The 144,179-nt window shown below is 38.2% G+C and overlaps 7 protein-coding genes and 2 pseudogenes across 23 annotated transcripts; 4 read left to right on the forward strand and 5 right to left on the reverse strand.

The window, feature by feature from the left end:
- Nucleotides 1-3,800: 3,800 nt before the first annotated feature.
- On the forward strand, nt 3,801-5,261 carry LOC113333930. Of its 2 annotated transcripts, none has more exons than XM_026580291.1 (4): nt 3,801-3,955; nt 4,328-4,449; nt 4,553-4,645; nt 4,822-5,261. In XM_026580291.1, exons 2-4 carry the CDS (start codon nt 4,345-4,347, stop codon nt 5,029-5,031), a joined length of 408 nt encoding a protein of 135 aa, XP_026436076.1. In that variant the 5' UTR covers nt 3,801-3,955; nt 4,328-4,344; the 3' UTR covers nt 5,032-5,261. The 2 variants fall into 2 exon arrangements, with proteins under 2 accessions (XP_026436076.1, XP_026436077.1); XM_026580292.1 differs by having other exon boundaries at nt 3,827-4,001.
- A 33,383-nt stretch (nt 5,262-38,644) lies between these two features.
- Nucleotides 38,645-40,148, forward strand: LOC113334242. Of its 2 annotated transcripts, none has more exons than XM_026580577.1 (4): nt 38,645-38,799; nt 39,172-39,293; nt 39,398-39,490; nt 39,667-40,148. In XM_026580577.1, the coding sequence occupies exons 2-4, from the start codon at nt 39,189-39,191 to the stop codon at nt 39,874-39,876; spliced, it is 408 nt and encodes a 135-aa protein (XP_026436362.1). In that variant the 5' UTR covers nt 38,645-38,799; nt 39,172-39,188; the 3' UTR covers nt 39,877-40,148. The 2 variants fall into 2 exon arrangements, with proteins under 2 accessions (XP_026436362.1, XP_026436363.1); XM_026580578.1 differs by having other exon boundaries at nt 38,669-38,845.
- Nucleotides 40,149-40,583: 435 nt separating this feature from the next.
- LOC113334244 lies at nt 40,584-47,523 on the reverse strand (annotated as a pseudogene).
- A 5,937-nt stretch (nt 47,524-53,460) lies between these two features.
- On the reverse strand, nt 53,461-56,979 carry LOC113334239 (pre-mRNA-splicing factor ATP-dependent RNA helicase DEAH1-like). Of its 3 annotated transcripts, none has more exons than XM_026580568.1 (8): nt 56,703-56,979; nt 56,461-56,594; nt 56,186-56,371; nt 55,986-56,054; nt 54,340-54,426; nt 53,968-54,046; nt 53,842-53,875; nt 53,461-53,747 (listed from the first exon to the last, which is right to left on the reverse strand). In XM_026580568.1, exons 1-6 carry the CDS (start codon nt 56,800-56,802, stop codon nt 53,972-53,974), a joined length of 651 nt encoding a protein of 216 aa, XP_026436353.1. In that variant the 5' UTR covers nt 56,803-56,979; the 3' UTR covers nt 53,461-53,747; nt 53,842-53,875; nt 53,968-53,971. The 3 variants fall into 3 exon arrangements, with proteins under 3 accessions (XP_026436353.1, XP_026436352.1, XP_026436354.1); XM_026580569.1 differs by having other exon boundaries at nt 53,647-53,747; nt 53,963-54,046; XM_026580567.1 differs by lacking the exon at nt 53,968-54,046.
- Nucleotides 56,980-84,954: 27,975 nt separating this feature from the next.
- LOC113334241 lies at nt 84,955-91,859 on the forward strand. 13 transcript variants are annotated; one of them, XR_003352685.1, is made up of 10 exons: nt 84,955-85,857; nt 85,996-86,077; nt 86,156-86,582; nt 87,008-87,156; nt 87,258-87,415; nt 87,522-87,688; nt 88,054-89,591; nt 89,923-90,040; nt 90,473-91,077; nt 91,419-91,859. XR_003352685.1 is itself a non-coding variant. In XM_026580576.1 (9 exons), exons 7-9 carry the CDS (start codon nt 89,978-89,980, stop codon nt 91,423-91,425), a joined length of 675 nt encoding a protein of 224 aa, XP_026436361.1. In that variant the 5' UTR covers nt 84,998-86,582; nt 87,008-87,156; nt 87,258-87,415; nt 87,522-87,688; nt 88,054-88,289; nt 89,489-89,591; nt 89,920-89,977; the 3' UTR covers nt 91,426-91,803. The 13 variants fall into 13 exon arrangements, 6 of the variants coding, with proteins under 6 accessions (XP_026436361.1, XP_026436359.1, XP_026436360.1 ...); XR_003352687.1 differs by having other exon boundaries at nt 84,955-85,165; XR_003352686.1 differs by having other exon boundaries at nt 84,956-86,582; nt 88,054-89,410; nt 89,489-89,591; nt 89,920-90,040.
- An 831-nt stretch (nt 91,860-92,690) lies between these two features.
- On the reverse strand, nt 92,691-100,952 carry LOC113334103 (annotated as a pseudogene).
- Nucleotides 100,953-100,957: 5 nt separating this feature from the next.
- On the reverse strand, nt 100,958-103,616 carry LOC113334243. Its single transcript, XM_026580580.1, has 5 exons — nt 103,470-103,616; nt 103,164-103,389; nt 102,910-103,000; nt 101,441-101,550; nt 100,958-101,080 (listed from the first exon to the last, which is right to left on the reverse strand). The coding sequence occupies exons 2-5, from the start codon at nt 103,183-103,185 to the stop codon at nt 101,001-101,003; spliced, it is 303 nt and encodes a 100-aa protein (XP_026436365.1). The 5' UTR covers nt 103,186-103,389; nt 103,470-103,616; the 3' UTR covers nt 100,958-101,000.
- Nucleotides 103,617-127,371: 23,755 nt separating this feature from the next.
- On the forward strand, nt 127,372-130,691 carry LOC113333941. Its single transcript, XM_026580301.1, has 4 exons — nt 127,372-127,883; nt 128,658-129,002; nt 129,154-129,236; nt 130,427-130,691. The coding sequence occupies exons 1-3, from the start codon at nt 127,815-127,817 to the stop codon at nt 129,181-129,183; spliced, it is 444 nt and encodes a 147-aa protein (XP_026436086.1). The 5' UTR covers nt 127,372-127,814; the 3' UTR covers nt 129,184-129,236; nt 130,427-130,691.
- A 3,363-nt stretch (nt 130,692-134,054) lies between these two features.
- Nucleotides 134,055-135,522, reverse strand: LOC113333912. The gene is made up of 4 exons (XM_026580277.1): nt 135,318-135,522; nt 134,868-134,989; nt 134,677-134,769; nt 134,055-134,504 (listed from the first exon to the last, which is right to left on the reverse strand). The coding sequence occupies exons 2-4, from the start codon at nt 134,970-134,972 to the stop codon at nt 134,295-134,297; spliced, it is 408 nt and encodes a 135-aa protein (XP_026436062.1). The 5' UTR covers nt 134,973-134,989; nt 135,318-135,522; the 3' UTR covers nt 134,055-134,294.
- Between the last annotated feature and the right edge of the window lie 8,657 nt (nt 135,523-144,179).

Raw genomic sequence — 144,179 nt, forward strand, 5'->3', positions numbered from 1 at the left:
CTCAATCCATTAGGATAGGTTCATTTTGGCGGAGGCCTTCAGACAGATATGGGAAACGTCGTTCACTTAGTAAACATCAAAACCATCTATGTTTTTCTATATCCATCTTCTTGATCTATCCATGTGATTAGTTTTGACTCCGAATATGATGTCCATAGTGCAACTATCTGAGTAGAGCTCTGTCACTTTATATGAATTTTAGTATGCTTGAGTGCAAACTCGTATACAACAATTGGAATTTCGCATCAGGGTACTTCTTCCTGTAGTCAATAAGTATGCCAACCAAGGAGATTCTTTAGTGCCTTCCAAGGTTCTGCGTAGACAGCTAAGGTCTGGAGTACAGGTTTTGTGGGTATATCTCTGGTAAGCCCTCCCGAGACTATAACTCGGCCACTAGGGCCACCTAGGGGTTTAAAGGCTTATTGCATACGTTAAATGCAATCGACGATGCCTGCGACAGTGAGTTAGGATTTTATTTTGTAGTTTTGATTTGCTCGGGACTAGCAAATAATAAGTTTGGGGGTATTTGATAGACGCATTTATGTGTCTAATATAGCTCATTTGTATATATTGTTAGTACTCGATATTGTACTTATTTGGTTATTTTATGTATTTGTAGGTGTTTTTGGAAAATAATCTCTTGCGGCGAATTTGGCTAAAAATGTGGCATTTGGACCTCCGTTGATAACGTATCGGAAGAGCCTCAGAAGTGTACCGGAAGTATCCCAGAAATACCCCGGAGGAACCCCGAAAAAAGTGCGGAAAATGCCCGAGAGGACACTTGTTATACGGACCCTTGATTTTGGATAAAGGGTAACCTAATTACTAAGGGGTGACCCATTTCCAGGCAGCTGCTAAAGGGACACCAGAACTGGATAGGGGAAGATCACATTTCTTCACGTTTTCAAATTAATGTTTTGGCGGGAAACTTCATGCATGTTTACTAGCAGAGTTGGATTCGATTAATGGACGGTTTCTAAAGAGATTCAACCCCTAAAATCAGTTGGGCTGGATGTGAATGGACTAAACAGAGATGGTACATGTGTTTTGATCGATCAGATTGGGCTGGAATAGCCGGGAGAAGAAATCAGAGTCCAAATAGGACACGTATGGTTCTGTTTACGTTTCAAAGATTTTTTGAGGAGATTCTGGGAGAGTTTTACGCTAAAGAAAACTCTACTTGGTCATGTTAAAATCTTGGGAGAGTTTTGGGGCAATAGAATAGCTCATAAACGCGTACAGGGAGATCAGAGAGAGATATTCTCTCAACAGCGCAGAGAAGAAAAAAGAAAAGAAAAAGTCGGATTCAGTAGAGATTTTTGGGGATTAAAAGACTATATAAGAGTTGGTTCAAGTCATATAAGGGTTAGAAACCCTTAGGAGAGAATTGGGAGTAGAGGATAGACGAGAAGAAGAAGTTACAGGAGATATTGCTGCTGCTGCTGCTGCCATTGAAGATCCTGAAGAACACGAAGAACAGACTCACATAGTCAGTCGTTCTTTAGCAGTCTTAAATAACAATACCAGTGTCGTTGTTTTACAGCATTAATGGCTTATCGTTTACAGCAGTCTTAAAAGCACTTACCCCTTTGTAACAGTGGCGCTGTAACACCATTACAGCGTTGCAAATTTCTGTTTCATCTTATATTCATCAATGAAAACACCTATTTTAGCCATGAATTCATCTTGTGAGTGTGTCTTTGGGATGAGGAGCTAAACCCAATCCCAGGGGTGATCCACTCTCACAATAATTATGTGGTAATCTCTATTTTATTAATTTATGCAATATTTTTATATGATTAATTGCATTGATAAAAATATTTAAATGGTTTTTATTAATCAACAGTGTTTTCCCTTGATAATGCATGCTTAGTTTTAGACTCTTGATGCATTATACTTGTGATTAACATTTGATATTTTGGAAAATCTGCTTTTGGCAATATTTAGAATCAACCCAATTATTTAAATTGCATAGTAAAAAAATATTAGATCACATAAGTATTGTTGATTGGTGGAATCTTAACCCCTATTTCTCCATAAAATTTTACGTCAGTTTTCTATTTTCCTAAATTTTATTTAAATCTAGAAATTTTGTTACCTTCACAAGTCTGAAAAGAACCTGTTACCACTACAGCTACAATCACTATTTGATAAACCATCATTCGGGCACCCCATAATTTAATTATCAGAAGATTATGAAAGAAGCTATAGAGGTTTTAGAAGAACGTAATAACTTTTTGGGTTTCAAGTTCATTTACAGAACTGATAATTTAGTGGTTGACAATTTACCGGTGGAGACCGGGAAATCTTCAATTTTCAGTTCTTGGAAAAAGACATACTTACCTTCTTAGATAATTTTATCAGGATGGATATATATATATATATATATATATATATATATATATATATATATATATATATATATATATATGCAAGTTGGAGACATCAGACATCGTACCCAGACGGGCTGGGGGAAACAGCGCCTGGCATCCGACGTCCTTTGTGACCGTAAAGTCCCACTAAAGCTGAAAGGTAAGTTCTACAAAGTAGCAATTAGACCTGCGATGTTATATGGAGCGGAATGCTGGGCAACAAATAGCCGAGACGTTTTGAAGCTACATAGCGCAGAAATGAGAACGCTGAGATAGGCATGCAGACATACGAGGCATGACAAGATACGGAATGAATATTTGCGTAAGAAAATTGTCATAGCCCCGATTGAGGAGATGCTCACCCAACATAGACTGTGTTGGTTTGGACATCTCCAACGAAGACCGCCTGATGCACCGGTCCATTCGGGTTGCATCAGGCGTCCTGAAGGTAGGATGAAGCGTAGGGGTCGGCCGAAAGTGACATGGAACGAGTCGGTCAAGCGGGATTTGAACAAGCGAAACTTATCAGCGGAGCAGGCGTTGGACAGAAAGGTCTGGAAAGCGGCGATCCACGTGGAGGAGGTAGGATTTAGGTACGAAGACTAACCACCCCCTTCCTTTATTTTCTTTATGTTCTAACCTTATCTAGTCCCCCAAACGAGAGAACACGTAATGATAACCCTATAGTCGGGGAAAGGGAATTTACCCTGTATCCCTACAGTAGGCAGGATTGTGAAGGGGAATCCCCCGTAGCCCTGCAACCCGGGTCGGATGGAAGTTTTCTGCCCGTGTTTAGGGTTGAGAATCCGTAAATCCTTAAACACGGTAATCAACTATTCATCGGGCCAAAAAAACAAAATAAGAGCGGCGCAGCAAGCGTCAAGGACTGTTTCCCACCATAGCGTGGGTTGTGCAAGGCTTGGGCAAGCCGGCGTAAAAACTATGTCCTATTTTGGGAGTTAACATTGTCTCCTACCAGACCCGGTACTTGCTACTGGGAATGAGTTTCGGTTCTCGGATATATATATGCAGTAAAAACTATGTCGTACATTTTATGAGATTACTTCCTAGCCGACCCGGCACTTACTACTAGAAAAAATTTCGGATTTATATTTGGATTTAGATATATATGCGGTAGTTAAAAAGAAGATTACAATACTGCCAAAATAGTTGGCAGAAATGGAGGTTTATTGTCTAGTGATCACAACAGGGGCAATGTCCAGAGGTGCTAAATTGACAACATCCTGACTGGTTCCTTTGTTAAATGTATTTTCCATCTTTATCAATTTCTTTTTCTTCTGGAGTTGTCGATTTGGTCCCCAGTCGGACGAAATCCGATGCTGATTTGGAAAAGAAAAAGAAAAAAAGAGGCAATCCTGAGTTGGGACGAGTCAGACCCGAATCAGATATATTAATTTTAAGGGCACCCCATGAATAAAACGAACCAGGCTTGGTTTTTTAGTCGAAACAACAAAAGAAAAGAAATTCTCATCGTTGAGTTGAGCCTCTCCTCCCTCCCTCTCTCCCTCCATCGCCGCACATCTCATCCTCATTTGAAGGCAGGCAGGCAGCCAGCCAGACCAGTAAGAAGATCAATTCTGACTTATGAATAATATTGATTTGATTAGGGTTTGTTTCTTTTGTTCGGATTTTACCATTTGTTTTCATCATTTATTTATTCTTGAAGCAATTTGATTTCATCATAGTCGAGGTTCATTTTAATTTCTTAGGGGTGGGTTGGTTTCAACTTTTCTTATTTGTTTGGTGAATTAGGTAGTTGTTTGAAAAATTAGGGATATTTCAATTTTCCTATTTGTTTTTAAAAATTAGGGCTTTTTACGATTTTTCCTTTTTTTTTTTAAATTAGGGTTTTTCTATAACATCATAATAGTTGCTTGTAATTTATGGCTGGTGATCTTCTATTAATGTTGAATGCTGTCATTACATGTTGTTAGGGAAGTAGAAAGATCAGATGGCACTAAAAAGTGTCACAAAAATGTTATCCCAGAGGTTGTTTTCCAGGGGCACTAGAGGCATTGTTACCAATACTGGAGGACGAACTGAGACCAGCAAACATGTAACAATATTATTTCATTATTGGATTTGGATTTTGATTTGTTCATCTTTTAACAACTAGTCAAAACAAACCTTCTTACTTGTAGTGTTGAATAATCTATCAGATTACGGATGAAAAATTGCGAAGTCTTTGTGAACGCTTTGAGCAGGCTACTGCAGAAGCAAAGGAATTCATCGATGAATGCAATGCTGTCTTTGTAAGCCCCTTCCTTCCATCCCTATCTTTATTTCCTTTTGCTTTTTCTACTCTATGTCTGCCTATTAGAGGATTGACCAGCTAATTTACCCATGTGCAATGCTACAAGTATTATGGATGTCACTTTAAATTGCACTGCACTGCACTGATTATTATTATTATAATGTTTCTTTGCAGGCCCTAAAAAGGGCATTCCCCTTTGATCGACAGTTATGGGCATCGTTCCTTTTAGGTCTTGGTGTCAGCGCAGTTCAGAAGTTTCAAGAAATCGTGAAAATGAGAAATGCCATCGAAGATAAAAAGAACCAGTTGTCAGCTCTTCGTAATGCCATCAAAGATAAAGAATCCCCTCGTCAAGAGTTACGAGCGCCAGCTTTATCAGCATAAGATATGAGCGCTAAGTTATTTAATTTCTCAGGCATGAGCTTACTTTAAGTTATGTCAGTTTACTATTATTAGCTAGGTGAAGTATTCACCGGAACCTCTGACAATATAAGTAGCCTGTAATGTGGGGGTTATACATCTCCTAACTTTAACTTCTGTATCTATGTGCGCATGGTGTGATCCTTTTAAACGAGCAATGCTCCCATTGTCTATATCTATATCTATTAGAATCATCAACTATTTCAACTTAACTAGTGTTTTTCTAAGTGTTGTGATGAAATCCTGTTGATGTGATGAGCAATGAAGAAGACTGATCTGCTTTGATTAGGAAAGAGGTAAGTTTTCGACCCTTTTCTGACTTTTATTTGCTTCTGTCTTGTATGCTTAGATCACCTGTACTGCTGTTCGAGGCATGTGTAGAGCAGTATGAAGTTACCAACTCCCTTTTATGCCATGATAAGCAGCAAAGACTTTTCTAGTCTTGTTCAAGGAAGGTATGCAATAAAGAAAAACATCAGCTACCTAGAGTTCCTGCTGAGTAGTGTCCTGCTCTTGCTTGTAGCAATTGCCCTTGCTTAGGGGTTTTCCTCCTCGTAGTGGAAAATGGAATAGGTAGTTGTAATCAGTTAAGACTGGGGATAGGTTTGATAGTCGAGTTGAACGGCTTCTATACCCCGACTTGCCTGATTGTTGCATTACTCGTGGAATCAGTAAAGTGCAGGTGTACATCGGGCCGAGCATGCCAGCCCAAGCCCGCATATACCATAGGCCGGGCCGGGCATACTTGCCAAGTTTGACAGGCCGGGCCTGGCAACAGAAAATTTAGTGCCCATGGCCTTTCCAAGCCTGTGCAACAAGACAGGCCGGACCATGCCAGGCGGGTATCGGGCCTTGTCATCAGTAAATGCATATGAACGGTTTTTTTGGGGACTACTCAAAAAATGGAGGGGCTACTCTTAAGTTTTTGGGGTGAATATTTAAGTTTTTAGGGTGGATATTGGTAGTAATTTTTAGTCACCACTTAACTTATTTTTTTAGTACCTACTTTACCCTTGATGATTAACTTAATTAGTGTGATGATTAATTAGTGTTAGTCTAATGATTAATAACTGATTAGTTAGTGATTAGTGAGTTATTTATATGATTGTTTTGTTATAAACATTATTTTGAGAGAGAAGGAGGAGGAAATATGAAGAAGAAGATGGGTGAACCCAAAAATCTTTTTTTGAGTTTAGTAATTATGATATGAGTGATTCATGTGATGATACCTCCGAATCAGAATCAGAACCCCCTTCACCTACTAGTATATTTGTCCATACTTCTAATGATCCAAATATGAGTTATTTGTTAGATGATGAAAACTTTTTGCCCCAAACTTAAGCAAACAAACCAAATGATGGATTTTATCAGCCACAACCAGAAGATGAAGCTATGGGTACTCATGTATGTCTCATATGTAGTTAATGTAGCTTGAATTGTGCAAATATTTGGCCAAACTGAAAATTTCAGAAACAAAATTCAGTTAGGTCAACCTAGTTCGTCTATCTAGTCTGCAGAAAAGGTAACCGAACCTTTCTGAGTGTGTGTCCGGTTACTAACTTTAGCAGATGTAGGTAACCGAACACATTTTAATGCAGGTTTTTGAGAGTTCAGTTATGTTTTTCCAGAAAATGTAACAGAACTATTTTTATAGAGTTTACAGTTCATAGTTCGGTTTAGTCGTGTTAAGTACTTATGTTACCGAACTCTCTGTTCGGCAAGATCGCAAAATAATTTTAAAGGGGGTAGCTAACCGAACTTTAAGTTCGCTTTAGTCGAGTTTTTCATTTTCATGACCGAACTTTACCATAGAAAATATAAAGATTGAGTTCGGTAAGGCCTCAAAATCCTTTCTGGTTGCGAGGTAACCGAACTTTGTGTTCGGCAGGGTCGATAATTTTTTTTATAGTGCCTTCCCCAGTTGGTATTTTGTACGATGACATATCTCATCACTACATGAATAACTTGGTATTCAAAGATCCGGAAGAGGAAAAGTATTGGGCTAGACAACATGCACAAAAAGACATGTGCGTATTAGTATTCAATGGGAGAGAAAGCAAAACTCGCTTTGAAATGGTTTTTGAGAGAAGTGGTGATCCCGATAAAAGTCACAAGAAGAAGGGTTATATTTATAAAGGAAAGACAAATAGGAAGAACAAAACTTTCTCAAAGAAGATTAAATGCCCATTCAAGCTTGCATTTAATTACAACGAAAATTTGGATGGGTGGGTTCTCTATAGAGTTATGCAAGGTTGTCATAATCATCCTCGTCCGGAGCATCTTGAAGGACATTTCATGGCGGCAAAGCTAACTCCTGAAGAGATGGAAAAGGTAGCTAAAATGAAGACAATGGGTATTTCACCAGTTCAAATGCTCCAAATACTAAAGGAGGATAACAAGGATAACCACTCATCTTTGTCCATAATTTACAATGCAATTGAGAAAATTAGAAGGAAAATAATGGAGAGATAGACAAGTAATGCAACAATTGTTTTTTTTTTTGTCCCAAGAGAAAAACTATGCAGTTCAAAAGGATGTGGATTCGGAAAAAGAGATAACACAAATATTTATTGCACATCTGACAAGTGTTCAATTGGCTCAATGCTTTCATGAAGTTCTAATAATGGATTGCACTTATAAGACGAACAAGTACGAGATGCCATTGTTGAATATTGTTGGGCGTACTTCGACGAAGTCACCGTTTATCGTGGCCTTTTGTTTCTTAAGAGATGAGAAAGAACCTAGTTATATTTGGGCACTACAACAAGTTAAGGCAATCTTCCGAGGTGATGATACTCCCGGGGTTATAGTGACCGATAATGAAGTCGCATTGATGAATGCAATAGAGGAAGTGTTCCCATTAGCACATAATATGCTTTGTACGTTCTATATATGGTGTAATTTGATTCATAGGTGCAAGCCAATAATTTTTCCACCCAAGAAAAAAGGATATCAAGAGATTTAGAAGCTACCGCAAGATGCAAAAGAGAAAGTTGATAAATAAAAAGAACTCAATTTTGCTAAATGGGTCGCTTTCAACGGTGAAATGGGAGGCATTGTGTTGGTCTCTTACCGAGGAAGACTATTATCTAAATCTTGCGGAGTTTATCGCCCATTGGGATCCTCCCGATTACCCCGATGTTGTATCATATGTTCTTCGCCAATGGTTAGAACCGCACAAAGAGAGGTTTGTTTATACCTATACCAACCAATATAAACACTTGGGAAATCAAGATACAAGTTTGGAAGATTCGGATCACCACCAGTTGAAGAAGAATCTCTTTGGATGTGTTGATAATTTCGTAACCGTGTGGAATGATGTGGAAAATTACTTCAAGCGCGACATTGATAGAATTAAGGAGAAGTTCCAAAAAAGCCATATATTCAAAATGACCGGAAAATATACTAATCACCCATTGTTCAAGGGAATCCATTACAACGTGTCTCGGCAATGTATGAAGTTGTTGATTATAGAAGTCAAGTTAATTGATAAGTGGGAAACCAAGCGGGATGAGGTATGTGTTTGTAACATGAAGAAGTCTATGGGACTCCCTTGTCGCCATATGATCATCAACTATGAGCATGGCGTAATCCATTTAAGCGAGATTGATCCATTTTGGAAGCATCTAAGTTTGATCCCTCCTCCAAAAGGAGAAGAAGCCGGAGAAGAATTTGGTAATAACGAAATGGGGAGAACCGTACTAGAGATGTATCAAGGCATGAAAAAAAATCCAGAAACAAATCTTTTGGGATAACATGAGGACAATCATATATCCATAAAATTCGGAGAATGTTTATGAACCGTCGAAAGGCAAAATCAAAAGTATGCCAAGCAAAAAAGAAACTAAAAAATAACTAATAGAATATGCAAAAGTGTTAGGTAAAAAGAAATGTAAGAAAATCGCAAATACTAGAGATCCTTGTGCCCATGAGTACACCGCGGCAAGTTACTTGGAGAACGTAAAGAAACGGGGTAGGGCAAAACAAGTGAGCGAGATTTGAAGAAAAAAGGTCCGATGTGTCCATCACAACCAAGCCAACCATCTTCCGACGATGTGAAGCTTAAGTCTCCAATTTTCCCTATCCAACCATCTTCTGGCGACATGAAGCTTAAGGCTCCAAATAAAGACTATTTGAATGAGCTACCTATATACATTAGAGAATACGTTATATCCATCGACGACGTTCCTCCGGACGGTGATTTGTGGTTTTCAGGTTGACAATCAACAACTTGAGTCGTTCATCGAAGGTGCGAAGCGATATAATTGGTGTGCGATCACTCATATAAGGCAAAGGTTGTTGTCCAAACTAAAGAAGAATTCGTCATATGACAAGAAAATGTTGTGCGATGGAAGGGTAGTCTCATGGAGAAATTTTTTAGGTATCAACGTCGTCTTCATGGGGGCCATCCGATCACAACGGATTAATGGATGAGCATGCCGATATGTGGACACTCAATCGCCGAGGCATTCAATTGTGTGGTTCATTATTTTTCTAAATATGCTAGTTTCACCTTCACCCCGAAAACAACCTTATGTGTCGATCAACTTAAACGAAGGAGATTTGTGATGGCATTGATTAACAACAACCACTTTATAAGTCTCCGGTTAAAACCCGATTGTCCATTGCCTCCTATATCCGAAATATCTTATTGGCCTGGATTTAATCCTGATATGATGTTCGATTGGTGTCTTATGTATGAGCATAACATGGATATGTGGAATGCTTTAAAGAAGTCGGATGAAGTTGTACATGAAGGTCAAGTTTCACTTGAAGATGATTAAATGACACATGTAATGGAACTAAGTATGCTTATCAATCAAATAGTATGTTTCTTGAAGTGTGATATTAATTATTGGGTTAATGTTAGTAATTTATTGAGTTGAAAGATAAAAGTTCGATTACAAAGTAGGATTACACAGACTACCGAACAAAATGTTCGGTTACCTGCACAAATATACCAGGTAGCCGAACTTTTAGCATTTTGGCCAAGTCTGTTTTTCCAGATTGCCGAAGTTTTTGTTTCAAAACCTAACTTCATTAACTGCATCGTTCACCGTAAAATATACCACATCGTCACCGTAAGTTTATCCAATTTCTCCCTCAACGAAGTCAACTGCTCTTCTTTAGACTTCTTTGTGCATCCAAAAACAACCATTTTCCAGTTGCAGGTTGTCCATAGGGATAAGGTTTATTTTTCTTAGCCAATTCAAATGAAGGGAAGTGGTCGTAAATCCAAACCTATGCGAAAATACGAAAATATTAACCAAATACATAAAAATTGAATTGGAAGCAGAAAAATTTAGCGAATAATTTTCTAATTAACAATGTAGAAACTCACCTGAACAAGAGTTAAGTAACCTCCAATTTGATTTGTCTTAATCCTCGACCCTTTGCTCATCTCTCCTAGAACAAAAGCAAGCACCCCAGCGGCCCAAGAGTATTTGTTCATCTCAGCGAGATTCTCCAAAAGCTGTAGATAATGTGCATCCACCCTATTTCCAGAAGTCGGGGAAAATGATAGTTCCTAGATGATATAACCAATAAGCGGTGACATGATGCCCAAGGGTCTCCCTGTCCATCACCAACTTTCCTTTCTCCACCTTATTTTTTGTCCCTTCAAACGCTGCCTTCAACTTTACCAACTCGAATTTCTTCAACTTCTTCTTCAATACTCCATTTGACTCTCTTGGATTATGCTCATCGCCACGTTTAGGGGACCTCACAGAACGTCCAAACTCACATTGAGACTTTTTTGCATCCCATCCTAGACATTTTAGAGCCAATTGTTCAAGATCTTCACAAGACATCGAGGGGTTGTATCCTTATGGAAAACATTTACCTTCCACTGATAAGCTGGTGATATTATGGCAATCATCGGGAGTAATTCCCATCTCTCCAAATGGAAGATGCATAATATATTTTTCGGGATAATGCCTCTCGATAAATGCGGATACGGAAACAACGTCAAAATCCACATGTGCATACTCAATAGCTCTCCATAGCACACATTCTTTAACCTTCGCTTGAAACTCTTCACACTCCAAAGAAAGATCCCATGTGGACGCCTTTTGACGTTTAATAAGATGAAATGCATTATTATGATCCTACGAAAAGAAAATAACACTATTAATACTTGAAAAAACATGTCCCAAAACAAAAAACGTTTTGTTAGTTAAGAATGAACTTAAAGAATACCTTTGTCGCATAAATCTTCGCATCCCATAAGTGTTTGTAGCCAAACAATGCTATCCCTCCATCATTTGGAGTACCATAAGTTGGGTTCACTGGTGATAAACACAAATTATCAGGGGGAATGTGTGAGTATCTAGCACTAGGAGGCTTCGGCTTTTTTTCTTCTCTTTAACAGGAACAATTTCTTGATCTTCCTCCTCTTCTTCCTCCTCCTCATTATCTTCCTCTTGTCATTCTCCTTCTTTGCCCTGTCCTTGTTCTTCTTTGTAAGGATCCTCAAGTTCGTCAACGCCATTAGACTAGTTAAGAGATGAATTAACCACTAATTATTCGATTAGTTTAACACAAACGTTAATTAATAGAAATTAATCTAATAACTATCTAGATATGAAATTAATACCGTCGGATGGATCTCAAATAGTTATACGCAAAGGACTACTCGAACGTGTCAATCGGATACCAGATGGAGAAATAACCATCAGTTTTGCTGAAGGGAAAAATAGTCATCTTCAGTTTAGCCGCCTTTGATGCTCGTATCAATTTTTCGGGTGCCTTAGGCAATTTTGATCGGCCTTATCTCAACCTAGTAGATTAAGTCGTTTTCTTCTTCTTCTTCTGTTTATTTCTTCTTCTGTTTCTTTCTTCTCCTCTCGTCTTCTTCTCTTCTTCCTCCGGTTATGCTTCTGCGAGAGATATATGAGTCGAGAGTGAGTTTTGAGTGAAAGTAACTTGGGGATGGAGTTTTTTAGATGATGGAGGAGTCGAAGTTGTTGTTGTTGAAAAAGAAAAGATGAATCAGAGAATCAAGTTAAGGTTTCTGAGGAGAATCAAATTAAAGTTCGAATTGATGACGTATAAGAAGATTTATGGATTGGGTTTAGCTGATTAAAGAAAGGGTTGGAGTTAATTATAAGTTATGGAGTTTTTCATGAAGAATTGAACAGTTAGAGTTTCGCTCAAAATACAGAGAACAATTGAAAGACGAAATTGATGTTCTAATAGGATTGATTAGAGTTGGGTTGGTCATGAATTAGGTTTAGACCGAATAATTTCTTGAGGTTATTAGTTGGGATTCTGGAATTTGGTAAATTGAAGTTGATATTGAAGTTTGAGGTTGATGAGTTGTGGCTGATACAAAATTATGGCTCGATTTTGTTGGTAAGAAGATGATGAGCATGTTATTAGGGTTGAGATGGTTATAGAGTGGATAAGTAAAGGAATTGGCGTATGCTATTTTGTTCAAGGAACTTGAACTGAGGTAAATTTTCTTTACTGAATTGAAGATATTTGTAATCCATTTTGATTATGTTCTTGTTTGAGTAAATGAAGTTGATTGACATGGATTAGATGTATGAGTTAGGTATGAATTGTAAAGGTGGAGTTGAAACAGAACTGAAGATGGTTTATTGGTGGTGTTTTCTGTGTAATTGAATTTGCAGGTGGAGATGTAATGTTGTGAATGAAATTGCTGAGATGAGTTTAACGGTGGTGGTGATGATATTGTTATAGGGGATGAGAGATGTACTGGTGGAGATGGAGGTTGAATTTGGATGGGTAATGATTGTTGTTGAGGTTGTAATATTAGGACTGGTGTTACAAGGAGCTGTTTTGGGTATAATTGGTGGTATCTCTGATGAGTTTGAGAAAATGGATTGGTTGAATCTACTGGGAATCGTATGTGCAGATGAAGGGTGTGGCAATGATGTCTGAAGTGTAAATGGAACTGTTATTGGTAGATGTTAGTGGAGCTGTGGTTGTAATTGACTTGGTGGTTTGGGATGGTGTATATGTATGAGTTGATCAGGTTATGGCTAAGATGGATATGAGGTTGTAACTGAGGTTAATGTGGATTATTTATGAAGTTGAGATTAGTGAGTGTAGATGGTGTTGTGATTCTAAATGAATTGCAAGTTAGATGAATGTATCAAGGGTATGTGAACTAGAGAAAGTAATTGAAGGTGACTGTAATTGGATTTGGTGTTGGTTATAAAATTGCAATTAGTGTTGCTGTAAAGCTTGGAACTGCAATTGCAGGTAACCAGTGCTTGTAATTGTATTTGATTATGAAGTTTGTTTTAAGATTCAATGAATTAATGCAATGAGTAGATTGAAGTCGAACTTGAGTTAGAGTTGTAAGTGTTAGAATTGAAGTGAATCTATATTTGATTTTAGACCTATTTGTCATCCCAGTCAGTGTAGCTAACTTACCTGACTCAGCTTATCTAACTGAGTCGAATCAGTTTGACTCACTGAGTCACTGGACCTGAGTTATTGACTAGTTGACCCCGGACTTGACCTTGGACGGACGTGGACTGTTAGTTGACCATTTGACCGTTAGTGACCGTTAGTTAACCCGATTGGGCCAGGTCTTGTGTAATGGTTCGGTTTAGTTGGCCGTGTTGGATCAGACCCATGGGGTTAGGGCTAGGAACCTTATTTTGTATTCTTGGACCCTTATGGTCCGAATTAGCCTTTGATTCCTTCTACAAGGTTGTAGATATTCATAAGACTTAGCTAAATGAATTATAGAATCAATCTAATTGAATTAGTAACTCTTAGATATGCTAAAGATAGATAGTAAAAAGTGTAGAACCTTAAATGGACCTAGAATCATTAGAAATAATTGTATGATTCTTGTGTTATCCATTTTGCCTAGATTCTTAGTGTTCTTCTGTGATTAACAGTTAGTCTTTATTAACAATGATCGATTCAAGGATGAACCAGTGGATCGTGGAACTCGAGGTAGGCGAGGTTTGTCATCAAAATATGTGGGAATACATTTAACCTTTTTGTAACCATTGTTGTTTTTCGTTTACAAAGATTTACGTTTACCAAACCCATGCATTGTCTAGTTGTGCATTCCATGCTTTGTTTAAATTGCATTATGATAATTCTGTTGATTATGGTGACCTTTCCATGGTTTGGAAAGGACTTTTAATGTTTTTTTGTCATATGAATTGTTATGGGAAATGACAATTTATACTTGTGGTATATATGATACGCTCCTTCACATTTATTTCTACATGAATTCAGATTGTATGCTTACTATGGGTCAACAGGGGTGATATCAGTAGTTATTAGGTGTGTAACTGGTTGACACCATATTATACATTGATTGAAAGAAGGAGTTTGTTCCATATACATATTTGTTTGTTTCAGTGACGTAGTCGCTATTTGATGTTTGGGGAAAACATGTACTGTTTTCGAAATCTTGCATATGATTACTTAAAAGTTAAATATTATTCCTGCTGGGCACCCCTTTTAGGGATGATGTGCTCACCCATTCCCACTTTCAGTTTCAGAGACATATCAGAGTTGCACAGCGAAAGCTTCGAGGAGTTGAGTCTGTTTGTTAGATTACTTCGGCTATGTTTATTATGTTGCATATTATATTTGTAAACCAAATGACTATTGTATATGTATCATTTGAGAGGAGTTTATGTATATATATGTTTCTGAAAGGGGCTAGTTTTGGGTTAAGTTTTGTAGAAGATATCTTAATTGAATGTTAAGTAATTGTTTTAGATTTTTAGTGCCTCTTCTTTTAGCTAATCTCTTAGAATAGTCAGCTGCTAGCTTAGGGGGCGCTACATTCTTCCTCTACATTTTCAACGTGTTCTCTTTGTTGTTCAACCTCTTCATTTCCTTGCTCTTCTTCATCGTTATTCTCTTATTCAATAACATTATCAATTGTATTCTCCATCACCTCTTCATTGACATTTTTGATTACATCGCGAACATTCTCTTGGTTTACTTCTGGTAACGAGCCCCATCCATGTTTAATATTTTTGGCACCACGGTTTCGTAAATCTAAATGTTTTGCTCCACGAGGGGTGAGAGTTTTCAAATCCTTATCTAGGTGTAGTTTCAATATTTTTCCTTTGTTCCTAAAAAACAAAAACCTAAGTATTAGATACACATAATAGAATATTGTGTTATCAAATCAAATAAAACTAAAGCATGAAGTGAACACAACATTCGGAGTTAACAGACCATAGTTCGGGTATCTGATAAAAATTGCGAGGTAACCGAACTACATATTTCACAAGATCGGTAACCTGATAAACATATATAAGTAACCGAACTACATATTTCAAAAGTTCGGTTAGCCAAAAAATTTATATTGACAAAACCGAACCCATTCTTTCAAAGGAAAAACTGAGTTCGATTACGAAAATTATTTTTGCGAGCACACTAAACTGTGTAGTTCGGTGACCAGATATTAGTCTACTTAAACGAATTGTTCTTATTTTTGGGAGTTCGGTTAGAAAATCTAGGTTTTGAAAAAAAATCTCCTAGCCGAAATGTCTACTGTAACTACTATTGTCAATGAGTTTTCATGATTTCTAATCGATTTCATCAATAAATAACGAATTAAAAATAATGGGTGTCAAAGAAATTACCCACGGATTTGCATGTGACTCGAACCAGACTTCTTTTTCTCCGTTGTATGCTTGATTTCAACTCTGCTTCAAGTAGTCTATCAGTTTGAACTTGATTTGGAAGATTGGCTATTTTTGCAAGTCCGGACTTGATCCTGGAACTCTTTGAGTTTGCTTGCTACGCATTGTTTATAAACGATTTGTTAATCGATGATGAATTTTTTAGAATCGACGATTAATGTTGATGTATACGAAAAAGAAGAAGAAGGAGGAGTAGGAACAAGGATGGGTTTTAATTTTGAAACTGATTAAAATCAGTTTTATTTAGGTTTTAATTAGTGGGTTGGATTAGTGGGTAGTAGTTAAATTAGTGGTTATGAGGATTAGTAATAAACTTAATTAGGGTGAGGGCAGATTACTTTTCCTTAATCTTTTAAGACACCCCTTATAATGTAGGGTGGACATTTCTATCACAAAGTAGCCTCCACCTTTTTTGAGTAGTCCCCAAAAAATTGATCATGCGTATAAAGAGCATAAAACTGTAGATTGTTCAAATCAAACTTTAAGTTCAACAAAAATTCATAATCCACTGTAGAACTTTATGTCGTGCTTGAAATTGTAAATCGATGATCACCAGCTTGGATCTTTTCCAAACAGTATTTAAAGTGCCGATAGAGATGAGAAGTACCCAGTTTTGGATCCCTGATTTAATTTCTCCATATATCATACACCATGCAAGCTTTGACATCTTCTTATTTGCTGGATTATTTGGATCTAGTACGCTAATTTGATCAAAATGCTTCCACACTCTCGACGTTCGTTTTCTCCGACGAGCATCCATTTCAATTAGAAAAAATCAGAAACCTGTTAAAAAAAAGAGTCAGGTGGTTGCTTTCTTGACTCCACGTATACATACATTATTGTGAAAACTTGAACTTCAAACCATTTGCACCAGCTAATTGTCAATCACTAGTACAGTCATTTGGATCATGTAATTTTGTTCATATGCACTTCGCTTATAATATATTCACCTAACGAATCCATCTATTATCAACTAAAAAATTTGGTAACTAAACTATAGGTAGATTCTACACCATCACCATATAAAACTAACAGAACATCAACAACATCCTAAAGAGAAGCGTAAAACATAAATAAATTGATTAACGATGAATTACAATAGACTGGAACAAAAAAACTTACTCTTTTAGCATCCCCCTTCTTCTCCAAAAGAAATTAACAGTAGAAATGAATCGATGTTAACCTAGAAATACATAAGGTAATTGTAATACCTCGATATTCGGCAGGGGTTGGCCGAACGGAATATAAGTAATGATTTGTCCTTCCTAACACCGATGCCTTTTCAGCACAATTGGCTCCAGAGTTGGCAGAAAACTCTGCAGTTAAGCGTGCTCGGGAGGGAGCAATCCGGGGATGGGTGACCATCCGGGAAGTTACTGCTGGATTACCGCAGCGATGCCCGTTGAAAACCCCACACTGCCGGATAACCGCAGTGGCTAAGTGGGGACAGTATCGGTGGAGGGACGGGTCATTACAAATGGTATCAGAGCCGACGATGGTTCACCTGCCGAGGGTGAGAAGGTACGCTGGACGGGGTTGTTCCAGGTGCTTCTCATGAGGGGTAGGGAACATCGGAGATCTGAGCTTGTGAATATATTCTGGAGCCGAGGACGGCTCCAATTTAAGGTGGTGGTATTGTAATACCCCGATATTCGGCAGTGGTTGGCCGAATGGAATATAAGTAATGATTTGTCCTTCCCTAACACCGAGGCCTTTTCAGCTCAATTGGATTCAGAGTTGGCAGAAAACTCTGCAGTTAAGCGTGCTCGGGCGGGAGCAATCCGGGGATGGGTGACCATCCGGGAAGTTACTGCTGGATTACCGCAGCGATGCCCGTTGAAAACCCCACACTGCCGGATAACCGCAGTGGCTAAGTGGGGACAGTATCGGTGGAGGGACGGGTCATTACAGTAATTGTAGCCGCAGAATGATTAAAAGGAATTTCAATTTTGCAAATCGATAAAAATTCATTCTAAATTGTGAATTTTATACTAACAGGATACAAGGTTTGTTTGGAACTAGTCTAACCTAGAGTTTCTAGGAGGATAGGTGAAAATCCTAGCTTGGAATGCCCAAGGCTTGGATCAAAGAAGACAAATCAACACTCTAAATTTTTGATAAACTCTGAGAATCCAGATATTGTATTTTGTCATAAACAAAAAAAATAAAGATCTTTTGTTAGGAATTTTTTATCTGATTTTGCAAATATTTTTATAGCATTGCATAGGTAGACAGATTTAACTTTAAAACAATGCACTCTAGTATTAACATGATAAATGTCCTTGTTAAAACAAACTTTTCGGAAAAAGAATAGTTATTGACAGGATTTTATTGCTCTCCTTATCAACCATCCAAGCTCGAAACTTGGATATTTTTGGAAGATATATCAGTTAGAGTTAACTATAACAATATAGCTTGGATGGTGATAGGCGATTGTAATCAAGTCTTATGTAAGGAAGATAAACAAGGAGGCGGTCTTGTTGTTGAAAATGAACCTGAACCTTTCAAAAGACTCCTTGCGAGATCATCCTTAGAGGACTTTGGTTATGAGGGTGCAGCCTTTACTTGGAATAACCACAGGGAGGAGGCTGAAATCCAAGAAAAAATGGATAAAGCCTTTTGTAAATGCTACATGGCAAGACCAGTTCAGCCAAGACTCTCTAAGGATTCTAGTTCCAGTGGGATCTGATCATAGTCCCTTATTGATGAATATAAAAGGGCAGTGTAGCAGGAAATCCCACAACTAACACCCCTTAAGAATTATCACAATTAACTATAAAACATGATGAAGAACACTTATAAGAATTTTACTTAAACCTTGGAAATTCATTAAAGGAGGAAGAAACTCTAACTTGGAAAACAAACAATGTTTTCTCTCTCCTAAAGTTCTACCTTAACACTAATTCTAATCCTCCCCTTTTTACAATGGTTGTTGGTTATATATAGAGGAATTTTACATATTGGAGGACATATAATCAACCCCCTATTTTCGGATCTGACGTGCGATGTTCTCGCACTCTTGTATTAGGTCTTCTCGCATGTGCTCCTTAGCTTTGCACAACTTTCACACTTTACTCGTGATTCTTTGACGTTATTGGTTTCGTCATCCTGAATGTGCTATGAGCGAGAGAGTTCGCTCCCTTATATCTTTACCACTTCGCATGATAACTACGTGTGCGATATTTTACTCGTACAGGCAGAATCAGTGCAACACAACTTTTTCTTTCAATTTTTGATACTTGGTTAAAAGAATAATCTTGTATTGATCTTATTAATTCTTGATGGAATTCTGATAATAAGGAACCAACAAATTTGATGATTAATAACCTACACAACATAGTTAACCAACTAACCGTCTGGGAAAAAAATGTTTTTGGGTTACCGAAAAAGAAAATTAAGAAATTGCTTGTTAAGTATGAAAAAAGCTAATAAACAAATGAACTCTAAATTGCTAAGTCTGGAAAAACTATATGATACTGAAGAAACAATATATAGACAGCTGTCTAGATATAACATTGTAAATTTGTGTGAAAGGAACACTAGATACTTTCACCTAAAAACGGTTAAAAGAAGGAAAAGAAACCGAATTGACTATTTACTAACATATGATCACAAAGAAGCGAAGGATAAAAAACTTATTGCAGAAGAGCTAAAAAACTATTTTGGGGAACTCTTTACAGCCTTGCCTACTGTCGAGAATAAGAAATTATTTTCTCGTCTATCAATGGGAGTAGCTGAAGCCGATACTGAGTTCTTAATGAAAATGCCTTCTTCTGAAGAGATTTGGGATGTAGTTAAAAACATGATGCCAGAAAAATACCATGGACTAGATGGGTTTCCAGTCTGTTTCTTTAAACACAACTGGCCTCTTGTAGGAAAACAACTGATAGGTCGTATTCAACAGTTTTGGTTAACCAATTTATTTATTTTTTAATTCCTAAAACAAAAGAACCAAAAGCTCATTTGACTTTAGACCAATTGGTCTATGATACCCCTTATAAAGTTATATCTAAACTTTAGCTAATATAATGAAAATCCTACTTGATAAGTTAATTTCTCTTTTCCAGTCAGCTTTCTTGTCTGAAAGGCAAGTTACTGGCAACATCATGTTATCACATGAGCTGATATACGCAATTAACCATCAAAAAATCAAGAATAGGGGGTTGGGTGTTAAGATTGGCATGTCAAAAGCTTTCACCGGGGTTAGTTGGGACTTCTTGTTAAAACCTATGGACAATCTGGGATTTTGTAAAGATTGATGCATGCTGATTCAACAATGTATTTCAATTGCCTCTATTGCACTTTTGTTTAATGGGAATGCAGGTGAATTTTTTAAACCTTAAAAGGGGTTAAGACAGGGGGATCCACTGTCCCGCTGCTTAGTCCTGATTTTCATGGAAGCATTTTCAAGATTACCGAAAACAAAACAAATTTTGAAAGAAATACAAGGCATAAAAATCAGTAGAAATAACTCCCCTATCAATCATCTATTTTTTTACAGATGATTGCATTATTTTTACAAAAGCAAACCCTGCAAAGTTGCAAACATTTGTTAAACATTTTGCACGAATTTAGCTTAGCTTCAAGGCAAATGGTGAATTTTGAAAAATCAGGTATTTTTTTTGGATAAAAAAACTCATCCTAAACTCAAAAGAATGGTGTCCAAATTGTTGAAAATAAAGAAAATTGATATGAAATATTCGTATCTGGGAGCACTACTCTTTATTGACAAATCAAAACTGAAAACTTTTGATTTCATTTTCAGTAAGATGTAGGAGAATAAAAGGCTGGAAGAGTAAAATTCTAAGCCAATAAAGTAAACCGATTCTCAACAAATCAGTTCTTTCTAGCTTATCAATTTACCATATGGGATGTTGTAAATTTCCTAAGAAAACTACAGCTAAAATTAACTCCATCTAGAGAGATTTCTGGTGGGGAAAAAAACTTAATTCAAAAGGCCATTATATAAAGTCTTGGAAATTCATGTGTAAATCCATAACCATCGGAGGGTTATATCTTAAAGATACGGAAAAAATAAATTAGGCAATGATGGCTAGATTGGCCTTGAATTTTCTCAGCCAACCAGCTTCTTGGAGGGTTAAGCAGTTCAAAAACAAATATTTCATTATAAGTCAATATTTTCTATAAAAGATCTTATAGGTCTTTTTGGATATGGAAATGTATGTTGCAGGGTATCAATCTGATTCATAAATATATGTGCTGGGATATGGGATATGGTCAGTACATTAATATATGGACTGACCAATGGATCCGTGATCTTGAAATCACTCTTGATCAACTTTGTTCTGAAAAGAACAAATCGTTAACACTTATATCATATCTGATTAATCTTGATACTAATAAGTAGAACCAACATATAATCCAAGAATCTTCCCCTCATGTAATTGCACAATCTGTTTTTAATATCAACATGTTCTTAGATAGTGATGGAAACTTAGAACAGGATGAACCTAGATGGAAATTAACTAGGAATGGTGTAACACCCCGTGTTTTTAGTATGGCGCATGCTGAAAGATGCGTCATGGCCTGAGATGAAGCTTCATTCAAAGCTTTCGTTGCGTAGGAAAAGGAACATTGGCTCTTGGATAATGCGTTGACAATTTTCAGCATACATTGTCGGGCATCGGGTTGGAAGCGTACAACCAACATGGCTGGACATCACACATGCGACGCACAACCAATATTGATGGACATTGGGCATGGATGAACATCGGGTTGGCAGCATACAGCCAACATGAATGCACATCGGGTTGGTAGCGGAAATCCAACATGGCTGGATATCGAGTTGACAGCGGACAACCAACATGGCTGGACAATGCACAGGGAACAACCATCTTGGTCGGACATTCAGGGGAACATGGCAACAACCATGAATAGTGAAGCAAACACCTCAAAAGTGGGATTTGGTGAATGATTTTTCCTCCCCTAATTTAAGTTCTAAAAATGTTTTTTAACATATATATAGGGAGCGGTAGTTGGTTGAAGGTGCACTTGCGGACCATGCACCAAGTAAGCATCATAGCTTAGCTGGAATAGTGTAAATGATGCTTATGCCTCATTTATAGTTGCGTAAACTTGCCAATTAAGCATGTTAAATATGGGCATGATCATGCCATGATTTGGACTCGATAATGCATTCTTCGGATGCATTTTGAGGGAACGGTTTACACGGACTATGCCATAGGCACTATCGATTGGCCAAGACCTAGCAATATGTGTTAGCTTGTATTGCGGTCCCTTCGTGGATGAACTACGGTATGTGATTGTTCCCTTTTAGATTAGGGAAGGGTACATAGGCAGCCGCAATGAGTTGTAGCATTGCCGGTCCAGCACTTTGGTCCCTTATATCAACTAAGCTCGGTAGCTCGATGCAAGAGATGATTGTGTCCAAGCTTGTTGAGGTAGTTGCATGCCACAAGTGTATGCTAAGACTTCCTATCAATCTACGTAGAGTTGGTAAGCGAGGTAAGATAAGGAACGACAATAGGTTTGGAGCGGCCTATGCCAAAGTCCAAGGCTCATGCCTGGGAAAAACTCTGCGGTATGACGGTTTCTCAGATAGATAGGAAATTCAGCGATGAATTCCATACGTTGAGGCAGATCCAGAGATGCACGCAAGATTGCACTGGCCATGGCCTTATGGCTTTACACCCTTTAGCGGACAAGAGTAAGTTTCGAAAGGTGTGGAAGCTAAGTTAGCCTAATCATGCTCCACAAGCATGCTTGCAAGGGAAAATGGACGTGAATTCGCCTAAATTTAAGTCACAGACCTTAACATCATCATGGCGCATCAGGTAGATTACGGCCCGCGGAGCAACGCGCCAAAGGCGTAATTTTCCGGTCCGTCACAGTTGGTATTATAGCATGTTCCGAGATAACTCTAGGGACTATGCGGAATGGACTTGTCAGCGAGCATTTCCTACAAAGGAAAATATAAAGTTGGAGAGTATGCCAACTTTTGCGTGGCAAGAGTCTGCGACTGGAACATCCAGTTACTTTGCAATTCGAGTTGAGATTGGCTAAGTACTGTGAGTTTTCCTGGCCTAAGTGGCACCCCACTTACGAGTGGATATCCAGAAGACCGTCAGGGACGGTGGGTAGACAATGGGACTGATCATCCTCACACATTGGAAACTGGCCAAGGGTGTGCGTTGTCAGGCCCGGCTAGCAACCCACTTACGAGTGGAAACCTGGATGACCGTCAGGGACGATTGGCAACTAGCAGCTGTTCCACGCAGTACTACATGTTGTTGGAATCAACCTTGTGAAGTTTAGGGACTCTTGAGTGGTGGTATGGGACGCCCCTCAAGACCTTGTCGAGATATCATTTTGGCACTGGCCAATTGAGATTCTTGGTAAAGTTGTGGGCTATTTTTTTGATTCATGAGTATGCGGTATGGGACGTTTACTCATAAGGTCCTAATTGATATTCCATGATAAACTGAAAAAAACCCGTGATTTCTGAGCATCTGGTGTGGAACTTTTGCTCAGTAATCCAAACCGAAGAGTTTGTCCACAATAGCTTTGTTTTGAATTTCGGGGAAAAAATTATTTTAAAGGGGTGATAATGTAACACCCCGTGTTTTTAGCATGGCGCATGCTGAAAGATGCGCCATGGCCTGAGATAAAGCTTCATCCAAAGCTTCCATGCGTAGGAAAAGGAACATTGGCTCTTGGCTAATGCGTTGACAGTGTTCAACCAACATGGTCGAGCATCGAGTTGGCAGCGGACACCCAACATGGCTGGATATCGAGTTGGTAGCGAACAACCAACATGACTGGACAATGCACAGGGCACATCCATATTCGGCAGACATTCAGGGGTACATGGCAACGACCATGAATAGTGAAGGAAACAACTCAAAAGTGGGACTTGGTGAATGATTTTTCTTCCCCGAATTTAAGTTTTAAAAATGTCAGTTTAACATATATAAGGAGGGGTAGCTGGTTGAAGGTGCACTTGCGGACCATGCACCAAGTAAGCTTCATAGCTTAGCCGGAATAGTGTAATTGATGTTTAGGCCTCATTTATAGCTACGTAGACTTGCCAATGAAGCATTTTAAGCATATGAATTACTATGTCATGTTGCAGACTCAATAATGCATTCTTTGTATGCATTTTGATGGAACGGTCTACACGGACTAGGCCATAGTCAATATTGCTTGGCCACGGCCTAGAAATATGCGTTAGCTTATGTTGCGGTCCCTTCGTGGATGAACTAAGGACTGTGCTTGATCCCTTTTAGAGCAAGGAAGGGTACATAGGAAGACGCAATGATTTGCAGCATTTCCAGTCCAGCACTTTGGCCCTTCATATCATCTAAGCTCGGTAGCTCGATGCAAGAGATAATTGTGTCCAAGATTTTTGAGGTAGTTGAATGCCACAAGTGGATGCTCAAACTTATTATTAAGCTATGTAGAGTTGGTAAGAGAGGTAAGTTAAGGAACGACAATAGGCTTGGAGCGGCCTATGCCAAAGTCCAAGGCTCATGCCTGGAAAAGAATCTGCGGTATGACGGTTGCTCAGCTAGATAGGAAAATTCGGCGATGAATTCCCTACGTTGAGGCAGATCCGCAGATTCATACAAGAATGCATTGGTGGCCTTATTTCCTTACACCCTTTAGCGGACAAGGGTAAGTTTGGAACCGTGTGGAAGATAAGTTAGCCGCATCATGCTCCACGAGCATTCTTGCAACGGAAGATGGACGCGTATTCGCCTAAATTTAAGTCCCAGACCGTAGCATCATCATGACGCATCAGGGAGATTACGGCCTGCGGAGCAACGCGCCAAAGGCGTAATTTTCTGGTCCGTCACAAATGGTATCTTCACAGTAAAATCACTTTATGATATAATATGTGGAATGCATGTTATAGATAGAGCTAAGTAGTTATTTTGGAAAATTGAACTGCCACAAAGAATAAAATTGTTTCTTTAGAAATGTATGAATGACGCTCTACCAGTTAATCAAATTCTCTCTTGTTATATGTCTGATGTAGATGAAAATTGCACATCCTGTCATGATAATATCGGAACTCTAGAACACATTTTATTTGAATGGGCTTATTCCAAACCGGTATGGAACCTCCCACCTTTCTCTGGCGGAGTTAATAGTATCTTAGAAAATTTGTCTCTCAAGGAACAATATGATCAATGGAAGGTAAGAGAGGACAATTTGACTAATATATGTAAAATTAAACACTGGTTCATATGGAAGGAACGATGCAACAAAATCTTTGAAAAAAAGATGCTTGTTCTCTACACTTATCAGTCACGGTTCAAAGACATTTGGACTATTGGAATGTCTCTAAAAGGCATAGGAACCAGCAAGCCAGTTGTCCTAACTCAGTGACAAAATAAAATGTTCCCTGGAAAACACCTGAATCTTTTTGCGACAAGATCAACTATTATGCCTCTTGGGTATCTCCTTTTGATAGTTATGGTTATGGACTAATTTTGAGGAATGATGCAGGATATGAAAGAACAGCTAAATATGGAATTTCAAAGCTTCATGCCCTGAAAAAGTAGAATCTTTATCTCTTCTATAGGGATCTAAATGGGCCAAATATGAAGGTATATCAAGTTTATGGCTAGAAGGGGACTGTGAAAGAATGGTGAAGTTTATTCAAGGAAGAGATTCTATGATAGACTAGAGGAATCAAAGGATTGTGAAAGAAGCGACAAAGATTTTAGAGGACTTCAATAAGTTTGTGGGTTTAAATTCATCCATAGGACTGGCAATTCGGTGGATAATAAGTTGGCGGTGGAGGCTAGGAAATCTGATCAATTTTTAGTGTCTGAAAAGAAGATATGTCAACCTTCTTAGATAAATTTATTTTTCTAGATAAACGAAGCAATCTTAAAGAAGGTAGTAGCAGTGTGGGTAATAGTAGTTTGACTGATGTAATAGGAGAAAATGCAGGTTTGTTGTATAATGATCACAAAAGGGCATGTCCTTGAGTGATAACTTGACAACATCTTACCTTTTTTCTTCTTCTCTGTTTTTTTTTTCTGGGAAATATATTCCGTCTTTACTATAAAAAAAAAGTTTATGGGATGAGATAGAGAGAATACGAGAGAAAGCGAAAGTAAAATCTCGGAATAGTGCCAACAAGTGACAAGATTTGCCTAAAATATCTCTAACTTAAGTTTCTAGGAGGAATTAACGAGGTGATATGAGAGAAAATGAAAGTAAATTAGGGACTCTAAAGCATATAAATTAGGTATTATCTAATTTTTTAGGAATATAAATTAGGAATTATATAGATGGGGTATTAGGCAGGCTGGGGAATCAAACAGGCTATTGGGAAGTAAGTCAATAGGCTATCAGGAAGGAAAACTGGTCGGACTCTAATTTTTGAAAAAAAAAATCGGGTTCGCCCACTTATAATTATCGGCCAGGCCAGGAAAGCCCATGAAAGGTTGTCGGGCGTCCATGGGCTCCTTTGGACCTAGACGGTACATGGCAGGCTGCAAGTTTTCTGGCATTTTGTACACCCCTTAAGTGCTCATTAACTTGTTTAAGAATTAAGATGGTAGAATTATCAAGAAGGTTTTTGAAATCATTGTTTTCATCTCATTATCTAAATTGGAGGTTTTCTTTGGTGGTGTAGGCAGTGCTAAGTTTGGCTCATATTTATTTGTTTGTGGCATGCCTACTTTGTTCTCAACAGTTTTACCACTTAGGAGAGTGGTGATGGAATGGACTTGATCAGGTGAAGTTTCATGGAAAGATGATGTGCCTTCCTGAAATATACCCTTTGGATTTTGTTGGGGTTGGCTAGGGAGATTACCCTTTTCTCTCTCATTCATTACATCACACATTTGACATATCTTGAGTTCTAGATTTGTAAATTTTTGTTCAGACAATTTTTGATTTTGCACAAGATTTTGGACAATTTCCTCAATGTTGGATAATTTTTTGTCAGCAGTGTGTTGAGGGTTCCCGGGGTATTGATACCCTTGATTGTTCTGATATCCTTGATTGTTTTGATAGCTTTGAGTGGGTTGAGATGGTCCTCCTTGAACAGGGCCTTTGGACCATGAAAAGTTTGGGTGGTTTCTCCATCCTGGATAGTAGGTCTGTGAATAGGGGTTATGCTCTTGTTTTTGAAACATAGCGTGTGCTTGTTCAAGCCTAGATTCCTGGAGTGCAAGCAAATCTGGGCAGTTATTGAGTTGATGGTTGGGATCATGACAAGCAGCACATACAAACATTTCGACATGTTCACGAAGAGTAGTGTTAGAAGGTTTTTTATTTTTCTGTATCTCTAACTCTTCTATTCTCCTAACTAATGATGCAATTTTTGCATTTTCCTCAAAATCTGACTCAATCCTATGAACCTTAGATACAAGTGTAGTCTTCCTGGGTTCACGAATGGATTCCCACTGTTGAGTATTTTCAGTTACTTCAATTAAGAAGTCCCAAGACGCATCAGCAGTTTTGTTTACTAACAAACCATTGCACATTGACTCTACAGATGTTCGGGTGGACATATCTAGACCCTCATACAAAATTTGTACGTCTCCATTTTTCAAAGCCATGGCGGGGACATTGGATTAATAATTCATTGAACCTCTCCAAGTATCTAGCTAAAGTTTCACCCTCTAATTGCACAAAGCTATTCAGACTTTGACGAATAGTCGCAGTCTTGTGATTTGGGAAGAATTTTTAAAAAAACTCCTTTGTGAGGTCGTCCCATGTCATGATGGATTGCGGCTGTAAAGCATACAGCCAGGCCTTGGATTTTTCTTTCAGAGAGAAAGGAAATAGCCTTAACTTTAAGGTTTCGTCGGACATTTGAGTGAAACGCAGAGTTCCACAAATCTCCTCGAATTCTATCACATGGTGGTAAGGGTTTTCATTGTCAACCCCTCTAAAGACAGGAAACATTTGTATTGTGCTAGATTTTAACTCATAATGGCCAGTAGCTTCAGGTAAAACAATACAGGAGGGCTGGCTTGCCCTAGTTGGGTACATGTAATCCTTGAGAGTACGGGGTTCTCCCATTGTCCCAGGTTGGTCCGCTGTGTTTTCCTCAGAAGTTGTGGGTATGTCAATTTGTTAATGGGTTTAAAAAGGGAAGGAGCCCAAAGTTTGGTTTGTTAATGGGTTTAAAAAAATTTGGTTTTAATGGGTCAATTTGTGAAAAATTAATTTGATTTTAGACTTTGAAGGCAAAGCCCAGTTGGGTTTCTGGTTTCAAATGGGTTATTTTGGTTTTGAATTGGGTTTAAAGATTTTGGTTTAATTGTGTCTTAGAACTTTGGTTTAATTGGGTCTTAGAACAAGGTCACTGTTGGGTTAGGAAGTTTTGGTTTCAAGCCCATTGTTTATGCACGGCCCAGTTGAGTAGTTGAAAATGCTAGGCCTTGTTGGGACGAAGCCCACTATTTTGGACGAAGCCCAGTTGGGGATCTTGAACAGGAGCCCAGTTGGGTTTTTGTAAAGCCCACTGTTTCAAAAGTTTGATGAATTTTTTTTTAAATTTTGGAGGCAATGGAAACAGGCCTAAATCTCTGTTCAATGGGCTTGAGCCCAGCTAACGAGTGTTTCTTGAATTACAAAGCCCAGGTGGGTGTTTAAAACAGGCCCACTATTTAGATTAATTACAAGTCCAAAAAGAATGGTTTAAGACAGAAGCCCACAAAATGGGTTTTCTTAATGGGTTTAGGCTTAGCTTTCTTTTGCAGCCCAGCTTCTGTTTTGGGCTCCTTTGGCTTGTTTGAGTGCATCCCAATTGGGCTTGGCAGCAACAGCAGCAGCTCCAACCACAGCAGCAGCAGCAGCACCAGCAACAACAGCAGCAGCTCAGCCAAGACAGCACCAGCAGCATCACCTAGCAGCAACAAGGCAGGGAATCCGTAAAGCACCACAAGCAAAAAATGGCAAGTACACCGCTACCGAGTCCCCGCCGCCAAAAACATAATAGGATAAGAAACAACCTATAAAAAATGAACTGCAAGTGCACAAGATACATGTATAACTAAGAATGCAGTAGCTTAGGAATTTAAGGTTTCATCTAAACCTTAGTACTGAAACTTAGAACATGCTAGACATGTGAAACTGAATTAGGAACATGCTAGAGAGAAGTAACTGAACTTGTATTAACATTTAAAACAAGAAACTAACTATGAACTGAATTCTCAAAGACAATCAAATTACATGAACTAGATTCATAACAGGAGCATGAACATGAAACTTAAACAAGAATGTTAAAACTGAAATTCAAACAAGAATCATAACAGGAGCATGAGCATGAATTCAAACAGGACATGAAATTGAAAATTAAAATCAGAAATTAAATTGTACTGGAATTCTAGTTGATTGAAACTTGGCTAACCCAATTAAATCCTCCACACACACAGTGGTCCATTTATAGTTCTCCCCCCTTACTCCAACAAATCCCCAAATTTAAGAATTAGGGTTTTTGAAATTAACATAAAAAATAATCACCACTTGCCTGATAACTCTTCGATCCAAGCTTGACCCATACTTCTTCTGCTCCTCTTGTTCCATGTACTGCTTCATTTGCGGCTCTATCTCAAACCCTAGTTCTTCCTCTCTCAATCGTAGCATCTAAGATTTGGGGAAGATGCTAAGAAGGATACAGAGAGACTAGGGGAAAGGGGTTCTGTCGGGGTTTGGAGAAGGTGGAGAAGCTCGAGTTGCAAAGTTCTGCAACTGTCGGAGAAGAAGAAGAAGGTATGGGTGAAGGGTTTTTCTTTTTGCAGAGGAGAGAAGGGAAGAAAGAGGACTCGATGGTAAATGGGAGAAGGGACTTTTTGGTTGCGGCCGGTGAAGGAGAAGATAGTTGGTGCTGTAGTATGAGGCGGGGACATCGAAAGTTGATGCACAGTGAGTGGAAGCGTCGGATCGACACATCTGGATTGAATCGAACGGCACTAGGGAAGCAGGTGTGGAGCGACCGTTGGATGTGTGATACATCAAAACTGACGGCTTAGATTGGGGTTAGGTACTATGATATTTAACAAGAGCTTCAAAGTTTGATGCACGATGATGAGGCGACCGTTGGATGATGTGATGGATCCAATCTGACGGCTCTCATGGAAATGGGTATGGATATTGGAAATGGATTTGGATTTGAACTAGAAATAATTTAATCATTACAAATCTCAATGGGAGTAACCATTTCCTGATTACTATTCCTATATGCGTAAGATTCTTTATCAACATTATAGTAATCATAATCGTCATGAACCTCATCTAAAGTAGTGTCTCCAATTCGAACCTCATCATCTTGATTGGGTGAGTAAAAACTATCCTCATTTTCAAGGGTGAAACTGGGAAAACTATTTTGGAATTTAAGACTATCTTGAGCAAATTTTTCACCCATCCTATTTGAATTCTCAATAAATTGCTTGAGAGCCACTTCTAGAGACATCTCAGTTGGCTGCTCTATGGACTCTTCTAGAGATGGAACATGTTCATAATTAACATAATAAGGACTAGTTTTGAATGAATTTTCCGAAGACGAGTAACCAGCATTATAATGTTCCTAATTTTCTTGCTCGTAAGACCAATTCATGTGTGGATAATAACTGGGCTCACCATGGTATGAACCATAACTTCCAGAAGATTGGCATTCCCAACCACTATTCACACTATGGTCATAAAAATGATGATGTCCATAATCAAATTCAGGTCAATATTCATTGTATTGGCTTCTATCATACCAGTTCGACATTCTTAATTGAAAGATAATTCATTTCAATCTAGCGCGACTCTAATCGACTCACAGTAATCTTCCTGAACTTCGAAGTATGCTTAAAAGAGCAACCAATATTTTTCGAACGACTTTCCTATTAAGCTCGTTACCCTATAGGTCTCGTTCTAGTCAGTATTTTAAGATTGGGTTCGTTTTTGGTATTGTTTTCCTAAGGAGGGAAAGAAGAGAACGATGATGAAATCCGAACCCTTATCTTGTATGGCCAGGCCTTTCGCTTTACAAGGAAAATAAATGTCCGTATTCAGTCCTCATCATATACTCACCTTTAACACAGACAGTAAATCCGCTAACAGGGGATTCACGGGTGTTTCGAAAAACTTACCTCCCGTACCAGACGGGCGCAGAATCGCTGAAGTCGACTCGGTCCACGACTCCTATGTCATGTACGAACCAGAGGGGCCGAGACGAGTAATCGTCGTCCTTCCCTCCAAAAAATTTATATTTAAGGATACCCTTCCGTAGGGTATAAAAAATAAAATAAAATATCCAAAGTTCACAGTTCAAAGTCCAAAAATAAAGTGCAAAAGAAAAAAAAGAAAATTACAAGTATATAAGAGCCTGTTTGGTATAGTTTTCAAAAATAGTTTTCCACTGTTTTAAAAACATACCCTTTTTTCCTTGTTTTCATTTTCTAAAAATTGTTTGGTAAACTGTTTTTGAAAACAAGAAAAATCAACTAAATCAGATCAAATGTAAAGATTCGTCTAAGAAATAGTGATATTACCCATGACTCAGTTGCGATCATTCCTCGATCTCTTATTTTGTTTTGAAAAGAAAAAAAAGAACAAAGAAAAGAAAAAAGAGAAAACACAGAAAACAATAATTTGTTGTCTTCATTTTTTTTGTTTTCAAAAATAGAAAACAGATGGAAAACATTTTCCGAAAATATCCCTACCAAACGCGTTTTCTCCTATTTTCTGTTTTCTCTGTGAAAATTGTTTTTGAAAAATGTACCAAACATGACCTAAGATATCCTAATACAATTTTTTTTTAAACTAAAATAAAATAATAAAAATCCTAAAAAAAATGTCTTATTTTCCGTTCTTTGGCTTTAATCTTTAGCTTTCTTTACGAACCAACAATTCTTTGGCTCACCTTTCTTTACTATTCCAAAACCTATAGACAAAAGATAAAAACCAAAAACGTAAAAAAGAACAAAAAAATAATAATAGAAAAAATAAAAAAATAATAAACACCTTAAAAAAAATCTAAAAACTCTAGCCTAAAGACAAGTCCGCGTCGGCGACGCAAAAAATTGATCGGATTTTAGATAGTGGTTGTAGTAGTGGTAAAGGGTTGTCGTTCACTCGGACTTGTAGAGATTAAAGTTTTTAAAAATAATAAAATTATATCCAAAAATGTTACAAAAGGTGCGAGGTACTGGAACTAAGGATTCGGTCAGTCTTCATAGCATAAGGCTCAATTATTTATTCTCAACAATTATCGCTCAATAAATAAAATATATGGACTCATATTTTGTCAAAGTAGATTCTCGAAACATTGATTGTAAATCCTAAGCATGATGTATCAAAACACCTAAGCTAAGCATACATCATCAAATTAAATGAAAACCAATTAATTCAAATTATATTTTAATTTTAAATTAATACAAAAGTCTTAAAAAGAATTAATAAAATTACCCCGAGTATGAAGTTTGGCCTCCTCCGTCGTCCCATTTTGGGGTTTAACTCATCATGTTGGAAACAGCTCAAAAGATTTATTTATAGCTCAAATGGTGTTTACAATGGAGGAAAAAAAATAGAAAATGGTGTAAAACACGAATTTGCGACGCACAAAACTCGTCACAAAATCAACGTAAAAGAGAAGTGCTCCTGTCACTGTAGCTATGCGACCCTCACTCAATTGTCACTGTAACTATTTAGGAATGACGGTTCGTGTCCGTCTTATGTTCTTCGTGTTCCTGATCATCATCATCATCAGCAGCAGAAACCGAGTTTGAGAAAACTCGAATTCCTTCTTCTCTGTCTCTCCTCAGACCCCCAGACTCTCGGCAGCCCTTATATGACACATTGTGAACATATTTATACGTGATTGCGATATTGAATCTTCTCTATTAACTCCAAATAATTTTCTTTTACTCGGGTATATTTTTCTTTTATTTTTATCATTGATTACGATTTTCACGTATATGCAGCTAGATTACTCTCCTTATATGACTTATTAACGTCCCATACACACTTTAGAAGTTGTAAATAGCTTCCAACCACACGCCAATTTCCCAAAACAACAAGAAATCCAAAGAATATCTTCCACACTACACATGCTTCTCTGATTTCTTCTCACCTAGAATCGATCCAATTTTATCCGACAAAATCAACCATACCATGCCTGTTATGACCAATCACATCAACCCAACAAATTACAGCCATTGAGTCTCACTGAATCACTCCCAAAACTCCAACCCTAATTCTGCCTGTTCAAAACCATTTTTTCCCGCCAAAAATATTTTTTGAATTTGAGAAGAAGATCTCCCCCCCTAATCCTGTACCGGTGTCCCTTTAGCACTTGCCTTACGGGATGCAAATAGTAATTTTTGGGAGTAAATAGTAATTTTCTGGGGTTCCTCGGGCACATTTTTGGGGTGCCTTTAATACTTTATCCTGGGGTGTAAAACACCACTTTTCGAGCTAATTTCGCCGCAAGAGCTTATTTCTCTATAAATACCTACAAAGACATAAAATAACCAAATAAGTACAAAATAGAGCACTAACAATATATACAAATGAGACATATTAGACACATAAATGCGTCTATCAGTTGCGCTCTCGGTGGACCGGTCCTTTTGTGGTCCGTACTGTTTTTCCTCATGGCGCTATTGAGATTGAGACACCAGATGGTAGTAGTTCTTCAAAGGTTATCGATCAGAGATTGAAGCCCTTTTTAGAGCCTTTTCCTATAGGTGATGTTGAGTAGGTCCCTCTGGAGGACCCTGTTTACCTTGATTGACCGTCGAGGCGGTTTGTATGTTGTATATTATTTTTATAGGTTTTTGATTCCACTTCACTCGGGTACTCTCTTTTCGACTTCTCTCTTTACTGATTCCTCATGTTATTTATACTTTTGGTACTGTTATTCAATTGGAAACATTGAGGACAATGTTAGATTTAAGTTTGGGGTGGGGAAGAAACTTTTTGTTAGCTTTTAGTTGCAATAAATAAACTCTTGAGCCTAGAAATTTATGCCTATTAAGGTTGGCACTAACCAATCTAAGTGGATGGAAGTATCTTGGTTGTAGGAGTTGAGGAACCTATCTGACTAGATGGAAACATCTATAGAGTCTATTCACAAAAGCACGGAGCTCAAGTGTTAGAAATAACACGGGTAGTTTCGCCATATCTCGTTGAGTCCTTTTCACCTTCTTTTTTTATTTTTCTTTTCTTTTAAGTGATTAGGTGGAAACTTCTTTTGAGAATTTTATTCTTTTTTTTTTTGTTTAGAAGAATAACTAGGGTTTGGAATAGCCATTATTGTGAGTACACATAGTTATTTCCAATATTTTCATCTTCATGTTTTTAGATTTATTTATTTAAATTCTAAGTCATTTGGAAGATGATTTTTTTTTTTTGCAATTTTAATCTTTATGATTTTATACATTGCAAATTATTATGGGATATGTTGTTTACGTCTGTGAACTGTGATTGTCCCATACGTATTTAAAAGTTATCTCTATTATATGTTAATATGAAAGTATTGATAAAAGATAGAATGAACTTTTGACAAACAAGTCAAAGCCTTTATGTCATTAGTTTGATAAAAGAAAGGATATAAAAAATTTATTTACAAGGATTAAGTCTATCATATGTAATTGTGCAAATAGTGGTGAAAGATAGAATAAATCCTTGTCTATTCTGTAGTATTAGTCGATCTCCGTTCCACATTTTGTGTATGTATTGTGTTGCTCCATAAGTTTTCTTATGATTGAGCATAATCAATTGAATTGATCATTCTCATGGTTTATTTAATTGTGTTGCTCCGTAAGTTCTCTTATGTCAAGCATGGCCAATTGAATTGATCACTATCTTGTAGTTAATTTAGTTGTTTATTTCGATTGAATTAATCATGGGTTCTCTTGTGGTTAGTTCAATTAATCTTTTGGATATAAAATCATGTTTTCATGTGATTTGTTTATACCCAAAGAAATCCTTATTTTTCTTGTAAAAGCAAGGTCGCCTTTGTTGTTCCTCCGGGAATGACATTTTATGGGGGAGAGTTCTTTTGAACTTGTGTTTAATTTCCATATCTTTGTGGGGATTGCGGATGTGGAATATTATAGGGGTTATCTTTTATCTTTATAAACTCCTTGACGAATGCATTTAACTTTGGCTATATGATTGCATCTAAATTTATTGGTATGTTACTCACTTTTGGTCACGAAGTATGTCCATGAAAACTTCATAAAAATCCCACTAATTTTCGTACCTTTGCCTATTTTATTGACAAAAAGGGGAAGAATTAATGTGTAGTTCACACTACAAATATATATGGTTTTCTGGATCATTATGTAAGGGGGGAGTGGTTTTCATGTTGAGATATAATATTGACTAAGGCGAGTGATACATATCACCATATTATTGTTTTCAAAGTTGTGATACAATTGAACTTTGATGTTGTGTAATAATACTATGACACTGTATAACAATGATTGAGAGCATTTGATTTTCTCATTGTTATCACTACGAATCCTCAACAACGATGATTCTAAACTTAAAACCTTTGTGATCATTGGAGTACTTGGAAGTGACGAAGATTTTGAGTCGTGTTGAAGATGCCAACTTGATCAAGCATGTGGACGAGAAGCTACAATTTTTGTTTATTTTATAATGCATATGTGTTGATAGTTTTGTCACTAAAATTGTAGGTATTTTGTGAACAAGCATTTGGATTGGAGGTATTATGGAGACGTGTACACCTACAATAGTAAGTCGAAGTCCCAAGAAGAGGATTATCTGAAGTTGAGACGCCAGTTGGACAACTTGATGACAAAAGATGTTGTCTTTGACCCTTACAAGAAGTATTTGGCTAAAGGAAAAGGAAAGATGGTTGGGTGCGCCGAGCAACAAAATTATTTTGGGCCTTTGTTTCACCCAAGAGGGATATGTAATGTACAACCCCACGAGAGTTGCAAGACAATGCAGTTACGTACAAAAAATACCAAAGGAGCACAAGAAGTTTAAAATCAATGAGAAAAAAGCGAGTCATTGGAAAATGATATAAATTGTTCACCACCCTTTACCATCATGTGAATATTGGGAAGACAGAAGACTCAACGGACATGCTATGGATGGTCCATTGAAAACAAATGATGAGGACATTCCGGGTTACATGTCGTGGTACCTCAATGTTTCACATACTCGAGTGATACTAGTAAATGGGAGGTCCCAGGTAAAGGACAAAGATACAACTCTCGAATACTTGGTGCATATTGTTACTCAATTACGGTTTTGTTAATGGTTTTAGCATTATTTGTTGTTTAAAATATAAACAGAGAAGACGAGTCGGGTACTTGATAACCCAAGTAAAGCTAGATATCATGGAAGCGAAAATTCTAAAGGCCAATGAAAAGATGATTGATGAATTGAACAGTCTCGTAGATGTAGAAGTGGGTGTAAAGTTTGGCGAAGCGGTGGAGGAGTATCCAAAGAAAAATAGGAAGAGAGTCACCACAAAAAGGAACTCTACAGGTGCATCGAGCAGCGCCCAACCTGCTAAACGAGGATGAGGTGGACGTGGTCGTGATTGGGATTTTCATGAATGAATCATTTCAAACTTATGTCTTTACCTATGGATAATTATGGAGTCAAAACTTATTGTCGAATTATGCTTGGTTATATTCCTAGTTTATGAATGACTGAATCTGGTTTCTTTTGAAAATTGTTTGTGTTTGTTTAAGACGCGACAAAAGATTCAACTACAATGTGTGTGCAAAAAATGCAGGATCTGGCAGTTTTTCATTCAGAATCGGTTTACATTTACCTATATAAAATCTTATTCTGACAGTTATCCAGGGGTTCACTTTTAGAATCGGTCTATGTGGTCATATCATGTAATTTGATTCCTGCGAGAAAAAGTGACGATTTTTCAGTAACTTTTTTTTGTCAAGAATCGAATTACATGTGCAATATTAAAATCTGATTTTTGAGAGGCATATTTTGACAACCTTCATAATCAGTCTATGTGGCACTCCATGTAATCCGATTCTTCTAAGAAAAAGTGACACCTTTTCTGTAAGTTTTTATTCCAAGAATCGGATTACATGTGCAGTATTAAAATCCGATTCTTGTAAGGACACAATCGGCCTATGTGTACATCTCTAAAATCCGATTGTGTGAATTGAATCCAAAAAAAAGAAAATAGTCGTTGAGCCTTTATCTATATAATGACAACCTCTTGGAGACACTCCCACATCACACACTTAGCCTTGAAAATGGAATGAAAACCGTATAAATATTGGTGTCTCGTTAAAGAGTTCTTTTATGGACGTACCACGAATCCCAATAACTGCCAATGGAAAGACTTGTACCAACGTCATCCACAAGCTCCTCTTAGGGAAAAAGTGAGTAATCCAATAGCATTTATAGTTATGTCATCGTTAAAAGTTCGCATACTAACATTTAAGAATTCATTGAATTTCAGCTGGAATGTTTTAATGGGCAACGGAAAATTCTTTGGGGAAACTAAGTTCATTCACCACAAAGAATATACGACGTTGTACCGACATGCTCGGAGATTCATTGTCTAACATTTGATGTGTCAAGTTCTAGAATTGCCATACTAAATCCTATATATGTGACATGTTAATTTCCTAAATTACGTAACAAATATTTTGTTTTTGAAAGTAAGGCACAAACGAATTATATGGACATCCATAATCACCAATTTCAGCAATCGGTTTATGAGGGTATTGAAAAAAACACTATCTTCGGTTCACATCGTAAATTTTTTGGTTAGACGCATGGAATTAGCTAAACATTTTATGCGACCAAATTCTGGATCGAGTTTTTTAGAAAACTACTAAAAAGTTTTTCAATTTTTGATGATAAATTATTATAGTTAATTTCAGGATTAACTTGATTAAACATCATTTAATCACCCAAATTAATATTAATTAATCAGGGGTATTTTTGACATTTAGTGAAATAGTAGGATAAGGGTTATCCCATTTTACTTCAATATACTCATTTTTGTCGTGCAATCCTTGGCCAAAATAATCACACCAGGACGCAAACTAGCCAGTAAAAAATCATCCACATTTTTGCTTCTTTTCCCCCTCCAATTCTCGAAAGAGAAATGAGAAATCTGAAACTGACTTGGAAAAAAAAAAGGAAAAAGGAGATAATCTGACTGGGGACGAGTCAGAACCGAATCAGAATGGCAGGTGAGTGGGATGGTAATAATAATTTAATTTTTAAGGCACCCCACGTTTCTTCTGCAGGGTGCTAAATGAGGTAGAGATGGAGGCATATCATGTTTTTGGGTAGAGGGTGACTGCCGAAGAATGGTTAAATTCATTGAAAGGAAGGACACAATGATGGACTGGAAAACCAGATTATCAGAAGATTATGAAAGAATATATGAATGTTTTAGAAGAATGTAATAACTTTTTGGGTTTCAAGTTCATTTACAGAACTGATAATTTCGTGGTTGACAATTTACAGGTGGAAACCGAGAAATCTTCAATTTTCAGTTCTTGGAAAAAAGACATACTTACCTTCTTAGATAATTTTATCAGGATGGATATATATACAGTAAAAACTATGTCGTACATTTTATGAGATTACTTCCTAGCCGACCCGGCACTTACTACTGGAAAAAATTTCGGATTTATATTTGGATTTAGATATATATGCGGTAGTTAAAAAGAAGATTACAATACTGCCAAAATAGTTGGCAGAAATGGAGGTTTATTGTCTAGTGATCACAACAGGGGCAATGTCCAGAGGTGCTAAATTGACAACATCCTGACTGGTTCCTTTGTTAAATGTATTTTCCATCTTTATCAATTTCTTTTTCTTCTGGAGTTGTCGATTTGGTCCCCAATCGGACGAAATCCGACGCTGAAGAAAAAAAGAGGCAATCCTGAGTTGGGACGAGTCAGACCCGAATCAGATATATTAATTTTTAGGGCACCCCATGAATAAAACGAACCAGGCTTGGTTTTTTAGTCGAAACAACAAAAGAAAAGAAATTCTCATCGTTGAGTTGAGCCTCTCCTCCCTCCCTCTCTCCCTCCATCGCCGCACATCTCATCCTCATTTGAAGGCAGGCAGGCAGCCAGCCAGACCAGTAAGAAGATCAATTCTGACTTATGAATAATATTGATTTGATTAGGGTTTGTTTCTTTTGTTCGGATTTTACCATTTGTTTTCATCATTTATTTATTCTTGAAGCAATTTGATTTCATCATAGTCGAGGTTCATTTTAATTTCTTAGGGGTGGGTTGGTTTCAACTTTTCTTATTTGTTTGGTGAATTAGGTAGTTGTTTGAAAAATTAGGGATATTTCAATTTTCCTATTTGTTTTTAAAAATTAGGGCTTTTTACGATTTTTCCTTTTTTTTTTTAAATTAGGGTTTTTCTATAACATCATAATAGTTGCTTGTAATTTATGGCTGGTGATCTTCTATTAATGTTGAATGCTGTCATTACATGTTGTTAGGGAAGTAGAAAGATCAGATGGCACTAAAAAGTGTCACAAAAATGTTATCCCAGAGGTTGTTTTCCAGGGGCACTAGAGGCATTGTTACCAATACTGGAGGACGAACTGAGACCAGCAAACATGTAACAATATTATTTCATTATTGGATTTGGATTTTGATTTATTCATCTTTTAACAACTAGTCAAAACATACCTTCTTACTTGTATGTGTTCAATGATCTATCAGATTACGGATGAAAAATTGCGAAGTCTTTGTGAACGCTTTGAGCAGGCTACTGCAGAAGCAAAGGAATTCATCGATGAATGCAATGCTGTCTTTGTAAGCCCCTTCCTTCCATCCCTATCTTTATTTCCTTTTGCTTTTTCTACTCTGTGTCTGCCTATTAGAGGATTGACCAGCTAATTTACCCATGTGCAATGCTACAAGTATTATGGATGTCACTTTAAATTGCACTGCACTGCACTGATTATTATTATTATAATGTTTCTTTGCAGGCCCTAAAAAGGGCATTCCCCTTTGATCAACAGTTATGGGCATCGTTCCTTTTAGGTCTTGGTGTCAGCGCAGTTCAGGAGTTTCAAGAAATCGTGAAAATGAGAAATGCCATCGAAGATAAAAAGAACCAGTTGTCAGCTCTTCGTAATGCCATCAAAGATAAAGAATCCCCTCGTCAAGAGTTACGAGCGCCAGCTTTATCAGCATAAGATATGAGCGGTTATTTAATTTCTCAGGCATGAGCTTACTTTAAGTTATGTCAGTTTACTATTATAAACCTATAGTTATATTTATGAATAGCTAATATTGAGCTTTTCTACAGAGCTTATAACTTTATGTCTTGTTTCAAGTGGTTTAGAACTTACTATGGTTATTGGTTTTATATCCCGTTTATTGTGGTTTAGGGTTATAAAACTGTTTTTTATATCTACTAATTGCTAGTGCATTACATACAGAAATTGCTGGTGTGTTTGTTTCGGAAGTGATTGAGTCTCTGTCTGCTAATTAGAACATAGTAAATACATATACTTCTTTCGTATTTTGCATCTACACCCTTGGGTATATTCAGATGCAAGGTACATGCACTTTGGGAGACTCTGTTATGCTATTATGTTCAGGATGATGGCTCCGTGGTTTCAGCTTCGACTAAAAGAAATATATGTTTATATTGTACAACACCCTAGAAGTACAGCTGAATCTGCTTCCATCTATAATGAAGGGCAACCTTCTTGATGCATTCACTTTTTTAAGGCAGCATTGGATAGATGGAGATACGTTGTCCATTGCAGTACAGATGTCATTCTAGTAAAATATATGGAAAAGTTATTATTACTGTGACTTGAACCCACTAAGGAACCATCTGTTACTGTATTTGAGCATTTCACTAAACGTTGCTGTCACTACTCACTTGTCCTGGGTGATAAAATTAGTTTGCAATGCAACAAGATCAAAAACCAGTTCTCAATGTAGTATTTTTTTATTTATGTTTTTAATCAAAACTTTGACTTTTGCGGCTGTATATAAGTTAACAAAAGTCTTGTCCAGGTAGCAAAAGCCATGTTCTGGCCAAGTTATCTCCTTGACTCTGGGTTTGTAGATAGTAATGCTTAAGATTCATTTTTGCTGCAAGTGCTTGTTTATCTGGTACTGCAGCTTAAGTTTTTATTTTTGTAAAACTTTTTGGTCCCTTGAATGATCCGTACGACTGTAACTGTACGGATAGTATCATCACACTCCTGCAGGTCTATGCCCAGTGGAATGCAAGTGAGTCGCCTGACTGTTGGATCCACCATACAGAAAGAATGCAAAACAGAGTGAGCGGAATCGGCGGGCATGACGATGTTTTCTGAGAGTTATAGTAATACAAGAGAGATGTCAGCTATGGTATCAGCTTTAACACAAGCAGTTTCATTGGTCATCATCATCATTGGCTTAATAATAACTATGGTTCATCAACATCTGATTTAAGTGCTCATCTTATAAGATCTACATCAAATCATAACAATACTAATACTGCTAGTGTTTCTGTTTCATCACCTTCTACTTCTTCATATTCATCCAACCTTGGGGCGGTAATACTACTACTACTCCAACTCATCATGGTGGACAAAAAAGAGAAAGAGAAGATGATCACCATCAGATTAATATTAATAGCAGTGCTGGTCATAGAGGCGGCAATGGTGACGGTGATGGTGGGTTGATAAGATCAAATTTTAGAGGTGGTTTCATTGGTGACTTCAAATCTTCACCAGGAGAATCATCCTCAGGCACCAAATCAGGTACTTCAAAAAAAACAAGAGGATTTGATTACGGGCTGTTTATGTTATGCTGACAATAGTATCTGAAAGTTTCGTTTCAACTACCTTTAAACCAACATCCGGATGAGAAGCAATATGCCTCCCAACAAGTTCCAAAGCAGCTTCCCGCACAGAGTCACAAAATCTTCCTTCAACAGCAGATTGAACACTTTTTTCACATAAGACCTCTGGATCGGCTTCAACAATCAAACTGACCTGTTCCAGATATGAAAACTAGTAAGGCAAGAAAACAATAATACTGGCACAACAGAAAATCATCACCATCATAGTTAAAAAATCAAAAGTATTTGAAGGAAGAAGAAATGATCTAACAGCACGTAATGCTTTGGCCCAGGAGAGTTCTCCCTTAGACTCGCCTGACGCAATTACCCATCAAGGTATCAGCCACTGCCCAATCTTAAGAATATAAGCAAAAAATCCAGCACATAATTATACTCACAAGAAGCATGCAGAGAATCTTATCATTTCCTCTAGAAAAAGAATTTTTCTGCCCAAATGCTAGGGATATTTTTTTTGGCTGATTCTCTTGTTAAAAATGAAGAAACAACAGTTGATGTCCACTGGAGTTCGCGAGGTAGTAAGCCAGCTTCTTGAGATTTTGGATCATCATTGTACCAAAGACAAAGATAGAACCTGCAAGTAATTGGCCTGATTATCACATCAAAGTAAGAGTAAACTATTTCAGAAATCAATTGCCTGAAATACGAACCAGCGGGCATAAAGGTGTGCATCGTCAGTCGAACCAGCTCCTTGCATGTAATTTAAAAGCAGTTGCTGAACAATTTTCGTTAGTGAAATCAACCCTGAAGCTTCAGGAGCTCCTTCTGTATTGAACAAGTTCCTTTTGACATCATCATTGTGAATATATGTTAGATAAGATTGTAGACTTGTCAGCTGCTTCTTTCCCAGGCAAAAATGACAACACCAACCCCGAGAAGGAGCATCACGTTCAGTAACTCCCATACAATCTGTATGAAACATTCTTTGACAGTCCTGACATAAGAATGCTTTTCTACTTCTTCCATAAGACAAATAGAACATACATCTCTTGGGTAAATTTGATCAGCATTACCTTCGCCAGCCAACTTGTGTAAAATCCAGAAACTTTCCCTGCTGCAAAACACGGCATCACGTTTCAGCCTTGCAGCAATCGTTCCAAGGAGGTCAAGTGGCCAGACAATGTGCAGCTACATCTTTAGATTTCAATCCTGCATTCTGAAGAAGCAAGACACAGAGAACCTGCAAACAATTTTGAATAGCACAGAAACAGAAGCTACTTGTGTGGTAACCTTGGGAATAAGATTTATCACCTCAAGAATAGGAGTTGATGCTGGATATTCAGGTAAGTTCAAAGTCGACAGCATATCCATAACAATATTTTCAATAATAACTTTAACATCAGATGCATCTTGAGTCTGTCTTTACAGTTGTAAGTCGCTGAAGAACACGAGTCCAGAAAAGACAGCATGCCTCAGTGGAAGCTTCATTGCATTTGGTGGGATAACAAACATCAACTGAAGCATCTGAGATAGAGTCAACAGTTAATGCCTGTCTTAATATCACAGGCAGGTTTGCACTACTTTGAACCAACTGGATAAACAGAGCAGTTATCATCAGAATCTGCCTTTGTTCCTCATCGGGTAGAAGGTACATTCTCAAGGCGCGCTTCGAAAATGGTAGTTTCCAAAGCAGCTGAACTGCTTCATCTATCAGATAGCTCCTATGTTATTGTTATGCAAAAATACCTACACTGAATTACGAATACATCTTAACAGTAGAACGAGCCAGCAGCTGAGAAGAAAAAAATTTAGGAGTAGAATTACAAATTACCCCACAGATTAAACCAATAGCCTTTAATTGCAAGAGCTGGCAATTATCAACCAAGAACGTAGAAAAACTGGTCTTTATTAATTGTAGAATGCAGCTATCAGGAAGGCGCTCGATTGACAGTAGATTTCTAAGAAAACCAAGGACTGTAAAAAGTTTCTAAAGCACAGCGTTTACTGCAGCAGTCACCCTAATATAAGGAAGCAGGGTTAAGTTAGAAGACAGCTGACTGAGATCTACACATAATAAATCGTGGTATAAAATTCGTATAAACTTAGAAATAAAGGTAACAGTGGTAAGCCCACTTGTTTCCACTTTCCAGTTGGCCTCCTTCCTTTAACACTTCTACTACCACGTCTCTTCTTGTTAGGTGAACCAAATTCAACATCTTCTTCTTCATCTTCTCCACCTTAAATACGAGAGACGTGATAAAGAAAAAGAGAGTTTTCAGTTTTCAGAGGAAAGGGGATTAGAAACTGATAAAATACAGTCGATTCAAATAGACCATATGGCCACTTCAAGGCCAACATGTTAGAATATAAAGATGAAGCATTACCATCATAAGGGCCGTTTTCATTTGGTTTATGTAGAGCACGATATGATGGATCCCAAGCACGCATACTCTCCATAATCTGATGCCTAGAGAAGTCTACAACTCTTTCAATTACCTGGTATTGACAAAATACGAGGAAGACTCAGAAAACTTTGATAACCTCGTTCTAATAAGCTAAGTAGAGTGCATAACATGCACAGCAGCAAGGAACTATAAATCTAGTGAACAAACTAGTAGGAAATCAAGAATACCTCTTCCTTGTATAGCTGCTTTGGCATGTCAGGATGAGTCATCACAGCTCAAGCTGCATGGATTGACTCTAAGGCACAAATTACCAACGACATAGCATCTGAATCACACTGGAAAGAGTATAAATTATATCAAACGAAAGAAGTGCACGCTAATCCACAGTATAGGTCCATAGATTTCTTGTAAGATAAAATGAACAGGTTTATGTATGAGACACAACCTACACCAACATATTCATTGTGCTGGAAGTCTTGGATGTGTCAACAAACTTTTACTTTTCAAGAATATCAAATCACATTTGAGCAGCCACGCCAACTTGACAGTTATAGACATTTTAATCAGAATAAAAAACTGAATCATAAAGAAAAAGAAAGAGACCAATCAAGAAATCCTACATTCCAATTATTTAGTATGCCGCTGGTATACACAAAGTTACAACAGTAACTTAGAGAAGAGATCAAACAAGACATGCTTAGTAGATCAAGATGCCAAAAGATACAGTCAAAACAAAAATAAACAAAAAACAAGAGACGTACAATGCCTACACGAGGAGCATATACGCCTCTATTCCCTATGGAAGCAGACTCATATGTACATGTACTTCCTATATACCAATGCCTCTATTAAAAGCAAATAATTCAAATCAAAGCTTCAATTTATTACTTACATCTTCGTTTTCATCAAGGGATACACCTTCAGCTGCACGAATTAGAAGATCAAGGACACTTAAAAGCCTGACAAGGATATCCAGAGGAACAAAATGCAGGATTTTCTTTCCGCGGATGGTCATTGTACCATTAACAAGTGACTTTAAATCAGTTGAAGATAACAACTGTACATCAGCTTCATCTTGATCTTCACTCAAAGTTTCTGCTCTGCTGCATAGCTCCTCCAATCTCTCAGTATAGCCTCTGATGATGCCATCTAAACATTCAACATCATTTACCCCGATACAAAAGCAAAATTTAAAACAAAACACATTCTACGTCGAGACTGCCAATGGACAAAACCAACCTTGAACCTCAGTATGATCTGGCTGGGTTAAGGAGACATCATCATTTCCTTTCTTCTTGACTTTCTGTCTTCTGGTAGATACAGATGCCTGAGCGCCCTGCAGTGATTAGTTCAATATGTGAGGGAGAGGAGTAACATGGAACTAAACTCTTGCCAGAGTAAAATAAAGACCCACGTCAGCACGATTTTCGCCAGATTGATGATTAAGAGCTCCTTCATTGTAAACAAATATTGAGGTATAGCTTTTAATTTCATAATCCAACTTTGCAAACTTTCTTCAAAACAAATCATGTTCAACTATGCAACATGGAGTCATAGACATTCTTCCAGAAACTGACAAAAAAGAAAGAGCAAAAATTGGAATTAAAGAAACATGTTAAATTATATAATAAGGATAAGAATAAGAACTATATGCAGAAAATCTCTACACTAATATAATGTGCAGCGCCTATATGAATAAATTCAAACTCCTAATTCAGTTATTCTGCATAACATTTATCTACAAATTCATGGAATTGTTTCACATAGTGCTCCTATTCCAGCCAATCAGAAACTGATTCCAATAACAACACGCATAAAATTGAAGATGAGAAACTATGAAACGCTAATGTTAAAAAAAGAACTCGAGCACAACGAACAACTTAATTCGTGAATTGATAAAGCTTAGAAAGTGAGCAGCAGAAATACTATGGTTACCTGGAATGGAGTACTCAAATGCTTCGGAATCATATTTGAGAACTTGGTGATAAAGGCTTGAAGGCTCCGTGGAACTACAGGACATAGAAGAAACACCTTCTCTAAGATTCCTGCAGCGACAATCAGATAATACCAAACACAATTAGCATATACAATCAAAGCTTATAAGTAATAATTGTAGGTTTTTTCTACTTCTTTGTTTGTTTTTACTATCTACTTCTTTGTTTGTTTTCACTAAAAAGTACAAGGAAAAGTAAAAGGTAGTATCTTCACAAACGTGAGATACATTGATTTTGACCCGACGGAGACTGATGATGTGTGCAAACTGCAAAAGCAACTCCATGGGTAAACCTATAATGTCCTTTTGGCACATGATACCTTACTATGTCAAATTAGAGTAACCAGCACATGAAGTGCTACTTGGATATACCAAGTTTCATGACCAAATTTTGTTCCCTATAATTTACTATTTTATTCACAGTAACACAGAGAGAAGCGGTAACCGGAATTTCAGACAGAAAATAGACTGAAAACAAAATAAGAAAGTGCCTACTCGATACCACTAATTATTTGCAAATATCATGTCACAACAGCATGTCTAACTGTGTGTTCTGTGGAAACATGTTATTCCAGAACCTCACAAGGGGCCACAGGAGAAGTAAACCGGTGTGAGTTTGCACTTCCATCTTAATTCACACTGATTAAGAAAAAAAAAATAGTAGGACACTTACTAGGTAATGCTATAGTTGTAAACTGAAATGCAGTCATGGTGTACCAGTTCCTACATACTGCCAAATATAGTAACTATAAGCAGGAGAGAAACAGGATGTAACAACTAGGTCTGAAATTTCTGATTGCCCTTGCTTAAATATGATGCAATATACCAGATAATCTTAACTCAAAACTCGTGTATTATCTTCAATTGTTCATAATTACTATTCCACAACTTCAAAACACAGGAATTACGAATTGAAATGCTAAAATCTCAGTAAACATATCACAAAAAAGATTAACCTAAATGACAATTACTAAAGCTTACATTTGAATCTATTCAAGCATCATTATAGTGGTTCAGACTCCAAACAAAAACAACAACGCCAACAACTTCCTATTAGACGCATTTCTCAACCTAATTACTATTTCACAGCTTCAAATCTTGTGTCAAATCAAAATTGACTTCGAAACACAGGAATTTCGAATAAATGTTAAATCTCAGTCCTCATATCACCAAAAAAAAAAAAAAAAAAACTAACCTAATTGACAATTAACAGTCGTAGAACTCAACAGAACAGCTGAAGAAAACTTACAAGTAAGAAACATCAGTGTGTTTAAGTAGATCTGCAATCTTAGTAGCTTGAGCAAGAACATCATTCCGATTCGCCGACCTATTCACACTCGCTGCCGTCGTCGTCTCATCATATAATCGTAGTTCTCGATCAAGAGCACCACAGAAAACTGGAAGTGAAGGTAATGGTAAACAAGGAGCTACTTCAGAATGTAGCGTATTCGTTAATCGACATGCTTTATCGTAACCGAAAAAACGGAGGATTATTCGAAGTAGAAGTAGAAGATTAGATGATGAATCAATCAAATCGAAAAATCAAAAAATTAGGGGATTTCATAGTTTGAAAGCCCTAAAAAAAATGAAAATAAGTAGAAGAAGGAGAAGCAAATGGGCTTTTTTCTCGGAAGCGGAAGGATTTCTTTTGAACCATGTTTTAGGGCATACCTAAAAAATTTAGGGCATACCATGTAAAGACAAAAACAGGTTATTAGATAGTAATCTCAAAAACCCCTTATCCATGTATTTTGTTCGATGCCAAAAATACCCTTATTTACATTTTAAATTTTTTTTTTAAGAAATCTTTAATTTTTTTAGAATAATCTTTTTCTTATTTATTTTAAGAAATATTTTTTTTTCTATTTTTTTGATTTTTATTTTTAAATTAAATTTTAAAAAACATATTTTAAATTTAAAATCTTAAAAACCATTTTCTGAATTTTTAAAAAAAAAATTCTAATTTTTAAAAACTTATTATTTTTAATTTTTTAACGATTATTTTTTAAAAAAATTTATAAAAATAATTTTCGTTATTTTATAAATAGTTATGAACTTTTTAAAAAGAAAACCTTTTCAAAAACTTAAAAGAAAACTGAAAAAAAATATAAAATAAAATAAATTAAAAAAAAACTTGAAAAAGAACAAAATTTAGAAAAAAAAAATCAGAAAAATTTAAATGACAAAATAAATAATAAATAAGCAAATTAATAAATTCATTGAGGGTAACTAAGTAATATACCTATCCTTGAATACCCCTTATCATCCCACCCTAGTTAGGATAATCATTTTGTATGCCTTAAATTTTTTAGGTACGCCCTAAAACATGGTTCTTTCTTTTTGAACAAATTTTGGGACCATGTTTTTTTTGGGGGACTATGGTTTTATTTTGGGTAAAGACATTGGAAGTAATTCTAGGTCACCCCATATTTGATATTTATATTAATACCTAAACTACCTTCATAGTTAATTTTAGGTTATGATTAGTGAAATGATTTAGTTAAAAATAATTAGTGAGATTAAATTAAAAGATGGGTTTTTATTAGATGAGTAAATTATTATGAGTAGAATTTTTGTGAGATTAGAGTTAGAGAAGATGAAGGAGAAAAACATGGAAAATAAAAAACATTTCCAATTCACCCCATTTGAGTATTCAAGTGATGAATCTGATTCTTCATCCCCATCCTCTCATAATATATTTGTTAATCTTCAAAATGATCCGGATTTGGCTTATTTCTTAGATATTTAATTGGTAAAAATTCCCCAAAACTGTCAATTTTTGAACTGGATTTTGAGGAGTTCGGTTACATTATATGATGAACAAGTAACCAAACTCATCTGAAGGTGTAGTTCGGTTTCCTTGTGAGGATGAACAAGTAACCGAACTCTTCTGAAGGTGTAGTTCGGTTGCCTTGTGAGATGAACAAGTAACCGAACTAGTTTGAAGGTGTAGTTCGGTTACTTGATCCAAACACGCAGGTTACCGAACTCCATATCAATGGAAGTTCTGATATGCAGAGTTATGTTCGGTTGGTTCGCAACTAACCGAACTTTATTATCAAATTAATTTGATATAAGTGGATAAGGTTCGGCTGGATAGCAAACTGCATTCTTCTGCGATCTAACCGAACTTTTCCTTTAAAATAAATCAGTATTCAAGGCTTAAGTTCGGTTACTTGTAAAATTGTGTAGGTAACCGTACTCAAACCTTGAAAAATAAATCAGAAGTTCAAGGCTTGAGTTCGGTTACCTGGTAAATTTCTGCAGGTAATCGAACAATGTCATTTTTTTTTGGAACAATAGAGTTCGGTTACTTGACATTTTTTACCAGGTTACCGAACCTTCTCCTGGATGTTTTAGTTCGGTTACATTTAGGTTTAAAAATGTTTGCGATCTAATCGAACTTTTCCTTTAAAATAAATCAGTATTCAAGGCTTAAGTTCGGTTACTTGTAAAATTGTGTAGGTAACCGAACTCAAACCTTGAAAAATAAATCAGTAGTTCAAGGCTTGAGTTCGGTGACATAGAAATTTTACAATTTCTTTGCGATCGAACCGAACTAGTAGGTCATTGTTCGGTGCTCACAGTACTCAAAATAATGGGAATAACAGCAAGGTTCGGTTACATAAAAAAATTAGATCCATAGTTTTTTTAACCCTAGAGTTCGGTGACAAAGAAATTTTACAATTTCTTTGCGATCGAACCGAACTCTTCCTTTAAAATAAATCAGTATTCAAGGCTTAAGTTCGGTTACTTGTAAAATTGTGTAGGTAACCGAACTCAAACCTTGAAAAATAAGTCAGGAGTTCAAGGCTTGAGTTCGGTGACAGAAATTTTACAATTTCTTTGCGATCGAACCGAACTAGTAGGTCATTGTTCGGTGCTCACAGTACTCAAAATAATGGGAATAACAGCAAGGTTCGGTTACATAAAAAAATAGATCCATAGTTTTTTTAACCCTAGAGTTCGGTGACATAAAAATTTTACAATTTCTTTGCGATCGAACCGAACTCTTCCTTTAAAATAAATCAGTATTCAAGGCTTAAGTTCGGTTACTTGTAAAATTGTGTAGGTAACCGAACTCAAACCTTGAAAAATAAATCAGGAGTTCAAGGCTTGAGTTCGGTTACCTGGTAAATTTCTGCAGGTAATCGAACTCAACCTTCAAAAAAAACTCGTTTGTTCGGTTACCTGCAAGATAATACCAGGTAACCGAACCTTCTCCTGGATGTTTTAGAGTTTTTTTTGTTGTTGAGTTCGGCAATTGACCAAATCTGCGAAAGAACCGAACCTTTTGATTATCAACTTCGATTGTTTACGCAATTTAGTCAAATAACCGAACTTCCTAATAATTTCTTAAAAATTTGAGTTAAACGAAACACATATGAGTCACATAGCCAAACTAATCCACATCATATCTTATACTAATATATAAGTCTTCCAAACGTAAGGAAACAAACTACCAAATCCGCAATAAAAAAGTCTTCCAACCGTAAAAAAACAAAGTACCAAATCCACTGACTATATAGTATTAAACAACCAAGAGATAGGCGGTTAAAACAAAGTACCAAATCCACTGACTATTGTATTTACAGGTCATATCTTATACTTAAACCGTCAAAACCTTTTGACTATCCCAATACAACCAAGAGATAGGCGGTCGCCGCGGCATCCACTTCGTTTGCATCACTTAAGGTTCTTGCTTTTCTTTCTCGGCAGTGCCTTTGAACATATTGATCAACTGACTCATGTTAAATTGTCTAGTTTTGTAAGAGAAGCACCTGCTGAACTCAATGTCTGATGTCTCTTTATCCCAACCAAGACACTTGTTACACAAATCATAAAGTTGTTCCCAACTTAACTGCTTTGTGTACTCATACTTGACAGCTACACCATAGTCATTGAGATTAAGAATCTGTCTAGCATCAATTGGAGTAATGGTCATCTCCCCAAACGGTATATGAAAGGTGTCAGTATCGGGATACATTCTCTCCACAAAAGCCGATATCGTGACCCGACAATGTTCCAACATTGAGTTCTCGGGGGCAGTAGATAATCCCGAGTTGGTTATAGTTGTCGTGAACCTTTCAAATTCACCATCTAAAGGCCAATATTTCAATCTTTTGATGGTGAAGCATTGTGTTTGAGTAGACGAATCGCATCGGAATGATACTATTAAACACACAACATATTACAAAATTAATATAGTATTATTACGAATAAAACGACAATATGTTAGCAAAAAAGAATACGATTATTACCTCAGTTAGATTTCTCTGGCCCATGAATCTTTGTAGCCAAATAAAAATGCTCCTACATCTCTAGGAAGCCCAGGGATTTCTTCTTCAAAATCCGTCTTCTTCAAAGAGATGGGTACAAGGTGTGATGCTTTCTTCGCGACTGGCTTCCTTGTAACTCCTCCTTCTCCTTGTGCACCACTTGGTTGTCCTTCATCTTGAGTGATTTCTGGTGCGCTTGCTTGTACTTCTTCTTAAGTTCCTTGTTGAGCGCTTGGTTACACATCTTTTTGGTTCCTCTCTCTCCGCGCACCAACGCTTAGTTTCTTACCCCATTTTTGACGAGGCACTATAACAATTGTATCTTTGTCTTTCTTACATCGCTTGTCCCTAAACAATAAATTAGTTTGTAAGAATCACATTACAAATTACACAATCGGGAGAGAAAAAACTAGGATTTGACTTCCGATTCCGGGCAGTCGGAAGTCATGTATTCTAGTTTTTTCTTCCGATTATGCATCAATTTAGGTTTAGAAACTGATATAGTTATGAGACATATATAATCAGAACAAAACAATATAACATATAAACCGATTGTCTATACCCGGAAGTAAAGAAACAGCCTTTGGCTTCCGATTAAAACGTATCCCCGAAATAAGATTTTGCTAAAATCAAAAAAATATCAAATTTTAAAACTTACATAATCGGTAGTATGTTGAATTCGTCTAACCTACAATTATACATAATCGTAAGACAAATACTATATAGTATCGTCCGATTATGGGTAGCAATTGTGTATCCCTACATATTCTAATCGGAAAGAAACATATAACCTATCTACCAATTATGTCAGTTTTATGGTTCAGTGGCAAATAGCTTTGTATAATCGGAAGTAATCTATAAAATTTTACTCCCGATTCTGATCGATGTAACCGAAAACCCCTAGAAAATGGACATAATCAGGAGATAAATTTTAGATTTATCTACCGATTCTGGGAAATAACCGAAAACCTTAGAACTTATTTTCATAGATTCGTCTAATTGAAGCAACATAAACACATAAAACGATAGAAACTTATCTAATTGGGGCCACTTCATGGAGAGTTTGATTATCAGAATCACCACCACCACCTACACGAGCACCGTCATCCTCTTCATGTTCTTCGTGTTTGTGTTCTTCGTCGTTTGAGGCAATTACTATCGATTTGTTCTTTAATTTTTCTTGATCTCTCGAGAGTTCATTAGTATCAGTCATCGTTTTATAGAAGAATCGACGATGTTTTTGATTCGGCGATGAACGACGACGATGAATTGAAGTTTGAATAGGGGGAATAGTGTTTTACTATCCACAATCGGAAGGAAGAAGACTTGAAAAAAAAAAGAGAATTAGGTTTTGGGTGGTCTTAATCGTTCAAAGGTTATGCTGGAAACTATAATCGGTAGTCATATGATGTTCTTTTGCTATCGATTATAGACGGTTGCCCCAAATTCATTTTTTCTTCAAAATAGATAAAATTGAGTTTTTCTACTTTAACAATCGGTGGATATGATATGTTAGTATGCTACCGATTATGACAATAACCCAGTCTTAAACAAACTAGTAATCGGTAGACATAATTATATTCTCAAGTGTTATGGCAATGGATGGATAATTGCACCATAACAATGAATTATTGTAGGTCGCTATACTACCCTCCCAAGGGGATGAAAAGCCTTCATTCAAAGAAAATGAATCCGCATATAGAATCCAACATGTGAATTGATGTGTTAATATAAGACTCAAAGTCGCCTTGTCCTCTATGCTAACTGCCTAAAATGGACATAGAAATTTTATGTGAGCATAAACTAAAGATTCTTGCAGCATATACTTCCCAATGCAAGGGTTCAACCTCATTTCCTACTGCCGCTGTCTTTTCGATTAAAATCCAACTAAAAGAGATTAGCAGAGCCACAAGCTCCCATTGGAGGGTTTTGAAGTTCCAAAGGACGGGAGTTATAAGTTATGTGGCATCTTTCAGTTTGTCGGTGCTGTCAGTACCTGGTATAAGCTTGGGGTGGTCACATGAGGAGTCTTATACCCGAAGTATAAATCCAGCCTTCATAGTAGCTTTTCTAAGTTGAGGTTAATTGGAACTATGTTTAGGTTTCAAATGATTGAATTTTTATGGTTTTCCCTTAGTCTAACTACGTGTTTACAGGTCAATTGACACAAATGATTTGAGAATCTAGGAATCCGTCTGTATGAATCTTCTTGAGAGACAGGATACATTTAACTCATATGATTATCCTATTTAGCCTCATGGTTTTCCAATATTTCCTTGCCTCCTATTATAGACTTTAACTAAAGAAGGAAAAAGTTAATTAAGTATATTGATCTTTAAGTATTTAACAAGTATATAATAATCACATACAGCACGGCTATTTTAGTCCTTTATCACTTCAAGAATTAAAATATATGAGACTCAAGAACTGATGCATATACTAGTGATCACACTGCAAGTCTACAAGGAAGAATATAACTATTTGAATTTGAAAAAAAAAAGTAGGATCGCAAATTCGCAATAAAAAACAGACCTTAAAGCTTCAGTGTCATCTTTCTCCATGGCTTTGGATCTTCGAATTGCCTCCTCTGATAAACAACACCATATCAGATTATTATTATTATTACACTAAAAGACTGTATAAAAGCTTCTACGACAAGGGCTTCTCATCAAGATCAATACCTTCTTCTCTACGCGATAATTTTTGCTCCGTCAACTGCCAATAGAAAAATGAAAACAAAAGGATGTCATTCCTATTCCCAATTTGATCAAGACCACTTAAGGCAGTTGTGCAGGGAATTACAATACATATTCACGAGAGTGAGACACGGATTAAGTAACATTCTTCACCAAACGTTAAGCAATTGTGATACATGCGTGCAGCTTCCTGCATGTATAAAAGTATGTAAATAGGTCTTTGACATACTGTTTACGTGTATACATACTACTGAGGGATCTAGTAGCCCCTGCTTCACAACAAATAATGAGGGGAACAAATGAAAGTGCATGATGAGAATAAAAATAATAATAAAAAAAAGGTTCAAAGTGCATACTGAGAATATCCAGCTTATCATCGTACATCTTATTTTGTGGTACTTTCCTCTGAAAGACACTAATGAGGAACCTATTCATGCATGCACATGAGCTATATAATGAGTGCACACAAATTCCAATACGTACCTTTCTAGTCCCAGCTGCATCTCTTTCTCTCAAATTTTTCTCCAGTTGTTTACGCTCTTCCTGATCTCGTAGTCTTGCTTCCTCTGACTGCATGAGGTAAAAATACGAACTCAAGCTTTAGATTCAAGAAAGACAATCCTATCTTAATATACTATGTAGGCTAAGCTCCTATTCCAATGCAACTACAAATAGAACTACACTTGTGGAAACCGACCAAGCTCAATATGGAATCAATTAATACAAAAGATCAACCATAAAGAATCTTACCAGATTATTAATCAATTAAGGGCTTTGATATACAACGAGCGATGTATATAAGTCCAACAAACAGAATATAAAGACAACTTACACCGCAAACAAGGAATGGAAACTTTGGACACTCTAAATGTTTAAAAACAGAAGTTGGGTATTCCATGGGGCCTGGACTAAGCATGAGAAATCAGTGTTTTCTCCTGTTAGATGAAAAACAAAAACATTATTTTCTCATTATACCAAATATCTCTGAGGAAGGCACAAGGACATTTGCAATATTAAACCCATCTAACAATGATACAGGTACACGGGATGTTGTTTTACCCCAGGACTAGTGTCTGACACAGCGACCTCAAAATGATACGACTCTGCAAGGGGGTTTGGGCATTGCCTGAGAATATAATAGGTGGACCACAGATAAGGGAAGACAAACATCCTACAAGTAAAAGGGGATACAGCTGAGCTATAAACAGAAGCGGTGGAAGAGTAACTCTTAGAGAGTCAAAGGTTTAAATAAACTAACTGCACTTCATCTTCTTCATTTTTCTTCAAGTTTTTGTGAAATCCTAGAGGATATTGGGGGCTGTGGTACCCACTGCCTTGACCACCAGCATTGGACAGCAGCACCAGTAGTGATACGTGTCGATACAGGAATTATTTTTAAAAAGCATCCCCCTTGTTACATCTTTAAAATGCAAGAATTATTTTGCGGAGTTATTATGATTAAACCAAAGCAAGAAGAGAACTGCATCTACACCTAACTGTACTAAGCTAGAGAACCATACTTCACTTTCTCACTCATCCACGAGACTTGGTACAACAGTTTTGCAGTTGTTGTGCCCATGATAGGTTCTCTTCACTACAATCGAAATGCACTATTCTCTAAAAACAATATAATCTGTCAACAGGAAAGGGTTGCATAGTAGGATAATGAATTACATAAGTAGAAGTACAAAATAATGAAAACACTAATAATTCTGTAAGAAAATGAAATATCTCCTTTGTCTCTGTGGCAGGCCAAACTGCACTACATAGTTTAATTGCCAACATCCCCAGGGACGGAGTCAGAAATTCAGCGTTATTCTTTTATACCTGGGCTGTAAGTTATGTGCAAGTCCAAGGCCTAGAAGATTATCCTACAAATCTATTAAGAGGATCTGAGCTACAGCCTGGTTTAGCCCTCAAATAGGTTCATCCCTGCTCATCCCTATCCTAATTCCTAAGTGAAGTATTTGGCAGAAAGCTGAATGAATTTGAAATCACTGGCATAGAGAAATAATAAGTAGTCGCTTTCGGGGAATCTGTAGTCAGGATTGAGCAAGCCGCACTGCAACGAACAAACAAAAAAATGTCCATACAACTGGATTTCATTACTCTATAAAAGAAACAAGTACCTCTAAATCATCCTCGTCATATGATGCCTTTCTTTCAACTCGTTTTTCCTTAACTGGTTCAGCCATCACCTGCAATACACAGTCCAGTCAAAACATAAGTTAGCACGTTGTTACAAGAACCACTGACATTTTATCACAACAACATTACCTTATACAATACAAAATGTGACTTGTATCAAATAAAAAATATGACGGTATACCTCACCGTCATCCTCATCTTGATTTTCAATCTTCTTCCTGAAACTTTTTTTATGCGAATCCACTTTTTTAGGAGATGGTAACTTCTGAACCCCAATATCGTCCTCATCAGAGTCTGGTTCCAAAAGAGTATATGTCTGTTGTTTCCTAACTGACATGGCAGCCTCATTCTCTTCTCTTTGATAACTCTAATAAACGAAACCCACAAATTATCAATCAAACTATCTAACAAAACCCTAATTTCATAAATATCAAATTATCAATCAAACATACATACATTTAACCCAGAAGATTTGCGTGGGGCTCTAGCAAAAAGCTCTTGAGCAAATTTTCTTGTCTCAGTTGTTGAAGGCAAATTCGCAAACTCTACAAGCTTGGTATTAAGATCACTCGCCGAAGATGCTTGTTTAGCTACAGACACAGTAATAATTTCACAAAGAACATCAAACCCTAGAAAAAATCATTACATTATCATTAAATAAGTTCATAGAGAGAAAGAGAGATAGTCATTTTACTAACCTAATCCAATAACGTATTGAATAACAGTGGCCTGAGAGAAATTTACAATTGACATCAACTTGTCTGAAACCCAAATTTTGAGATCTCCATCTCCCGCCATTGTATCTGTAATTACTTAAACTCCTTTCTCCGTTTCTTCAGATTTGGAAATAATAATCGAATCGATTTTAGCTTTTTAGGTTTACCAGAAATTCGGATGGATAAATTGAAAAACAAACCCTAACTGCAAAGAGGGGGAGAGTGAAATAGAGACACGAGGGACGGGGAGGCAGATATATTTTTGTGTTCGCATGTCGGAAATGTTATTTGGAGCCAGCAGTAGCTTGCCTATACGTGCCACTAGGCTTTAGCCGGATTCTAAATGCCCGGCTTTGGTCAAATACTCAGTACCGTCTAACCCAACAAATGAATAACCTCGTCAAACGAATAGCTTAGGTCTGTTTCTACGCGCATGTCAAAAAAAATCATGTTTAGCATACCAATTGGCATGCCAAACCAATTGTGACACTATGAAAAAATCATAAAGCGATAATCTTTCTAGCGAACGACATTTATAATTTCGCCAGCAACAAGCTTTTTATCACCTGCGCTACCATGAATATTGCTCGATATTGTCTCTAGTGCTAACGGCTAGTTTTTTATCGTTGTAAATAGGTAATTTTCAAACTCACAACTTACCATAAATTTTTACATAAAAATTTCTCTTTTCTCTTTTCTCTTTTCTCTTTTCTCTATTTCTCTTTCTCAATCATTTTTTGTTCCCAGATGGCACAATTAACCCAACTTGATTCGGCAAGGAAACTTGATTTTTCTGGAGTAGTGCTTGAAGGTGCCGTTAAGAAGATATATGATAGTTATGAAGAAATAGGTAAAAAGCAAAGAAGTCTTCAAATTTTGGATATTAACCAAGTCAAGACCGCAACTAAGAAAATGCAAAGAAAAGTTCAAGGCAAGGAAAATCTAGGAAAAACAAATTTGGAGCAAAAGAAGAAGATAAACAAAGGAAAATCCGTTTGTGAGCGCATTGATTGGAAGTTTTGTGAAATGAAGATAATTAACAAGATGAAGAACATTGTCCTAAATTATTATTTTTAAAGTCTAGTTATATATTTATTTTTCAAATTATTATTGTCTAGTTTTATGTCTTGTAAAAATGACTATTAATGATTAATTCGAAGTTTGAATTTGAAAATTTGACGAATATTGTTTAAAATTAAGCTTAATTATATTCTAATCCAATCTTACATTTTAATTAGAGATACATTTAATTAAAACATTAATTAGAGATACATTTAATTAAAATATAAATTAGAGATATATTGGATAATGAATATTACAATAACTAGTTGGAAGCCTAACAAGCTAAGCTCCAACGACGCACTGCTAACATTAACTGAAAAGGTTGTCGTGCTAACCTACCAGCGAGCCTCATGGGTAACCTAGCCAAGTGAGCCGAAGCGGATGGGGGGTTGAGATTGTATCACAAGGGGGGAAAGCTAACTCTACCTTAACTTTTGTTGAGAGTTGTGGTATAACCTGTCATATCCTATGTCATGTAGCTAGTTGTAATCGGTTACAAGTTACTTTGGAAATCAAGGTGTAACCAATCACAAGCTACATTGGTATGCAAGTTGCAAAAAGAGTTTGTTTAAGGTTTCAACCTCGGAGCCACTTTCTTTCTCTAAGTCGCCAGAAAAGGGTTTGTTTAGGGATTTGGAGAATGTTCCGATGGAATCCTACCAATGAATGGTTGGATGTATCATTCTTACGAAGTTTCCAACTTATAGTAGTCCACTTCCAGCCAGGTTTCGAGCTCGGAGCCACTTTCTCGAAGTCGCCAAAAAATGGTTTGCTTAAGGTTTCGGAGAATATTCCGATGTAATCTTATTTGTAAATGGTCGAATTCATGGTTCTTACGAAGTTCCCGACATATAGTAGTCCACTCTCGTTCAGGTTTCGAGATCGGAGCCACTTTCTTTCTCGAAGTCGCCAGAAAAGGGTTTGTTTGAAGTTTGAACCCTCCCAGAGCTTCTTGGTTCCTAGTTTGTATATTCGTTATACCACATTTGAAGTTCGTATCAGTACTAAGCTTCATAATTATCGATTTTTATGATGTATCCTGCTAAGTTTGAAGTCAAAACACCCTCCCGAAGCTTTTTGGTTTATAGTTTGAACGTCGTTATACCACATTTGAAGTTCAAATCAACACTGATCTTCATATCTATCGATTTTGATGATGTATCATGCTAAGTTTTAAGTCAGAACCCTCTCAGAGCTTATTGGTTCATAGTTTGTGTGTCGTTATACGACATTTGAAGTTCGAATCGATACTGAGCTTCATATTTATCGATTTCGTTGATATATCATGCTAAGTTTTAATTCAGAACCCTCCCAGAGCTTCTTGGTTCATATTTTGTGTGTCGTTATACCATATTTGAAGTTCGGATCGATATCAAGCTTCATATTTTATTGATTTCGATGATGTATCATGCTAAGTTTGAAGTTTGAACTCTCCCGGAGCCTTTTGGTTCATAGTTTTTATGCCGTTACATCACATTTGAAGTTCAAATCGACACTGAACTTCATTTTTATCAATTTCGATGATGTATCCTTCTAAGTTTGAAGTCAGAACCCACCCTAAGCTTATTGGTTCATAGTTGTATGTCGTTATACCACATTTGAAGTTCATGGCGTGTATGACTAGTCAAAATTGCTTTATGTCCAATATGACTAGTCGAAATTCAAACCAGAAGCACAAAAAAAAAACACAAATGCACAAAGAGAAAGCACAAAGAAAACACGTTTTCTTATTTTTTTTATGTAAGGGAGGTAATGCAAATTACAAATTTTTACGGGGAAGATAACGCAAATTACCCCACCACTTTTAAAAATGTAAATAAATATTGTATTCTTGATGAGTAAAGAGTCTGTTATTAACAATTTCTCAACTCGAGCAATGTTATTATCATCAATGACTCAACCGTCAATGACTATGACAGCATCCTCAAAACATAAATGGATAAATGGGGGCTCCGGCAGGAGTAAATGATTTTTGTATTTGTTTCGAAGTAGTGGTTTTTTAAAAATTCCCCATTTTTAAACCTAAAGAGATTGGGGTATACTCAGATTTATATGGACATAGTGTCCTTACTAAGGGGAGGCCAAATATGGGTGTAGTTACAATACTACCCTTACCCTATATAATTCTAATTATCCTAAATCAGTTTTATTATTTTCATTCCATATTCCTTTTTCTTTTCTTCTTCTCCTCCACACCATACCGACCTCCCCCACCACCACCATCAAAACTTGACGATTAAATCGAATGAATCGTCGATTCAAAAATTCCGATTAATCTTCAAAACTGGATCCGCCACGACCTATGGGTATTCGTATGAAAGTAGAAAATCGAAAACCCAATGAATACAACCCTGAATTTGCAAAATTAGTTCAAAGAAAAGTGAAGAAAAAAAACCGTCGAAGAAGAAGAAGAGATCAACACCGTCGAAACCGAAGAAATGATGCTATTAAGAAATTAAGGGCCTACTTAAACTCACTCAAGTACTTCAATTTCATGTTTGCATGTCAAATTAAGTCAGAAAATTCGAATTTGAGAATTTGTAGTTATTTTGCCGGCAAGGTGTTTGTTCCACGACCTTGCCGACTTTTCATGTTTAGGGTCAGTCGGCAAGCTCTTAGGTTGAAGATCTTGACCGCTGTTTAGTATCTATAACTGCTACTTGCAGGGTCGGCAAGGTATTCAACCTAGGACCCTGCCGGCGTCAGTTTTTTTGTTAGCCGGGTTGGTTATAAATTTTTTCCTTGCTCGCTGTATTTCAAGTTTTTTGTGTCTCCTGATGCCTTGAAAATTAAAAGTCTGAATGGTATTTGGATAAAACCATGCCGGTTGTTTGTTAGCCGGCAATGTGTGGGTAATGGACCTTGCCGACTGGTTTTGTGAAAAATCCTTGTATCTACTGTGTTCATATTTGTTATAAACCGACAGGTTATGTGAATAATACCGTGCCGGCTGATGTTTATCCGGCATGCATTATTTAGTCAACTCTTCCGACTTTTGTGTAGCCGATAAAGTTATATTTGTCGACCCGACCGACTTATAAAAATTTTTCTTAATTGTTCATGTTCAGGTTACGAAAGGCAAAGAAGAAAGCTCTTAGTCCTCCTTCAAGACCTCATAGTGTTGGTGAAAAACTCTTGACTTCAACACATCGAGGGGCATACGTTGTGCCGGGAACGCTCAAGATCCGTGTACCGAATGATTTTGAACCACCATCGGAACCCAGTGATTCAGACGAGACTCCAGATGAAGACCAAGCAATTCCATCTGGTAGAAGAGGTGATGATGATGATGTTGATGAAAGAACTCCGGATGCTGGAGGAGATAAGAATGATGATGATGGTGGTGATCAGGACATGCCTAATGTTGGAGGAGGTAATGATGATGATGATGGTAATGGAGATAAATATAAGGATATCGAAGAAGAAACTGTTGAAGAGACAGTGGAACAAGAAGAAGAAGAAGAAAAATAAGGTTGAGATGGAGAACAAACTCTAGATATTGTTCAACAAACCCAAGCTTCAAGTTCAACTGAAACCGGAAGACCAAAGAGGGTTATCACTAAACCAGCTGATTCCCACATGCCTCCCCGTCACTTGATGGTTAGACTGAAACCATGTGAGTCTCTAAAGGGGACCGCAAAAGATGGCGGAAATGTTCTTTTTGGATACAAAGACTCATGGGCATGTCAAATCCATAATACTATTGTAAGTAATCTCAATCCGTCTTTGTTTTTTATTTAAGTGTATCTATCTTAAATTTGTGTCAATTGTTTGTATTTCTTTTCATTTTGCTTTTTTGGTATTTAGGATCACAAGCATGCCATCCGTCTCATTAGGCGCTAAACTTCATGTTCAGTGACTAAGAATTGGGATCTTGAGGATGAATGTGAGGTGGTGAAAGTGATTTTCAAGAACTCCGGGTTGTGGCCTGCAGTGGAGAGTTCGAATATTAATCATGATAGAGTTATCGTATCTGCATTCCGTGAGAGGTTCTACGGAGAGACTGATACAATGTTATTCTCATTCGTTGAGATGGCGATAACTCCCGATGATGCTCATGAAATTGTAGGCCTCGAGGTTGAGGGAAAAGCAATCAATGAGGGTTCGATAGTAAGATTTCTTGGGAGAAGATTTACAAATTGAGCAAGAAATTTTTCGGTTGGGATCAGGCTGAGACGGAGTCTACACTTGTGAAGAAGGATGGTCGTCTAAGCAAGAAGTTTAATCTGAAGCAGTTGAAGGACATATTAGGTGAGACCAATAAAATCTTTGATGAGGAAGGAAGGGTGAACTCGGTACGAATCAATGCTACCCCGTCAACTTATTTGTTATACGTCATAGGAAAATGTATCTTCCCCGACAGTTCCGAAAACTTGGTCGATGCCAGTTATATGCAACTATTGGATCCCTTTGATAAGATGCATGAGTATTCTTGGGGTACTGCGGTGGTCGCCTTCTTGAACAATGAGTTGAAAAATGGTACTAGGGCACTCACTGTGCAAGTTAACGGGAATATATGTCTCTTCCAGGTAATTTTATTGTCTAAATCATTTACATTTTCAAAATTCTAGTGAGATAATATTCTTACTAAACTTTGTGTTTGCATAGGTTTGGATATATGAGCACTTCCCTAACTTGTTCAAAGGCAACTCCTACATCAAAGTGGATGAGAATGTTGCGATTGATAAGCCAAGAGCGTAAAGATACAGTTTTAAGGGTGGTCAAGATAAGGAAATGCCGCAACATCTTACCAAACTCCAAATCGCCGTTGACAATTTGACTGCGGATAAGGTAACATTTGATCCGTATCGAGATGCTAGAAATCAAGGTTTGATCCAAAGGAGAGATGATGTTGCATTATATTACGGTCCCTTGATGATCACCCATGGATATTCTATGTATGATCCACATCGGGTAATGCGACAGTTGGGTTACGTTCAAGAAGAACCTCATTTTGATGAAGATCAATCATTCTTTAATGTGTTAAGGAAGGACCGCAACACGTCCAAAAAAAGAATTATCATCGCATACGTTCCAGCGCCATCTCTAGAACATTGGGACGATAGACGTGGCTGTAACATCGATGTGAGTCTTTTGGACGAGGTGACCAAAGGTCATGAAGCTAGTGAGAGATACATGTCGTGGTACTTGGGTTGGGCTCGTCCTACTGTGATTAGAGAAATGACTGCTGAAGATTTAGCTCATAAGAGGAAGCTGGTAGCGAAAGAACTGGCAACAAGTCTTAAGTTCTTTGTAAGTATTTTAGAGTTGCTCTTACTGTTTTAAGATTACATTATCGAATCATTCTATTAATTGTTTGTTGTTTAATTGGAAATAGAAGGAGCATTTGAATACCTTTGTGAAGGTGTTGTGCTGCACGAAAGACAAAGGAGAGCCTTTGTCGATTGAGGATCAAAGCAAGCACATTGACTATGCTTGCAATATTGACAATGAGGACACCCGTGAATTGTTCAAGTAAGCTAATGCTGACGTAAAAAGGGAAGAAAAAACCAGGAGGGAAGTACAAGCCAAGATGAGTGCTGACAAAAAGAGGGCTCGTAGTGTCGTGGTGGTGTTCCTAAACGGGGTCGGGGTCGTGGTGGTGAATGAATGCAGTTAGTTTATTTGTTTATGTTGTGTTGGACAAATGTTAAGGTTAATGGTTGAACAAATGTTTTGTTTTTAAGGTTTATGGGACATGTTTTCGTATTTTGGACAACAAGTGTTGGATTTCTAATTGTTGAGTGAATGGTTTGTTTAGCTACGTAAAGTTTTAATACTTATGCCGACATGTTTTTTGAAAGTTACAGCGCCGACCACACCAGGGCCGACAACGTTTTGAACTGTCAGACTGCCAGCCCCGATACCAGAAATTATTTGCATACTAGGGACGGCAAGGTAATCGGATCAATACCTAGCCGACTGTTATGAAGTCGGCAGGGTATTATATTATCGACCATGTCGGCTATGTGTTGCAGCAAATACCTTCTCCTCATGCCTAAAATCATCATAAGGTCGGCATGGTTATAAATTATGTTCCTTGCCGACCACATCACAACCGGCACGCTAGTGACCAAATACCGTTCAGACGGTTAAACAGAAAAAATTGAACTCATGCCTAAAAGTCATAAGGTCGGCATAGTAAGAAAATTTGGACCTTGCCGACTATATCATAGCCGACATGTTAATGACCAAATACATTTCCGGCAGTTACACAGAAGAAAACGTTCTCCTGATGCCTAAAATCATCATAAGGTCGGCATGGTAACAAATTTTTCACCTTGCCGGTTATATCATGGCTGGCATGCTAATGACCAAATACATTTCCGGTGGTTACACAGAAGAAAATGTTCTCCTGATGCCTAAAATCAGCATAAGGTCGGCATGGTAACAAATTCCAACCTTGCCGGCCAGACGTACTCGGCGTATTGGGGAAATAAAAACCTCGCCGGCGAATTCAAAATTCAAATTTTTACAAGTACAACTGCATTGATTTAATTGTACTTAGGCACTATAATGGCCAAATTTGGGCACCAATAAATGCACTACTTCTCTCTACAAAACAACACACAACTATTTGCATATACTCTCCTAAGATCATATCATCATACACACCATCTAACTCACCCAATAACTCTCTACATACAACAATGACATCATTTGATTCAAATGAAGATTTAGCAATCACCAAGGCGTGGTACGAGGAAACGCGGGTTAGACACGAGTTCTCCACAAGGGTGGATGTCCTAAACTTTTGAACTAGGGTCCACAACAAATTTAGGCAAGAGTTTGGGAATCCTAATGGAAGAAGTGTTCAACAAGTCCATGATAGGCACCTAGTCATCGAAAATGCGATACTCGCTTTTTTAGCTCTCCAACCCCGGATTTTCAACGCTACCAACTTCAACTTGTCCATTGAACAATTTGTAAGTATGTTTTTGGTTTATTTTACGTGATCCATGTTGTTTGGTATTCCTACTAAACACCACTAACAAAGTAAGTTTGTGTTTTATTTTTGTGGCATGAAGTTGTCAAAGCGTGGTACTTAGAGGAAAAGGGGGAAGCATTCGCATTTGATGCAAGCTATGAATTCATGGTCTCCAAAATCCCGGAGTATGCCCCGGACATCATGCAGGCCGGAGATGAATGGGATTCCTCCAACGAAGATTGATGGTCTTAGAGTAGGTTTTGTGGGTAGATCTCTATGTAAGTCCTCACGAGACTATAACTCGTCTACTAGGGTCGCCTATGGGTTTAAAGACTTGATGCACATGCTAAGTGCATTCGTTTTTCCGTCGACAAGGAGTTGTATATTATGTTTCAATCAACGTAGTAACCAAAATTGCATGAATAAAGTGAATTGCATCTATTAGAATTCAGTTTTTTTTTTTTGGATAACCAAAGTCGGCAAGGTTGTAAGATTACTACAATGCCGACTAAATGCTAGCCGGCAAGGTAAGAAAGTTAATAAATGCCGACTACATAAAGTCGGCTAGGTAATCAATCAATACCATGCCAACTACATACGCATTTAGAACAATCTCTTGTATGTCAAAAAAATAATAAAGCCGGCATGTTCTTCATTCGTATACCTCGCCGGCCATATTAAGTCGGCACTTACTTCATTCGCAGACCTTGTCGGCCTAATGATCTTCGTTAGTCGACCTTGCCGACTTTTCATACTTTCAGAACTGAAAGTGTTGATTTCTTCTTTGATTTTGAGTATGATTTCATACAACAGATTTGCAATCCCCTTTTTAGAAGTGTTTCGGTTGTGTGCTTCATTTTTCGTTGTAAGAGATATTCTCAAAAAAAAAATCTCATCAAAAATCATCCCACAAAAGTTCAATCAAAAACAAAATTTCGTAACTAAAATTCCTAAATTTTAATCTATTCAATTAATCTAAACTCAATTAATTAATCTAATCAAAAAATTTAGTGTTAATTAAATAAGGACATATTAACCATTTAAAAAATACAAGGTTGAGGGGTGGTTTCTTTTACTTCAAAATATCTTGGATTTTTTCTCATTAGATACACCCCAATCAAGCCTGGTGTTTAAATCCGAAATTTGATCGCCAAACGAATTGATTTTTGTTATCAAAGTAACATGTTTCCTCTCATACACTGGACAAAAGAACATCACATGTAACTCTCCCAAAACAGTACACTACAAAATCGAAAAAATAAATTAATACGGTTCTCCAATGTGTCATCGAGTTGTGATGCTAATTTGCCAACTTCGAGAAAGTTAAATCTACGGTATTCAAAAACACCAGGCGAGAGCTCTCTTTCTCATAAAAGCGATGCTGCCCAACGTATTTTATTTATTTTATTCAGTGGAAAGGAGAATACATTTCTGTAGATATGTTTTGCAAATCCAGCTACAACGCGGCCTACGACGTGGTCATCCCTGACAACGCGGCCTCCAATGCCCGCAAGCCCATTCTTTTTCTTAACTAATGTAATTGGATTGGAATATTGGATAGGTCTCGGATGTTTTTGCTTTAAAAAAAAAAAAGGAAATCTCTGTGACGTTGCTGTTCTTTCCCCCTATTCAAACGCGGAAATGTTAGATGCACTAGAAACTCTCACGAGCTGGGAACCGTGTGAGAGGGGGAATGAGATTCATTTCTGCCCCCACTCCCTATCTCAATATTGAGAAGCATATCCCAACCATCCAATGCCCATCCGGTGCACACCACGGTGTAGCTCCTCGGTGCATCTATTAAAGCTCATTCAAATAAAATCTAGCTACCTCGAAGTTGTTGGGACTCTCCCTGTGTGCACATATTTCATCATCAAACACGTGTACATAGGAAGATACATGGAGGGCATGCGGACAAGGTCATCAAAGTATGATGACACACGCTCATAACCAAGAACCCCATCCCGTCAACGTGGGATCTTTGCCCGAACAATCCAAGGATAGAAGTTAAAGGATGTACCGGTAACACGCTGCACTGCGGAGCACCAAATAACTCCCAAAGAGTTACTTTATCTCATCCCCAAAAGAGGCCAAGATCAACGATGGAGAGAAGGCGTACTGACATGGACGCGACAGAGGCAGAAGACACTTGCCTGACACGAGCAGGCGCCCCAACTACCCGCATTAAACACTCTGAGAAGCATACGTGTCGATCAACCCGTGGAACGAACGAGGATGACTCTGCGTGAAGAAGTTACAAACGAAGACCCATGCGTGATGGACACAAAACACAAGAAGATAAGGTTCAAACGGTCCTGAGAAATGGGTCCCACACTCTAACCCTATAAATACTCCCTCTCCATCAAGAGTGAGGGGAGGAGGAAAAATTCAGGAAAGAGAAGGAGAGAGAAACTACGAGTGTAAGTGAGCTCTCTAGAATTCATATACCTATGTAAACCCCAAAGTCACTCGACTACCCTTGTAACCATTAAATACATAGTGAAACAACAACCCCGTGGATGTAGGCCTTAGTGCTGAACCACGTAAATCCCGGTCTTATTTATGTTTCAGCACTTTATTTTCTGCTTAACGCTCCATGAGTTTTACTTTTATGCTTCGTTTTCTTTACCTTCCCCTGCGTAAACGCCACTCCCGATGTTCTCAGAGGAGGCTATGATAAACCCGAAGGTTTTGAGCCGAGGAATCAATACCGTTGTAATATCAGCGCGAGACTTACCTAGGGTGTGAACATTGATTGTGAATATTTAGACCCCTTCGTGATTTATGTGTTCACAATTTGGCGCTAGAAACAGGGACTTCGTCCCGGTAAAAGATTTATTTTGTCCTGTGATTTCATCTTAAACTGGCATATGATTGCTCTGCTTTATTAGCTCTGACAGTATAGATCATTTGTTAACTTTATTATATTCAAAAACGCACCTATTATCTTCGATAGCCTTGGCAATACTTTCATTTACTGATTATAAGATTTATTGTTTTGATCCATGGATTTACGTTTTTCTTTAGATCTCGTACAAACCTGTCTCTCAGGTGAGTTTTTCGTAGATTTTTTAAAGGATCTACTTGCATTTTTTTTTTTAAAAAAAAAGGGGTTCTCAAGTTTCCGCGTACTTTCAATGAACCCTCTCTTTTAATAAAACTTTAACCCGTGTATTGTAACTCATATGTTTTAATCCGATGAACATCCCTGAGATTTCTCTGTGGCCTTCGGATAGTTATTCCCTGTCTTGGAATAAGATATTTCGCCAACTAACCCGATTCGCACGGATATTCCCGTTTCTCGCTGTTTGAAATTCCCTTGTGCAGAAAGAAAACGGATTGTGAGTAAAGAATGCGAGCTTCCGCGAGATTTCATTGTCGACAAAAGGACCCGTGATGGAAAAGACGCAGGAAGCAGGAAAATCCAAAGCTTCGTCAAAGGAAGCACCTAGGACAACCCTGGTCGTCACCCAAAGCAAGCAGAAAGGACACAAAGCCAAAATGACCAGTCAAAGGCAAGATACTGCGGAGATCACTTCACCTATGAACGCTGATTCAGTTGCAGCCGCGGCTGTCAGAGCAGCGGCGACAAAGTACGGTGCGGCTGCGATAGTCCCGAAGGCTGCAGAGGCTAGCAAAACTTGTGCTATGAATCAATTTCATCAACCAAAAGAAAGGGTGGATGAATCCAGAATATACCAACCCGTGCACCTTCCAATTTTCGGAATGCCATCAACAAATGATCAAAATCAAACCATGCCGGCGGCTCTAGCCCCGCAGAGGAGCACTCACCCCGATTTGGAAATGCCAGCAACCGAAGATGAACCTCTGCCACCTTTAGTGCAGACCGTAGAGGAAGGCGGCACCATGGCCGTAGTGGCACGAGCTGGGACTCCCAATCAGGGGTCAAACCAATCACATCGACTGATGGCTGAGCTTGAAGAATTGAAGAAGATCCAACAGGTTTACGCAGATGATGTAGCTCTGCTGGCCAGAGAAAATCAAGATTTAAAGGATCGGATTTCCCTAAGCACGAAGACCAGCCAACAACTTGATGAAGCAAATTCAAAGGCACCAGAGCCAAACCGAGACCGAAGAGTCGTCATAGCGGCTAATGGAGACGCGACTAGGGGAAGTAGCGCATCCGACCCGGATTACGAAGACGGAGAATCAGACTATAACGAGCAGAAGAACATAGGGCACCACCGCGCGATGGAAGAGCTACGAGATGAAATGATGGCCGAGATCAGGCAATTAAAAAGTAGACAAGGCGGGGGAAGGTTAGAAGAGGTCATGAGAGAAGCTAACTCTACGCCCTTGACTCATCGCCTGGCCAACACCCTTATTCCGCTGAAATGCCCTTTCCCAACGTTCGAATGCTATGACGGATCCAGCGATCCTGCTGCACATATTCGGTATTATAACCGTGTCTTAGCTAGATGGGGTCAGAACGACGCCGTACTCTGTAGATACTTCCCGTCAAGCCTGAAGGGATCGACATTGTCCTGGTTTGATAATCTGCCACCAGACTTCATCCACTCATACGACCAACTCGCAGAAAAATTCTTAAGAACATACATGTACAACAAGACTGTAAACACCGGAATGGATAAGCTCTTTTCACTAGCAATTGGCTACAAGGAAACCACGAGGGAATACACTAACAGATGGCACAAGATCTGCCAAGCCATAGGAAGTGTGGACCCAGTGGTAAGCATCAATTGCTACAAATGGGGATTAGACCGAATGAGTCCACTATTTATTGAGATTCACGGAAGCGTGCCTAAGACAGAGGGAGATCTTCGAATAATTATTGAAAAGCACGCTCGACTTGAAGAAATCCAACGGGAAAACCCGAGGGCATATCTGCAGAGATCTCACCGCACCAATTCAGCAGAACAAACCAATGGGGCCAAAAGGAGTTGCTCAGTGGAGAGACCTCACGAAGATAGGAAAGAACGAAGGGATGAACGAAGAACAGGTGACCGAAAATTCGAAGATCAAGTTTACACGAAACTCAACGCTAGCTATGCTCGTATCCTATGAGAGATCAAAGAAAGGGAAAACTTGGAGTGGCCATGGTCTAAGGGAAAGCAGCCCCCGAGATCCGAGAAGTCTAAAGATTACTGTGAATATCATTGTTTCAACGGACACCATACCGAAAAATGTAAAAACCTCAAAATAATGATCCAAAAATTAATTGATGCGTGAGAGCTCAAACATTACGTACGAAAGGATGTTACCGAGGATAGATCCAAACGAACCAAACCAGTCCAACTTCCGGAAGGAAACCGCACAATCAACACCATCTCGTGTTCCGAAGCCGCGGCCCTCACTTACAGCAGATAGGAAAGAGGTTACGGAAGCAATTCGAAGACCGCTGCGAATTGTATAAGGTCGATGGGATAGGTGGACGAGCACGAAGAGTGGATGGAATCTCCTATCATCTTCGATGCCGAAGATATCGAAGAAGATATGGAAGACCATAACGATCCCTTGGTCCTAACACTACCAGTAGCTGGATGTAACCTCAAAAAGATCCTCATAGACGGGGGAAGCTCCGTAAACGTCCTATTTTACGATGCATTCAAACGGATGAAGCTCCATGATGAACAGTTAATGACCTCTTATTACACCATCTACGGATTCAATGGAGCACCCACGAAGCCCTTGGGAGACATCGTGTTGCAGGTTAACGCAGGGCCCATGAAATAGAAACCCGATTCAGTGTGGTGGACACCCCATCCCCCTACAACGCCATTATTGGACGAAAATGGATACATAAACTCAAAGGAGTTGCGGCAACGTACCACCAATATCTCAGATTCCCAACACCTGAGGGAGTAATGGAAATCAAGGGAGATCGGGTCACTACGAGAGAGTGCCAGGCCACTCAGGATCATATCAACAACGAGCAAGAAGAGCAGCGAAAAATCCGAAGAGTAAAAATAAAGAAACCGCGAAAGAGAAGGCCATAGACCTGTTCCTCAAGGAAACTACAGGGAAGGGCTTGACGAAAGATGATAATGTCCTAAGCACAGAGACAAGTACTTCAACAACCAGCGAAGACAGAAACACGCTAAATAGCAATTAAAGAACGTCCCAGTCCTCGGAAACCGAAGCCTGTGTTCACACCAGTGGAGCCCGTAAAAGAAATCAACATAGGAACGGAAGAAAACCCGAAGATGATCAAAATAGGGACCATAATGGACGAAGGAAGAGAAGATTCTTAACCAAATTACTTAAGGAATACGCGGATGTGTTCGCCTGGAAGCTAGGAGATATGCCGGGGATTGACCCAAAGTAATCCAACACGAGCTACGCATCAAACCGGGCACGCCCCCGTTCAGGCAGAAAATACGAAAAGTAGCTCCAGAGTATCATGAGGCAGTAGAAACAGAACTTCGGAAACTACTAGACGCAGGATTTATCAAGGAAGTCAAGTACCCTACCTGGATCTCCAACATGGTCATTGTTCCTAAGAAAAATGGAGGGGTTAGAATATGCATCGACTTTACTAATCTCAACAAGGCATGTCCAAAGGACAGCTATCCCCTGCCAGCATAGATCAGCTGGTAGAAGCAGTAGAAGGATATGAAGAACTGTCATTCATGGATGGACATTCTGGCTACAACCAAGTAGCCCTGGCAGAAGAAGATCAGCCACACACAGCGTTCTACACCCCACATGGCCTTTATTGCTACACTAGAATGCCCTTCGGACTTCGAAACGCAGGGGCAACATACCAAAGAATGGTCGATGCTATCTTCAAGCCATGGATTGGAGGAACCTTAGAAGTCTACGTTGACGACATGCTCGTCAAAAGTAAGCTGCGCAAAGATCACCACCAGGATCTGAGAATATCTTCGAAGCAATGAGAAAACATCACATGAAAGTGAATCCGGAGAAATGTACTTTCGGTGTCACCTCGGGGAAATTCCTCGGGTATCTGGTAACAAAAAGGGGCATCGAGGTAGACCCAGCAAAGATTCAGGCCATAGTAGAATGCCGTCCCCGAAGAATTTAAAGGAAGTACAGAAACTCAATGGATCCATAGCAGCTTTGGGCAGATTTATTGCCCGATCCTCGGACAAATGCAAACATTTCTTCAATATTCTCAAAAAAGGGAGCAGGTTCGAATGGACCGTTGAATGCGAGGAAGCATTCCAAAAAATCAAAGAACACCTAGCTCAATCCGATCCTGCAGAAGCCAGATCCTGATGAGGTTTTGGCATTGTACATCAGCAACAGAAGACGCAGTCAGCGCAGTGTTGGTCAAAACCAATACAAAGATAGAACAACCTATCTATTACGTCAGCAAGACCCTCAATTCTGCGGAAAGGAACTATACAAGATCGAACAGCTCATCCTCGCATTGGTATGGGCTACTCAAAAGCTGAGAACCTACTTCCTAACTCACCTCGTCAGGGTCCCATGCAAAGCACCATTGGAAGCAGTCCTCAAAAGCACGGGAAAAGTGGGCAGAATAGCCAAATGGAACACCCATCTGGACCAATTCAACATCATTCATGAAATTCAACATTCTCGGAAGTCCCAAGTTCTGGCGGATTTCTTAGCAGACCTCCCCCTTGACAACGACGAAGAGATTAAGGGAATACCAGAAGCCGAGGAAGAAAACAAGGATCCAATGGATATCCTCGAACCCGAGTCAAAGACAATGGGAAGTCTTCGTCGACGGATCCAAAAATAAGGAAGGAGCAGGAATAGGCATTGTCATCATCACCCCAACCGGAGAAAGGATTATACAGGCACTTAGGTTAGAATTCAAAGAGCATACCAACAACATCGGAATACGAAGCTGTCGTACATGCCCTCCGTATAATAATAGAGATGGGGGTAACCGATGTAAGGCTGACAAGTGATTCGCAGCTTGTCATACGGCAAATAGGGCTCGAGTATAATGTGTACGATGACACCCTCTCAGCTTACATGGCCTTGGTCCAAACATTGGCATCGCAAATCCCGAACATCAAGTTCCGGCACTTATGCAGAAGGGACCTCAGGCACGCGGATGCCCTAGCATATATATCATCCATGCTGAGGGATAAAAACGTCGAAGCTATTAAAATAGCAAGGGTATACGAGCCTTCGATTGCATCTCAATTCTCCTTCGCTACCAATCAAGATACAGTGGAAGAAAATATCGAAGACCAGGTAGGAGAAGACATCCATAACGACTTTGACGAAGAAGATATCCTGTCAAGAGCAAATCAAGACGAAGACTTCAGCAACGAAGATGATGGAGAGTGATGATCCATGCCTTTCTCGAAAAGGGAAGCTTACCTGCGGATCAGAAACAAGCTAGGAAGATACTCTCCAAAGTAGGAAGATATGATCTTCGGGATGGGGTCCTGTACAAGAAATCCTTCCTCGGACCATTACTACGTTGCTTGTCCCGGAAAGAGGGGCATCGAATTCTAAACGATATCCATTATGGTGACGCGGGGAATCATAGCGGCATGAGATCACTAGCTGACAAAGCAAAAACGCAAGGATATTACTGGCCGACAATGATACAGGATGCCGCGAGGATGTCCCGACGGTGTGAAGAATGTCAGCGCTTCGCCAAAAAGATCCACGCGCCGGCAACAATGTTAAACTCCGTCGATAGCCCGTGGCCATTTGCAAAATGGGGCGTAGACATCGTCGGGCCTTTCATCGAAGGATCAGGGAAAAGACGATTTTTGATAGTAGCCACGGACTACTTCAGTAAATGGGTGGAGGCTAAGGCCTTGGCCAGGATCAGAGACGTGGATGTGTTTACTTTCATATTCCAGAACATCATTTGCAGATTCGGTATACCCGCTGAAATTGTGTCTGATAATGGTAAGCAATTACAGGGGAAAAATATAGACATGCTCTTCGATACTTTCAAATAAGAAAGAACAAGTCCACCCCCATATACCCTCAAAGCAACGGACAAGCGGAAGCTACCAACAAGACCCTCGCCCTTATACTCAAAAAAAATTAGACGAGCATAAGGGAGATGGTGTGAACAGCTGCACAATGTGTTATGGGCATACAGGACAACACGAAGATCCGCCACCGGGGAATCCCCGTTTCTTCTAACTTATGGAGCTGAAGCAGTCATCCCTACGGAAATCCTCATGCCAACCACGAAGACCGAAGCTTGGGAGAAAAACCTCACAACAGAATGATGTTAGAAAGGTTGGACGACTTGGAAGGAAGAAGGGAAGCAGCATTACAAAAGATGGAAAATTATCAACGAAGACTAGCAAGGGAGTACAACAAAAAGGTAAAGCTTCGGAATTTTGTAGAGGGGCAGTATGTGTTGAGAACAATCCCACGGTATCAGCAAGAAAAGATGGGGAAAATTAGCACCTACGTGGGGAGGACCTTTTATAATACACGACGTTGCGGGTAGCGGTTCCTACTACCTTCGTAATCTAAAGGCGAGGTCCTCCGGCATCCTTGGAATGCTAAGTGGCTCAAACCATACTTCCCATAGGAGCAACGCAGACTTGCAATCTGCTTGGAGTCCAGAAGAAGAAGGGAGCCTGACCGCTCATGTTTCTATCTCTGGAAGAGGAATTGCAGGCCTCAACCTATCAATCAAACAAGCTTTCAAATTATCAAGTCAACGAAACTATCGACAATATTGGGGAAAGTAGTTAATCTACAATCTCTCAGGGCTCCCCCATCAGTGTCCATAAGTGTAAGACCAGGGGGAAGGCACCCAGCAGAAAGAGATACCCAACCAATCTTAAGGCAACGGGTCGACGGAATGGGTGTATGTAAATATTTTAACCCCATATCCTAGAACGTTGCCTCGGCCCCCACCGTCTGGGAATCCTCTGGCCCAGGATTCGCCAGCGGGGTGACAGGTCTCAAGACGATCACGAAGGTACCTCCCTTCGTATCGCACCCAAACACTTAAAACTTTGATTTTTTTTCTCACAATGCTTAAAATAAAAACAAACCAACATTGCAGGTATATCAAGAAAAGGATCCATTTCATAAAGGATGATTACAAAAAGTGAAGGCCAATTCAAGGAAGAATACACATCAAAAAATATTTTTTTACATATTACTAAAAAAATGGAAGGATAACGACGCCACGGTCTTTACAAAATGCTGCAGTCTCTACTTAGATGATGTCCCCTCATCAGCAGGATTGTTCCGAAGACTCGAAGGGACGCTCCCACCAGATGAGGGTTCCGAGGTGCCAGGCAAGGCAGCAGGAACTGGACGACGCGGATAGTTCTTCACAAGACCATGCTCGTTCTTTAGGCCAAGTTCTATCTTCTCCAGCATCTTGTTCGTCTCCTCAGCCAATTGACACCAAGCCTTGTGCTTAATAACTGCTGTCCGCTGTTGGGCTTGGGATAACAACGAAGATAGACGATTCACTTCTTTAGAAGCAGCACCAACGGCCTCCACGCGGGTTGCCGCCAAACTCTTAAAATGGTTGGTCTGTTCTTCTTGCTGCGTTAAGGAAGATCGAGCCTTTTCAAATTTTTCATTCGCAACGCGGAGTTGTCCCTCAAGCTCTGAAAAAGACAACACCAGGGAGTTAGCACATAAAATACACAATCACACTCGATGAAATAGGATTATACCTTCGACACAAGCCGAAGCCTCTTCATACTCATTAACAACCACATCTCGCGCTTCATCAAGATGGTCATATTCCGCGGATAATTTCTTATAGTCTAGTTGAAGTTTGGTGAGAGTAAATTGACAGGCATCTAATTCTACCTGCTTCATCGAATCCATGTGACGAAGGTGGTCGACTTCTTTATTTATCTCTAATACCCCTTTGCTAAGTCGGTACATACACACTTCAAGATTTCTCTCAGACTCAGCCTGACGAGCTACTTCAGCGCGGGACGCGGCAAGGGCCTTGCTGAGAGCACAGACTTCGGCACGGGCATCGCCCCTTTCTCTGGCAAGACACAGCATGCTATCCTTAACTCCTGGAAGAGGGAGGGATCGAGCCTTCTGTAATTCCTCTTCCAGAAGCTGAATCCTAGAATCCAACAAGGAAGTACGCTCACGGGATTCCCGCAGATTCTCACGTGTCCACAGCAGTGTACCATTAAATAAAGCACGGTTATGGTTATACAGATTTTCCATGTCGAATATCTGAACATGCCTTGCGCGCCATACCTCAGCCCGAGCATCCCATTTCTTGGCTTCACTCTTAATTTTCTCAACGAGCTCTTTGATACGAGATCTTTGTCGTGCCCTTTCGTTTCGAAGCCATATCAGCTCGGGGACGCCACCCACTGGAGATAGGGTGGGAGACTCAGACATAACAACTAAGTAATAGAGGAATTACGACACACTGCGAGGGAAAAAAAGGAAAAAGAACCAAACCTGTGAAAGCTGAAACTTGGCCGCGAGTTTGCTCTAATTCGGCGCGAACGACAACAAGCTCTGAACGAAGACCGGCCTCCGCTTCACCCAGATTTTCTTTCTCTTTGAGGCTTTTCTTCAGCTCTTCTATTTCCACCTCAGCCGCAGATAATTCCTTTTCTCTGTGACGAAGCTTAGCCTCGAGCTTCAGAGATTTCGCTTTAAAGAACTGATACATCACGTGGTTACAATGCTCACTCCTCATCATCTACACATCAAGACGACAAACATTATTTCACCGAAGAATTTGATCGTCACGAAGAAATATGTACGAAGATTTACCTCCAAGACACGCTGCTGAGGAAAGCCATATTGATACCCGTCGGCTATGGCCATCATATCCGCAACGGAAGTAGGAGCCTCCGACACAAGGGTAGCTTCGGGAACACTCAAATTTCTTCCCCGGGCCTCAGATACCCGCGCCTTGGAAGATATTTCCATCATACGACGGGTATACGCATCAGAATCCTTTTCACCAGTAACAACCGGGGCGGGATGAGGGACAAATAGCAGATCATTTTTCTTGAGCCAATCCATTATGGCGTCCTCACCCTCAGATGTCGGGGAATGAGGAAGATCCGCGGCAGGAGAATCAATCACCGACTTCCCCTTTTTTGATACGGCCCTTTCAGCACAAATGTCGGCACCAACATGCGCACCATGCTCATCCGCGCCACCATCCTGAACAGCAGCGTCTTCGTTATAGCACCCCCGAGCACATCCCAATCATCATTGGGGGAAAGTAGAGAGAAGTCCTCAGGAAAATCGAGGGCATCGTCGAAGAACTCCCCTGTGGAATAAATCCGGTCAAAAGAAAACTCTTGAGAAAGGGCGGGGAGAGTATCCGCGGCATCACCAGCAGGGACAAAAATATCACCAATAACACCGCCTTCAGCTACCACGGCGTTGTTTCTCCCCCCATCACCATAACGACCCGCACAGACCTCTTCTTCGACATTGAGAGGGGAAGTATCGGTACGTTCCTCCCCATCTGTAATCTCCTCATCCTCAGCAAACTCTTCGTTCACCGGACTAGTAACTTCTTCATGAGCCTCAGCCTCACCCATCACAATGGTAGAAGACTGCTTCGGCTTAATCTTCTTCTTCTTCGACACCTGAAAACCAACACATACCACAAAAAGAATTATTTTTCCCTGAACAATTGATTTTCTAAAGGAGGAGAAGCGCAGCCAGAATCCGCGTACCTTGACAGAAGGGACACCCTTCGGCGGAAGTATAACACCTTCCTCCTAGTCTCCTTCAACAACGTCGAGAGCATATGGGAAGTTCATGCCTTCGAAGTTTAATCGCCAGGGGAAGAAATCTCCATAACGAGCAGGAGGAGATTCACGTGGTCTGCTACTCTCAGAAGGACGCCAACCACGTGGACCGGGAATCCAACCGTACGCCCAAGGACCGACAATTTCAATTAGAGTAGCGTGCCACTCATAATCATGGTCACTCTTGATCCTCTCACGGGCTGGAAAAAGTTTCCGCTGATTCGACCCTTCGGTGCCCGGGACATACTTCAATTTGACATCCCTAACCTCACTCAGCAGACGAACTTCGCCCCGAGGCGCAGTGAGATTCCGAAGGCTAACACTCCACGGTTTGCGATTCCTACTATTGACGTAATCACCAAAGGAATTGTTTAAATTTTCAGGAGTATACCGTTCCCTTTCCGTGGGATTTGGAGCGTAACATGTCATTGTCGTCTCCCCCTTACTCCGAAGATAACACTCCCTTAGTGCACGGAGATAATTCCACGATAATTGCGACACAGAACGACTGTGAGTATTCGTGGAAGATCCTTCACCCCCGGCAAGAACATCGTAGTAAAAGGAATCACCAGACTTGTACAACGGCAGCATAAGACCAGACTCGAAGGCTCCAACCGTTGTCAACAAGTGAAACGCATCAAACTGATACTTTGAGATGAGCTCATAAGCAATGTCATCCTCAGGGGCATAAAAAAGAACCTCGAAGGCTTGAAGCTCATGCTTTTCCTTGAAAACTTCGAGATCAATATACTTGAACGTCACCTTTTTATTACTGACCGAGACGCTGCGTATCGATGGGGCAGCCTCATCCTCCTCCGCGGGATCGGATGAACCAACAAAAGCCTCGGAAGCCTTTCTCTTCAAATAAGGATTTTTTGAAGATTCAGCCCTCGGAACACCACCTTTGGTATTCTTCCTTTTAAAAGAAGTTATAAGAGGGGCGGCAGATGATGCTCGGGCACTACAGAACGCAGAGGAAGAACATCAAAAACGACAACACGAGTCGGTGCCTGCGTAATCCTAACATCATCACGAGGACGAGACACCGCGCGATCGACAACTTTTCGAGACCCAGAAGGATTTGTCGAAGGAACCTCTTCCCTATGAGATGAGGCCTTCGCCCTAGAAGAAGAAACTCGATTTCCACGAACATCATTTTGAGACTCTCTACGCGGAGGAGATCTCGATAGACCGGAACCCGGAGTCTGATAAGGAAGCCGCGGACGGTCAGACATGGCTGCGAAAAGATAAATCATACACAAGTCAGAAACAAATACAAGAACATCACCAAAGATCAAAAACCACATAAATAGCAATCTACCCACAATAACGCATAAACCCTAAAACTAGCGTACATGCTCGAAATTCCATAAATCCCTACCCTGAAAAGCTTAATCAATACAAGCAAAACAATGGCCTCCTTGATTTAAGACGAAGAACAGGGACAAACTAGCATGCAAGCATTAAAAGAAGTTCTTCATCACAAACAAGGGACAACAGTAGCAGAAAATTTACAAATCAACATAGCGTAAAACAGTGGAAACAAAGAAAAGAAAAACTTACCAGCAAAAACAGCAGCAGAAAGAACAAATCAGAAATAAAGAGGAAGCGAGTGTGATAATGCTAAGGCGGAGAGAATTTAAGGGCTGAAGAATGAAGAATGACATAAGGGATGAAAAGCAAGGAATGAAGACTGAGAGAATGAAATAAATTTGAGAGAATGAAATTAATTTTTCTCTCTTGCTTAATATACTCGAAAGAAAGAGGAAGTTAAGAGAGGAATGGGAAACGTGCCCATTAAATGAGCAGTTAATGCACGAATAAGAAACATGCCCAAGTATCTAGGAGAAGTTATTAGGAGAGAGGAAGAATATGTAACGATTATTTTCTTCAATGCTCCCGCTAAACACTCAAGACCGAAGAAAAGGGGCAAATTGTATGCACATATTTCATCATCAAACACGTGTACATAGGAAGATACATGGAGGGCATGCGGACAAGGTCATCAAAGTATGATGACACACGCTCATAACCAAGAACCCCATCCCGTCAACGTGGGATCTTTGCCCGAACAATCCAAGGATAGAAGTTAAAGGATGTACCGGTAACACGCTGTACTGCGGAGCACCAAATAACTCCCAAAGAGTTACTTTATCTCATCCCCAAAAGAGGCCAAGATCAACGATGGAGAGAAGGCGTACTGACATGGACGCGACAGAGGCAGAAGACACTTGCCTGACACGAGCAGGCGCCTCAACTACCCGCATTAAACACTCTGAGAAGCATACGTGTCGATCAACCCGTGGAACGAACGAGGATGACTTTGCGTGATGAAGTTACAAACGAAGACCCCTGCATGATGGACACAAAACACAAGAAGATAAGGTTCCAACGGCCCTCGAAAATGGGTCCCACACTCTAACCCTATAAATACCCCCTCTCCATCAAGAGTGAGGGGAGGAGGAAAAATTCAGGAAAGAGAAGGAGAGAGAAACTACGAGTGTAAGTTAGCTCTCTAGAATTCATATACATATGTAAACCCCAAAGTCACTCGACTACCCTTGTAACCATTAAATACATAGTGAAACAACAACCCCGTGGATGTAGGCCTTAGTGCTGAACCACGTAAATCCCGGTCTTATTTATGTTTCAGCACTTTATTTTCTGCTTAACGCTCCATGAGTTTTACTTTTATGCTTCGTTTTCTTTACCTTCCCCTGCGTAAACGCCACTCGCGATGTTCTCAGAGGAGGCTATGATAAACCCGAAGGTTTTGAGCCGAGGAATCAATACCATTGTAATATCAGCGCGAGACTTACCTAGGGTGTGAACATTGATTGTGAATATTTAGACCCCTTCGTGATTTATGTGTTCACACCCTCGATAACAATTTTTTTTGGTGCGCATATAAATTAAACTCACCGCGGGCCCTAAGGAGTAATTAAGAGTCCCACACTACAGGACAAAAAAAGTCATCAAAGTTTAATTGGGGTTATTCTTTAACCAATTTTTAATGACCGAATTACCCCTAAATAATTAGTGTTAAATTAAGTTAATTAATGTGGTTAGATCAAATTAAGATTTTAGAATTAAAATTTGATACCATCGTTGACGATTCAAACCTGCAACTTTTTCAGATTATGAATAATCTTCATGATAATATAATAAATCCCGGCGATTCTAAGAAGAGTCGTCACCCAAAATTTTACACATAAACGATCCTCAAATTTCAAATGACGACTCTGTCATAATTGGTAACGACCTTCAAGTTGGAAATGACGACTCATTAATTTAAAGACCAATCCAAAACACAATCGTCATTCTTTCTAACATATTCGATCAGTTTCATTCAAACTAGTTAAATGGGACACTCTCTTTTAATTGTGCTGGAAATTCCTTATTTGCTTGTCCTTTCAAATAATTATATGCCATGTATGGGTGGTAGAATATTGGATCGAGAAGAGTAAGTTGACGACTCCTTTCAATTTTAGGAACTTGACGACCCCTTTGGATTTTAGAAACTTCTTTTAGAAATACTTTACAAAGTAAGTTGACGACCCCTTTTAATTTCTACGACAAAGAGGTTGTTTATTTTTCATGTAGAGTCGTTAACTTTTAAAAAGAGTCGAATCGTGATATGTTTCTATATTACGGTAACGACTCTAATCTAAAATAAATAAAATAAATAAAAAAATAGTGTTTGGGTCGTTATATCACTCCTCATAAACCCTATAGTCTCTACATCCATATGAAAAATAGTTAGGCTTTAGGATTTTCGGGTTGACGACCCTTTAAATTTGCATGAAACCAAGGCCTAAACAGCAAAACTAGAAATCATTCTTGGTGTAGTAACACCCATTACATCAAAATTAAACAAAACAGATAAAAAGTCTGGTAAAATGCCAATCCAAGTGCCTTTATGCTTCTTAAAAGCTCATTCTGTCAGAAATATTGTTGGCTTCTCTGTATCATTGAGTGATCTTCACTTGATTGAAATTGGATTTGAGCTCCGAGATTTATTTGACAAGCCCAAATGTGTCATTATGGAGCCTTTGTTTTCGCATGCTATGAAAAGCATCTACTCTTTAATGACAACAATATTGGTGAAGTTTGGGCAATCATAAATGATTTTCATTTGGCTATTGAGTTAAGGCAACTTTATAGGGAAGTGGAAGGTGATCCAATCTCCGACATCTAATTATGCTGCAAAGGGGACAACCACATTGGGATACCTACTTCATAATCAAAGAAATTACCTTGCTTAAAAGATTATTCATCCAAATGAAGTTAGCTCATAAATAAAAGACAGTGGAATAGAGTTGCTGACAGATTGTTAAAGGATGGTACTCCTATGAACATGAAGAAATCTGGATCTGGTATGTTTATCTAATTATTTTTTAGGTGTTGCCGTAATATGTTGATCCCTAATCAATAAAAATCCTTATCTTTCTCTGCCTCTTTTACCTTTCCTTAATTATCACTCCAAAGAAGACTATTAATTTGTAGTCCAGTTTGGTTTTGCAGATGAGGCAAACTTATCGAAAGTAAAAGAGACAATTTGAAACGGCACGGGTGTACAAGTATTGTTTTTGAGATTGGATAAGGCTTAGTCTCATGATTTCTAATCTAGATGCTAGATTAACACTCTCATAGGATTTATGAGACAAACTTATTGAAAGTAAAGGAAGCAATTTGAAACGGCACGGGTATACTAGTGTTATTTTTGAGATTGGGTAAGGCTTAGTCATTTGGTTGCTAATCTAGCAACTAGATTAGCAGTCCACGTTAGCTAGGACTACCTCCTAAGTATTATGGGAGTGTTAATCTAGCAGCTAGATTAACAATTGACGTCAGCCCAGCGCTTTAAATCTCAGCGGTCAGATCACCATGTGAAGAATTTTCACCAACGAGGGGAATCAGACAAGGTGATCCACTATCACCATATCTGTTCATACTTTCTATGAAATTTCTTTCAAGACATCTTGTTGCAGCTCAACAAGATAAGACAATCCAAGGTATTAAAGTGGCTGCTACTTCTCCATCCATCAATCATTTGCTTTTTGCAGATGACTGCTTGATTTTCACTCAAGCAAATCTTACTTCAGTCAACAATTTGTTGCAGTTATTACAAAATTTCAGTACTCAATCAGGTCAGATGATTAACTTTCAGGAATCTTCAATGCATTTCAGTAAGCATACAAATCCAGAAGTTGTTGTAACTCTCACACAAATTCTAGGTATTAAAACCATGAATTAAAAAGGGAGATATCTTGTCTCTCCATTACTTCTTGGGCATTCTAAACAGGAGGCATTTAAAGCAATGAAAGAAAATATCTTAAGCAGATACTCCACATGGTCTTCAACTTCTCTCACGCAAGCTGGCAGATCCACCATGATAAAACATGTTCTTAACTCTGTGATAGTATACCAGATGGGTATTTTTAAGCTTTCCAATAATCTGATCAATAAGCTTACAACAATCCAGAGGAAATTTTTCTGGGGCCATAATTCTAACAGAGGACACAATCCAATTGGATGGCAAAAGATATGCAAATCTAAAGATTTTGGAGGTTTATCCTCAAAGATCTTGAAAAACTAAATCTAGCATTGTTAACCAAATTGGCTTGGAGATTGTGTAATGAAACAGATGCTCTTTGGACAAGGATTACGGGCAGCAAATACTTCAAACAAGGTAACATTCTTCACCAAGACATCAAAGCAGAAAATTGTTCTTATACATGGAATGGAATTACCAAGGGTTTAAAGGTAGTTTAACAAAATTATTTTATGGAAGTGAATAATGGGAAGAGAACCAAAATATGGGTGGATAGGTGGATACCATGTGAATATACACCTCCTCAGCCAGTTAATGAACTTCATATATTTTATCAAGATGTTGAAGAATTAATACTTCCTAACTCAAACAGCTGGAATGTTGTTCTTTTGGACCAGCTCTTTGATATCAACACTTCACAAAAGATACAGGGCATATACTTGGATTGTTCTAAAGAAGACAATATGGTGTGGATGCCAGCAAGAGATGGAAAATTTTTAGTCAAAAGCACTTATAAAAAACTCACCATGAACACTTCATAAGCTACATTAAATTGAAGGATTATTCAAAACAACACTTGGAAGCGGCTTTGAAGATTTAATACAACTCACAAAATTAAGTTGTTTGCCCGGAGATGTATTCATGAGTCTCATTCCACAAGAAGTAGACTGGCTTGATTCAATCCTAGCATTGAAACTCAATGTGCAGTATGCGGTCACCGTGAAGAAATAATGAAACACATTTTACTTCATTGCAGACATGCTAGAAATGTTTGGAGGTTAGTTAATGTGGATATCTCAATCTTTGTTGAAAGGTGGTTCTCGAATACCCATGAAGATGATAGACGTTTAACAACCTTAATGATCATTGCATGGATCTTATGGAAGGACATATGTGACAAGGTTTTTCAGGGAGTTAATCTAAACCCTTTTAATAGCATGCATATAATTCATTATCATATGAACTCTCATTCACATATCCCATCTGTAAGCCATAACATGTCTCATCCTCATGTACAATCTCTTTGAAAGCCTCCATTGCATGATGTTTTAAAATTTAACATAGATGCCTCTTTTGATGAGAATACTAACTCTCTTGGAACTGACATCGCCTTACATAATCATGCAGGGAGCTGTGAAGGAATCAGAGGAAACTACTCAATGGAGTGCTAAGTGCGGAGGCTGGAGAATGCACAACTACACAAGAAGCTTTAACGTGGGCTCAAGAAAAACATCTCACAAATATTCATATAGAAGCTGATGCATAGCTAGTGGTTCAATCGATTACTGATAATGTTCTCCTAATCCAGTGGGAGAGTATAAATATACTAAAGCAGATTAAAAGTCTGAGTACCAGTTTTAATTCTTGCAGTTTTTCTTATGTTAGTGAAATGATAATAGAGTGGCTGATGCAGTTGCTAAAACTATTAGAGAAACATCCACAAACATTAGTCTTTTAAATAATTTTTCTGAAGATATATGTAGTCTCTTGGCAAGAGACATAAACTATTCTCCAATTTAAGCAGTTAAATCCTTTTCATATCAAAAAAAATAAAAATAAAAATCGCCCAACGTCGAACCATCCAACGAAAATGTAGGTTTTTTAACGTTGAACCATTCATCGCTTCGATCTCGGTGCTAGTTGGACTACGAGCACATGCTAGGAGAGAAAACTAGTGTTAATAAATAGACCATACTTTTTTTTTTTTTGAACTGAAACACTTTTCTGCTAATCTAGCATCCCATAAAACTTGCTAATCTAGCATCCCATAAAACTTAGCCTGAAAACATATTTGGGTTTTTGGGATCATTTAGAGGAGGATTAACGCGTGAATCGGTTTGAAAAGAGAAAAGGCCGACGACAAAAGTAGAAAAGCAAGAAAGGAGTCATGCCATGCTTAAAAAAAAAAGGAAAAAAAAAAAAGTAATGCCAACGAAGCATTCAAATCAGTCAAATCATAAGTGCGCACTATTATGGATGAGCGGCCATTAAGGATCAGGCTCCTCTACTGAATTCTAGACCGGCCACCTAACTTAAAATTAACTTTCTTTTCCTAAAAATAGATACTATCATCAAGAAATAACTACAGCATTTATTCTGTTCAAATTATCTTTCCTTTTTTTTTTCCTTCTCTTTTCTTCTTTACCTCTCTCTGTGTTCTTGTTTCTTTCTCTTTCTGTTCTGCTACAACCATCAAAAGTCAATTCAGATCTGGTTACCAGTTGGGTGTTTTTACGTTCTTCGTTTTTGATTTGTATTGCAACACTCAAATATCTTTCGATCGGTTACATATTTCTATTGGTAGAACTAATTACTTACTTTTGATTATTTCTTCCCGGGAGAAATCTTTCTTCTTGTTCATCTTTGATCAAATTAATCATACGTCAAGTGTATATTTCTCACTTAGATTCATTTTATATATTGATTTCCAAACAGAGATAAGTAACTGTTGTTTTTGATCACAGAGGATATATGCTAGATGAATAATCATCCTGGTAATATTAACATGTTATTAATGGAGTAATATATTTGTAAATGACAACAACATTGCTTAAAAGTTAACTCAGAAATAAAAGACGGTGTTTGAACCGCTCAGTACACGTGGTGGTGGAGCAAGTAAACAGTCCAATCGAAATTCCGTTAAGAGTATTAAGTTTGAGCCCGTCTAATCAAAGATGATTACCAGGGACTATAGCCCCCTGCCAGCTAACCTAAAATTCTGTTTTTTTTTTTTTCTCTCTCACTTCTCTTCTACCCCTCTCTGTTATTGTTTTTCTCTCCGTTCTCCTGCAACCATCAAAAGTCAATCTAGATCTGGTTACCAGTTGGGTGTTTTCACCTTCTTCGTTTTCGATTTGTATTGGAACAATCAAATATCTTTCGATCGGTTCAATTTTCTATTGGTGAAACTAAGTACTTACTGCTGATAATTTTCATCTTGTTCATCTTTGGTCAAATTAATCATATATCCAATGAATCTTTCTCACTTAGATTCATTTTTGTATATTAGTTTTCTGATAGAGATAATTAACTTTTATTTTTTGATCACAGAGGATATCGAATGGAAAGGAAAGTTTTAAATGCATGGTGATGCAAAACAAACTACCAATTACCTTACAGATGTTCTTTAATGGTAATATCGGAAGGCAGGATGTTTTTTTTTCGTCGCAGATGATATCAGCTTTCAAGCATCTGTTTTGGATGGATTCAGGAAGGAACCAGATAAGTTCTCGTATTCGTCGTCAGTTTCTTGCTCCGGTTCTGGATAAGATTCATTGCGCAGCTCAGGATCCTTGGCCTACATAGCTGCTGGGAAGTAATAACGTTTGCAATGGCCAGCATAGCTGCTGATGCCCCGCTAGAACTCGATGCAGATGGATGTAGAACCATTTTCGCCGCAAAAGTCATATCCGGCTCACCGCCTTTGCCCGATATTCTGCAAAGCTGAGTAAGGAATCCTGATCCAGTTGGGAGAGGAGAGTTACGAAGCTTCTCTAATGCATCCGGAATTGATATGAAGATTAGTGGCTCTAATGTGAAGACTTCCTGTTTCTTTCCGCTGATTGTTACAGATCCCATCTCTCTGAGGCAGAGGGGGACTAACAATACATCATGTCCTTTAGACTGTAGGTGCAAAAGTAAGTACCCGATAAGAGTTCAAGTGCAATAGCTCCGAAACTGTATTTGTCGCATTTCTCTGTCACCTTCATTGTAGATGCAAGCTCTGGAAACAGTGAAACGGTAATAGAGGAATTAATTCAATTAAATAAATTTGGAATCAATAAACTAAGCGTACAGTAGCTATCTAAGAGTTTAAGCATCTATTTATATTTCTTTATAATTTTTGCTATTATCAGGCTTACTAAAATAATTAAACTTATTTCAACAGAAAGATTAAACTTATCTCAAATCATCTGATCAGAACATCTTCATTATAGATTTTCCATTTCCCTTTGGCAATATGCAGTTCAACTTCAATATAACTTACAGTGGCTTTTCACTTTGACTTGATCCGATATACATATTCTTTTTCTTCAATTTTTCAGTTGCTATGTTTTTACAGGTGGGTACTGTCCCCAAACTGCACCGAAGATTAGGACCAGGAGAAACCAATCAGTCACTGTTGGCTGCTGGTGAGTTACTCCTCTCTGCACAGTTAGTGCAAATTATTCTGCATCAAAGGCTAGCAGATCATGAGCGTGTGGATAGTTGGTGAGTCCACCAGTCAGATGTCATCCATAAACATAATTTACTAATATGCCATCCCAGGTCTTAAGAAACATAGTGAAACTTACTAACCCTTTTATGTGCAGATTCAGATACAAAGGATTTAAGTGAAGAATGTATGAGCAGACTGGACTGTCCAGTTAGTCTCGTCTGCAACCCTGCAGTCCCAAGATCTGAGACCTTAGGTTCATATTCTGGTCCAGTAAAATGTTATTTCTATCATCTCTTGGTGCACAGTAGGCAGGTACAGTCATGGTGCAAGTAAGACAAGGCCTACCGTGTCCACATAATTCTATACCAATAACGTGCAGCCCTTACCCTTACATTTTCACAATATTTCACTCTTGTAGGGGGTAGCATCCTCAGTCACTGGATGGAGATGATGTATCATGGAGGCGCTCTTTACAGAAAAAATTATGTCATGTGAAAATGTTTTTTTTTCTACACACTTCCTTGCCACCTTCTGAAAAGCACATATGACGAGCTTGAAGGAAAAGTTAACTCGTTGCTTGAGAAGGTATTTTTCTTTATCTCCCTGTAGCTCTGCAGTTGGCAGGATTGTGAGGGGAATCCCCCGTAGCTTCTGCAACATGGGTAGGGTGTGAGTATATCCGCGTTAATAATGGTCGAGAATTCGTAATCCCAATAAAACGGTGATTCTTCGTCTTGTCCCAAAAACAAAAATAAACGCGGTGCGGGTAGCGTCAAATATTTGCCTGCAGTAGAAAGGGTTGTGCAAGGCTCTGACAGGCCGGCATAAAAACTATGTTATACATGAGATAATTTCTAGCCACCGGATACTTGCTACTGGAAAAAAACTTTGGTTTTTGTTTTTGATTTTGGTGTAGCATCTTGTAATAACATCAGGAACGATCTAATCAGGAATACACAAGAAAATGGAAGTAGCGTCGATCCGATTGGCGATGCTCACTCAAAGACCCCCTGATGCACCGCTTCGAGTGGGACGCATCTTGCCTGCAGAGGGCAGGATGAAACGTAGAGGTCGACCGAAGCTTACTTGAGACGATTTGGTGAAGGGGGACGTGATAAAGCGGAATTTAGCGGAGGAAGAGGAGATGGATAAACAAAAGTGGAGAGCAGCGATCCACATGGAAGAGGTAGGATTTTTGTACTCGGATTGAGTTGTCCCGTTTAATGCAACATATTCACGCACAGCAGGTCCACTCGTAACGATTTATCTTGGATGCTCGTGCTTCTCTTGTCCTCATTGGCATGAGTTGTTAATTCTATGCGATACGACTGTTTCCTGTTGGGCAATACGTGTTGGCGTCTGAGTGGTGTTTGGTCCCTGTGTGCCTATTGGATCCCCGCTTCTGGCAGTGAACGGCAACCCGGCTACCTCTTCAACCCCACCTCGTGTTCCCATGTGGTCCCTGTGTGCCTACGTACCGAGAAGATATCGATGTTTTCCCACAGTTTGTTACTATATATTTTCTTTGGTAAAATAGATCTTTCACGCACATTGTGTCTGTCTGGGACGATTTGTCGTTGGTGATCGTGCTTTTCTTGTCCTTAACGGCTTGGCTTGCTAGTTCTATTGGAGACGATTGGCTCTCGATGGAAAATATGTGTTGGCGTTTGAATGGTGTCTGGTTCTTGTGTGCTAGTTGGCTCCCCTCCCGGTGTGGCGAACGGCAAGCCCAACTACCTCTTCAGCCTTGTTCCTTGTCTCCTTTGGGGAAATACCTGTTTGGTTCCTGTGCCTATTTATCGAGAAGGTTTCGAATATTGTCGAACGTGTGAAATCATCCTGGCACATTGTGAAGGGGGACTCCGCCGTGTAGATATGCAGGCAGCAGATCGTGAAAGGGGTATATATGTAGCCCTGCATCCCGGGCAGGGAAGTGGATACATCCGCCTTAATGGTCGCGAATGCGTAATCCCATCGATGCGGTGACTATCCTATCCCCTGTACTAAAAATACAGTAAAACCCGGCACGGAATGTGCCAAGAATTTGCGTCTGCCGTTGTGTGGGCTGTCAGGGCTTGGCTAGCCAGCGTAAAATTTACTATACTTTTAGGAGATTTTAGGAGATAAAATCTTTATGAGATGGTATCTCTAGAACCCCGACTTGATCAGGAAAAAGGGCTTCCAGTTTTTGGTTTCTGGTGTAGCATCTTGTATCTATCAGAAAATTTCAACATCATCCCATTTACTTTTGCATCATTTGTTAACTTAGGCATACAAAGGTCCTCCCGTGTTCGATCTCCTGTTCTGGTATGTCTTCATTTTCTTCTTCTTGGCACTGTAATAATGCATCATGTTCTTATTGCACTCTTGGTATGCTTTTTGAAGGGAAGCATAAAGGAGGAATGCGCTATTTGGAGGTGAAACGACTTCTGCTGTTCAGTTATAGCCAAGATATCCTTCTATTGGCCCGTCCTGTTGAGAGGACAAGGTTATTATTTTTTGTTCCGCAAATTTCCATTGTTATTTATTGGTTAAACATACTTTTCCTGAATCGTTGTGTATATAAGGTTAAGTTGTTTGGGTTGCGATGATACTATTTATTTGGTCTTGAAACATCCTAATTTCCTAATTCCTCCTTTGTGTATGGTAGTTAATTAAGATATCTGGGTATACTTGTACCTTGTAGTTTTTGTGTAGTATCCCCTATAATTGTCTTTGTTCTTTTCTTTTTTCGTATTACTCTTTTTGGCCTTAAAATAAATAAAATAAACATATTCTCCTATTTGACCATATTCTATTTCCTATTCTCTCTCCAGCAGCTTTACTCTTCTTCATCGAATTTATTTGAGATTAAGTTTCTAAATCTCAAGAAGAATGATGGCCATGAAGGCTAGGTGGGGAATCTCTAACTTCAAAGCCGGTAGAGTTCATAATCAGGTATTTTTGATGAAAATTTTGATTTTTTTTTCTTTTGAGTTTTGATTTATATGCATAGATTTGTGAATCATGCAAATTGTAAAGACCATACAAAATAAACAACTCTCCAGAGATTTGGTTTTGTTGTTCCTCCTTTGTGGTGGTACACAGATCCTGGTTAAGACTTAGGGCAAAGATTCAGGACAAAGAGGAATTCCTCAAGACCAAGAGATTTATTTTTGCTGTTAAACAGCTTGAAGAAGCTAACAGTAGCTTTGTATCTCTAATAAATTTCCTATTCTCCGATCTAACAAGCATTGTGTTATCAGCAATGGAGTGAACAACTACTTCAACATCAGCAACAATGTGAATCTCATCCAGTTCCATAGTTTTAGCCCATTGTAACCCCTCCAACATCGAAAAGTCATGCTGAATAGTTTCTTTTGTTTGCAGATGGTCCGGAAGAATTCAAACCTCCCAAAGAGTGACAAACCGGAGGTCCCCAAGAGTGAGAAACCAGTGGTGGTTACTGACAGTTTCGGTGGGAAACTCGATAAGCTCAGCGGTGGAGGAGTCGAGAAGTTATTACAAGATACAAAATGGGCGGATGTTATTGCAGCTCAAGTTAGAAGATTTAATAAAATGACACAAATCGACTCTATTCCCATGAAGCAGTTGGGTCGCTTTCTTCAATTCGCTGCGGCGTTTGGAGTTGGCCAGGCTGTGGTGGACTACATTTATAAATACTTCAAGCCCGAAACCTCCTTGAGAGACATCTTAGACGCAGTGGAAGAATGTAAGACTTGTAACTTGAAGAGTGACATCATGGAAATGAAAGAAAGTTTGGTTCAGCTTCAAATATTAATGAAAAACGCAGCCAAGCAATCTCCAACCTCTGAGAATGGACTGAAGGGAGACTTGCAGGAACTCAAAGACGGTATGGTTCGCGTGGAAAGGTATTTGAAGATCTCCGCCAATAGGCCTCTTACTTACCAACCCCGAGCAGTGGATTTCTCGCGGAGGCTTGGAGAGGCTCCTACAATCCCCAGTAAGAAACTGTAAGTTTATGCCTAAACAAAGCATGTCTTGTAATCTGTCACCTCATGTTTCATTAGATGTATACAAACTGATAAATGTTTAGTATTGGTAACTTTGTCCATTTTGATCTTCGTTATGAAGTGACAAATACCTTAGCAAACTGATAAATGTTTCTACCAGTTTGGTTTGGAAGTTACTGCCTGGACTTTCAACGTGTTTGTACTAACTAATATATAGCATATGCCATGTTCTTAGCATTGTTCATACGATCCTTTTTTAAATCTATTTTGGATTTTTCGGTCTGGACTTTTGATCTTTTTTGAACTTGATGGGCTAATCTTATTTGTTTTTGATTTTGAAGGAGTTAGCTGCAATCAGGGCTGCAGGGAAGGCATGGTACCAAACTATGATCTCAGACAGGGATTACACAGAGTTCGATGTCTTCCGTGAGTGGCTCAGTGATTCTCTTGCAGTTTCGCAGTTTCTTCTGTTGGTGGATTTTCTCGACTACTTGCATCTCCTTCTAAACTAGATATTTAGTTACTTTATTTGGTTAGACAGATTTAAGGGTAAGGCCGATGAAAGACATGAAATTAGTCATAGTTTTTGGATCTTTATACATATGGCGGCTTTTGTGTTGATAAAGTTTGCTTGCAAGTAGTTTTTACTGCTTTTATTCCTTTCCCCAGTTCAGTGAAATATTCTAGTTTGATATTCTCATAGTTTAGACTTCATTTCTGCTGCCATTTGATGTTGCCTCACATTTGAATGTCTTTTTTTTTTATCTGTTGGTCCTTCATGACATAGTATGATTTCAGTCTTGCTCATCTACATGAATCTTAAATGGTGTTGCTATGGTTGTTTTCCCTAGTCCCCTCATGGTGATAAAAGAGGACTGGAAAAACTACATTTGCTCTACCTCCTGACTTTACTTACTTCATATGGATTACTTCAAGTACTTCAGCAGATTTTCAAATGATGTCTGGTGCACTTACTGTTGTTGGTTCCATGTATACTACTCATGGATGATTTCCATTCAGAGATTGGGTTATGGACTTACGTTACTGTAGTCATGTCATTGAACCCATAGCGAGGATTAGTTGATTATTGTGATATCAAAATCCTGGCAGAATTTTTGAGAGGTGGGAAGGCTCTTAGCAAGTTTTATTTTAAATGATCGTTATGCGGGATTTTTCTAGAAGTCTTTTTTTGCCTGTAAATGTATCTTTTTCAGTTTTTTTTTTTTTTTCAATAGTGAGGAACTTCAATCGTGAGTGAGGCAGCACAGAATCTGAAACCATCCTTCTCAACCCCTAGACACCTCATGTTTGTCCATTCCAGAACCCCATCGAGGCAAAGAATGACGCGTTCATCCAGCGAACAGGAGAAACCCCCCAAACATAATAACCTTCATGTCCTAGAGACTTGGAATATTGATGATCCATCGTTGATAGCCTCATATCATACCTAGCACTATTACGGGTGTGCAGGCTGACGTTGAACCGAGAGGAGACCAGATTCTGAACTTACGGAAATCTCATATAGTACTGCAAAACAGAAGGGGCAACACATAAGTGCCGACGTGTTGGGATGGTCGTTGATTTGTTCTTCATTTAAATCGAAGGGATTTTCAAAACTAAGATTTTTGAACCTTAAAAGATACAGATATAAAAGATCAAGATATTGATTCAAGAGAAAAACTATAGAAATAAAATAAAGATCGAGAGAAACTCTTGTTTGAGAGAAACGAAGGCATTATCTTTCCTGTGGTGCTTTTGGTAGAAAATACAGAACATAAAAAAGCAGTAGACTACAAAGAGCCTTTAATTTGGTATCGTCGTATCCATCATCATAATCTTCATCTTCTTCTTCTTCGTCATAATATCCTGTTTCACGACCAGATCTCCCGCCTCTAGAACTTCTGGCAGGTGGACATTTTCGTTTGATATTACAAGTATAAATTGAATAATCCATGATGTCTTCCTTCAGAGCTGCCTTAAATTCCTTTACAGAGACAAAACCAATACACGTGGAGTTAGAATAGTGGGATTTTTGATAGATGATAAAGGATGGTAAACAGATATGACTAGCTTTAAAAGAAAACGGGGACATGTTCTTTACCTGGTATCTTTCCACAAATTGCTCGGAAGCGGTGGGTAGGTTTTTACGTATCTCACTGATGTTGAGAAGAATGGTTTCAAAGGTTCACTTGGAGAATATGCCTGTTTAAGAAATTAACCGAAGTTATCAAATACATTCACGGCAAGTTGAATAAATTTTTCAATACAAAAAGATTGCTTTTGCTAAAGCGAGAATATCATGGAAAAGAGAATACGGGCACTATTACCTGACATCGAGCGTCATCTAGATTAAAGATGATTTTTAGGTGCCTTTTAAGCTTTAAAAGGAGCTGCAAAGCTATTGCAGTTTGACAATCAACCTGTATCGATTACCTAAGCGTCAGTTCCAAACATAACAAAAATTTGTACTTGTATATTAAAGGATTAACCTGTGAAGAGATTTCCATTAAATTAGCAAAGGAAGACATAAGTCCAGGACATTAAGTATCAAAGAGTTGTTATTTTTTGAGCATACCTGAATATTTTGCACATCATTTTCTATTAGTCCACCAGTGTCACTTGAGGTCGAAGAGTGTCTTTCTGAATCTTCCGTTGCAATGTTACTAAAGACGGGAGATGGTGTTGCATCCTGCTGAATTCTTCCGTTCTCATGTGGAGTTGTTTGAATGCCAGTTTCCAAGAGCCGAAAAATCAAGGCTTTCAAATTTGCCTCTAGGGCACCAGCTTTCACTTGTATTACTCGATTAATGGAATATATCAAGTAAAGGGGGCTCATCAGGAGTTGTGAACGGGAGGGAGGCAAGGATGTCTGTGCTATACCTAAAAAAGCAAAAGCAGATAATTTTAAGATCAGAAGTAAATAATGTAAAGAACCAGTCATGTAATGCGGCACTCACTTTAGGAAAGGGATGAATGCTTCTTTCAATGATATCCTGCAGCTTGCGGATTCAAATTTGTGTACGATGGAGTACATAAACTTGTTCCTGGAAACACGATTTCCTTGAATGAGCCTGTAAATTCTAGAAACTCGAAGCCTCGCCAAATTAAAAGAGTTGCCATCAGCTTTCCCTTTAATGATCCCTGTCCCTTTCTCCTTTGGATATTCAACAGAATGTAGGGTCATCGACTGGATAAAGAAAAATGACATCTGGAGTCCATCACCCAAACGGCTCTCAAAGAAACAAAAAGCATAATAACACATAAACATCACGATAATCGATTACCTGAAAAGCCCATCCCTAAAGTGCAGCAAGTCCATCTATATTGCGATAAATATTAGAGCGTGCACCCTAGGTTGGCGGATACAAAACCATACCAAAAGGACTGCAAGTCATTATATATTGCAGTGCATACTAGAGCGTGCACCCTGAGTTGGTATACAAACCTTGACAGCAGATTGACGAACTTGTTCATTCATGTCCAAGCATACTTTCTGAATAATGTCCCAATATCATTGCACTATTCCTCCACGGATGTTCGTATCACCAGCACCTGCAGCAACAGGAACATTTTGTGCAGCGTCCGCATACTGGGTTGTGGTACTACAAGTTGTCTTATCTGTTCCCATTTCAGTTTCAGAGTCCAGAAGATACTCGTATACATTTTGCAATGCTTGCATCTGGTTATTGAACAAAGAGAATTGGTGAGTGTGGTACTACTAGTTCTCTTATCTGTTCCCATAATCACAGTAGTGAAGTAAAGCACTGTTTTTCAGCGGGGTTCAGGGAGTGGTTCTTGGTTCCGTAAAAACCATAGCATGCCTTATTGACACTCTACCACCCACTGTATCTGTCTACGTATATCTTCATCAAAACTTCAGAAACATGAAAACGAAATACTGGAGGCCCTTTATAACAATGAAAAATCTAGCATAATTACAACACGTCAATTCCGAATCTACACATTTTGCAAGGAAACAATTGTAATGTCCTAATGGATGCGCCAACAACTTATTCGCATATTTGAAGCATAATAAAAACGACTCTTGTGCACTAGTGGCTTCCACCCAACTAAAGACAGTTTCTCAACTAGGCTCATCAAATTAGTAACTGTATTATGCCAAATAGATTCAGTCAGAGATTATAAGACATTAGAGCACATTAATAGAGCAACTCCCTGACACAGAGAGATATAACAAGGTGAAGTAAGTACTTAATGCAGGCATGGACAACTGTCAGGCAAGAATGCCGAAAAATCTTGTGTTTAAGGTCCTGCTCAAGTTCTTTGGCAACACTCTGAGGTGGCTTAGGAGCAGAGGCAGAACAGCATCAATAACAAAGATTATGCTTTCAAGCAACTGAGCTACTGCTCGATTATCACCCTACAATCACGAAAGAAGTGAGTGACAGTCCAAAACATATGTTAGCGCCTAAAATGTTTAAAACTGGGGCACGTCCCACTTACTACTTTTTTATGTTGTCGAACTTAATCTTGTTTGAAATGTAAGCCTGCTTACTTTGACAGAATAAGAGGGGAAACACATATCTAGCTACACTACTTCAACTTGGTCCATGCATGTTTGTTTTTTCCGGATTCTTTTTTTGAGTATCTTTCAAGTTTCAACAGGTGGCTTTTTAACTGGCTAACTTAGTTTTAACATATTCAAATTCAGATACTCATGGAAGAGCGATAAGAAGCAACTTCAGCAACGTGTATTATCTGTATTATAGAGTGTAACAAAGATCTCTATTAAGAATCTCTCAATCACAACCATTAAGGAGGGACTGCTGCAAAATAGGAAAACTGACAGAAAGATTACTCTCTAGGACTATCAGATGCATCACTGGTTGAGAATATCTAATCAGCAGAATGTTTTAATGTCAACAAATCAAAGTGGAAGAAGCAAATAACCTGGGTCTTCAGGTATGGCTGGAGAGTAACAACAAACTGGGATGGATCGGATGCTGGAGAGCAGAGTGTTGGATCCACCATACAGAAAGAATGCAAAACAAGGACATAAGGAAGGGCATGCACCTCCACCTCCCCGTTATCTATTTCTTCTACCTGCAAGGCAGCAGATACAGACAACAGCCGAAACTCAAAATCATCGAAAAGTTATGAATCGGTCGACAAGTCCAATACCTATATCTTGATTTCGAATATACGTTCGTTCCAACCTTCAACCCGTTTTTCTAGGTTCATTGATATGTATCATTTCTGTGTCCAGTGGAATTCATAGGTATAGGAAGAAGCCCCATCAAATAGAGATTTAAGCACCTAAACATTCTTCAGTAAAGCAACTGAGGGAGCCATGAACCTGACCTGCAAAATTCTTTCTAATAAACACTTGCACATTAGCTCACATCTTTTGCGCACCATTGCCAGCGACATTGGACTGATACCAGCAGCTTTAGCTGATTGAGGGAAAAAATCAAGTGCTAAGTTGCGCATTAAGATAGTGACAAGTTGTTGATGGTTAGACATCTTTCTTAACATCTCAACAATCTGTTCAGTCTTCTTTGCTACCTACAAAGGCACAGAACTACCATCTCCAGCAAACTGTGTCTGCGCGCGACTAGGTTCCTCGAACCAGAAGTCGTAAAATGGTTTGCAAACTAAATCCTGCCAGATTCAGTCTAAGGTTCAGAGTCGCAACGGAAATTTAATTATACATTATAGTAACCAATTATTTTTGGCTTTGGGACAAATCTGTATACTAGATTCTTCATCACTAACACGAGAAATTATCTGAAGGCATGCATTAGTAAACTCCGAGAAGTTAGCATTAGAATGTCGCGAATAATTTTGATAGGCCGTATCCGAACACTCACTCCAGTATCCTTCACTCTCTCAGCAATTTTTTCAAAAAACTAAAAGCCATGTAAAAAAACGAGAGGATTTGATTACGGGTTGTTTATGTTATGCTGACAATAATATCTGAAAGTTTCGCTTCAACTATCTTTAAACCAACATCCGGATGAGAAGCAATATGCTTCCCAACAAGTTCCAAAGCAGCTTCCCGCACAGAGATGGCAGAGTCACAAAATGTTCCTTCAACAGCAGATTGAACACGTTTTTCACATAAGACCTCTGGATAAGCTCCAACAATCAAATTGACCTGTTCCAGATATGAAAACTAGCAAGGCAATAAAACAATAATACTGGTACAACAGAAAGTGATCACCATCATGGTTAAAAAATCAAATGTATTTGAAGGAAGAAGAAATGATCTTACTGCACGTAATGCTTTGGCCCTGATTACAGGAGAGTTCTCCCTTAGACTCGCCTGAAGCAATTACCCATCAAGGTATCAGCCATTGCCCAATCTTAAGAATATAAGAAAAGAATCCAGCACATGAATATACTCACAAGAAGCATGCAGAGAATCTTATGGAATCCTCTAGAAAAAGATTTTTTCTGCCCAAATGCTAGGGATATTTTTTGGGCTGATTCTCTTGTTAAAAATGAAGAAACAACAGTTGATGTCCACTGGAGTCTCGCGAGGTAGTAAGCCAGCTTCTCTTGAGATTTTGGATCATCTTTGAACCAAAGACAAAGATAGAACCTGCAAGTAATTGGCCTGATTATCACATCAAAGTAAGTGTAAACTATTTCAGAAATCAATTGCCTGAAATACGAACCAGCGGGAATAAAGGTGTGCATCATCAGTCGAACCAGCTCCTTGCATGTAATTTAAAAGCAGTAGCTGAACAATTTCCGTTAGTGAAATCAACTCTGAAGCTTCAGGAGCTCCTTCTGTATTGAACAAGTTCCTTTTGACATCGTCATTGTGAATAAATTTTAGGTAAGATTGTAGACCTGTCAGCTGCTTCTTTCCCAGGCAAAAATGACAACACCAACCCCGAGAAGGAGCATCGCGTTCAGTAACTCCCATACAATCTGTATGAAACATTCTTTGACATGAGAACACTGTTTTTCTACTTCTTCCATCAAGACAAATAGAACATACATCTCTTGGGTAACTTTGATCAGCATTATCTTCACCAGCCAACTTGTGTAAAATCCAGAAACTTTCCCTGCTGCATAACACGGCATCACGTTTCAACCTTGCAGAATCGTGCCAAGGAGGTCAATGGCCAGACAACGTGCAGCTACATCTTTAGATTTCAATCCTGCATTCTGAAGAAGCAAGACACGGAGAATCTGCAAACAATTTCTAATTAGCTCAAAAACAGAAGCTGCTTGTGTGCTAACCTTGGGAATAAGATTTATCACCTCAAGAATAGGAGCTGATTCTGGATATTCAGGTAAGTTCAAAGTCGACAGCAAATCCGTAACAATATTTTCAATAATAACTTTAACTTCAGATGCATCTTGAGTCTTCACAGTTGTAAGTCGCTGAAGCACACGAGTCCAGAAAAGACAGCATGCCTCAGTGGAAGCTTAATTGCATTTGGTGGAATAACAAACATCAACTGAAGCATCTGAGATAGAGTCAACAGTTAATATCACAGGCAGGTTTGCACTACTTTGAACCAACTGGATAAGCAGAGCAGTCATCATCTGAATCTGGCTTTGTTCTTCATCGGGTAGAAGGTATGTTCTTAAGGCGCGCTTCGAAAATGGTAGTTTCCAAAGCAGCTGAACTGTTTCATCTATCAGATAGCTCCTATGTTGTGGGTATGCACAAAATACCTACACTCAATTACGAATACATCATCACAGTAGAACGAGCGGCAGCTGAAAAGAAAAAATTTAGGAGAGCAGAATTACGAATTACCCCACAGATTAAACCGATAGCCTTTAATTGCAAGAGCTGACAATTATCAACCAAGAACGTTGAAAACTGGTCTTTAGTAATTGTAGAATGCAGCTATCAGGAAGGCGCTCGATTGACGGTAGATCTCTAAGAAAAGCAAGGGTTGTACAATGTTTCTGAAGCACACGTTTACAGCAGCAGCCACCCTAATATAAGGAAGCAGGGTTAAGTTTGAAGACAGCTGACTGAGATTTACACATAATAAATCGTCGTATAAAATTCTTACAAACTTAGAAATAAAGATAAGAGTGGTAAGCCCACTTGTTTCCAGTTGGCCTCCTTCCTTTAGCACTTCTACTACCACGTCTCTTCTTGTTAGGTGAACCAAATTCAACATCTTCTTCATCTTCTTCACCTATATGAGAGACATGATAACGAAAAAGGGAGTTTTCAGTGTTCAGAAGAGAGGAGATTAGAAACTGATAAAATACAGTCGATTCAAATAGACCATATGGCAACTTCAAGGCCAACATGTTATAATATAAAGATGGAGCAGAGCATTACCATCATAAGGGCCGTTTCATTTGGTTTATATAGAGCACGATATGATGGATCACAAGCACACATACTCTCCATAATCTGGTGCCTAGAGAAGTCTAGAACTCTTTCAATTACCTGGTATTGACAAAATACGAGGAAAGACTCAGAAAACTTTAATAACCTCGTTCTAATAAGCTAAATAGAGTGCATTGCATGCCCAGCAGCAAGGAACTATAAATCTAGTGAACAAACTAGTAGGAAATCAAGAATACCTCGTCCTTGTATAGCTGCTTTGGCATGTCAGGATGAGTCATTACAGCTCAAGCTGCGTAGATTGACTCTAAGGCACAAATTACCAACGACATAGCATCTGAATCACACTGGAAAGAGTATAAATTATATCAAACGAAATAAGTGCACGCTAATCCACAGTATAGGTTCATGGTTTTCTTGTAAGATTAAATGAACAGGTTTATGTGTGAAACACAACCTAGACCAACATATTCATTGTGGTAGAAGTCTTGGATGTGTCAACAAAATATTACTTTTCAAGAATATCAAACCTTATAGACATTTCAAGCAGAATGAAAAATTGAATCATAAAGAAAAAGAAAGAGACCAACCAAGAAATCCTACATTCAAATTATTTAGTCTGCGGCTGGTATACACAAAGTTACAACAGTAACTCAGAGAAGATGTCAAAGAAGACACGCTTAGTAGATCAAGATGCTAAAAGATAGTCATTAAAAAAAAAAAAATTAATGCCTACACGAGGAGCATATGCGCCTCTATTCCCTATGGAAGCAGACTCATGTATACATGTACTTCCTATATACCAATGCCTCTATTAAAGCAAATAATTGAAACCGAAGCTTCAATTTATTACTTACATCTTCGTTTTCATCAAGGGATACAACTTCAGCTGCACGAATCTGAAGATCAAGGACACTTTTTGTCTGACAAAAATATCCGGAGGAACCAAATGCAGGATGTTCTTTCCAAGGATGGTCATTGTATCATTCACAGGTAACTTTAAATCAGTTGAAGATAACAACCGTGCATCAGCTTCATCTTGATCTTCATTCAAAGTTTCTGCTCTGCTGCATAGCTCCTCCAATCTCTCAGTATAGCCTCTGATGATGCCATCTAAACATTCAACATCATTTACACCGATACTAAAGCAAAACTTAAAACAAAACACATTCTACGTCAAGACTGCCAATGGACAAAACCAACCTTGAACCTCAATAGGATCTGACTGGGTTAAGGAGACATCATTGTTTCCTTTCTTCTCGACTTTCTGTCTTCTGGAAGATACAGATGCCTGAGCGCCCTGCAGGGATTAGTTCAACATGTCAGGGAGAAGAGTAACGTGGAATTAATCTCTTGCCAGAGTAAAATAAAGACCCACATCAGCACGATTTCCGTCAGATTGATGATTAAGAGCTCCTTCATGTTTTCTCTGACTGGTAGAAGGTTCATTCTGTTCAACGGTCTTTTTTCAGGTCTCGAACTACGATTCCGCTCCTTGAAAAGACCTGAGAAACTTGAACAGCACAGTATACAATCAGCAGAGTGGTTATTTATAACTGTGAACGGAACACGGAAAAAACATTCAGTGCAAGTCAAGGAAACAAATATTGAGGTATAGCTTTTAATTTCATTATCCAACTTTGCAAACTTTCTTCAAAGCAAATGCATGTTCAACTATGCAACATGGAGTCATAGACATTCTTCCAGGAACTGACAAAAAAGAAAGAGCAACAATTGGAATTAAAGAAACATGTTAAATCATATGATAAGGATAAGTAAGAACTATACGCAGAAAATTTCTACACTAAGATAATGTGCAGCACCTATGTGAATAAATTCAAACTCCTAATTCAGTTATTCTGCATAACATTTATCTACAAATTCATGGAATTGTTTCACGTAATGCTCCTATTCCAGCCATCAAGAAACTGATGCAATAACAACAAGCATTGAATTGAAGATGAGAAACTATGAAATGCTAAAGTTAAAAAAAGAACTTGAGCAGAACAAACAACTTAATTCGTGTATTGATACAGCTTAGAAAGTGAGCAGCGGATATACTATTATTACCTGGAATGGAGCACTCAAATGCTTCAGAATCATATTTGAGAACTTGGTGATAATGGCTTGAAGGCTCCGTGGAACTACGGGACAGAGAAGAAACACCTTCTCTAAGATTCCTGCAGTGACAATCAGATAATACCAAACACAATTAGCATATACAATAAAAGCTTATGAGTAATAATTGTAGGTTTTTTCTACTTCTTTGTTTGCTTTCACTATCTACTTCTTTGTTTGTTTTCACTAAAAAGTACAAGGAAAAGTAAAAGGTAGTATCTTCACAAATGTGAGATCCATTGATTTTGACCCGAAGGAGACTGATGACGCGTGCAAACTGCAAAAGAAACTCCAAGGGCTATAATGTCCTTTTGGCACATGATACCTTCCTATGTCAAATTGGAGTTACCAGCACATGAAGTGCTACTTGGGTATACCAAATTTCATGGCCGACATACAATGAGAAGCCAGGCATACAATTTGTGGGGCATAAAAGGATTGCAAATTTTAGAAAAGTAACAAGATTAACTGGTATACGCACCTTACTTTTCCATGAAACCGTTGAACTAATCTAGTCTGTTAAATTATTGTTCAATATGCCTTGAATTATGGTTCCCTATGATTTACTACTTTATTCACAGTAACAGAAAGAAGCAGTAACGAGAATTTCAGACAGAAAAAAAACTGAAAACAAAATAAGAAAGTGCCAACTCGATACCACTAATTATTTGCAAATATCATGTCACAACAGCATGTCTAACTGTGTGTTCTGAGGAAACATGTCTAACAGAATCTCACAAGGGGCCACAGGAGAAGTAAGAAACCAGATTTCCATCTTAATTCACACTGACTTGAGAAGAAAAAAAAACAGTAGGACAGGTACTAGGTAATGCTATAATTGTAAACTGAAATGCAGTCATGCTGTACAAGTTCCCACATACTGCCAATAGTGACTATAAGCAGGAGAGACACAAGTGTAACAACTAGGTCTGAAATTTTCCCTTGTTTTATACATGACGCAATATACCAGATAATTTCAATTCAAAATTTGTGTACTATCTTCAATTGTTCACCTCAAACTCAAAATTCGAGTATTATCTTCCATTCCACGGCTTCAAATCTTGTGTACGAATCAAAATTGACTTCAAAACACAGGAATTACGAATTGAAATGCTAAAATCTCAGTAAGCATATTACAAAAAGTTTAACCTAAATGAGAATTACTAAAGCTTACATTTGAATCTACTCAAGCATCATTACAGTGGTTCCGACTCCAAACACTCCAAACAAAAACAACAACGCCAACAACTTCCTATTAGACGCATTTCTCAACATAATTACTATTCTACAGCTTCAAATCTTGTGTAAGAATCAAAATTGATTTGAAAACACAGGAATTTCGAATTGAAATTCTAAAATCCCAGTAAGCAAGTTACAAACAAATTTAACCTAAATCAGTGGAACAGCAGAAGAGAACTTACACGTAAGAAACATCAGTGTGTTTAAGTAGATCTGCAATCTTAGTAGCTTGAGCAAGAACATCATTCCGATTCGCCGACCTATTCACACTCGCTGTCGTCGTTTAGATGAATCGATTAGAAGTAGAAAACGAATTAGAAGAACTTGTCATCATCGATTAGATGAAAATCTAATAGTATGATGGTCTATTTGATTAAAAAATAAGTTGACCCGGCTTTAAAAGGAGCTGCAATGCTATTGCACTTTGACAATCAACCTGTATTGAAATGCCTAAGCATTAGTTCCAAACATCCTGCTGAATTCTTCCGTTTTCAAGTGGAGTTGTATGAATGCTAGTTTCCGTGAGCCGAGAAATCAAGGCTTTCAAATTTGCCTCTAGGGCACCAGCTTTCACTTGTATTACTCGATTAATGGAATATATCAAGTAAAGGGGCTCATCAGGAGTTGCGAACGGGAGGGAGGCAAGGATCTCTGTGCTATACCTAAAAAAGCAAAAGCAGATAATTTAAAGATAAAATGTAAAGAATGTAAAAGAATCAGTCATGTGAAATGCGGCACTCACTTTAGGAATGGGATGATTGCTTCTTTCAATGATATTCTGCAGGTTGCGGATTCAAATTTGTGTACGACGGAGTACATAAACTTGTTCGTGGAGATACGATTTCCTCGAATGAGCATGTAAATTCTAGAAGAACTTTTTGACCCGGAGAAAATGATTTTCGTAAAATATTCTTATGATGTACAAATTTCATTTTATTTTTATACTCCTTTGCACTATCTGACCACTAGTTTGTGGATGATACGTGGTAGCTACCTTATGTGTAATACCATATTTCTTCATCAAAAGTCTAAAAGGTCCGTTACAAAAGTGCGATCCTCCATCACTAATTATAGCTCGCGGTGTACCAAAATGTGTAAGTATATTTTCTTTCAAGAACTCGATCACAACCCTATGGTCGTTGGTTTTACACGCAACCGCCTCAATCCACTTAGAGACATAGTCTACAGCGACAAGGATATAAAGGTTACCAAAAGAATTAGGAAACATACCCATAAAGTCAATACCCCACACATCAAAGACCTCAACAATTAAAATAGGGTTCAAGGGCATCATGTTCCTACGATAAATGGTTCCTAATTTCTGGCATCGCTCACAAGTAACACAGTAGCTGTGGGAGTCCTTAAACAACGAAGGACAATAGAAACCACACTGCAATATCTTAGCAGCAGTCTTCTTAGCACTAAAGTGACCTCCACAAGCATGCTCATGGCAAAAGGAAATAATACTGGACTGGTCACTCTCCGGTATACATCTCCTAATAATCTGGTCTGGACAATACTTAAACAAATAAGGATCATCCCAAAAGAAGTGCTTAACCTCGGCTAAAAACCTAGAACGATCTTGTTTACCCCAATGTTGGGGCATTCGACTAGTAACAAGATAGTTCACTATATTCACATACCAAGGTGATTGGGTAACAAGGAACAGTTGTTCATCGGGAAAGCTATCCCTTATATGAATGGAGTCATTGGGGGAACTAACAACTAGTCTGGACAAGTGATCTGCTGCTACATTTTCTGCACCCTTTTTGTCTCTAATATCTGGAGAGAATTATTGTAACAAAAGGATCCATCTAATCAATCTAGGTTTGGTATCCTTCTTAGACAAAAGGTATTTCAAAGCAGCATGATCGGTATAGACTACGATTTTAGAACCTAAGAGATAGGGTCTAAACTTGTCTAAAGCAAACACGATGGCTAAAAGTTCCTTCTCTGTAGTGGTATAGTTCAACTGGGCCTCGTTCAGAGTTTTGCTAGCATAGTAAATCACATGAAGTAATTTGTTTTCTCACTGACCTAGCACAACACCAATAGCATAATCTGAAGCATCACACATGATCTCAAAGGGTAGGTTCCAGTTCGGTGCCTGGACTATGGGGGCAGTAGTGAGTAAAGTTTTAAGCTTCTCAGAAGCCTCTAAACAAGCATCATCAAAGACAAACTTAACATATTTTGCAAGCAAATTGCAAAGAGGTCTAGAAATTAAGCTAAAATCCTTAATGAATTGACGATAAAAATATGCATGCCCTAAGAATGACCTAATATCTCTTACGGTTTTTGGGACCTGTAAAGTTTTAATAAGGTCAACTTTTGCTTTATCTACCTCTATACCCTTAGAAGATATTATATGCCCTAAAACAATTCCTGAACGAACCATGAAATGATATTTCTCCCAATTAAGCACTAAAATTTTCTCCTTACACCTAGTCAAAACTAATGACAATTGATGCAAGCACTCATCGAAAGACGAACCAAACACTGAAAAATCATCCATAAAGACCTCTAAAAATCGTTCTACCATGTCAGAAAATAGGCTCATCATACAACGTTGAAAAGTCGCAGGGGCATTACAAAGCCCAAAAGGCATGCGTCTATACGCAAAGGTACCAAAGGGACAGGTAAAAGTGATTTTCTCCTGGTCTTATGGGGAAATAACAATCTGATTATAGCCAGAGTAGCCATCTAAGGAGCAATTGTGACTACGTCCAGCTAATCTCTCTAGCATTTGGTCGATGAAAGGAAGGGGAAAGTGGTCTTTCCTAGTGACCTTATTCAATTTCCTATAGTCAATACAAACACGTCAACCCGTGGTCACTTGGGTCGGGATTAACTCATTGTTATCATTTTGGACTACAGTAATGCCAGATTTCTTGGGAACAACCTGAACGGGGCTGACCCACTTATTGTCTGAAATGGGGTAGATAATACCTGCATTTAACAGCTTAAGAACCTTAGTTCGAACTGCTTCTTTCATATTATGGTTTAGTCGACGTTGCATCTCCCTAAAAGGTTTGGTATCTTCCTCTAAATAAATCTGATGCATACAAACAATAGGACTTATACCCTTAATGTCTGTTATGGTCCACCCTAAAGCTTCCTTGTTGTTTTGAAGGACGGTTACTAGCCTACTTTCCTGATCTCTATCCAAGTCGGAAGAAACAATCACAGGTAAAGTCTCAGACGGGCCTAAAAACACATACTTCAGGGTATCTGGCAATGGTTTTAGGTTCAACTTAGGAGGCTCTTCTAAAGAAGGAACTAGGCTAAACTTAGAAACTGGTAATGGTTCGAACTTAGGTTTCCATCCATTACTAGTATCTAACAAAGGGGTTGAATCTAACAAAGCATTCACCTCATTAATCACATTATCATCATCAAAATCAATCCCAAAGTGAGCTAGGCATTTCTCCAATGGATCTTCTAACAAAATATTTGGTAATGACTCTTCGACTAATGTTTTTATCATGTTCACCTATGCTATGCTTGAATCATCTAGTTCAGAGGGTAGCTTACTAATATTAAAAATGTTCATCTCAATGGTCATATTACCAAAAGACAAATTCATAATACCATTTCGACAGTTAATGATCGCATTGGATGTAGCTAAAAACGGGCGACCTAAAATCACCGGTATTTGGTTCTCTGGGTCAGGTACATGTTGGGTATCTAGGATAAAAAAATCCACTGGATAAATAAACTTGTCGACCTCAATAAGAACATCCTCAATCACACCACGAGGAATTTTAACGGACCTATCAGCTAACTGAAGTGTCATCTGGGTAGGTTTCATCTCACCAAGTCCTAGCTTAAGGTACACATGGTATGACAGTAAGTTCACACTGGCTCCTAAGTCAAGCAACGCTTTATCAACACGGTACTTACCTATTATGCAAGAAATGGTAGGGGACCCTGGGTCTTTATACTTAGGAGTAGTGGTATTCTGAATAATAGAACTCACATGACTAGCTATGAAGGCTTTCTTCTTGACATTGAGTTTACGCTTTCGCATACACAAGTCCTTAAGGAACTTGGCATAAGAGGGAATCTGCTTAATTGCATGTAATAATGGAAGGTTGATATTAACCTACTTAAAAACTTCCAATATATCATTAAAGTTGGACTCCCTCTTAGTCGGAACTAGCAGCTATGGGAATGGGGATCTGGAAACAAAGTCAGGCTCAACAGGACCCTCATTGGTCTCTTTAGAGACTCTATCAGTCTCTTCATTCCCTGGCTCAGACGGGTGAACTACAACATGTTCACTATCAGGCATGGCAACCTTGTTGTCAACTTTCTTTCCACTCCTAAGGGTTGTGAGAGCATTCACATGATTGTACGATTTTTCTCCTTTGGGGTTAGGATCAGTATGACTAAGAAACCTTCCATCTTCTCTCCCACTTATAAACTTAGCTATTTGTCCTACTTGAAGTTCTAATTTGGTAAGACTCTGGGAATTATTTTTCAACTCATGCCTAGTTTCTTGTTGAAAGCTAAGGTGGTTTTTTGATAGCATGTCATGGTTATTTGCTAATATAGTGAGAGTTTCTTCTAAGGTAGAGATCTTTTTCTCAGAAGTGTTTTGAAATTGGGTTTAACCTGAAGAGTTCTTAAAAACAAAACCTGGGGGAGGCTGAGAATTGCTAGACTGGCCTTGACTCTGGCCCTTAGACCAAGAGAAATTAGGATGGTTTCTCCAACCAGGGTTGTAGGTCTCTGCGTATGGGTCAAACTTCTGACAGTTCTCAAACCTAGCATTGTTATAGACAACATGAGCTTGGTCTTCACTAACCTGACCTTCCCAAAATGAATTATCGGGCTCTATTCCACAACTAGAGACTTGAGAGTCTCTATTAGGTTCAACAAGGGACCTATTTTTATACTGACCCATTTCCAAAGCTTCTAACCTTCTAGACAAAGAAGCAAACTTAGCATATGACGCAAAACTCGTATCTACCATATTGGTGCTACTTTTATTGACCAAGAGTCTTTTAGGGGGTTCAACACAAGATTCCCACCGTTGGGATTTTTCAGCGATAGCTCCTAAGAAGGTAAAAGCATCATCAACACTTTTACTAGTGAACTCACTAGCGCACATAGACTCAACCATGGCTTTGGTCAAATAGTCTAAACCATCATAAATAATCTGTACAAGTTTCATATTATCAAATCCATGGTGAGGACACTGAGATAGGAGATCATTGAATCGCTCTAAAAACCTATAAAGAGACTCTCCCTCTTGTTGCCCACTAGCACTAATTTTCTGCCTAACAGCTGCAGTTTTATGCTTAGGGTAGAATTTCATATAGAAAGCAGCACTAAGTTCTTGCCATGTTTCAATGGATTCATATGTTAGGTTGTTCGGCCAGGTCTCGACTTTATCTCTCAAGGAAAAGGGAAACATCTTAAGTTTCAAGACTTCATCAGTAAGGTCTTTTATTCTAATTGTCCCACAGATTTCCTCAAAGTCCGTAATATGGAAATAAGGGTTCTCATCTTCTTTTCCTAAGAATATAGGGATTATCTGAAGACTACTAGGTTTTATCTTGAAATTAGCCGTAGTGGCTGGCAATTTAATGCACGAAGCTCGGTTGGACCTAGTTGGGAACATGTAATCTTTCAAAGTTGTCATCGTTGGCACATCAGAAGTACTAGGGGTACATTCCTCACAAAGATAGATTCTCAAAACTTAAGTTTCCAAAAATGGGGCTCTCAAAAGAAGAGTCTTCGAGCTCCCCTCCTTCACAAGAAGAACTACTAGGTTTGTCACTAATCAAACGACCTAGAGTGTTTGTTTTCCAAGCCCATTTTCTAACCTTGGGCATACACTAGAAAAACAAAGTTAAAAATAAAATTCCTAAAAAGGAAGGGAAGTTCTAGGCAAACACAAACAAGGCTGACTCTACCACAGGAAACCTACTGATTTCTAGCAAACAAAAAGCATGATGGCTCCACTTAGATTGTTTCTAGACCATATTCTAATCCTTCGAAAGGGAATTCGTTACAATTTAAGCAAACCCCTCTGGAATCAATCCGAGTTAAAGCAAGTTGAATAGAGGCGAGGGAAGCTCAGTGGAGCTTTGATACCCAAGACCTCACCGGTATTACAAGGCGGCGCAGTCACACATTCAACTTACAGAAACCATCAATAACGTCGAAGTATGCTTAAAAGAGTGACTAATATTTTTCGAATGACTTTCCTGTTAAGCTCGTTACCTTATAGGTCTCGTTCTAATCAAAATTTTAGGCTTAGGTTCACGTTTGGTTTCGTTTTCCTAAGGCGGGAAAGAAGGGAACGGTGATGAAATCTGAACCCTTATCTTATATGGCCAGTTCTTGCCCTTTACTACGAATTTAAAAACAACCGGTTCAGTACTCAATGAATAATCACCTTAAGGAAAACAGTAAACCCGCTTGCTGGAGATTCGCGGATGATTAGAATTTTACCTCCCGTACCAGACGGGCGAAGAACCGTTGTAGTCGACTCGGGCCACGACTCCTATGTCATGTACGAACCCGAGGGGACGAGACGATATTGTAATCGTCGTCCTTCCCTGCAAACAGTTTATATTTAAGGGTATAAAAAATAAAAATAAAATGTCCAAAGTTCACAGTACAAAGTCCAAAAATAAAGTGCAAAAACAAAAAGAAAATTACAAAATATTTCCTAATACAATTCTAAAAAAAAGAATATCCAAAACAAAAAAAAAATAAAAAAAAAAATTATTTGTCTTCTTTTTTCTTCTCTTTTAGCTTTAAGCTTTGTTTCAAGTCCTTAGTATCCAACTTAAAACCTGTAAATCAAAGACACACCCAAAGAAACGTAAAGATGAACAAATAAAAATAAAAATAAAATAAATCTAAAAAATGCTACATAAACACAAATCCGCGTCGGCGGCGCCAAAAATTGATGGTTTTTCAAATTTTTGTAGTAATAGTGGTAAAAAGGGGTCTTTTCAGACTTGTGAAGAAAACAATTTTTAGATTTAAATTAAAGTAGACAATTCAATAAAGTTGTTCAAAGTTATAGAGAAAAACACCAAGACTTGGATTCCACCATTGACCAATTAAATGATAAACTCTAACTAATATTCATGCAATTCTATCTTTTAAAATAATTCTAATATTTGCCTCTAATAAATTTTTGAAGTAATAATTGTAATCACAGAGTATGAAACATCAAAAGTTTTTTAAAACTCAGCATGCTTCATCAAAATAATTCACAACTACTCAATAAAAATTAATATTTCTATATCAGTTCCATGCAAATAATCATATGAAAATATTGCAATTAAATAATAAAATTAGAATTATACGAATCAATACGGAACAATGGCTTCCTCCGTCGCCTCGGCTGATGGGTTTAGCTCCTCATCCCAAAAACATAATCAAAAGATGTATCCATGGCTAATATGTCTTTTTATTGATGAAAATGGTGTAAAAATGAAGTTTGTAATGCTGTAATGGTGTTACAACGTCACTGTTACAAAGATAAGTGCAACTTATAATCGATACAAATGAACTGATGTAAAAGAACGACACTTGGGTTTCGCTGTAAGCATTGTTGAAGAACGACACAAGGTACTGCTGTTTAAGACTGTTGAAGAACGACTGACTCTGCGCGTCTGTTCTTCCTCTTCTTCTTATTCCTCGAGCAGCAGCGGCAACACTTCTCCAATCGATTTCTCGGCTCTAAACTTCTCCTAACTCTCTCCTAAAACTTTCTAACCTTTTTCTGACTCGACCCAACTCTTATATAGCTTTCAAACCCCAAAAATCTCGAGTATATCCGAGATTATTCTTCTTTTCCGTGCTGTTGAGAGAATATCTCTCTTTTGATTCTCTCACGCGTCTCTGTTAGCTATTTAATCGTCACCAAACTCTCACTCTGACTCGAACATGACCAAGTACATGTATATCCAGCATGAAACTCTCCTAGAAATTCCTAACAAAATATTTGAAAGTGAACAACAACATACGTGTCCTGTTTGGACTTTGATTGCTTCTCCCGGTCATTCCAGCACAATTGGTTGGGTTAAATCACTTGTAACAGGCCTGTTTAGTCATATCACACCCAATCCAACCAAAGTTAACAATTGAATCTCTCAAGAACAACTCCAAGATCGACCCAAAAATCTTCCAGTGACTCTAGTTGCTTTCCCGCCAAAAATTCAGTTTTGAAACGTGAAGAAGGTGAGGTTCCCCTATCCAAATCGCCGGTGCCTTTAACCACTAGGTGCCTTGGGGTGCCCTTATCCAAATGATGGGTGCCAAAATCGCTTCATCTGGGTGCCTTTATCAACTTTTCGAGCCGATTTTTCCAAAAATGTTTATTGGCCAAAAATACCTACACACACATAAAACACCATAATAAGTACAAAAACGAGCACTAGCAATACATGTAAATGAGAACAAATAGACACATAAATGCGTATATGTAGATGACATCAACTTGATTGGAACTCCTGATGAACTCTCCAAAGCAATTGAATGCTTAAGAAAGGAGTTCGAGATGAAAGATCTCGGTAAAATAAAATTTTGTCTTGGCCTACAACTTGAGCATTATAAGAGCGGAATACTTGTCCATCAATCCAATTACACCGAGAAAATTTTGAAGCGTTTTAAGATGGACGAAGCATATCCACTTAGCACCCCAATGGTTGTAAGGTCTCTTGATCCTAAAAGAGATCATTTTCGTCCGAAAGAAGATGACGAAGAAATACTTGGTCCAGAAGTACCATATTTAAGTGCAATTGGGGCTTTGTTATATTTAGCTCAATGTACAAGGCCTGACATTTCTTTTTGCAGTAAATTTGCTAGCCAGGTATAGTTCTGCACCAACAAAACGATATTGGAAAGGGGTAAAACAGATATTTCGTTACCTTCGTGGTACTACTGACATGTGTTTGTTTTACTCGAAAGATCCTTTAGGTTATTCACATATGACAGGGTATACGGATGTTGGATATTGTCTGACCCACACAAAGGAATCTCTCAGACAGGGTACGTTTTTACCATCGGTGGAACTGCAAAATCTTGGCGTTCTTGTAAACAGAGCATGCCGGATACTTCTTCAAATCACTCCGAAATAATTTCTCTCCACAAAACAAGTAGAGAATGTGTGTGGTTGCGGTCATTAATCGGGCATATCAGAAGCTCTTGCGGTCTAGCTTCCATAACCAGTGTACCGACGTTAATTTATGAAGACAAATTAGCGTGCATCGCGCAAATGAAAGAAGGATACATCAAGGGTGATAGAACGAATCACATTTCACCGAAGTTTTTTATTCTCACAACCTCCAGGAAAATAATGAGATTCATATCTAGAAGATACAATCTTGTGAGAATTATGCTGACCTCTTCACCAAGTCTCCGACGAAAGTCTTCCGAAAGTGGTATATGGAATCAGAATGCGCCACATGTACAAGCAGACAAATTAACAGAGACTTTGTTCAGGGGGAGTTTTGGACTATAACGCGTTGTACTCTTTTTCCTTCGCCAAGATTTTGACCCATTGGGTTTTCTTTGACGAGGTTTTAACGAGGCAGCATATGCGTGTCCAACACCGTTCTAAATTTTTTGTTGTACTCTTTTTCCTTCGTTCGGATTTTGTCCCACTGGATTTTACCGACAAGGTTTTAATGAGGCAACGTCCTTAAAAATGGTGGTCCAAGGGGAAGTGTTATGTACACGTCACAGGGTGGCTCACCTTTTAACCGCCTAAGGAAAATCGAGAAATGTCCTGTTAATTCCCCACCTCCTCTAATTAGGTGGCTGATGATATCTACTAATTAGTGGGACCCACATAATTTATGTACGCACGACACTGATGCATTGGCGTGTCATGTAGTTGTAAGTTTTAGTGGTGAGTAATCAGTTCCTCCCACTTCTTTATATACTCACCGTGAACACTTTGTAATTATGTACGAAAGAAAACAGAAAGGAATGACTTACTTTCATTTCTCTCCAATACGTTATTGCCAAATTAGTTAGTGTTTAGTTTCTATTTTATAGTAGTAGTATTCTGTATAAGCTATATCAATAGCTGTGGACCCGTGGTGAATTAAAGTTAATGATAGAGACTCAACCATTGTATAAAAATGAGGAAATTTATTGGGATTTTTTCTCAGAAGCCGAAGGATTTTTATTTTTGTTTGCCGTCTTTTGTGAGAGAGCAGAATAAGGAGGAGAAGAGTACAAACGTTGAATTTACTGTAATGTCCTTGTTGCTTTCCGATGATATCAAAAACTTCTTTGAGAATCTTGGTTTTTCAAAATGCCCACCGGACACCGAATCCAGTCCATGATATGTGTGTGCGCGCTCTGACTGCCGAAGCTGCTCCTTTTCGAATGCACTTGGAAGATAAACCATTTTGCTTGTTGGAATATATATCAGTCTGTAGCAGTGGAATGTGATTCCTTTTTATTGTTACTGAAAAGCACGGTGTGAGAAATCAATAAGTTAACTTTTTTCTGTATGGAAGTTTTCTTGGAATTTTATACTCTTACTAATTTTAATTTAGACGTTCAAAATTTAAGAAAAATTTGAATTTGAATTTTGAACATTTTTTATTAAAAAATTCTCTTGAATAACAGTTTTAGATGGCTTAATTACTGGTTTCAAAGTTGCTCAGAATGGAGCCATGCTTAGTCACTTACAATTTGTCGATGATTTGGTAGTTTTTCTAGAAGATGATGAATTGAAGATTCAAAATTTGAAGCATGTCTTGAGTTAATTTGAGTTGATTTCTAGATTGAAGGTGAATTATAAAAAAAGTATCATTGTGGGTCTAGGTAAGTTGAATAATGGAAAAATGTGTGATGATATTTTTGGTTTCTCTAATACTCAGCTTCCAATGAATTATTTTGGAATTTCTATAGGGAGTAAATTTAAAAATAAGTTGATTTGGTCTGATATTATTCTCATAGTGCAACAAAAATTAGCAGCTTGGAAGAAGACCTATCTATCCAAGGAACAAAGACTTATAATGTTTCACAGTGTTCTTGCAAGCTTACTAATTTACTTTTTATCAATTTTTCAAATGCCAGTTTATGTGGCTAAGAAACTGGGAAAAATAATGAGAAGATCTTTATGGGGTTCTAGTAACTCTGTAAAGAAGAAAAGTTGGGTTTCTTGGACTAAAGCTAATCTTCAAAAATGCAGAGGGGGAGTAGGCATAAAGAAGTCGCAGCTTTTCAACAAATCTTTACATGCTAAGTGGATTTGGAGATATGGATTTGAGAAGAATGCTCTTTGGAGAAGGATAATCAATGAGAAGTTTGGAGGTGTTGTTGAAGCTTTGATTCCAAATCAGATAAATAAAGCAGTTTGTCATAGTCTTTGGCTTGACATTCTAAAATCAAGAGAGTTGGTGCAACAAGGTACCATCATTACTGTAAGAAGTGGTAGTTTCATACTATTCTGGGAAAATGTCTGGTGTGGTGATTCTTCTCTTAAATCATTATTCCCTTCATTGTTTAAGATCTCAAAAGTTAAACTGAAGGTTGTGAAAGACTTAATCTCAACTGATGGATCTTGGGACCTTCAATTCTCTAGAAATTTGAAAGACCATGAAGTTATGGATGTAGCAAACCTTTTGCAGGTGATTGGTGAACCTCCTGTGAATGCAAATGATGAAATAGCTGGAGATATGGAGATTCTTTTTCAGTGGCTCATGCTTTCACAACTTTGGAAGTTGGTGGTCTTTTGATATTTCCAGATAAACATCCGTGGAATTCAAAAGTGACATTAAAGGTTTCCTTTATAGTTTGGACACTTTGTTATAAGGTGCTCCAACTCTAGATTATTTGTTTAGAGCTGGTTTGGTTCAAAATTCTATTTGCTTGTTTCGTAGTCAGTGTGCTGAGACAAATGATCATCTCTTTCAGCACTGTAGCACTGTGACTAGCATTTGGTCTTACTTTCTTGGAAGTTTTGGTATTAAATGGACTTTTGGTGCTGATGTGAAGACTAATTTGTGGGAATGGAGAGTTAAGAATCCTCTGTCAGGTGGAAGAAAATTTGGAGCTTATTACCATTTGCAATTTGGTGGACGATTTGGAAGGAGCGTAACATCAAATTATATAAAAATCTTGCCAGAAATTCTAATCAACTGATCAAGAAATTCTAATCTTGGGCTATAAACTCCGAGATTTTTTATGGGTTTTCACGTTCTACTATTATTTGTAACTGGGATTCAGTGATTCATTGAGCCCCTTCTCTTCTTTTTATCCCAACTTTTATGATTGTAGATCTTTTATAAAATTTACCCTTTCCAGTAAAAAAAAAACATTCAAAATTCGAAATAACTTCCGAATAAGTATCCATGCGTGTTATAAATCTAGACTAAAATTAGAATCTGAAATCATTCCACTCTAGGTGGCACAATTATATACGTGGTACTGAAAGAAAAGATGTTAAAATTCGTCATTCATGTGTCCACTTATCTTGGAATATATATATATACTCCATCTGTCCCACTATTAAGTGATCTAGTTCAAGTTTGCACAAATTTTAAGGCAAACAAAGAAAATAATATTTTTAAGCATATTTTACAATTATACCCTTATGGATAATAATTAGAGAAACTTTGAAATGATTCATTTCTCAAACTACACCACAGATGTTAGCAAACTTCATACCATCGAAAAGCATTTTAAAACACCTACATAACAAATATGAAAATGCCTATGATATTATGCATATTTCTTATATTTCTTACAATTAATTAAAAGCATAATTTTGAAAATATCTCCTTGTTTAGTGATATAGGTCACTTATAGTGGGACAAAATTTAAAAGTAAATAGGTCACTTAATAGTGGGACGGAGGAAGTATATATTAGTTTGTAGCAGTAAAATGTGGTTGCTTTTCTTTTTTCTTTTTGAAAAACACTAATACGTATATGGATATGAGAATTATAGAAATCCATATTGGAATCTTATACTCAGAATATTTTATGATTTATCGACTTTCGAAAATTGAAAAGTAACTTTTTAATATGTATAGACTAAAATTAGAGTATGAAATCAGTTCATCGTAAGTGGCACGATTAGAATGGTGATACTGCTTCAAGAATAAAATCTCAAAGTTTATTATTCCTAAATCCAGAGTTTAGCATATAAAATATTACATTTGAGTGGTCCTTTTCAGTCCGCCTCTAGTCGAGTTTGTTTTGATTTTTTTATTATTTATAACTAATGAAAACCTTATGACCAGTGGCGGAATCATAATTAATACTCCGGGGCTCGAAAAAACGGATTATTCACTTGTAATATACATATATATATTGCGTTCAAAACAAAAAAGGAGATTAACTATTAAAAGAACATGAGAAGACGTCTTAATAGCAAAAACGTATATCATGTCCCTTTTTTAACATCTTTTTCCATCTAATATGCACAACATTTCTTCATTGTATTTTCTGGTGAATAAAAATATTATTAGCAACCCCAAAAATGTACTTAAAATTTAGCTCATCAACTTCCCTCGATCAACTAATATTAACTACCCTAGAATATGAAGCTTAATTAAGTCAAGTTTATTGGGATTGCGAATGTTGGCTTCCATTTCTTAACAGTGATGAACTACAACGAGCATTTAGAACAATTGTAATTAAGTACGCAAGGAACTTACTATCATTCTAGTATGTGCACGCAAGTAGAATTCATTGTTATGCGGATGACATATCCGTGTGTCAATAATTGTATCCGAGAAATAACAAAAAAAATGTTATAGCATTTGAAATAATATAGGGAAAAAATAACCTGAAATAATTCAAAGATTATCCTAACCATGTGGAACATTATTAGGAGACTCGTTCGGAAAGAATTTGGGCCGCGGAACAATCATTGTGAACTTTGGCTTTCATTTCTTGTCGGGAGACTTGTGAGAATCCCTATCCATAAACTCGCAATCCTATAACAACAAAGAGAACTTAATGCTGATATTTTGGTCTACCAAACAACTAGCTAGAGAGTATCAACAATCAAAATATCGCCTCTATGATTTTGTTTAGCTCAATGTTCAGAATTTGGATAAACTAGGACTCACAGACCTCGTCCCTGAAATCAAACATGAGAAAACAAAAATGCACAAGTGATAACTAGAACGAAAAAGATAAAATAAGATGGTGTAATTACTTATAGTTGTATCAGTGCAAAGCGTTAACCTCCGTTTACCATACCTCTTATAGAATCCAAAAGCAACTATGTGGCAACGAGTAAAACATAAAAACTGTTCATCTAAATGATGATATCAATTTTTATATATCAAAGATGTTAGATATTCGGGTTGGACCCGAATATGGTCGCCCATATATATGTGGCAAGTCCGGTAGGGTTCCATATTCATTTAGGGTTTGTACCCTATATAAGCATCTTTAATATGTGTAAAAGGGTTATGTCCACTGATATCACACATAAGTTTACCATAAGAAAAGTGGTAACCCTAACCCTAAAAAAGAGTTACCATCTAGAGTAAAAGGTTTCAAGTTCTTAGCCTGTGAATCAAGTTTGTGCTCATCCTTGATGATTGTAGTACCTGCTGATCGTCGTGTTGAATCGTTGCTGTTGCTGCTGCTGTTCCTTGTTCTTGCTAATCGGAGCTCAAGTTCAAGGTATGAACCGATACCCACTTCCGCTTAATCGTATAAACTTTGACATTGGTATCGTGAGCTATGGTTTGATGTGTTTTCGTGCTTAAATAACATGCTTTGTGTGCTTGAAGTTGCTGATAACACGAACGTATCATGATTAGAGTTCTTTTTTTTTTGGGTTAAAAACCATTAATGGATGTATAAATATTTCGGATCTTGATAAGGGTGTTTCATTATGAAATATTTAATTGGGTATGTTCATTATTGATTAAAATGATCTCCTGGAAAGTTTTGTATCGTTTGAACGTGTAGTTTGAAAGATATAGGTAAAACCATAGTTTTATATCATGTTTCTGAGCAGTGGTTTGATGATTGTTTTGATGTATATATGTCGATCCATGTTAATTAAAATTAATTTAGATAGATATTTCTCTCTGATAGCTTTCATTTGACATATTATTTGCTTGAATCGAAGCTTGTATGTGTGAGATATCGTCTCCCAAAGTTGGCTATGCGCGTCTGTACGCTGTTGGAAATTTGTAGAAGATGATGAACAGTAACCGAGTCGACCCAGTCCAGATCGGTGATTCAACTCGCGGTCCAGTCCAGCTCACGGTCCATGCCGCAGGGTCAGCTCACGGTCCAGTCCGGAGGGTCAGCTCGCGGTCCTGTCCAGCTCGCCGTCCAGTCCAGACCGGCGGGTCAGCTCTCGGTTCGGCCCTGGTTATTTCTTTTTCATTTGTTTCTCTATTTGTGGTTGTCGGATCAACTCCAATTTTGGTACCCTAAGGTGTTTTGACGCTCGAACCCATTGAAACTGTTTTCAGGACCTAATATATTCACATGATAGAGTTTCTTTGAAATTATATGGTTAATCGCTTTATCCATGATTACATGTGAATGATTCTATGTTGTGATTGCCTAATTTTTTTTATATCAACATATAAGTTGCTGGATTGAATTTATATATTACTGAATTATATGTATATATAACATGTCGATTGATTAGATAATCATCTTGGTTTGATAACATGTTTGATTGAATTATTGTTTTGATTGAATAACATGTTAAAACAATTAAGTGGGAGGTTGTTTGGTTGAGTTTGTTTAATTCCCGAAAACCATTAACTTGCGCATAAATTAAATATATATATATAAAATATTACTTGTGGCGCGAGAGATGATTAGGATTTTAACGATTTTTCGATCTTGCGACTTGTAGTGTTGTTTTGCTATTTATTTAGATGAATGTTGCAAAGTTTTTTTTTTTTTTGAATATGTGTATAGTGCCATAAGTTTAATATCCTTTTTTTAATTATTTTCTTCGCATGCTATATTAGACTAAATGGCTTCCAAGAACATCATTGTTGATTTGAACAAGGGAGAAAAACTTGATGGCGATAACTATAACATTTGGCGCCGAAAGATCGTTTTTCTCTTGCATGATGATGGGATGCAGGAAATAACTGAGCATGTGATGCCTCGGCATGAAGAGGGTACGACGGCTCAACACCGTCGCAACCTCGAGGCTTACCATGAATGGATTAAGAAGGATCGCAGTGCTCGTCATATAATCCCGAGCTCAATGCACAATGATCTCATGGGCGAGTTTGAGAACCCCCAGTTTGCTCATGACATGCTAGAGGCAGTCAAGCATAAATTTGGAGTTACCTCTGTGGATAAGTTGCGCGCTTTAACTATGAAGTTTGACACTTGTCAAAAGAAGCTGAATGTTACAATGAAGCAACATTTGAGGACAATGTCGTCAATGATATGCGAACTTGAGGCTGCAGGTCATCACTTGACAGACGAACAACAGGTACAAGCTGTTATTCGTTTGTTACCTAACTCTTGGAATCAGATGAAGCAAAACATGACACATAATTACAATGTCCGCACTTTTGAGGATATTTCTCGTGGTGTGGAACTAGAAGTCGAGCGCTTAGAAGCTGTTAAGACTGACAGTTCTGTTTTCGCTGCTGAATCTGTTTCGCATAAGACCAATGGGTCTAAGCGCAAGAGGGGTAAGGGTTCTTCTGCTAAGAATCCTCGTGATGGATCTGGGCCATCCACTACCAACGCTCCTAAGCGCAAAAGAGGCAAGCGTGCTAGTAAGAAAGACAAAGCAGAGATGAAATGCTTTAACTGTGATAAGAAAGGACACTTCACTGAGCCAAAGAAGGTAATTTCTGAACCTATTCCTCGCTATGAATGTTTTGTTTCTAGTCAAGCATTAGTTTCTCATTCTCCTCATTTGTGGGTTGTAGATTCGGGAGCAACCGACCATGTAGCGAGGGACCGAGAGGGGTTCCTAGATTATCATCGAGTTCATGCTGGGAGCATGAGAGTTTATATGGGGAACACAACTAGCATAGAAGTACTTGGCATCAGTACTTATATGCTAAATCTGCGATAAGGGCGCATCTTAATCCTCCATGATGTACTTTATGCTCCAGATATTCGACGAAATTTAATTTCAGTTAATACTATGTTGCGTCTAGGCTTTAGTTTTATTTTTGAGGGTAATTCTGTTAAAATTTGCTTGGCAACTGAGTTTTATGGTTTTGGTTTTATGTCGGATGGTTTATGTTTCTGGATGTTGACAATTCTAGTTCTTAATGCTAATAAATCTATTTCATTAGTTGCGTCTTTCTCAGATGTTAATAATGATTATGTGATTTGGCATGCTAGATTAGGTCATATAGGTGATTATAGATTTTTTGGGGTTGTAGTAATGAGGTTCAAACTCTCGAACTTGTGAAGGATAATTTTTTAGACTTAATAAAAAAGATAAATATATACAAAAATATATTAACACTGGTAAGAGGTACCGGGACTAAGGATTTAGCCGTTTTTCACAACACTAGGTTCAATTGTTTATTCTCAACAATTATCGCTCAATAAATAAATAAAACACCGACTCTTGTTTTCCAAAGTAGATCCTCAAAACATTAATTGTATCCCCTAAGTATAGATTATCTAAACAAAGCATAACCTATCTAATTGAATCACAACCAATTAATTCGAATCATAAATCAATTCAAAATAAGTGCAAAAGTCATATAGAAAATAATACAACTTCACCCATGTGTGGAGTTCGGCTTCCTCCGTCGAACCAGTGTTGGGGTTTAGCTCCTCATATTAATCATCATCTCAAGATATGTAATAATGGCTCAAAAAGTGTCTACAAGAAGAGAAAACAATGAAACAGAAAATCTGCAACAGAGTCACAGCGTTACAGATTGACTGTTTCAAGTCTCAACTGTTATGATGAAGATAAGAGTTGCAAATTTGAAGCTAAATGTTGCAGACGAGGATGAAGAAACTTTTACAGTTACAATATATGTTGCAAACGAGGATGAAGAAACCGTTACAATTGGCAATATAGGTTGCAAACGAGGATGAAGAAAATGTTACAATGAAGATAAATGTTGCAAACAGTTGAAGAAACTGTTACAAACTTGTTCTTCAGGGCAACAGGAGCAGCAGCAACAGAGTTCTGAAACTCTTGATTTCTGCTTCCTGCGCTCTCCTCTCTTATCCCAACTCTCGACCCCTCTTCTATGTGATAGTAGAAACCTATTTATACTCCTAATCCTCATTTAATCCTGCCATATCTCCCACATAATCTTCATTTATAAAAAATATTCTCACGGCCAAAATTTCCATTTTTATCACTTCCACGCGTTTGAAGCTGTAAATATTTCCTTGTTTAACTTTCTTACGCTCCATACTATCGATTGAGTCATAAAAACACGTTCATCACACGCTTAAATTCTTCACAACTCGTGTAAGCATGTATTTTCTCTCCAACTCTCTGTTTTGTTCCCAACGATGATCCAGCCAAATTCAGTCGAAAAGATCACCCATACTAGATTTTTTAGGACATAATACAACTTTCCATGATGTTTCAGCGATTAAATCGCATGGAAACCCCTTCATTTTGACGATCAAAATTCTGCCAGTTGAAAACTTCATTTCCCGCCAAAAACACAAATTCAAATTGTTGAAGAAGGTGCCCCTTATCCAGAGTGCTGGGGTGCGAATATCAATTGGGGTGGAAATAGTAATTTTCTGGGTTCCTCCGGGACATTTCTGGGGTGCCTTTAGTAATTTTCTCCGGGGGTGTAAAACACTGCTTTTTGAGCCCATTTCGCCGCAAGGGTTTATTTCTCTAAAAATACCTACAAAGACATAAAATAACACAATAAATATAAAATCGAGCACTAAAAATACAAACAATTGAGACATATTAGACACATAAATGTGTCTATCAATAGGGCAAGAAAGGATGACTAGGTTAGCTAAAGAAGGTCTTTTGGGCCCCATCGCTAAAGTCTCCTTGCCTACCTGTGAACATTGTCTTGTAGGTAAAGCCATTAGAAAACCGTTTGGGACAGCCAAAAGAGCCTCTGAGCCTTTGCAATTAATTCATTCTGATATATGTGGCCCAATGAACGTTAAGGCAAGACATGGATCCTCTTATTTCATTACTTTCATAGATGACTTTACACGATATGGTCATATTTACTTGATATCCCACAAGTCAGAAGCATTGGACTATTTTAGATGCTATGTATGCAAAGTGGAAAATCAAATAAATAAGAGCTTTAAGGCTCTCAGAACTGACCGTGACCGCGAGTATCTATTTGACCTATTCAAAGGGTATTGTGAGGAAAAATGGATCCTGAGACAATTGACTATTCCTGGTACTCCGCAACAAAATGGTGTAGCAGAGAGAAGGAATTGTACTTTGTTAGACATGATTAGGTCAATGATGGCGCAAGCTCATTTCCTATTTATTTTTGGGGGGATGCGTTACTGACTGCTGCCTATGTCCTTAATCGTGTGCCTTCGAAGTCAGTGCCTTCCACCCCATATGAATTATGGACCGGCAGAAAACCCGAATTGGGTAATTTGCGACCATGGGGTTCGGATGCTTATGTACACAACAGTTCTCATCGGTATGGGAAGCTGGGCCCTCGAGCGAAAAAGTGTATCTTTATCAGATATTCTGATCCCTCAAAAGGCCATGTGTTCATTGGTGAGCAGTCTGATGGAAGTGTAACTAAGATTGAGTCACGTGATGCAGATTTCCCGGAACAGGACTTTCCTAGAAGGAACGAGGTAGGGGGAGATCTTAGCTTCTTTGAGGTGGAAGAGTCAATGGAAGACACACCAGTTCGTCTAGTTGAGAATAACGAAGAAATTCCTCATTATCCTAAGGAAAGTGGGAGTGTTCCACATGATAGTGGATTGGCTCCATCGAATCAGGATCCCCAATCTCGCATAAGTGAACGTGGAAAAGTCCCTCATCGTCGTTTTCAGATTGAAGGGGAAAGTTTCATGGTTTGTTCACATGATGACGCAGAGCCTAAGAATTTCAAAGAGGTTATGTCATCTGCTAAAAGGAAAAAAATGGATTATTGCACAGAAAGAAGAGATAGAATCAATGAGGATAAATGGTGTGTAGCAATACGTTGACCTCCCAGAAGGGCGCAAGGCTATTGGAAACACATGGGTTTTTAAAGTCAAACGCAATGCGGATGGTTTACATGAAATATATAGGGATCGCCTTGTGGCGAAAGGATACACCTAACAGGAGGGTGTTGACTACGAGGAAACTTTCTCCCCTATGGTGAGAATTTCCTCGATACGCCTTATGCTAGTTATTGTCACACATATGGATTCGGAACTTCATCAAATGGATGTTAAAACTGCATTTCTCAATGGAGAACTAGATGAGGAAATTTACATGGAGCAACCAGATGGCTTCGTGATTAAAGGTCAAGAGCGCAAAGTTTGCAAGCTCCAAAAATCTATTTATGGCCTAAAACAATCATCTAGACAATGGTATTTAAATTTGATCGAGCCATTTTTACCAATGGGTTTACGATGATAGAGGAAGACCACTATGTGTACGTTAAACGGTCCGATAAAGGTTTCCTTATACTGTCCTTATATGTTGCTGATATCCTTATAGCTGGAAGTAACATGTAAATTGTTGTCGCCACAAAACAGTGGTTGTCCTCAAATTTTGAGATGAAGGACATGGGAGAAGCAATCTATGTGATCGGGATTAAGATCCTTAAAGATCGTTCAAACAGACTTTTGGGTATGTCACAAGAGACTTACATTAAAAGGGTTCTTGAGCGATTTCACATGAAAGATTGCAAGCCCATAAACACACCAGTTGCTAAAGGTAAGAACTTAAGCCTTGAGATGTGCCCTAATACCCCTGAAGAGAAAGACAAGATGTCGCGGGTACCCTATTCCAACGCAATTGGGAGCCTGATGTATGTTATGATGTGTACTCGGCCTGACATATGCTATGCTATTGGATTAGTTAGTTGGTACCAGTAGAATCCTGGTTTTGAGCACTGGAAAGCAGTCAAGAGGGTACTAAGGTATCTCAAAGGGACGATTGACCTTGTGCTATGCTATAAGGGTCCAGATCTACGTCTTAGTGGTTATTGTGATGCTAACTGGAATGGCGAAATGGGAGAGAAAAAATGCACATCAGGGTATGCTTTCTTGCTAAATGGCGGGGCCATCACATGGAGTAGTAAGAAATAGTCAATTGTTGCTATGTCTTTAATGAAATCTGAGTTTGTAGCTTGTCAGGCTGCAATACAAGAATATAATTGGTTAAGGAGGTTCTTTGAGAGTTTTGAATTTGTCACTCACTACCGATGCGGTGAAAATTCACACTGATAGCACATCAATGATTGCTTATGCTAAAGACCCAAAATACCATGGAAAGACTAAGCACATTGATAGGAGGTGTTGCTTTATTAGAGCTACTCTTGCGAAGAAAGAAATAGTTTTGGAGTACATGTGTACAGAATTGATGATATTTGATCCCCTTACTAAACCTATACCAAAAGATGTTTTCATGTCTCATATTAGGGCGTTAGGTTTACGTAGGTGGTAATGGATGTCTCTTTGTTTTTATTTTTCTAAGACATGATGATCGTAAATGCATATGTTTTATAGATATTTATTAATAATCAATGCAATTTGATAATGGATCATTGTTGTGATTAATTATTTACTTATGGGCATGGATATACACGCTGACATTGGTGCATAGAGAACGCATTATGTCAAAACTTGATTGATATGTCACCTGGTATGGACTGGCTTACTCACATAAGCAGTCACCTTTTGGCGCTAAGGAAAGCGAGCAAAGATGAGATGATGCATCGCCTTGGAAAAACCAAGATGAGATCTCTGTAGTGAAGATAGATGATGAATGTACCTACTATTCATCATACCTTAAAGGATAGCCAAATGAGAAATCTTTTTCACAGCGTTTGTTGAAAGCAAGCAGTTAGAAATTTCGGACTTAGTGAAGATAGATGATGAGTGTAGATTTTGTGACATATACTTGTAAAGACAAGTAAAACTCCACTCTAGCGCATTTCCATATTATGCTTGATTGCGACCACTACGGAGGTGTGAAAATGGTTCCCTGCTTTTCTCACCATGTGAGTCTTATGATAATTAGATTATACACAGGTAACCTTATGACTTTTGACTTTGTTATTAAGTAAAGATTCGATGATTGCTACTTTAGTATGTGTCTTATGGCCATGGATGATCCGGCTTAAAAGGTACATATCTGGGAAAGCAGTTGATTCTGAAATTTCATGACAATAGGGCGAGAGGAAGGTCATGAAACTCATGGATGTTTTATATTCACAGTCGACAACTTGAGTTTCCTTGCTGGAGTTGCAACACAAGTGTGAATGTATTTACAAGAAGCTAGCATGAGGGTTAGACTAGCTCCTCGAGGGATCAGAGTAGTCTAGACCAATGAGATTTTGATGGACCTAAAATACTACGAGATACAAACATTTTTTTCTTAAAGGGTTGATGTCTCTATGCTGACTCATATTGAGCTGCTAGTATGGAGCTCCCAAAATGCAGGTACCTCGACGGTCGCACAGGCTATTTACTAATATGAACTTTTCTTTCTTCTGGTACTTCACATACACTATGTGCGAGTGGGAGATGTTAGATATTCGGGTTGGACCCGAATATGGTCGCCCATATGTATGTGGCAAGTCCGGTAGGGTTCCATATTCATTTAGGGTTTGGACCCTATATAAGCATCTCTAATATGTGTGTAGAAGGGTTACGTGATTCCCACCGATACCACACATAAGTTTACCAAAAGAAAAGTGGTAACTCCAACCCTAAAAGAAAGTTACCATCTTGAGTAAAAGGTTTCAAGTTCTTATCTCGTGAATCAAGTTTGTGCTCATCCTTGGTGATTGTAGTACCTGCTAATCGTCGTGTTGAATTGTTTCTATTGCTGCTGATGTTCATTGTTCTTGCTAATCGGAGCTCAAGTTCAAGGTATGAACCGATACCCGCTTCCGCTTAATCGTATAAACTCTGATAAAATAAAAAAAAATTGGATGAGTAATTTTATCAGACAGTTACGATACCCAAGATATTGGTTTTCATCTGATCAAGCCATTTCCTCTTGATCTTTACTTCTTGTCTCCGTCTCCTTATTATTTTTCCCCTTCTGAAGTACTACATGTCGACACCACTCTTAATGTGTGATTACCATTGGTTTGGGCATGGTTGTCTTCAAGGGTTTAAGGTGTTTTTCTGATGCCTTGTTTCATACCTCTTTGACCCTTACTTTTGTTGTTGTGTCTGCTACCATCGTTGTCTTGTATCAATGTCCCTATAAAGTCCTTGATGGGTGCAAAAATGGCGTTGGTGGTAAGGGTTTATCGAAGGTCTCCTTGTTTAATCATTTGAAGAACGTACATTATAAAAAGTAGGGAGGAATTAAAAGGTGTCGTGAGAGATTGCGTAGTAACTATGATGTTTAGCAGGCTGGGGAATCTACGTTGATGCATTTAGAGGTTTAAATGTGTACTCACAATATGCACATTTATGGCTGGGGAAGAAATGCATGCACCAGGAAATGGGAGTTCCTGCACCATCTTCCGTTTTAGTATATGGCATTACAGCTCCAGTTAGCAATATTTTCATTATTCATGTTGTCGAGACCGATGTAGTTGTACCAACTTTGGGGATAGAGATATTGAACACGGTGTTTCTATCTCAAATTCCTATCATCTCAAGTATCCAAGCATCTCAAGTATCCAAGCAAAGTGCAAATTGCACTTTGCACGTACTTTCTGGTCTGTGCTGCAGAAGGTGATAACCTTGGGTAGTGAGTTGGCCTCATGGATTCAACTCCTCCTTTTTCGTGTATGCACTACGGGAACTACCTTCATGTTTCCTACGGGAACTACCTTCATGTTTCTCTTTGCAGTCAAGAGGAAACAGGTAGTTCCCATAGGAAGCTGCAGATTAAATTCATTAATCTGGCACTATGCCAATGGCTTGAACCCAATGGTTGCACGATGATGGTTAAAGTTGTTCTAGAAGAACATGAAGATATGAAAGATCTACTTGAGAAGTTGTTCCATTAAAATTCTAAGCATGTGGATAAGGAGGCTGCTAATCGGAGGTTATGTAGGGGCAAGCTCGGGAGTGGTTTTATATGCGGCTGCAGTTCGTACACTTACCTCTGGTGGAGTTGCATCCAATAATAAAGACACCATGGATGAACTGCATGCAAACACCCCTCGGCTTCCTTGCCCACAATCCCATCTACTCCACCTTCGCAGGGTACTATGATATCCTCAACCGAGATGGTTTTTAGTACATTAACACTACAAAAATGATAGGAAAATCTGACGGATCTTTTGGGACTTCCGTCACAAAAACCGGTCAAATGTGACACCAACTATAATTGTCACTACTGCCTAGTTCTTTTGTGACGGCAAATTGGAGGGAAACTGTTGTCACCGGAAAAATATGCCGTCACAAACGATTGTGCCTATTTCCCTCTATTTGACTGGTCAAAGTATGCTGTCACAAATGCGTGATTATGCCGTCACGAGTGAATTGCCGCGAAAAAAGATTGGTATGGGCGGGACATCTTTCCCTTTAGTGCCAATTTTCTTTGGGCAACCACTTGTTCGGTGCCCTCATTCTCTCGGGTAACAAAAACAGATCTCCATCTCCTTAGTTTCTCAGTCTTCATTTTCCCCAACTTTTTTCAGGGGAACTTCAAATCCTCACACGATTTTGTTCTTAATTTCGATTTCCTCCTCAAATGAATTTTCGAAGGCTGATTTCATCGATTCTAACTGAAGGCTGATTTCTTCAATTTCGTGTGATTTCCTTGAATTCGTTGATACGTTCTCCTCTTATTTATGTTTGTCCACTATTGATTTCGATTTCTATCTTAAGTTGTGATTGATGTTTGTTTCGTAACTATTACTCAAAGTGTTCTTCATCAATAGCGAATTACTAGAGTTAAGTTTACTAATCTGTAGATCTCGTCTAGATTGTGTGAAGTTAAGGTTTTAGAAGCGTTCATCTCCTGCGATAATCAACTCAGAGCGACAAGATCCAGTCTAGATTATTTAGGTCATGTATTTTGATCGATCGGGTGCTTGGTTTATGGTACTATTAGCATCGGAAATTTTGGTTGTAGGTCATGTAAGTTCCATTCGATTTTGATTTTTTTTTTTCTTTCAATTTATGTTCGTTTCATTTTGTTGTTCAATTTATGTTCTGTTGTTTAAATTTGTTGTTGTGATTTTGGTTTTGGTTTTGGTTTTGGTTTTAGGTCTGTAGTCTACCATTTGTTTGAATATTTGAGCAGAGAGCTTACATGCAGTTGAAAATAGGATATCAGTTGAAAAGTCTTATAGATTTTGTCATAATTTTTGTAAGCCTTTAATATTTGATGGATGGATGTCGTATGTAGCTGTTGTTTGCGTGTAAGCTGGGGCTTGGTAAGTCAGAACTCAAGTCTATGAAATGTCTACACTATTATTTTCATTTTCATTTTGGGGTTCAGTCTCTACCATTCTTTTCATGATACAGATTACACCACACACAAATCTAAGGCTCAACTGCTCCAGCTAGGTTGCTTGCTTATCACATGCCATGTACTAATTTGGAACAATTTTGATGAATTGGTGATTTAAATCAATTCACTTGTCACTCAGATGAATTGGTGATTTAAATCAATGGTGATTCTGCCGTTATTTGCTTCTAGCTGAAACTCCTTGGTTGTGTCGTATATGATAATTTGTTTTGACTCATTCCTATCATCTAGGCCTTAAGTAGAAGAATCTATTAAGCTTTTGTCCGACCAACCATTTTTTTAAAGCCTTCAGTAGAAAAATTTGTATGTTTTTCACTTGTACTATTGTGTAAGTGCTATGTTTTTTTTTTTGTGCTGTATCTAATATGCGTTCACGATAGAGGAAAATGGAGGCGCTAAGAAAGAAAGCAGAAGAAAATGGTGTCGTAGAATCACTTCAGCAACTAGATGGTGATAGTTATTCCCAAACTATTGGACCTGACAAACGAGGACGATATCGCGGTGTTGGGAACTGCATCAAACCCAAGAAAAGATCCAGGGGAGAATGTTCAAGTACCAGCAACACTGATGACATGATTAAGGATTTACAAGAACATATTGTGGTCATAGATCAGGATCGTGAAGAATTGCGAAAGGTGAATGAGGGCTTGATAAAGAGCAGCGAAGAGACGAACACAAAGATGGACAAGTTGTTGGAAATAATTAAACTTATCTCTCCTAATCAGGTTGCTATGTCTTTACCAAGTTCTTAAATTATATAGATTGTTTATAAGTTTTACCAAGTTCTAGAGGACTATTTATCTATGTCGGCTTATGTGATATCAGCCATCTAAGTTTTACCAAGTTCTAAATATTTTTTATTGACTCCTTGTGCAGGATGTTGCTGCAATGATATCAGCCATCTAATTATAATCTCGAAAGCTTATCTGATGCTTGGTTGCTGTCGGGGGTTTTAAACTGTAAGAGCTTCGAAACTTTTTTAATTTTTCTTAGTATCTTTTTTAGTTTCCCTTCTTCACGAAGAACTTCCAGTTAGGTTATATCTATTATTAGAGCATAGGGATTCGAGTTCCATTAAAATTCATACCACACCCCATTTAGATTATATCTTAAACATTTTTTTGTTCTTGGAATATACTCGAAAAATGGCGGTTTTTTGGGTAGCTAATTGGAAGTATAACGGGGAATCTAGTAATCATAATCATGAAATGCTTACATTAGAGTGGATCTGTTGTTGCTTTACTGGCGCAATCCCCACTTGCATTTCAAGTTTTATGGCTTCCTTGGCGTGATTGAATGCTAGCATAACATGTAAAGAAAAACCACAAATGATAATGGGACACATCAAAAGCAGATAAAGATTACAGACGACGAATTGTCTGCTTTTGCTGTCGCAGTCTCATTTCTACTTTTTCTGTAACTTCGCAAGTTCGCTTGATTACAAATGATGTGGATTTAACTTTTCTTATCAAACGGGTTTCGTTCATTTGTCTGGTTTTACAATCCATCACATAGGTAATATTATGTACATAGAGTGAACAGAGACCATATGGTGTGTTTGTTAACTTAATTTGAACATCATACATTTTCTGGTCATGATATGATTAGCCTAAACACATGATATAGTAATGTCAATCGACACTCGTCAAGTCTAATTCATTTTCATTAGAAATGGTTTCTCTTTTGTAAATGGGGATTGGGTGCAAGAATCAGATGTCGTGGCACCGTTGTTGCCATTTGATGACAGTGACATGCCTAGGAGCAGTTCTAGTATCCAATCACCACTTAAGTTGATTTCTTTTTGGGTCACTGATGCCGATTCAGCGCATAGGACTAAGAAATCTGTAGCAATCAGTGGATTGTTGTTTATGGGCATAACTAGGAATAACTCGTTCAGTTATCAGCTATATGGGAGTGACCCCCAGTTTCAAATGTATCCAGAATTCATAGCAAAAGAGTGAAATAAACGGAGCATAAGACAGCAGCCTGTTGTTGTCGGAAATCATTCTGTTTGATGTACACTTAGGTGTTGGTCATGTGTGTGTAGATGGAGTTCATTCTGTATCATTCTGCAGAAACAAATGCATCAATTTCTAGTGGTCCTTATATATGTATCAATTTGCTAACTCCATTGTTTTTTTATTTTCAGTTGGAATGGAGGTGATTCTAAAGTATACATACATATGGTTTTGTAAAGGAGGTGATTTTAGCAAATACATTGGTAGTTTATTACTTCAGAAAAAGTACTTGATATGTAGAGTGCCTTGGCAGAATTCTGGTATTTTGACAAATATTTGTCTTATAATTTATGAAGTTCTTTAATACTTCAGATTTTGGTACTTTTCCAGAAACAAATTGTCAAATTGTTACATTGAGAATGAATGAAAAATATAATCTTGTTCTGAATTTCTAGTTTGTATTTGAATGATGGATGTATTTTTCTATGTACAACTTGATATAGCAGGGGAATTGCAAATTGCTCAATTGTGACGATAAGTCTAACCAGAGGTGATGGCATATGCTGTCCCAAATAAGACCTGTTGTGACGGGAGATGCCGTTCCAAATAAGACCTGTTGTGACCGTAGATGCCGTCCCAATTGGCAAAGTCAACTGAAATTAGTCAAGGCAAATGCGACAAGAAAAATACCGTCACAATTGATCTGGTGACAGTTTACCAGTCACACTGGCAGTCACAACAGGTATTTGTGACAACACCTAAGGTGACAACACTATATCCGTCACAAGTGTGCAATTGTCACGGAAAATCGAGCTATTGGACGCTTTTTATCCGTCCCAATAGGGCATTATTTTTGTAGTGTAAAGAGTTTCCCCATAGGGTCATCCTGTGCGAGGGATGGACTCCGTGCACAACACCTTCTTGATGTTCTTAGTGGATATGAGGCTGTTATTTCAGATGAACTAATCACATCCATCACGGATGTGATTAACTTACAGGTTATACACTGTCTTATCAGTAATCGGTCCCTCCTTTTTAGAGGATATGTAACTTCCAAGTCATATTTGGTCTTTTCTGTAATTTATTCCTTTTTTTTCTGGGGATCTGTAACTCCCAGGTTTGAATATATAACTGGTCTTCTCAATAATTGATAATCCCTCTTTTTGAGGATCTCTAACCTTCAGGTTTGAATATGTACTTGGTGTTTTGTTGTAGAAGGAGAATTGCTGACGGGGCTAATCATCCTTTCATATTTTAGTACCCAATGGCCCAATACTGGGTACACTTATTGGGATGAGGCACTTGAGCCTATACAGATTATATGGCAGAAACAAAAGGGCAAATAGGTATTAGACATTTTCATAAATAAACCAAAGAGGAAGGGCAATAAGGTATTAGACATTTTCATAAATATACCAAAGAGGAAGGGAAAATACATATAAGAGCCAAATTGTATTATAATTCCTTATGTATTCTATTTTTTAGGGGTATAATTGGTTATCAAACTTCAATATAACATATCTAAAAATACGTACCTTGGAATTTTACAAATTTTATCTCATTTGAAGGTTTTCAAAAAATCTACGCAATGAGACAACAATACCAATTTCAATTATTTTTTTGAAAAATCGAATGTATTAATCATTTTAGGCACAATTTTCGAAAATAAATGTATATCAATTATGCAAACTACCACAAATGATACATAAACTTATAACCATATTTTGGTTTATGCATCAACTAATTTTCCTTTATAACTAATAAAACAATGTACTCCCTTTATTTCAAAAAAAAAAGTGGTACTTTCGCTTTAGGAACATTTTTTTTACAATCCAATTGCAACATCGTTTCCTTTTTTCTTAAGTCAGCCTTCCAACTGTGACAGCGATCATCTAGTCTATTATAATTTACCGTTAATGAATTTGATTATGTTTTCAGCAGTGATAGACTGACCGATAAATCCACTTTGTTTTGTACCGAAGGTCTAATAGAGATGGTGAGACCGCCATTGCTGGAGTTTTGCAGGGCCCAGTACTATTAGTGCCCCATACATATCGAGGTGCAACACTTCGGTACATGTATTATTTTTGTTATGTTTTACGCTTCTATTTAGGATGTTGTTGATGTTCCTTTAGTTTTATATGGTGGTGTAGAATCTGCAAATACCTTAGTTTCCAAATTTGTTAGTTGATAATAGATACAATTCGTCAGGTGAATATATCATAAGCAAAATGCACGTGAACAAATATATGGAATGATACCAGTTTTATTAGGAGATGATACCAACCCATCGATCTAACGAACAATATTGCCAGGATCTTTTTGTTTTATATGGATTGGTATCATTCCTTTGTAGAGATGGTATCATCTCATATAAATCATGATCCAAATGATGTTGAAAATTGGTAATGGACCGTATTAGCGATTGACCATTAGCTAGTGCAAATGGTGTGAAGTTCAAGTTTTCACAATATGTATACTTACGTGTCTATAAAGCAATCACCTGACTTCTTTTTATTTAACAGGTTTCTGATTTTTGGCATTTGAAAAAAAGGCCAACCCGGTGATCGTCCATTTACGATTTCAAATATAGAATAAAGTTTTGTAGTGGATTATGAACCAGTAATTCTTTTCATATTTAAATCTTGTTTGGTAAAATTTATGATTATCTATTTATGAGTATAAATAATTATAAATTGATAATGATTATAATATAATCATTTTCAAAATAAATTTTTCCAAATATTTTTTTTCAAATAATGGATTATCTTAAAATGACGATTTCAAAAAAAAAAGAGGAAAGAACAATGATTCAGGATAGTTTTTTTAGTTGTATAATATTTTTTTGTCTCTCTTAATAGTTCAGAGAACACTAAGAAGAAAAAATTCAATTTAAATTTCTTAGAGAAAATAATTGATTATAATAAATTTTCAAAACAACTTTTTCCTGTTTATAGAAATAATTGATATTTTCAATTATGATTAAAATAAACAATTATTATAATGGTTACCAGACGCATATATAATCCATTATAATTTGCATAATGGATTATGAACTGATAATCCATTAAAATAATGGTTATCAAACAGCCCCTTAATGATGATAAGGCTCGAGCCATGCCTGGCCTAGTCCGGCCTGTCTTGCTTCACAGACTTGGACCGACCATGGCAGTAAATTTTAGCTGTTGCGTGGCCCGTCCTCGCCTATCAAACTCAATGGGTAGTTTGATTGGCAAGCCGTCCGGCCCAACCTGTGGTATGATCGGGCTTGGGCTGGCCTGTCCGGCAGATGTACACCCTATAAATATTGCACTTTTATCGATAACAAGCACTTGACTGAATCCATGAGTAATGCATGCAACAATCAGGCAAGTCGGGATATAGAAGCCGTTCAACTCGACTATCAAACCTATCCCTAAGCTTAACTGATTACAACCACGAGGAGGAAAACCCCTAAGCATGGCCAATTGCTACAAGCAAGAGCAGGACACCACTAAGCAGGAACTCTAGGTAGCTGATGTGTTTCTTTATTGCATACCTCCTTAAACAAGACTAGAAAAGTCTTTGCTGCTTTTATCATGGCATAAAAGAGAGTTGGTAACTTCATACTGCTCTACACATGCCTCGAACAGCAGTACAGGTGATCTAAGCATACAAGACACGAGAAAATAAAAGTCAGAAAGGGGTTGAAAACTTACCTCTTTCCTAATCAAAGCAGATCAGTCTTCTTCATTGCTCATGACATCAACAGGATTTCATCACAACTCTTAGAAAAACACTAGTTAAGTTGGAATAATTATGGATTCTAATAGATATAGATATAGACAATGGGAGCATTAATAGTTTAAAAGGAGCACACCATGCGTACATAGATACAAAAGTTAAAGTTAGGAATGTATAACCCCCACATTACAGGCAACATATATCGTCAGAGGTTCCGGTGAATACTTCACCTAGCTAATAATAGTAAACTGACATAACTTAAAGTAAGCTCGTGCCTGAGAAATTAAATATTCTCCAGGTGCAAAAGTACGAAGAGATTAACTTAGCGCTCATATCTTATGCTGATAAAGCTGGCAATCGTAACTCTTGACAAGGGGATTCTGTATCTTTGATGGCATTACGACGAGCTGACAACTGGTTCTTTTTATCTTTGATGGCATTTCTCGTTTCCACGATTTCTTGAAACTGCTGAACTGCGTTGATACCAAGACCGAAAATGACCGATGACCATATGACTCGATCCATGGGGAATGCCCTTTTTAGGGCCTGCAAAAGAAACATAATAATAATAATAATAATAATCAGTGCACTGCAAGTGACATCCATAATATTTGTAGCATTGCACATGGGTAAATTAGCTGGTCAATCCTCTAATAGGCAGACACAGAGTAGAAAGAGCTAAAGGAAATAAAGACGGGGATCGACGGAAGGGGCTTACAAAGACAGCATTGCATTCCTCACATAATTGCTTTGCATCCGCAGTAGCCTGCTCAACGCGTTCACAAATACTTCGCAAATTTTCATCCGTAATCTGATAGATCATTGAACACATACAAGTAAGAAGGTCTGTTTTGACTAGTTGTTAAAAGATGAATAAATCAAAATCCAATAATGAAATAATATTGTTACATGTTTGCTGGTCTCAGTTCGTCCTCCAGTATTGGTAACAATGCCTCTAGTGCCCCTGGAAAACAACCTCTGGGATAACATTTTTGTGACACTTTTTAGTGCCATCTGATCTTTCTACTTCCCTAACAACATGTAATGACAGCATTCAACATTAATAGAAGATCACCAGCCATAAATTACAAGCAACTATTATGATGTTATAGAAAAACCCTAATTTAAAAAAAAAACAATTAGGAAAAATCGTAAAAAGCCCTAATTTTTAAAAACAAATAGGAAAATTGAAACATCCCTAATTTTTCAATCAAAGACCTAATTCACCAAACAAATAAGAAAGCTGAAACCAACCGACCCCTAAGAAATTAAAATGAACCTCGACTATGATGTAATCAAATTGCTTCAAGAAAATAAATGATGAAATCAAATGGTAAAATTCGAACAGAAGAAACAAACCCTAATCAAATCAATATTATTCATAAGTCAAAAAGAGAAGGATCGATCTTCTTAGTGGTCTGCCTGCGTGCCTGCAAATGAGGATGAGATGTGCGGCGATGGAGGGAGAGAGGGAGGAGAGTTCTCAACTCAACGATGAGAATTTGTTTTGTTTTGCTGTTTCGACTAAAACCAAGTCTTGTTCGTTTTATTCATTATCTAACTTTTCCGTGACCTAAAGTTAAAAAAAAAAAACAACAACACCTCTTAGACCATATATTTTCCGAATGATTAATATCCTGGCGAGATTGGGATATACCCAGATTAATCGGGGTATACCCAATATTAAAGGGACTTTTTCTAAGGGTTTAAGGGGGATCCTAATGGGTAAGTTACAAAACTACGCTTACCCTTTAAAAACCTATTACCCTAAATCAGTTTTAATCTTTTCATTTCATCTTCTTCCTCTTCTCCTCCATAACCATATTGGCTCCATCACCCCCACCACAATCAAAACTCGTCGATTAATTCATTAAAATCGCCGATTCGAAAACTCCGATTAATCTTCATCAATAGTTCAGCCAAGACATAAGGGTACTCGTACGAAAAAAACTAATCGAAAACCTAAGGAGTACAACCCTGGAATTGCAAGTTTGGTTGCTAAGAAAGTGAAGAAAAAAACGGTTGAAGAAGAAGAAATTGAACCCGCTCAAAGAGAAGAAATGGTGCGATTAAGAAAGTAAGGGCCTACTTAAACTCATTCTAGTACTTCTATTCGATGTTTGCATGTCAAATTAGGTTAGAAAAATCGATTCTTTGATTTTCAGTTATTATCGCCGGCAAGGTATTATGTTATCGACCTTGCCGGCTTTTCATAGTTAGGGTTTGGCCGGCAGGCTCTTTGGTTGAAGATCGTGCCGGCTGTTGAATACTTGTAACTGGTACTTGCAGGGCCGACAAGTTATTCAACCTTAGACCCTGACGGCGGCAAAATTTTTTTAAACCGGGTTGGTTATAATTTTTTACCTTGCCGGTTGTATTTCAAGTTTTTTGTGTCTCCTGATGCCTTGAATTTTTAAAGCCGGAATGGTATTTGGATAAAACCATGTCGGTTGTTTGTCAGCCGACAATGTATGGGTAATGGACCTTGGCGACCTGTAATGTGGAAAATCTTTGTATCTCCTGTGTTCATATTTGTTATAAGCCAGCAGGTTATTTGAATGATACCCTTCCAGCTATAGTTTAGCCGGCGTATATGTTTTAGTCGACCCTTCCGGCCATTATTCCGCCGGATTTGTTATATTTGTGTACCCTGCCGACCTGTAATTTTTTTTCTTAATTGTTCTTGTTCAGGTTGGAAAAGGAAAAGAAGAAAGCTATGAGAGCTCTTAGTCCTCCTTCAAGACCTCCTCGTGTTGGTGAGAAACTCTTGACTTCAACACATCGAGGGGCATACGTTGTACCGGGAACACTCAAGATCCGTGTACCGAATGATTCTGATCCACCATCGGAACCCGGTGATTCAGACGAGACTCCAGATGAAGACAAATCAATTCCATCTGGTAGAAGAGATGATGATGATGATGTTGATGAAAGAACTCCTGATGCTGGAGGAGATAACAATGATGATGGTGATCAGGACATGCCTAATGTTGGAGGAGGTAATGATGATGATGATGATGGTAATGGAGATAAAGATAAGGATATCGAAGAAGAAATTATTGAAGAGGCAGTGGAACAATAAGAAGAAGAAGGAGATGGAGAACAACCTCTAGATATTGTTCAACAAACCCAAGCTTCAACTTCAATTGAAACCGGAAAGAATAAGAGGGTGATCACTAAACCAGCAAATTCCCACATGCCTGCCCCTTATTTGATGGTTACACTGAAAAAAGGTGAGCGTCCAAGGGGGACCCCAAGAGATGGTGGAGAAGTTCTTTTTGGATACAAAGACTCTTGGGCATGTACGGTCCATAATACTATCGTAAGTACTCTCAATCCGTCTTTGGTTTTTATTCAAGTGTGTATCTATCTTAAATTTGCGTCAAGTGTTTGTATTTCTTTTCATTTTGTTTTTTTGATATTTAGGATCACACGCATGTCGTCCGTCTCTTGAGGCGCCAAGCTTCGTGTTCAGTGACTAAGACTTGGGATCTTGATCTAGAATGTGAGGAAGTGAAAGTGATTGTCAAGAACTTCGGGTTGTGTCCTGCGGTGGAGAGTTCGAATATTGAGCATGATAGAGTTATCGTATTTGCATTCTGTGAGAGGTTCTACGGAGATACTGATACAATGTTATTCCCATTCAGTGAGATGGCGATAATTTCTGATGCTGCTCATCAAATTCTAAGCCTCGAGGTTGAGGGAAAAGAAGTGTGTGAGGGATTCAATTATGATTTTTTTTCCGAGGATATTTACAAATTGAGCCAGAAAATGTTCGGTTGTAATCAGATTGAGACGGAGTCTATGCTTGAGAAGAAAGAAGGTCGTCTAACCAAGAAGTTTAATCTGAAGATGTTGAGGGACACATTATCTATGATCATGAAGATTTTTTATGAGGAAGAAAGGGTGCACCCGGTGCGAATCAATGTTACCACGTCAGCTTATTTGCTTTAAGTCCTAGGAAAATGTATCTTCCCCGACAGTTCTGGAAGCTTGGTCGACGCCAGTTATTTGCAACTAATGGATCCCTTAGATAAGGTGCGTGAGTATTCTTGGGGTACTGCGGTGGTCTCCTTCTTGAAAAATGAGTTGACAAAGGGTTCTAGGGCACTAACCAAGCAAGTTAACGGAAACATATGTCTCTTCCAGGTAATTGTATTGTCTAAATCATTTATATTTGCAAAATTATCGTAAGATAAAATTCTTATCTTACTAATTTTTTTTTTCATAGGTTTGGATATATGAGCACTTCCCTTCTTTGTTCAAAAACAACTCCTACGTCAAAGTGAATGTGACTGTTGCGGTTGATAATCCAAGAGGGAAAATGTATATTTTTAAGGGTACTCAGGATAAGGAAATACCGCAAAAACTTATCAAACTCCGAATGGCCATTGAAAAATTGATTGCGGATGATGTGATATTTGATCCGTATCGAGATGCTAGACAACAAGGTTTAATCCAAATGAGAGACGAAGTTGCATTCTACTATGGACCCTTGATGTTGTGCGATGAAGGATATTCAGTGTACGATCCACATCGGGTAATGCGACAATTGGGTTACGTCCAAGAAGAACCTCATTTCGATGAAGATAAGCCGTTCTTTAATGTGAAAATGGTTGAATGCACCACGTCCAAAAAAACTATTAACGTCTCTTACGATCCAGCGCCAGTTCAAGAACATTGGGACAATAGACGTGGCCGTAAAATCGATGTGAGTCTTTTGGACGAGGTGACCACCGGTAATGAAGCTAGTGAGAGATGAATGGCGTGGTACTTAGGTTGGGCTCGTCCTACTGTGATTAGGGAAATGACTGCTGAAAAATTGGATCGTAAGAGGAAGATGGCATCGAAAGACCCAGCAACAAGTCTTAAATTCTTTGTAAGTATTTTAGAGTTGCTCTTACTATTTTAATATTACATTATCGAATCATTCTATTAATTATTTGTTGTTTAATTGAAAATAGAAGGAGCAGTTGAAGACCTTTGTGAAGGTGTTGTGTTGCGCGAAAGACCGATGAGATCCTTTGTCGATTGAAGAGCAAATCAAGCACATTGATTGACTATGCTTGCAATATTGACAGTGAGGATGCCCATGAATTGTTCAAGCAAGTTGATGCTGAAGTAAAGAGGGAAGAAAAATCCAGGAGGGAAGCACAAGCCAAGCTGAATGCTGACGGAAAGAGGGCTCGTAGCGGTCGTGGTAGTGAAAGTAGTAGTAGTGGTGGTGTTCCTAAACGGGGCCGTGGTCATGGTGGTGAATAAATGCTTTCCATAGTTTATTTCTTTATGTTGTGGTGGACAAATGTTTAAGTTAATGGTGTGGACAAATATATTTTTAAGGTTTATGGGACATGTTTTCGTATTTTGGACAAAAAGTGTTGGATTTCTAGTTGTTGAATGAATGGTTTGTTTAGCTATGTAAAGTTTCAATGTTACTACTGGCATGCTTTTTTAATATACAGTGCCGACCACACCAGGGCCGACAAGGTTTTGAACTGTCAGACTGCCGGCCCTGACAGCAGAAAATGCTTGCATACCAGGGTTGGCAAGGTAATCAGATTAATACCATGCCGGATAATTTTTGTAGAAAAACATTCTCCTGATGCCTAAAATCATCATAAGGTCGGAATGGTTCTAAATTAAGGTCCTTATCGACAACATCATGACCGACACGCTAGTGAACAAACACTTTTCCGACGGTTTAGCATAAAATTGCCTGAACTCCTGATGCCTAAAAGTCATAAAGTCGGCATGGTAACAAAATTTCCACCTTGCCGTCCATATCATAACCGGCATGCAAATGAAAAAATACATTACCGGCGGATACACAGAAGAAAATGTTCTCCTGATGCCTAAAATCAGCATAAGGTCGGCATGGTAAGAAACTTCCCTCCCTGCCGGCCAGGTTTCCTCGGCATATTGGGGAAAAAAAACCTTGCCGGAGAATTCAAAATTAAATTTTTTTGCAAGTACAATTTCATTGATTGACTTGTACTTGGGCACTAAAACGGCCAAATTTGGCCACCATCCTATAAATACACTACTTCTCTCTACAAAACAACATACAAATAGTTCCATATATTCTCCAAAGCTCATATCATCATACACTCCATCTAACTCACCTAATAGATCCCTGCAAACAACAATGACTTCATTTGATTCAAATGAAGATTTGGCAATCACCAAAGCATGATATGCGGAAAAATGACTTAGACGTCAATCCTCCGAAAGAGAGGATTCAACAACCTTTTGGGTTAAAGTACACAACAAATTTATCCAAGAATTTGGAAATCCTAACGCAAGAAGTGTTCAATCCATCCATGAAAGACACCTAGTCATCGAAAACGCAATACTTTCTTTTTTAACTCTCCAACCTCGGATTTATAACACTCACCCCTTCACCTTGTCCATTGCACAATTTGTGAGTATTTTTGTGGTTACTTTTACGTAACCCATGTTGTTTTATCTTCCAATGAAACACCACTAACAAATGTAAGTTTAATTTTGTAGAACGAAGTCGTGAAAGCGCGCTACTTGGAGGAAAAGGGGGAAGCATTCGCTTTCGATGCAAGCTATCACTTCTTGGCAGAAAGAATCCCAGAGGATAACCCGGACTACTTGGATCGTCTTCGTAGGAGGAAGATTGATGGATTTAGAAGTTTTCATATAGGTTTATGGGTATACCTCTATGTAAACCCTCACGAGACTATAACTCTTCCACTAGGGTCGCCTAGGGGTTCAAAGGCTTGATGCACATGCTAAGTGCATTCGTTTTTATGTTTCAATCAATGTAGTAACCAAAATTGCATGAATAAAGTGAATTACATCTTCCCATATTCTGTTTTCTGTTCGGTATAAGTACAGGTCGGCAAGGTTATAAATCCTTAACATGTCGGCTACAGGTCAACCGAGAGTGTTATAAATTATGTGCATGCCGACTATATGATAGCCGGCATTGTAGGAAATATTTACATGCCGACTGTAAGATTGTTGCCCCAAGAAAGTCGGCATAATCTACATTCAAAGACCCTTCCGGCCAATAAAGGGTCGGCATGTTCTTAATCCAAGGACCACGCATGATAATCTTGGTCATCATCTTATTCAAACGTCGACCATGCCGGCGAGACATAGCCGACACCTTGCTTAAACGTAGACCTTGCCGACCTTTCACATTTTCAAAACCAAATTTTTTGATCGAAATCGAACTCATAAGAAGGATTAAAGGTTTAATCTACTGAATTCATAATTTGAAAATTTTAATTTAAATTCAATTAGTTAACCTAATCAGAATTTTTATTGTTAATTAAACAAGTGCATATTAGCCATTTAGAAAATACAAGGTTAAGGGGTGGCTTCTTTTACTTCAACATGACCTAACTTTTTTCTCATTAAGTATACCCCAATTAATCTGGGTATACCTCAATCTCACCAGGATTAATATATCCTTGTTTAATTAGCACTAAAAAAATTGATTAGCTTAATTAACTGAGTTTAGATTAAAATTTTGAAATTATGAAGTCAATAGATTAAACCTTTTGTATTAGTTGGACTTCGATCAACACTTTCATTTCTGAAAATCTCATTTTTGAATATCTGAGAAGTCGACAGGATCGGCGAATAAATAAGGTGCCGACTGGCATGGTCCGCGGATGAACAAAAATCCGACTATCTTTGGCCGACAAGGTATATGAATGAGGAAAATGCAAACTATCTTGGATCGGCTATCTTATAGTCCGCAATTTTTTTTTCCTACAATGCCAGCTAAGTAATAGTCGGCAGGCAAATAATTTCAAACATTGTCGGGTGTGGAATAGTCGGTAATGTAACTTTTCCGATCTTTAGTTATACCCAACATAAAACATAATATGGGAAGATGTAATTCACTTTATTTATGCAATTTTTGTTACGACATTGATTGAAACATAAAATATATCTCCTTGTCGTTGGAACAACGAATGCACTTAGCATGTGCATCAAGCCTTTGAACCGCTAGGCGACCCTAATGGTCGAGTTATAATATCGTGAGGGTTTACATAGATATCTACCCAAAAAACGTACACAAAAACTTGTAAAACCATCAATCTTCGTCCGAGGTATCCGATACAGCCTCCATGAAGTCAGGGTCAAACTCCGGTATTTTGGATTCCATGAATCAATACCTTGTATCGAATGCGAATGCTTCCCCCTTTTCGTCCAAGTATATCACTTTCACGCGTGCTACAAAAACACAAAAACAAACTTACTTAGTTAGTGGTGTTTCTTTGGAAGATAAAACAACATGGATTGCGTAAAACAAACCACAAAAATACTTATAAATTTTTCAATAGAAAATTTGAAGGGGCGAGTGTTAAAAATCCGAGGTTGGATAGCTAAATAAGCAAGTATCGCATTTTCGATGACTTGGTGCCTATCATGGATGTCTTGAATACTTCTTCCATTCAGATTCCCAAAGTCTTGCTTATATTTGTTGTATACCCTTGCCAAAAAGGTTTCAGTATCTATCCTTGTGTAGGAATGATTTCTCACTCGAGTTTTGGCGTACCATGCTTTGGTTATTGCAAAATCTTCGTTTTAATCAAATGAAGCCATAGTAGTTGTATGTAGTACATGTATTTGGAGAGCTATAAATAGTGTATGATGATATGAGCTTTGGAGAGTATTTTGGATACTCCTCAAAGACATAACTAGTGTATTTATACGATTGTGCCCAAATATGTCCGTTATGGTAGTCAATAAATGCAACTGTACTTGAAAAAATTTGAATTTTGAAACAGCCGGCTATGTCACTTTGACTACAGCATGTCGGATTACCTACCGTCGGAACTGTCATAACTTTCTTACCCCGCCGATTACAACCATTTTCAAACACATGATAGGTCATATTTTGCTGCATATGGTCGGCAAGGTATGTGTTTCAGACTACACCGGCTAAGGAATAGTCAGCAGGGTAGTTATTTTTTTACCCTGCGGATGTTATGTTGTTTGTAACATAGGAGAAGATCATTTTTTGTCTTTTTTAGTCGGCATGGTATTTGGTAATTACCTTGCCGACGAACATATGGTTGTCAAGATAGATATTTTCTTACCATTTATGCTATCGGAGCCAACAGTCTACCAGTTCACAACCTTGTCGGCCTTGTATTACTCGGCACTGTATCTTTAGAAAACATTCACTCAATACCCTAGCGGCGATGGAAATATTGAAACTTAACATAGCTAAATAAATCATTCATCCAAATACTAGAAATCCAACATTTGTCCAAAATAAAAACCCACATGTCCCAACAGAAACTTTTTTCCAACCATAGCATATTGTCTAACACATAAAAAAAGAAACAAACTAGAAATTAATTCATTCATGACCATGATCACTACCACGACCACTTTCACCCCCACGGCCCCGTTTAGACTTGTCGTAATGACCACTACCACTTACTCTGTCCCGGGACCTCTTTTGTTCAGCATTCCTCTTGGCTTGTGATTCTCTCTTGGCTTTTTCTTCCCTTTTTGATTCAGCATTCCTCTTGGCTTGTTCTTCTCTCTTGGCTTTTGCTTCCCTCTTTAGTTCAACATTATCTTGCTGGAACATTTCAGTAGCATCTTCATTGACAACATTGCTAGCATATTCAATGTGTTTAGTTTGCTCTTCAATCGAAAAAGGTTGTCCTCGTTCTCTCGCGCAACACATCATCTTCACAAGGGTCTTCAAATGCTCCTTCTATTTTCAATTAAACAACAAACAATTAATAGAATCATTCGATAATTTTAATTTGAAAACAATAAAGAGCAACTCTAAAATAGTTATAAATTTGTTAAGACTTGTTGCCAGGTCTTTCATTTGCATCTTCCTCTTACGAGTCGGTTGTTAAATAGGCTCTTACCTAACCCTAATCACAATAGAAGAGCAAACCCCAAGTACCACTGCATGTAATTCTCATGATCTTCATGACTTTCGGTCACCTCGTCCAAAAGACTCGTGTCGATTTTATGGTCACTTCTTTCGTCCCTATTGATACATGAAAAATAGTTCCCTTTAATGGGTTTAGGGGTGTCCCTAAGAAGAAAGGAAAGCATAGTGTATGAGATGTGGACTTGGGGACTATGACCAAGCCGAACAAGATGGTTCCTTATGGAAAAAGGGATAAGCAAGGAATTAACAAAAAAAAGAGGTTATATTGAAGAAAGGATGACATTATATGTAATTAAGGAAGTTTAGAACAT

Source organism: Papaver somniferum, unplaced genomic scaffold (assembly GCF_003573695.1).
Source record: "Papaver somniferum cultivar HN1 unplaced genomic scaffold, ASM357369v1 unplaced-scaffold_135, whole genome shotgun sequence".
Taxonomy (NCBI): domain Eukaryota; kingdom Viridiplantae; phylum Streptophyta; class Magnoliopsida; order Ranunculales; family Papaveraceae; genus Papaver; species Papaver somniferum.

What these genes read in the sequence shown, in the direction of transcription:
- LOC113333941 (XM_026580301.1), top strand. Translation starts at nt 127,815, where the DNA reads ATGTATTTTGATCGATCGGGTGCTTGGTTTATGGTACTATTAGCATCG. An exon ending in AAATTTTGGTTGTAGGTCAT is followed by an intron (nt 127,884 to 128,657) that starts GTAAGTTCCATT and finishes CGTTCACGATAG; the next exon opens with AGGAAAATGGAGGCGCTAAG. An exon ending in AACTTATCTCTCCTAATCAG is followed by an intron (nt 129,003 to 129,153) that starts GTTGCTATGTCT and finishes CTCCTTGTGCAG; the next exon opens with GATGTTGCTGCAATGATATC.
- LOC113333930 (XM_026580291.1), top strand. Translation starts at nt 4,345, where the DNA reads ATGGCACTAAAAAGTGTCACAAAAATGTTATCCCAGAGGTTGTTTTCC. An exon ending in GAACTGAGACCAGCAAACAT is followed by an intron (nt 4,450 to 4,552) that starts GTAACAATATTA and finishes ATAATCTATCAG; the next exon opens with ATTACGGATGAAAAATTGCG. An exon ending in ATGAATGCAATGCTGTCTTT is followed by an intron (nt 4,646 to 4,821) that starts GTAAGCCCCTTC and finishes GTTTCTTTGCAG; the next exon opens with GCCCTAAAAAGGGCATTCCC.
- LOC113334241 (XM_026580574.1), top strand. Translation starts at nt 89,978, where the DNA reads ATGATGGCCATGAAGGCTAGGTGGGGAATCTCTAACTTCAAAGCCGGT. An exon ending in CCGGTAGAGTTCATAATCAG is followed by an intron (nt 90,041 to 90,472) that starts GTATTTTTGATG and finishes TTTTGTTTGCAG; the next exon opens with ATGGTCCGGAAGAATTCAAA.
- LOC113334239 (XM_026580567.1), bottom strand. Translation starts at nt 56,802, where the DNA reads ATGGCGGGAGATGGAGATCTCAAAATTTGGGTTTCAGACAAGTTGATG. An exon ending in TCAATACGTTATTGGATTAG is followed by an intron (nt 56,595 to 56,702) that starts GTTAGTAAAATG and finishes CTGTGTCTGTAG; the next exon opens with CTAAACAAGCATCTTCGGCG. An exon ending in ATTATCGCGTAGAGAAGAAG is followed by an intron (nt 53,748 to 53,841) that starts GTATTGATCTTG and finishes GTTGTTTATCAG; the next exon opens with AGGAGGCAATTCGAAGATCC.
- LOC113334242 (XM_026580577.1), top strand. Translation starts at nt 39,189, where the DNA reads ATGGCACTAAAAAGTGTCACAAAAATGTTATCCCAGAGGTTGTTTTCC. An exon ending in GAACTGAGACCAGCAAACAT is followed by an intron (nt 39,294 to 39,397) that starts GTAACAATATTA and finishes ATGATCTATCAG; the next exon opens with ATTACGGATGAAAAATTGCG. An exon ending in ATGAATGCAATGCTGTCTTT is followed by an intron (nt 39,491 to 39,666) that starts GTAAGCCCCTTC and finishes GTTTCTTTGCAG; the next exon opens with GCCCTAAAAAGGGCATTCCC.
- LOC113333912 (XM_026580277.1), bottom strand. Translation starts at nt 134,972, where the DNA reads ATGGCACTAAAAAGTGTCACAAAAATGTTATCCCAGAGGTTGTTTTCC. An exon ending in GAACTGAGACCAGCAAACAT is followed by an intron (nt 134,770 to 134,867) that starts GTAACAATATTA and finishes ATGATCTATCAG; the next exon opens with ATTACGGATGAAAATTTGCG. An exon ending in AGGAATGCAATGCTGTCTTT is followed by an intron (nt 134,505 to 134,676) that starts GTAAGCCCCTTC and finishes TTTCTTTTGCAG; the next exon opens with GCCCTAAAAAGGGCATTCCC.
- LOC113334243 (XM_026580580.1), bottom strand. Translation starts at nt 103,185, where the DNA reads ATGCTTAGGCATTTCAATACAG. An exon ending in GCTTAGGCATTTCAATACAG is followed by an intron (nt 103,001 to 103,163) that starts GTTGATTGTCAA and finishes AAACGACGACAG; the next exon opens with CGAGTGTGAATAGGTCGGCG. An exon ending in CACACTGATGTTTCTTACGT is followed by an intron (nt 101,551 to 102,909) that starts GTAAGTTCTCTT and finishes TTGTCACTGCAG; the next exon opens with GAATCTTAGAGAAGGTGTTT.